Source organism: Populus trichocarpa, chromosome 13 (assembly GCF_000002775.5).
Source record: "Populus trichocarpa isolate Nisqually-1 chromosome 13, P.trichocarpa_v4.1, whole genome shotgun sequence".
Taxonomy (NCBI): Eukaryota; Viridiplantae; Streptophyta; class Magnoliopsida; order Malpighiales; family Salicaceae; genus Populus; species Populus trichocarpa.
Window position 1 is genome coordinate 13,310,983 of NC_037297.2, and position 141,188 is coordinate 13,452,170.

Here is a 141,188-nt window from a genome sequence, read left to right on the forward strand (position 1 = left end):
TGAAATAATCTTCCTTTCATCTCTGACCACGCTAAAGAAGAAACAAGAACATCAAACTTTTGAGATTGTTATACGTACAAAAACAATAGCACAGTGCAATGCATGGAAGCTCTTTATTTAAGCATAGCAGAATGATTCAGAATAAAAAACATGGATGAAATGACCTTTCGCGACCTCAATGTTCTTCCCATATCTTTACAGTATTTTAAACAAATAAAGACAGCAACACCAAACGATCAAACTTTGTTAGTACATCATCAAAGCCAACTAAATAGCAAAAATGGAAGCAGTGCAGTGTCTGATACATCATCATCAACAACAACAATAAAGCAATAATCTCAATCTAGTTTATACCAAATCCGGCTGTTTTTTGAATCCTGTTTTCAAAACAGAGAGAAATCACGCCTTTTCTTTTCAATGACAAGGCTGCATGCATTCTGCGAGTAAAAAGCTAATTAAAAGATAGTTACCTGTTCTAAGGTGCTTGCTTCAGACATTAAACAATTTTAGCGAACTAGCAAATGTAAAGCTGGTCAGTGTTTGAGAAAAGCAAATAATTTGCAAGTAATTAGCAGGAGTTGGGATTTGATTACCTTCTCCGACAAGATTGGATAAATGGAGCTGTCTATTGAATTTCTCAAATTTTCATTCATTTATTAGGGACGAGGATGTTGAATAGTTTAAGGCTTAAATGAGCCCTCTGAACAGGGGATTACACCTGTCTTTTAAAGTCATAAACACATGGGGGGGGGGGGGGGGGGGGGGGGGCATCATTTTTTAAGTATAGGCACTCCTTGCTTTTATGCAGGATCATGAAATTTCCCAGTAAGGTCTTAAAAAAGGCACTCAATTTTCAATATAAAGATACATGCTACAAGATATCCACAAAATCTTTCATATCAATGACAAGCAGAACACTAAATTTTTTCTGAAACTGCAACAAGAAGGGCAGTCAACAAAAACCCATCAATCAATCTATAATCGCTCAAAGAATACTTTCCAGAAAACAGCCTGAGCACGCTTGTGGTGAATAGGAAGTTAGGAGGGAGTGAAAAATATCCTTTCATAGGAAGTTTAGTAGCCAAAGGCTTTCAGACTCTCTTTGGTTTCTTCTTTACGTCCCCTTCTTTCTTATCACCTTCTGCTGCCTTTTTCTTATCCTTCCTTTCCCTCTTCTTTAGAGCTGTCATGTGAGCCTTGAGAATAGTTGCATAAGAAGCTTGGAAACGCTGGTGATCCCTTGCCCCAACCTTCCCAGACAAAAAGCAAAGAGATACTGTTAGCCAGGCTGAAGATAAATGAATATACGACATGATTAAAGAAAGCACTGAAGAATGGTGAATACATATCAAGCCCTACTATGTTGTTACAAAAGATAAGGACCAAGATGGAAAAACAATTCTGAATTAACACATCTAGGCATAAGCCAAGGTCTTCGATCTCTTTTTGACACCAATGGGCCTAGCAGCACAGTAGGAGATACCTCTAGCAATAGGCAAGAGGTGCCAAGTATGGAGTTGAACCTCATCCCTCCAAAAGACCTTCAATACACATGCCCCTACAAGCATACAGGCACAATTCCTTTTCCATTGAACTACCTCCAAAAGACCTTTCTAATGTCTTATCATTTGAAGGCCTAAAGTTAAAAGCATTTTTCAACACAACATAACATGAAGTCCTCACATAAAAATGCAAAAAAACGAGGTCATATTTTGTAACAGGTACAACTATTGAAATGCTGCCGATGCCACATTCAAAACCTTCCCCACCCTTGACCACACATTAACCTAGAATTTGAAATGACAATAACTGGCCAAACAATCCTGGAATGAAGCCTTTGTGGCTACAAATCTTAAGCAGGCTTTGCTAAACACAAATGACTTTCCAACACCCAGTCTAAATGCAATTTCAGTGTGTTTTTAGCAGACAGAAAGGACTCTTCTGATTCAAATGTCCACATCACAGCATGAACACCCAATTAAGATTACAAAACTTGTATGACAACACAGATTGATGTTTCTGTACCATTTGTAGAAACAACAATACTACAAAATCAAATGATTTTTAGCGTCGCATATCTAATTCTCATTTAATCCAAAATATAGAAGTCAAGAACAGGATCCTTCTCGTAAAGTAAATAGCATTATGAAACTCTGTTTTTCCCAATTTAAACAGTCACATCCATCCAAACAAAGTTTTGGATGTTCGAGGATATTAAATTTTTTTTGAATGCAAAACTCACTCAGCAGATCTTACCTTTAGGATCATCACAAAATGTCATCAACTCAAGCAGAAAACAGGCGTGTCGGGAGGCAATAGGATGATCATTTTTTATTTTATTTTTTTAATTAATGGGTTGATGTTGAATTGCAATTTAACAAAAAAAAGGAAGAAAGAGACCAAACACAAAAAGGCCCGTGTCAGAGTTAATATAACAAACAACTAAGAAAGTATCAATAACACCTCGTCATATTCACATCAATCTAGCAATTTTCTTGGGGTCGTGCAAGACTTCCTTAAATTACCACCAAATCTCAAGTTTTCCAACAAGGCCTTGTTTTTTAAAGGCAAACCCTTCTTCGTCATATAGTAAATTTGCATGTAGTCTCAGATTCATATTTCACACAACCACTTCATACCCTTTCCTTCAGGAACAATCTGAATCAAAATCCAGTACAAAACAATGCTTAAACAACCAATCATAAAAATGCACGTGTTTCTAACTTAAAACAATTCCATAACCAGAGAGCAAGGAAGCTTTTGAAGGTAAAGAAGATACTCACCGAAGTAGAAATAGTCTTTTTGCCATCGGTTGCACGTATAAGACATCTATACTCAATGGGTTCACCATTCGTTGTCATCTTATTCCTTTGCACCTTAGATTTCATCGAAGCTACCAAAAACAATTATCAAAATCAGACAATAAAAGCTCTAACCAATCTAAAATTGAGGACCCAGATAGATTAATCCCAGAAAGATACTAAAAAGACAAAAGGGTCAATAGATTAAGGTAAAAAATCGAAACTTACAACGTTTAAGAGTAACCCAAATTGAGCCCTTGTCGGTGCTGTTTTGATACAAGGTTGTTAGTTCATTGAGAAACGGATCGAGTTGTAAGAGAACCTGAATTGAATTAACCAAACATCATCATCAGATTTTATAAGACATAAGAAAAATATAGTATTAGATTCAGAATTGAAGAGTGTGAGAGATCAAGATTCGAGACTTACCATGATTTTTTTTGCCTTGGGAGATTTTAACTGTAGTGCACAGCATACATGAAGTGCCGAGGAGAGGAAGAAGGGCTTATTTGTTTTGTATACTCGCCTTCTCCTAGAAAGTTATTGGGCCTCTATTATTGGGTTTTTCTTTTCTTCAAATGAGCCCATATATATTAAGAAGTCCATAAAAAATTAAAAACAAAATACTATTAAAAAAAACATGGGATCGGTTTTACGTTCATATGAACACTGAACTTGGTAAAAAAAAATTCATTTTCAAACTTTCTTTCTCTTCTAATTCAAACTTTTTATAGCCTAAATAAATAAAATTAGGCTTGGAATTATGAAAATGATATCAAATTACGAGCAATTGTGTTAAAATCACTAATTAACTCGTAAAAAGCATTGTTGTTAAAATCACTAGTTAACTTAAATGATTTTACGAGTCAATATGTATTTAACATGCAAAATCGGATTAAAAACTTGAAAACCAGTAAAATCGGACTTAACTCGTGCAAAATTGATAAAATTGGTAAACTCGGTTTGATTTTACGAGTTTACTAAATTTATGATATGAACCAAGTTGGGTCCAAATTTGACCTTAAAATGTCTACTGACCAGCTTTGCGAAATTGAACATATCTTTCAAACCATACATTAGATATAGCTGAAATTTTATAGGAAAATATTAGACACATGAAAATATATTGTGAAACATTTTTAGGTCAAATGGAGTTCAGGAACATAATATTTCAGAGGGTCAAAGTTAGTAGACGTATCTTGTCAAATATGTAAAACTAGACCTTCATGTACTGTTTGAGATATATTTGGAGCTACCAGTCGAATTTTACTAAGATTAAAGTTGGGCTGGAAATTAGACATCTAAAGCTTTCTAACCATATATCGTAGGCCCAGTAATGCATCCAGATGAGAGAGAATGACATGTTTTAAATCAAGACTCAAATCTGCCAAAAATATGTGAAAATTAGAGATTCGGGCTACATAGAGGAATTTTAACATGAAGACTTTTTTTATTATTTTGTTTTATTTATTTATTTATTTTTGAATAATTATTTTTAATTTGAATTTTTTTTCTAGCTTATTAGACATTGTTTAGTGGTTTATTTCATTATTGAATTTATATTAGTTAATTACTAGTTTAGGCTCATTAGCTTGCAACCCAAAAGGAATCCATTAAGACTTATTATGATGAGAACAACCAAGTTGTCACCAGGTTTATGTGTACTTCCTACAGTTCAGTGATTCCCTTGTATTGAGAAATTTTATTCTGAAACTTTTTATTTCTCCATGTCTTTAATTTATTGATTCATACTATCTATCTCTCTCATTTTATTTAGATCACTCATTGATTATAATATTGTTGACTCACTTTATCAGATTTAATATAATTTAATTTCTTGACTAGAATTGTCAATATATAATTAGTTAAAAAACAATTACTTACAATTTACGATTTTACAATATGAGTTTATATTTTATTTTTTGTGTCGTATCAAAAAAATATTTTTGACAACCTTGATTAAGAGATAGTGAACTAAAAGGTAAAATACATAAAAAAAATAGGATGCTCAATTCAAATTTATGTTAATTTTCATTTTGATTCCAAAATTTTTTTTGTTTAGCTGACAGTTTTTAAGTTAAGAAAATGAGAGAGAAACTCGCTGAAAATAGCAAAAAGATAGAAAGTTGTCGGTTTTTTAATGATTTGGTCATGAAACTCGGGAGAATTGGTGTTCATGGGCTCCATTCAATGAGAAAAATTTGACGCGGTTGTTTTGAGTCTTCATCTTGCCTAGAAACATATCGAGGTGGAGAGAAAAAAAATTTTGATTTGATTTTGTTATTTAGGCCATTTTTTGTATTTTGTATTTTTAATTGTTTTTTCTTTGGTTCTAAGGGTGTTTATTAGATAGGGAGAAAATGGGTGAAAAAATCAAGTTTTATAAGGAAAAAAACCAGAGCCCCGATTTTCCATCTACCACAATGGTAGCCGAATTTTAGACAAAGACAGACATCGCATCTTCTACCCCTTAAAAAAGGAAAAACAAAACAACATCCAAATATGTGGACTTAAATTGGGAAGCCCCTGCGCATGGGCTTATTTTTAAAGGCCCGGGTGCATTGGGCTACCTAAGTCAGGCTCGCGCGCCTGATACTTTTTGTCCTTCAACTTTTTTTTCTTTTAATTTCATCATTTAAGTTAAAAAAAAAGATTGTTATCATATAATTAAGTAAAATATATTTTAAAAAATAATATTATTAAACTCACTGGAGTCCATAACTTAGGTCATAGGTTTGACATATTAAATCACAAAGCCCATATTAATACAATATGTTGTTGTCTCAATATTTTTTAAAACCAAGATGTCATCTTGAAAACCTTTTTCAAAGTCAAACCATGTTTTTTAGCAGTTATCTAGATTACCTTTGTATCTACCAAGTCAACAAAAATAGACATTTGCAAAGTTGAGCACCAATCAAATATCGAGATATTTGTTTGAGATTGTGAAAACCTCATAATAAGCAAACCAAAACAAATTATGAAGATCAATTCATAATCAATGAAAAGAATATTGAAGGATAAAAATAAAAGAAAAAAAAAACTAAAAATATTCAATCAAAATAAACGCTAATAAAATTAAGCACTAATCAAATGTTATGATACTTGCTTAAAACAGAGATAACCTCATAAAAGTAAGTCGAAATAAATTATGAAAATCAATTTAAAATTAATAAAATATTGAACGGTGTAATTGAGGAAAAAAAAGTGAAAAAAATCAATTGAAAGAAAAAAAAATAGAATAGAATTTGTTTTTTTAAAATGTGGTAGCTTCTTCACCGTTTAAATGAACATTGAAGGAACTAGAATTTTACCCTGGTTCTTTTACTAGAGTAGATAATGCTTAGCGCCATATTATTTATTATTTTTAATACTTGGAAAAAATAATTGATTAGTTTTTGTTACTGTAATTTCATTCCTTTTCAAAGTTTTCAATGAAGAAGTCTTTGATTAAAAACATATATTTTGTTTACTCTTCAATCCAATTATATTTGTGCAACAACGCACTCATTACAAATGTATTTTTTTTCTATTAAATGTTTTATAACTATTAAATCTAATAAGACTCATAAAATAATAAATTGATCAATATGAAACAACCGTACGAGGAGTACAATAATTCAAGAAAAATTAAATATAAAATATTTTTTTTTAATTTTTAATTTAATTTAATTTTAACAACGATATTTTAATCAAACATAAAAAATAACTATGTGAAATAACACATTGATGAAAATGACCCAATATAACCTTTAGCCCTTCATTAGATAATTAACTCACGCTCCGTCGTGGGCCAAACCAATTTTTCTGTAATGTTAAAATAGATGCTCGAGAACTGCTAGCATGTTTTTAAAAAAAGAAAAAAATGCATGTTAATTCAATTATATGATATAAAAAGCAACAACAGTAAATGGATCGAATCTTTAAAATAAATGATAACAATAATTAGAAGGAAAAGTACTCTTGTCAGAAAGGAAAAAATAATAAAGTTGAATTCCAAAAGAACCCGAAGTTAAGGAAAAAATTGAAATAAAAAAATGATAGAATAAAGTGTCTTGAGTTAACCCGAGCTAATATTCAAATTCACAAGTCAGGTTGTGAGATTGGGCCAACTTCATTGAAAGCAAATTGAGAAAAATAACGATGGTCAATCCCCAATAATCAAGATGTAGAAGACTGAAATAAATAAATAAAATTCAATCAATAAAAAGAAGCTTAAAAAAATTAAACACCCGCAAACCCAGGTAAGGCCATCAAACCTCGTGAGTCAGATTATGCGAATAGAATAACCTAATAAAAGGTCAAATAGAAGAAAAAAATGAAACTTAAACTTTAAGAATAACCTAGTTTTGAAGGACTAAATCGAAATAGATATAAAAAAAACAATCACAAAAAAATACATGGGTTAACTAGCCAAACTTGCTACTAAGATTATGAGATCAAGATAATTGAAACAAAACCAAAGAAAATAAAAAAATCTATTTTCTCAAATAAACAACATTGAATGATGAAATAAAAAAAATAAGTGTAAAATCAACCTTTGGAAGGAGGCGCCGCCTCATGTGGAAGGAGGCGTTAGAAGATATGAAATTTTGCTTAAAAGGGTAACTTGGTCATTTTACGATGCTTTGTAAATAAAAAAACAAATAACTCCGGACGAATCTACTAGAATTGGGTTAATCTCCCAAACTCGTCGCTGTTGAACTCTTAGATTCAGACTCAATTAAGAAGCTCAATTCTCAACCAATTTTATGTTGAATGATGAAAATCAAATTTGATTGGAAAAAAAACATAAGGAGAATAAAATCATATAAAAATCAATATTAAAAATTATCTAAAATAAAACAAATAACAATCAAAAGAATAAAGAAAATAAATGAAAAACAATAGAGGAGGATAAAATTAAAAAAATAATTTCAATACCTAAACTATTTCAAATAAAATAAATACTAATAAAATGAACAGGGACCAAATCTTAAGGAAATTTATATATATATATATATATATATATATATATATATATATAAATCATATATATTCTTGTTATTTTATAGCTAAATAAAAAATATATTTAAATTAGAAATTTGCCGTGCTCAAAAGCAACTATGCTAGTTCACATCTAATTAGGTATGGTGGAGTGTGAAAATGTTGGTTTAACATTGTAGCCAAGAAAAATGATTAATCTAAATATTGACGTGTCATTGAATATATATTAACCAAAACTAATTTTTTTTTCCGAACAATTTTAAAGAATTACCTTTTACATCAGCCTAATGCATTCAGTATGTTGTAGATGTCAAAGAATTATTTCAATTCAAATATTTAAGCTGTTAGATGAGGTCTCATGATATGATTTATATTATTCTCTAACATACCTCTTCAAATGAAAGCCCTTTGGGCTTGAAACTTGCACATGTCCACTTTATCTTGTGCTTAATTTTTATCAAATAAATAGGGATTGTGAAATTCAAACTCATGATCGTTTTGTTATCAAGACTCTGATATTATGTTAAAAAACCATTTCAACCTAAAAACTTAAACTGTTAGATAAGGTCTCATGATATGATTTATATTATTTTTTAACAATAAACTCAACTCATTGGTGTTTATTCTTGTTTCTTAATTATTTTATTTATTTTCCTAGCATATATCTGACTATTCTCCTAACTTAATGTAGAATTAAGACTTTTGATCCATGTCATAGTGAGGAAGCATTAAGTGCAAAGATTCAGGCCTTTGCTTCAATAAGAACCAATAGATAGTATTGTAAAAATTAAACTACAACTTATGAGCTCTTGTAAGGAAATTACCTAATTAATGGCTAAGGCTACAGTCTTCTCCTTGACCTGTGCAAGATACATGCAATCGTGGATCACATTTTAGCCTACTGTACTGACGATGGCTAATTATTGTGTACTTTATGCAAAAAGACAAATCGAGTGATTTGTACATGAATATATATATATATAGCTGTCTATTGTAAATGTGATTCATTTGTCAAACAAAGAGAAACTTTGATTGCGACCTCTACATGTGTTCTGTCAGCCTTTAAACATTTCTGCCTCTGCACTTCGTCTTATGACCACTCATGTCGTGAGACACATGTACAATGAAACAGAAACATGGTGGTGCCCCTAGTCGCTCACTCGATCCTACAAATATCTTTCTTCTTCTCGATTATAGGAGAGATACGAGGATAATTATTTAAAACTTATAGAACATGATTTAGATTTGTGATTAGAGGTTAGATGGTTTGATGAATTCGATAGAAATTAGGTTTATAATATTTCAAATATTATGATTGAAGATATGCGGATAATTTATAGTGTATCAACTGTTTGTTCCTTACAATTAGGTTTACGCTTTCAATCTTTGATCGTCCAGGCAATTGTACAAGAATAAGGCAAAGCTCACACGACCGGGCTTACTGTTGAAATGAAACAGCTTAGTGGTGAGACAACTAATCTTAGGTGTTTGTAAATGGAGTTGTTGTCAAACCTTGATGGTATATTTGGTGTGCCGCGTTGCCCAATCGGTCACAATAAAGATTTGCCTCCTCCTCCTCTAGCTTATGTCTTCTAGATAAATTATATTCAAATTGATAATTTTAATAGTAAATATATATTTGGTTTTTTTTTATTTTAGTTTTATTTTTAAAAAAATATGTTCTATTTGTTCTAGTTTTTTCTTAAAAATATTAAACATGTTACGGGCAAAATTATTGACGGACTAAGCCCATCAAAAAGTTCTAGAGAGTTGGGAAAAATTACAGGACTTTACCACTAACCATCACAAACGGAACCACTACGAGACTAAGTCCCTCGGAGAGTTAAAAAAATTACTGGAAATGTCACTGACAATATAAAAATCACTAGCGGGTTTATTCCGTCAATGATATAATCACTGATGAAGTTATAAATAGTTTTTTTATATCAGTGATATTCCACACTCACCATTGAAAATATTACCAATAGAATTATACCAGTATTTTTTTTATTTGACGTGCTTTTTCTATCTGTAAATATATCAGTAATTATAATACTAACAAAAGGACCAAGATAATAAAAATCTTGAAAGATAAGATTTTCAAAGATCATGTATGTATCATATGTGATTCTGTATGTAAATGTTTTTTCAACAAAATGTACTATCCAACTACTGAAAAAATAAAGCGTCATTATTATGTGTACTCTGAATATAAAGTTTTCCTAGGTCATGTTAGAAAAATATGTAATTCGAGAGTGATTGAAAGCTAATTCGAGAGTATATTACCATTAGACAAAGGAAAAAAAAAAAAAAGAAGAAAAAAAGGCTATTCTTTGACAAGTAGCCAGGCGAGAAAGGAATAGTGAAGGGACTCTATAATTTTAATTAGTCATCAAGCGATTCCATACTGCTCTACGCTATAAATACCAGAGCAGCATTTAGCCTCATTACGACCCAACTCCCTTGAACCACCCTGGATTTCTCTTATATCCTGTTCCAGATGATTCTTGGGGCTCTCGTTTTGCTAATTCTTTATGGCTTCTGGAAAACTTTAGCCAGAGAGAGAGAAAGCAAGAAACTAGCCAGAGCCCCTGAACCATCCGGGGCATGGCCCGTGATTGGCCACCTGCCTCGCCTAAGAGGCCAGGACCCAGCATGTAAAACCCTTGCAGCCATTGCCGATAAATATGGCCCTATTTACTCACTCAGGCTCGGTTCTCATCGGATAGTGGTGGTGAGCAGTTGGGAAACAGTAAAGGATTGCTTGACTACCAATGACAGAATCTTGGCTACTAGAGCAAACATAGCAGCAGGAAAACATATGGGTTACAACAACGCAGCTTTTGCGTTGTCCCCATATGGAAAGTACTGGCGGGATGTTAGAAAGCTGGTCACTCTTCAGCTTCTATCAAACCACCGGCTTGAAATGCTTAAGCATGTCCGAGTATTAGAAGTAGACGCATTCATCAAAGGTTTGCACAATTCTTATGCAGAAACAGCGGAGTACCCTGCGAAGGTGACTATGAGCAAATTGTTTGAGAGCTTGACGTTCAACATAAGCCTTAGAACGATAGTTGGAAAACGATATTGCAGCAGCTTATACGACAAAGAAAACAGCGAGCCATGGCGTTACAAAAAAGCCATAGAAAAAGCCTTGTATCTGAGTGGGATTTTTGTAATGTCTGATGCGATTCCATGGCTCGAATGGATTGATTTTCAGGGACATATAAGTGCTATGAAGAGGACTGCCAGGGAACTTGATGCGGTGATAGGAAGCTGGCTGGAGGAACATCTTAAGAAAGAAATACAAGGGGAAAGCGACTTCATGGACGTGATAATATCTAACCTTGCTGACGGTGCTGCTGAGATGTCTGGCTACTCTCGTGATGTTGTCATCAAGGCAACAACTTTGGTACGTTTGCTAATTCTGTAAGCTTGTCGTGCGTTTTCTTCCTTAATCCTTCACCATATCATATCATCATATATATATATATATATATCAGTAAGCGCAAGAATTAATTGAATATTCCCGTTTTCCATGGTTATAAGACATTCATATCGGAAATAAAAAACAAATTAGAGAAAGTGAATTTCAAATAAGCCCTTAATCAGAAACCATGGGGTCTGTATATAGTAATTTCATTAAACAGCAGATCTGTAAAAGTTTAGGAATTTTAGGTCTACTTAAAGAATGGAAAAAAAAAAAAAAACCTTAGTGTAGTAGAAATATGTTAACAATCGTTGAAGTAAGAAAATGTTGCGTTATAGCTAACTGTTTAGGGGTTTTAAATTTATTCTGTAAAAATCACTAGTTTAAGTTTCATAAATTTTAGAGTTATTAGATATTTACATAGTTGTTAACTTCAAGGCTCATAAAATTAGTTGAGATAGAAACAATAAGTTAATACAAAAAAATAATGCTGCCCTTCATCCAATTTAATTCCTTTTCTTTCTTTTTTTTCTTTCTTTCTTGTGGCTGGAGGGTAAGGGGTCTTGGACCCCTGAGACTTTCAAAGTCTGTCTCCTACCATCTGGACATTTTCTCAGGTGGAGGGTTCTTAACTTCCAACTATTTTCAATTTTACACGTTTTGTGTTAATTCTGCAGATTCTGACCCTCACAGGAGCAGGAAGCACAGCGGTTACATTAACTTGGGCACTGTCCCTATTGCTAAACCACCCAAGTGTGCTAAAGGCTGCTCAAGAAGAGCTGGACAAGCAGGTGGGAAGAGAGAAATGGGTGGAGGAATCAGATATTCAGAACCTCATGTACCTCCAAGCAATAGTGAAAGAAACTCTGCGATTATACCCTCCAGGTCCCTTAACAGGAATACGTGAGGCCATGGAAGATTGTCATATTTGTGGCTATTATGTTCCTAAGGGCACTCGATTAGTAGTGAACATATGGAAGTTGCATCGAGACCCTCGTGTGTGGAAAAACCCAGATGACTTTCAACCTGAAAGATTCCTGACTACTCATGCTGATCTTGATTTTAGGGGTCAAGATTTCGAGTTCATTCCTTTTAGCTCAGGGAGAAGATCTTGCCCTGCTATTAATCTTGGCATGGCGGTTGTTCATCTGACCCTTGCTAGGCTACTTCAAGGGTTTGATTTAACAACTGTTGCAGGGTTGCCCGTGGACATGAACGAAGGCCCTGGCATTGCCCTACCTAAGCTGATACCACTTGAAGCTGTCATCAAACCACGTCTTGGATTACCCCTGTATAATTAAGCACCCGTTTATTTCCACGGTCTGCCGCCAAAAGCAGTTAAAATAATATTTTTATTATTATTTTAAGCCGGTCTTTTGACACGTAGACAGACAGGTACTTAATATTAATGACTTCACTACTATGAATATGTAGTAATTTAAACATCTTAATTAGTTAAGAACTGCATGGGCTTGTATCAGATTAAGCTTCGATGTTATGTAATGAAGTAAAATAATAAGAGATGTGTGATTTGTAGTGTTTGCTATGATATAAAATTAAATGCCTTTCTTTTGGTTTCAAAACACACCCATTTTTTTGTCAACTAAAAAAAAAAGAGTGTAGATATGTTGTGAAAACATTTAATCCTGTTTTGGGCTGTGTTTGCACTGGAATTTCAACAAGATTTGATTTTTTTTTATTTAAAATTATTTTTTTATGTTTTTAATCGTTTTGATATGCTGATATCAAAAGTAATTTTTAAAAATAAAAAAATATTGTTTTAATGTATTTCCGAGCAAAAACAAATTTTAAAAAACAACCACTATCATATTCTCAAACACCCCTTTTACAAAGAGCATTATAATATATGTTCTTAACATCCATATAAAGGGGATAATTAATATATAGAACTTATTTGATTAATATATTATCATATTCAGAATAAATTAATAGATTTAGATCATATGAATGGTCATGTTTCTAATAATTTAGATTAGGAGAGAGAAATAAAACTACAATGAGTACTTAAGTTAAATTATATCCATTTATTTAATTTGAATGTAATGATTTAGATTTAACGAACATAATAATCGATCATGTTATTAAGAATATATGAGATATTGATCTCAATTCCATACTAGAAAATCGAGTTTTACAAATTTTAATTAAGTTTCAAGAAAAGGAAAAGGAAATTCTACCGCGCACTAACAACTTAAAAATTAACCATTGAGATATTTGCTACAAAATAATTAATTATAACTTACAATCACCGAAAGTATTAAAATAAATGAGAACAATTAATTGATCATATAATTGTACTAAAATATATTAATACTATTAATTAAATATATAAATCAATTATTATTGATTGGTATACATAGATTCAATGAGGTTATTTAGCTTAAAATAATATATATATATATATATATATATAAAAGAGTAAAGGTCGATTCAAATCATCTTGTTATAGTTTATTTGAAAATTATAATTAGTGTGTAGTAATTTAAATATTAACTCTATTCTGATTTGTTTTAAAATTTAGATTGTATTTCAATTTGTTTTAAAAGGGAGGTATGCACGAATTCAATGAAGACGGAGATTTGAAGATGAGGATTTGTTAGCGTTCATGTGATTATTATTATTATTATTATTTTCTTTTTTGATATGAAAGGGTTCATGGGAATTTAATTTGGCATCTCGTTTATATACATAAAATTATAAAATTATTGAGAGTGCTTCCAGAATTTGTCTTTAGTATAAATTGTCAAATTTCTTTTAAATAAAAAATACCCTTACACACCAACTTTTTTTTTTAATTATAATTGTAAAACTTAATCTAGTTTAATAGGTTGACCGTTGATTCAAAATCTAAAACTAGATGTAATAATTAAAAAAAAAACAGATTTTTTTTTAAATATTGTTTTTACCTTTATTTTTCTAATAAAAAACAATGTGAATCGATTGAATTAGTCTCTCTGACATGTGATTCGAGATTTGATCTAGAACGGCTTTTTAAATATGATTTGAATCATGGATTTCGTCATTGCCATTACAATATATATATATATATATATATATATATAAAGATTAAAGATATGCAAGAATTTTATTTTTCTATTTTGAACTGATGTGAAACTTTTGGAAGCATGAATGCGAGTGTGAGAACGATGGAGAGAGCCCTAAAAATGCTTACTTCAAAACAGGAATTAAAATGTTGAATTCTTGAATGTGTTATAGCTGTTCACCTGACTTCGCTTGGAAACTAAAATGTTTTTGCTGATATGGTTACTTTGCAATAATACCATAAACCTATGCAGAGAATAATCACACAATTGTGTTCTTTGCAGCTTGCGAAGATCATGACCATTTGAACAGTCTCTGTTCAATCTAAACCTTCACTAGGAATGGCCATGATAACACACCAACAATGGTTTATTTATGAGTAACTATGATAGTTGTGTGTATTTCAAGAAGCATTTAGATGGTTCATTTGTGTACTTGTTGTTGTATGTTGATGACATGTTGAATGTCTTCAAGAATATGTCTGAGATCAATAGTTTGAAGGATCAGTTGAGTGGTGAGTTTGAGATGAAAGATTTGGAAGTAGCTAATAAGATTTTAGGTAATGAGATACTATAAATCGAAGCATTGACAAGTTATACTTATTATAGAGAAAGTATCTTCAGAAGGTACTTGAGCGTTTTGGTATACAAGACTGCAAGCTAATGATTACTCTATTTGTAGCTCATTTCAGATTATCTTCATGTTTGTCACTAGAAAATAATGGAATGAGCACATGTCAAGTGTTCCATATGTTAATGCAGTTAAAAGCATTATGCATGCTATGTTCTGCACTCGTGCAAACATTTTACATGCTATTAGTGTGGTCAGTAGGTTTATGAGAAGTCTTGGTAAAGTTTATTAGCAGGCCGTGAAATGGATATTTTGTTATCTTAAAGGTACTGCATATGTTGGCTTGGTATATGACAGGGTTAGTAGCATTAAAAGTAGTGTTGAGAACTTTATAGATTTAGATCCCGCTGGTGATTTAGACAGGAAAAGATCACTACAAGTTATGTTTTCACTCTCTCATGGTGTATTATTAGTTGGAAAGTAATTTTACTATTCATTATTGCCTTGTCTACAACAAAGGTTAAGTATATGGAATTGACAGAGATAGTAAAATAAGCTTTATGGTTAAGAGGTTTGGTTGACAATCTTAGTTTATCACATTAGTTAATTATTATACATTGTTATAGCTAGAGTGTTATTCACCTGGTCAAGAATTGGATGTATCATACATGGACCAAACATATTGATGTCAGGTATCACTTTATTCTAGATATCATGTCACAAGATGATGTATCAATGAAGAAGATTTTTATAGTCGAGAACCCTACAGATATTTTGATGAAGTCTATCTCTACATTAAAGTTCAAGGATTGCTCGAACTTAATTGGTTTGTGTAATACTTAAAGATGCTTATTGAAAACGTTTAGAGAGGAGTTCAAGATTCGTACGTTGGCTCAATTTAATCCAAGATAAAGATTTGATGGAGTTGTTTTAAATTATTGGGTCAAGTGATAGAAAAATACTCATGTATTGAGTCTATATATAAAAGCCTAAAGTTGTTATATTTTAAGGTTAATGTTTATTTATAAGTGTCTCCATTCTCTATATTTAGGTGGCTAGAGAGGAGAGAAAATATGAGTTTTGGGTTATTTTGAGATTTTAGATAAAAATGTAAATTTATGTGACACTTTGTAATCTCGTATTTTTTCATAGTAAATATCTTTGATTGTCTTGCCCGTGAAATAGGCTTGAATTGTTGAACCATGTAAATTATTTGTGTGCTTTTGTGTGATTGATTGCAATTGTTTTTTTTTTTTCATATATATATTTCTCTAATTTAAGATTTTAGGGTTGTTTCCTCAACAAATATAATTACAATAGCAGCACGAAGAACCCAAGACTCCTAATACAGCAATGTAGGTAATCTTCTAAAAATTTGCAGCGTGTAATATGCCAAATCCTATAAATATGTTGAATGAACTTAGGATAAGTGCTGAACAATCCACCAAGGAGTGGAACCAGTTGAAGAAAGGCCGATACTTGCTATCTTTGTGAGGCTTAAACAAGCCACCGAACACCTGTGCTGTTGCAAGACAAAATAGAAAAATGCCAATGATTTTGTGTGAGGTATGTTCGATTCCATGTGACTTCAAGCCAAGAACAATCCCAGTCACAAATCCAGGAAGAACACCAAGAATACAGGCCAGAAGTTAACAACTGGGTTTGCAGGTTCGAACCTTTCCAATTACCTTGCATTGATGGCCCTGGCAAGCATTTCAATATTCCGTGGACATTTTTCAGTGTGCTTGAAGAATCTCTTATGCATCATTGGAATGTTTTCGGACGTTGTACCTGCATGCCAGAGATGATTGATTGTTTCCATGGAGCTCTAAACTTGCATAGATTATGGTCTAATTGTTCTGATTAGTAGCAGATAAATCGAAGACAAAAGGAAAGAAAGATAGGTATCAGAAGAATCACTTATCGAGCCATGCTAAGGCAGCAGAAGGGCTTAGAGAGAGCAGCACTAATGAGCAACTCTGCAAGGATCAAAAGGAAGTTTTCAATATGAATTGTGTGGGTCAATGTATAGGATTTGAAGTTTTTAGATTTAAAAAATATAAAATTGAAATTCTTTGTTGAAAAGCTGGCGGAAAATGGTTTTTGAGGTTAGATTTAAGCTTAGGATTTTACTTGATTAATTTAATCAGTACGTCTCAAAAGGAAAGACAGCTTGCGGTTTGACGTAGGAGTAGCTGCAAAGAGTTCAACTATTAGGTGGGAGAGGCAAGCTGATAGCAGTGATTGCCAAAGCAAACTTGCTAGTATAAGTTGCTTAAGAAATTCAAGAAACATCATGGAGGCAATGGCACTGGCACTGCTCTGTCTGTGTTATCTCTGTCATGGCTTCAACAACGGCATTTTTTGCAATGGAATGGGATTGAGCACGTAAAGATGCAAACCAGACAGGCCAATGCACCAACTTGGTAATGGTGCTCAGAATCTACATGGCTTTAACTCTAAGTGTTTTTTTCTACACATGAGTTGCTTGCTGTTATAAAACTAGATTACCTGGTTTTGATTTAATTACTTGTCTGTGCTTTTTAGGGTACACTGAATCTTATAGCAAATAGTTGTCAAAATGAGTCTGAAACTAATCTGATATCAAACAAATTTCTACTTTCTTGCATTTTGAACTGATATGGAACTTTTGGAAACATGCAAGGAAATATGAGAGCTGATGAGCCTCAAAATGGTTAAATAAATAATTAATAGAAAAGGGATCTGATAACTCTGTACATTCACCTAATTTTAGTTTCACATTCCAGTGAGCAAACAAGTTGCTGGAACAATTAATACAGGGCAAAATTGGATTCATTCTCAAAAGTGCAATGTTTTTCAAGTTGTTTGTTGAAGCTGAATGACAGCATCAAAGCTGAATTTTTCATCTGGTTCAAATGCATCTTCAAGATCTTCAAAGCTTTGTTCAACTCTCAAGTCTTTGCTAACTTTTAAGCCTTCCTATAGAAGCGAAAAGATAGTGTTAATGCCAAGCATTAGATTCACAGACAAATGCCTTCAGAATACAGGGGAATGATGCAGTTGTCTGCACCACAGCAGTTAGAATGTAGAAAAGAATTGCATTCCAAGAAGCAGTACTTCCACAAAAAAACACACAAAAGTCATTTGATTTTAATAAAAAACATGACAAAAAAAAAAAAAACAAAATTGCTGGTGTGGTGAATGTAATGGTGGCTAGTACTGGATCAATCAACTTTCAACTATACCATTCAAAATGAACAACATTAATACAGGTGTTGGCTCACGATTTAAAAGTTGGTCAAGACATTCATCAAGGTGTAAGGAGAAAAAAAAAAGATCAGCTTAAGTGCTCCATTAACATGATTTGTGATGTCAGTTTCTGTAAACTTGTAAGCTCTTACATTGATTTCTTTCCTAGAAATATTTCTAGTCATGTGACAAAACTATCTACTTGAAGTCTTTCCCAGAACACAATCATTGGTTAATCACAGCACCGTGAAGATAAAATGACTTCATGACTTCCTTTAGAATCAAACAAGAAGTTAAGTCGGTTACCTTGTCAACATATTCAGCTACAGTAGAGTTTATGACTTTCTTGATCACTTCCTTGTAAACTTTTGAAGGTCCAAGAACTTCTAACAAAATGTCTCTAGGTATCTGCCAGAAACAAACAATAAGAAAATTCTATTATATATGTGTATGCGCATGTGTTGGTGCAAGCAATTGTATATGAACATGACTGCAAGTATGTTCTTGTCTGCAGTCCGCATGCATAGGATGTAATAGTTAGCTCTCTAACTTTTCAATGAAAGTCATTGCTGGCTGTTTTTTCTTTCCTTGTGCATGTGCTTTACATCAATAGTGTGTGTTGGTGCATGTGTGCACATGAATGTTCTCCATAAAAAAAGTTTCATGATTTAATATTGAAAAATAATGAGCAAATTTGTTTTTCTTTCCTGAAGTCGCAGCTGTAAACTGAGCATAAGAATCCATTTAGACATGATAGATTATGTTAAAAGAGGATGCGCCTCAAAGTTGCAAGCTAGTTGACATGACACTGCCCCTTCAAAGTTCACTACTAGCACAACATATTGTGCATACTCTTTGTCTGCAGATGGTAATGGACTCAAGATGAGGTCAACATACATCTCAAGAATGCAAGTTTTTGTTCACTTTAGGAAATGGACAAAAATCTCATATTTAAGTTACTTGTTACAACTAGGTAAATGAAATTGGAGTAAAATAAGAGGATATGGAAACTCACATCCGGTGTTTTTCCTGCCAGTTCCCCATGGTGTTTGATAGAAATGATGCGCATAGAAATAATAACAGAAAACATCAGAGGCAGACTAAAATTAGGGAAATGAGAAAACATTAGAAAAGAACAGTCATTGAAAAACAATACCGTAAAGAAAATAAGATCAAATACGGCTTTAGAAGTATGGTTTGGCAAGTTACTAGTAAGAATACAGTTGAACATTATTTCAATCTGACTACTAGCTGTATGGTGCTATGTTCTCAGATTCCAAATTATAGAAAAAATCTATTTGAGGATGATTATAAGTAGGCTTGAGATTCTTGAAGACAGCACTTCTCCACTAGCAATCAGATAGAGAATTCAGATATTTTACCTCCTTTTACTCTTCGAAATCCTGGGATTGGCTGGGCTGCAGTAACCATTTTTTTGAAAACATCTTCAAAAATTGCTCTAGTTTTAGCACCAGATACTTCCACTCTTATCTGTCCACAAAAGCTATGAATATAATAGATTGCTAAAATTATCAACCACCAGGCAATTTTGAACTTGCCTACAAACCAACAACATGAATCCAGTATCTGCTCATACCTTCAATTCTTGATCTTCATTGGTACTCGTAATCATCACTGTGCAATCTTTGAACCGAGAGGAAGATACTTCAACATCTTCAGCAGCTAATTTATGTAGTCATTAAGTTGTAGTCAAAGGTCAACACAACACTAGCAATAAGGTTAAAAGCAACTAATTGAAAGACAAAAAATTTGATTTGCACCTGATACTACAGCCGCAACAGGAGTAAAACATCTACCATTTTCCCTGTAAAATCAAATTAACAAATAAATAAGCAACCTCGCCAATTTCTACTTCTTGCTACAAAAACCCAACAATGACATTTACATCAAAATCCAAATACAATACTCGAGCTCAAGTGAGTGAAACTGCATTACCTTCTCCAAAATCCTTGAGCCCCACATCTCATTTGATGGGAAAAGGATGGTATTTTGCGAGTTAGATTTGGAGTAAAGACATTCACTTTATGCTTGTGACTTATTAACTGCAAATAATAACCAAAGAAAAAACCAAAATTATTCCACTAAATCATGTCAATTCAGATTAAGATTTAAGGGTCATGACTCATTACAAAGAAGCTAAAACAGTATTAAAATGTAAATTACTCAAGTAAAGATTATAGTTTTCCATAGTAAAACTGATCTCAAACAGACAAACAAAAAAGTGGATAAAAACATAATGCAGAAGTGTGCTGGTTGTGAAAAAATGAGAATCACTGCGTTGCCTGCCATCTTACAATGAAGTGAACATGGTAAAAACGACAGACGGGTGTCAATTCAAGCACTAAAGTAAATCCATGAGCACTTATAATAGATCCCATTAACTACTTTAAGACCCCGTGCCTTCTATAGAATGAAATAGCTAGAATTTGGCTTAAAATGAAAAGAACAAGTTCAAATTATAGTTGCAGAACTGAAGAAATAAGGAGAGAAAACAAAGATGACATTACCTTGAGGTTTAAGCCCAGGCAGAGGGTTTTAGCCGCTACTATTTCCATTATCTCCTCCTCCTCCCTCTTATCAATCGGTGTGGCACCTAGCTAGCTATATAGATTTCTTATCACCATCTCAATTTTATTAAAGTTTTTGAGTATTATTTTCATAAAAAAACAAAACAAAAAAAGGTTGAGTAAAATATTTTATGTAGTCCCTATACTTTGAACAAGGTCACAAAGTAATCCCTTATATTTCAAAATATTAATTTTATCCCATGATTCTTATGATATCGTATTAAAATGTTGATTGGTTTTTCTCCAAGCCCCCACTAATTGAGTTGTTGGGTCAATACAAGTTTAGATTAAAAAATAAAAAATAAAAATCATTAGAGTTCAATGGTGAAGTCTCATCTAGATTTGCTTGAAAAATCAAAATTATTTGAATTTAGTTAAATTAATTTATAAAATAATTTAAAATTAAATATAATTCAAATTAAATTCTAAATCATTCCACTAATTAAAAAGAATTAATTTATAATCCTAGGAGAGCAAATAATTAAGTTATGAATAAGTTTAAAATTTAATTATCAAAATAATAATTTATTTTTTGTAAATTAAGATAGTGTTTGGCGTCGTGATAAAAATTATTTTTTATTTAAAAATATATTAAAATAATATTTTATTTTATTTTATTTTATTTTTAAAAAAATTATTTTTGCTATAATCATATAAAAACATAAAAAATTAATTTAAAACAAATAAAAAAGTTTTAAAAAAATTGAAAATCGCCCACAAACAATAGGTGCCTAAGTTTGAGAGTCATCACAGGGAAATGTCAATAACACCCCCTGCAAGCCTGCAACCTCAAACAGTAAACGACAGTTCACACATCATCTTTAGACTAACTAATTTGAACGACATGTCGGGTTGTCGGTCTTCAACGGATTTATAAAATTGAGTGGACGGAAATGATATAGACTAGAGAGAAGGAAGGAAGCAAGCTTTGATGGCGGCGATGACGACGACAGCATCAACTTTACAACTCCAACAACTTCGAAACCTCTCCTTTTACAAAGTAAGAATACCCCATTTTCTTTGCCCGTCATATCATGTTGAAGATTTCTTGCATTTTCTTGGAAACCAAACATATTCTTAGACTGACTGACTGACTAACCACTTCTGTCTACAGTGTCTTTCTTTGAGCAGCAGCAGCAGCAGCAGCACAAATAGCATCATTTTCTTTCAATCTCACTTTACTTGCAATAAGTAAATTACAAAAACAATCATTTAATATTGTTTTTGTTAATATATTTTGATTGTTTAATCAAGTTCTTGTTTTGTTTAAAACATTTCAGGCTATTATTATTTTCTTCTAATCCAAATTTGAGAGTGCTTAAACATGTGGGAGTCAAGCCTATATCTGCTGTTGGGTCAGGTTAATATTTTCTTAGCTTCTAAACACAATTATAGATAGTAAATTTATGGTGTTACTCATTGAAGTATTGTGGCATTTGGGTGTTTTTAAAGGTATGGAGGCATCAATTGCAGAAACGAATGAGAAACTAATAGCATTGAAAAATGTTAAAATAGTTATTGAATCCCAAGAGGAAGATAAGATGCAGGTGGGTTATTGTTCTCCGAATCTCTAGTAGCTGATAATTAATGCTATTTTGCAAAATTTGTAAATGTGGTTTGTGGTTATGTTTAATTTTTAGGTAAGAGTGGATTTGAGTGGAGATGAGACTCAAAAGGTGTTCAACAAGGCATTGACTGATTTAGCTCGTTCGGCACCTCCAATTCCAGGATTTCGAAGAGAGAAAGGAGGTAATGGTTATACATGTGATTTCTTCTGTACTAATATATAACTGAATTTGACTGCCTCCATCAAATTATGGAATAACGTTCTGCAATCATGGGTATGAACATAGACAAATAGAGTGTAGCTAAAAATCACACTTACCTGTAGAATAGGGAGTCAATTCAGTAAGTTCACAATTTCCCTGGACGGTTATCGCCTTTCCCCGGTTCAGGGTAGGGGTTCTTTCTCTATTAATAATGTCCTGGTGTGTACTCCCCTACTGATCTGACTCCAGCAGATTCTCGAGAAGCCAATTCTCTCTCTCAGTCTACTTTACCGACAAGAGCTCTGAATGAATGAGCAATGAGTTTGATTATAGCTATTCAAAGTTTCTTTGTTTAATGTAGAGATGCATTCAAGATCAAATATTTGTTTATGATATGAATCACTTACTATTAAATCTAAAAGATCTTAGTACAAGTTTAATGGTTCTTTAGTAATTTCTTGATGATAGTCTGGAATTATCCTGTGAGAAGAATCCATACTTGATGGTGGTCAGGATGAGATATTAAATAAAGAGATGTGGTATCATGCATTTCTTTGTTAATCCAAAGAAATATTCTTTGAGTTACTTTTCTGCTGATGGATACCTCAATAGGTGGTTCCAACATTTAGATGAGTCATCTGCTTTTGAAGCATGATCATCTTGACCTGTTTAGGATCCCCAAACCCATTTTTTTAATCTGCACTGTCTTTAATCTCTTGATTGCTTCTCACCTTTGTCCTTTGTTTCATTAATTTGTCTCTGCAGCTTGTTAACTCCTCAGTCAATGAATTCTAACCTTTTTTTTTTTTTTGCATGCACATGGCTAATCCAGGAAAAACAACAAATGTGAGTGATTCTCGTTCATAGGTTTTTTTCTCTCTCTGGAAATCAAAATTTTATAATGAAATTAGTTTTGCATGTATATTTAACTAGTACTTTATTCCTCCAGAATAATGCATGTTTTACTTGAAATCTTCAATTTATGATTTGTTGTAGTCTGTTAATTACTTGGAAATGGAATAAAAGATGCAAAATTCAGGAAGTTCAAGTCATGGTTTCACTCACAAATTATTCAAGTTTCAATATAAGAGAGTGATGGTATCTCCTACAGGAAGTAATTTATTATGTTCTTCCTTGTTTTTAAATGCCAAACTTAGTTCTAATGAAGAGATGAGAACCATTCTTATTTTTGTGATGTATTTGCAAATGCTTGTTGCCCCTGCTCTATCTCTATGTCGTATATGCCAAATTGTAGCTGGTCATGGCGTGAAGTATCTTATGTTATTTGCTTCTCATCCTTCATGCTCGTAAAGGAAATTCTATGCACTGAAACTACTCCATTAAACATCTATTGGGAGTTGCATAACTAGCATTATGATCTGCCTACTTTTGTCCTCCATCATAAGATGTCTGACTAATAATTTCTGTAGGTTCCAAGGGAATTCCTCCTACAAATCCTTGGAGAAGATCGTGTAACTAATTTTGTGATACAAGAAATAGTCACCTCAACCATGGCAGATTATGTGAAGAAGGCAAGTTATTTTTGCAACACTTAATGTTGGTCTTCGTTTTGAAGCTGAAGTAAGTATTGATGAGTTTTTCCATTCAAAACAGGAAAATCTGAAGGTGAAGGAAAACAAAATTAACACCACTCAAAAGGCAGAAGAACTCAAGAAAGTGTTTGTACCTGGAAATGAATTTGGATTTAATGCTGTTCTAGAGCTTGAAAAACCTGAAGCTGAAACTGAGAATGAAAATGAACCTGAACCTGAAACTGAAACTGAACCTGAACCTGAACCTGAAACATCAAGTTAAATTCACCAATTTTGTAAAGCACTTGTACAATGTGATTATTTTCAGAGTAATCTATTCATTTGTAGTTGCTTTTAGACTATTCCTTTTGTTCTAATAGATAGCTGCTCTCATCAATTGAAGAGTTCTAATTGCTGCCAATTTGAGACTCCTGCATCACTGTCAAATTATAAAATTAGCCAAGTAAGAAACATTAGACACATGATCATCCATAGTGTAAACAGGCATCATCAAGACTGAAGTGCTTCATATCCAAAGACATTAAGATTTGTAGATGTCAAAGAGGCAATGTCTTCGGTGCTTGCCATGGAGAAACAAATGTCAATGTCTAAAGCAGTTTCCAACTTCCTATGTAGTGTTTCTTTTCCTGTTTGAGTGAGGTTTAGAATTCTACATAAAGAGCATAGTAGTGAGCTCCTCGAATCATAGCAACAATCACTCAGGTTTTCTCTTGAAAGATTTATACGAATCCAACACCAAGTGCAATGGGCTGTGGAATGAGCTCAAAATTGTTAGATTTCTCTCTCTTCTTTATATCTTTCATGCATCGATCATCATCATCATCTTTTTTTTCCCTAGCTTGGTCTGGTTTAATTTCAATTTTTAATTTCTTTTGTGTAAGAATTGCACTTGCACTCTCGTAGTTGGTGCTGACGCTTCTGATTGGCGTGGAGGATTAGAAAGAATTAGTTACATGACCCGCGTGATGTTGCGGGTCAATTTATTTGCATAAAAAATATCAAAAAAAACTAAGATCTAAAAATATTAGGTCTTTTTGTAAAGCTATACCCAAGAGTCTTGAGTTTAGCTGCAACGTCTGACCCAAAAATAATATTTATAATATTAATAATAACATTAAACTTGCATGACCCAAGTTTAAGTGGATCTGACTGTAATACCAGACCCAATAGTTTTGGATGTGGGTTTGGCTGCAAGATCGTATCATAAAAATGTGATAATTAAATATATTAATTAAAAAGAAAAAAACAAATAAAAAAAATCAACAGAAAGAAAAAAACGAAAAAAGAAAAAGAAAAAAATCTGAATTAACTGGGTTAACCCTTCAAACCAGGTTAACCCGTCAAACCTTGGATTCGTGTCGTGAAAGTTTGATAACTAAATAGAAAAAAATATTTGACGGGTTAACATGGAATTAACTGAGCTAACCCGTCAAACCCGAGATCCGTGTCATGAAAGTTTGATAACTAAATAGAAAAAAAAATGAACATTAACAAACTAAATTAAACGAAAAAAATTAATTAAAAAGGAAAAAAAAACAAACAAAAAAGCATTAGCCTTTTCACTGTGAACTGCACTGTGCAGTCCACAATCAAATGCATAAAAAGGGCAAAAAAGCAAAAAGAAAAATTAAAGGCATCAGTCGATAACTAAATAGAAAAAAATTTAATATTGATGAACTAAATTAAAAAAATAAAAGAAAAAAAACTTATAAGAAGAAAAAAACTAATGAAGAAAAAGAAAAAGAAATCTAAATTAACCGGGTTAACCCGTCAAACCTGAGATTCGTGTCATAAAAGTCTGATAACTAAATAGAAAAACATTTAATATTAACAAACTAAATAATAAAAAATTAATTAAAAAGAAAAAAAGGCATCAGCCTTTTCATCGTGGACTGCACTGTGCAGTCCACCATGAAAGGCATAAAAAAAAAGAAAAAAATTAAAGACATACAATATTAAAAGATGAAATCGGAAGAACAAAACTAATGAGGAAAAAGAAAAAAAAATCTGAATCAACTGGGTTAACCCGTCAAACCTGAGATTCGTGTCATGAAAGTGTGATAACCAAATAGAAAAAAGATTTAATATTAATGAAATAAATTTAAAAAAAAATTAATTAAAAACAAAAAAACCAACAGGAAGAAAAAAAACTAATGAAGAAAAATAAAAAAATCTGAATTAACTGGATTAACCCTTCAAACCAGGTTAACCCGTCAAACCTGGGATTCGAGTCATGAAAGTTTGATAACTAAATAGAAAAAAAAATTTGACGGGTTAACCCAGAATTAACTGGGTTAACCCGTCAAGCCTAATATACGTGTCATGAAATTCTGATAATTAAATAGAAAAAAATTTAACATTAACAAACTAAACTAAATTAAAAAAATTAATTAAAAAAAAAGTAAAAAAAAAATTTCGGGTTAACTCGTCAAACCAGGTTAACCGGTCAAATCCAGGATCCGTGTCATAAAAGTCTGATAACTAAATAAAAAAAAAAATAACATTGATAGACTAAATTAAACAAAAAAAATTCATTAAAAGAAAAAAACACAAAGAAATAAACAAAAAAAACCCATAAAGGCATAAAAAAATACAAAAAAAATTTAAAAAAAAAAGACAGCTCAGCATTTCACTGTGGACTGTGGACTGCACCATGAAACACTAAGCAGTTTTAGTATATGTTATAATAATATAATAATTATAATTATAATAATAATAATATAATTATAATTATAATTATTCGTCCACCAAGTGTTTCCCTAACTTACATTCTCTAATGTAAAAGGGCCAAGGCTTGATGTATTTGTTCATTCACCGTGAGTTTTTGCTCTTCAAGAACCAAAAAACAGAGGGTAGAAGAGAGAGGAGACAAAGTTGAAAAAGTAAACGTGGTGGACATCCATCAACTCTTTTCAAGCAACAGAAGTTAAGAAAAACAAAAGAGATGTTAAAACAACGCGTGAGAAAACCTACGAGAAAAAGAGCTTTAGAACGAAAAACACTATTAAAATCCATAGTAAAAATAGAGTAAATATACAGTGTTTTCATGAGCTCTTTTAGTTTTTTTTTTTTTAATTTTGGACCATCATCCAGGTTTATATATATACTGGCCTTGGTTGATGCGTTTCGTTTTGAGGCTGGATTATTTTTTATATAAAAAATAATATTAAAATAGATTTAAAAAATAATATAAAAAATAAATCATGATAAATATTTAACAATGCTAGAATAACAAATTTTTAATTATTATTATTATTAACATTACTATTATTATTAGCAGCAACATTATTATTATTATTATTAATACTACTTCTCTATTATCATTAATAATAATATTACAATCATTATTATTATTATTACAATCATTATTATTATTATTATTATTATCATCATCACTAATAATATTATTATTTTCATTATTATCTAAAAAACCAAAATCATAAAATTAAAAGCCATAAGAACTTTGTCAAAAGGGCAAAGGATGAAAAATATGAAATTAAATGCAGAAGAACCGAATCGAAAATTATTATATATACAAATTAGAAACCAATGGTTAAATTGAAAACACATAAAACTTTAACAAAAGAGAAAATAACAAAAATATATAAATCAAACTGAATCTGAAATACTAATATCATTAAGGATCATAATACATTTGTCAGGGTAGAAGAGAGAAATGAAAGGGTAATCGGCTATAAACCGGGAATATTTGAACTACACGCGTCACCTAAAATAAAAAAGGAGATGAGAGAATCTCATTTCTAACTCGTGGTCAAATCTCATTATTGGTCATAAAAATATTGTATAAATAAAAATATTCTCACACAAATCAATAATGACAATTAGTCCTTGTGAAAATACCAAAATACTTCTTAAACAATTTTTTTTACCAATGTGATATACGTCACTCTAGTATTGTACTGAATAGTAAAATGAGTCTTTAACCATAGTAATTTTATCATGTATTTTAGTATATTTATTATATATGGCTATATTGTTTATTCATTAGTATATATTCAACAAAAAGAAAGCATTCATACTTATTTGCCATGTTGATATACTCCTTTTCTTGTGTTATATTTTTCAGGAGTGAACTACAGAATTGATGAAAATTCAAGGAAGACATTTATTTGGGACACGCATGACCTAGTGGCGGTATTGAAAAAACTGAGAGAAGTTGAGAATTCAGTGCAAATCTATGAATTTAATTCAAAATGACATCTGAGTAATTGATGATGGGAGATTATAAATAAATAATAATAATAAAAAAACATGGCTTGAGCCCAAAAAGCTTTCAGCTTGCTCTAAATTATGTCTAGAAATTTTTGCAATTTTTATTTATTATAAATCAAAATAAATTTGATGTTCCCTTTACTTCGAGATTTAATAAAATTATAAGCTTAGAATAATTTGCTTATCTCATTGTTTGTTGATGCAGTCCAGCCCTGCTTGTTGTATGCTTCGCTTCCCTGGTACCAAGTAAAATTTCGTACAAAAATCAAAATATTTGCTAATGAGAGAAGATAGCATGCATGATTTAAATTTAAGGATAGGAAGAATCTGGGCATCATCATTATAAATTGTGAAAAAGCACCGCCATCTGTGGCCAAACTACTTGCTGTCAAATTGGCGGTGTTTTAAGAAAAAATAATAAATCAGTACGGAGGATAAAATCTTGAGAAAGGAACCGTTTCCTCTGCATTTCATAAATTTCCCTTCAAATTTTTGGAAACAAAAAATTTGGACAAGAATTGATAGAGCATTCATCATATATGCTCAGCTCCAAAATCAGCAGAGGTAGCAGTTAGCTATACAGACAACACTACTACCATGAAAAAATGTCTAATTGCCTCCACTGACAATGGATCAAATCACCTTGCTTCAAGCTTTTCCCACAACTTGGAAGCTCTTCTGATGATCATGTCAGCTGAAAAGCCTTCAGCATAAGAGCTGACGGCAGTCAAGAGGTTTGTAAATTTCTCACCATTGTCCTGCACCAGTCAAACCAAAAAATCAGTATTTCCTGCAGTTAAATAATTTGCAAAAGAGGTTATCCCAGAAAGCTGTGCATGAGAGCATGGAAGTTCAACTTGCATACAAGATGCAGCTGATTATAAGAGCAAGGTTAAGCCGTGCAATGGCCAATAAAGAAAATGTAGATTAAAGCAACAAAGAAAATTATTGGAGCTGAGTAGTACAGTAGGCTTTGCACTTAAACAGGTGAAGAGTGCAATAGAATTTGCATAATTTGCCAAGACAAAAATAGAACTTGATGATGGGAACACCATGTATGGGTTTGGAAGGTCCAAACGGGACTGCTGCTGTTAACAAAGCATGGACATACCACGAAATGGTCATTAAAGCCCAGCTATAAGTAATGAATGACTCTAGAAGGAATAAATTGACAGAATAGTGCCTGCGTCAAGTAATTCAAACAGTGTATGCTCGGACTATGGCTGCATTGCCGGTGATGGAAAATGACTTGATAGATAGTATGTAATATTGCAGTGTGCTTGTTAGGAAGTCACAATTTATAATGGAAAGCAACAGTGAATTGGAATTAGACAGTGAATTGTGCAATTAAAACCAGCACACAAGTCATTAAACCAATAATGAAATTAGCTGGGATTCATCATCTCATCAAAGATAGAACAAAATAAACATCAACAATTACCAGTTCTGACTAGGAGAGTGCAAGTGTTTAGAGCCTCTCTCACTAAATTGCACATGTACCTGAATATGGATAGAAAACTTCTAAAATAAAAATAGCCATAGTGTACGGACCTCAGGTTTCTTAAAAATCAAATCTGTGGTAGCAAATGGAACCATGTACTCTGGAAGCTCACAACGCAACTTTGCCTGCCATTACATAAGATATCTGTGCATCAAACAAACACCAAGGACTAGGTGCCTACAGTCACAGTTAGATTAATAATAAAGTAACAGCTGCCATACTGTCATCGAGTCTTTCAAAATATAAAGCACCATATCTCATTTAACAAGTCTGCACATGGCCAGTCATGAGGCTTCTGCATTTTCAAGCATTTCAATGGAACTTTGTTCCCTAAAATGGTTAGATCTCATAGATTTTACATTGATAATGACCACAATGTTCATAATAATTGTTAGAAGAAAGTGCATGGCTAGGTAAGATAACTAATACATACTGCTCAAAGAACAAAGGAAATGAAAATCTGAATTGATGTTAGTGTATTTATTTAAGTTTCTTCAGCGGTGAGGCACAAAATCTATAATAAAAAAAAAATAGATTGTAAGCACCGAGTAGGGTTATGTTTCGGAAATGAAGACATCTTCTGATACTCCATAGAAAAGACAGACAAACGTCTATGCCATTTACTATAGTATCAGTCTTTTGCTCTTTTGCACTTTATTCTTGTCGGACCAGTCGTATGAACATTATGCATGCTTTAAAAATGAGATTGGGTGAGATATTTATCCACTAAAAAATTAATTTTCCACAAGAAAATATAATGAGCAGAGAAAAAGATAGGAAAATTACCAGCTCCTTGCTTAGTACTGCCTGATTAGCATTCTGTCTCAAGGCCTACAAGAGAGTAGTGACCAGAGGGAAGTAAAATGAGTCAGCCACATAAACGGTCACAGAATTTTAAATAAAAGCTAATATCATGCTATATTTATCTCAAATTTCATGAGCACAAGATCATGACATGATAAATTAACTTATATTTACGAGGTGCAATATCCTTGATGACAAACTTCTACATCCTCTTTTCTTACCAGAAAGGAGAGTTGCACATCATTATCAATAATGCATGCAACATCCCCAAGCACATGGAAGAAGAGAAAGCCATTACAAGCCCACCCCCAATAGTTGCTGAATAAGAACCCACTATCAGACTCCACAGCAACCCCCAGAACAAACACACAGAGATGGATTCTAATAAAGTGACTAGATATAGCATAATTGATTTGATAAAAATTGACTGAAGATATTTCATCTCATTGCAAGTGTCAAACAATGGAACAACCAACAAAAAATGATAAAGATTTAAAGGGAAAAGAAAAGGATATGATTTTAGCAAGTACTTGATTCATGTTGAAAATTTCTACCTTTCTAATGCTCTCCCCTTCTACTTGATCAACACATTTCAACAAATTCTCCAATGTGCCTGAAAAAGAAGTGAAGATTATTGCAAGTCAGTATATCAAGAAACACACTTATATGGGCCAAAAAAGAAAATCCCACATTGACAGACAAAAAAAGCTTGCAATCACTTTTGGCAGAAAAAACAAATATTCCATAACAAATGTAATCACATAATAGTTCAGCAACATGTTCACCCTATGACATTTTCCAACAAATTCTAAGACAATACCGAATCTAGAGATCAGTTCCACAGCATGGACAACTCCAATTCCTTCAACTCCTGCAATTATTAAAGATGGAACATCAATAAATCAACCTTTAGAATATTTGAATCTCATTAAAAAAAAGAATTCCTTAAAACTTCTAGCAGATTGCTTCATTTCAGAGAAAGGTTTAAACATTTTTAGCTCATTTCCATTGCTCATTCCAGAAACTAAGCAGAGGCTAGACACAAGTTTGAGCCGACCTTCGCAACATTTCATCAAAATTCAGGATTTTATTTTTCATTTTATTCACATCTAGTATTCCTCCAGTGAAAAAAATACATGAATGTTGAACATCATGGTAAAGGAAGTTCAATGATAAGTCATTGGAAGAAGATACACATGTAAAGAGATCATAAAGGAAATGACATTTAGCTGTCTGTGAAAAATTCATATCATGAACATCGGACTGTATTTAACTAATGAGAGATGTGTAGCATAACCTGGAATATTATCAGATTTGTCACCCATAAGAGCCATTACATCAACAAACTGAGAAGGTTTCAATCCTCCATATTTTTCAGCAAAATCCTCCATTCCAAATGAAACCATCCTGGGCAAAGCAAAATATGAAACTACAGCACTACTCTATAAAATCAGATCAAAATTCCGAAAAAGCAAGCCAAAATTAAAGAAATTAAGTTATTCAAGGTAGCATGAAGCACAATCACAACCCACCAAAAGTAACTAAACAGGTGACTCATTAATTTGCACTCGTATGAATAACTTGTTTTATTACATCATTAATTCTTGAATACCCTATCATAAACTGAAATTGTTTGGTTTGGTAATTCAGTTACAATTTTGGTACAGTTTGAAAACCAAACAAACAAACAAAAACCAAATTCTTTCCCTTTTCTTTCAATTTTTATTTTCGAGAAATAGTCAAAAAGGATGAAATGTTTCAGAATAGAAAGTTTTGTTTGTATTGAAATCAAAAATGAAACAGAAATATTTCAGTTTTACATAATTCGGTTTCTCACATATTCAGTTTGGTTTCAGTTTTTAAAAACCAAACTGAAAACTGAACCAATCAAACTGTTTGCACACCCCTTACTATTAGGCTAACATTGCCTTCAAGTTCAACTGAATTTGAAATTTTATTTAGGAAGAACCCATAAGCAAATCAAAGTCTAATAGAGCATGACATCAGAATTTACACTCATATGTCCTATTACAAAATCATAAGCAAAAGACATGGGTGGTGTCATGGCATTGGGACAGCTGGTTGTAGGCTCTAGATATTAATTGGACCAAATTTTTTAAGAAAAGAATAAAGAATAAAACTTAAATTTGGAATAAACAAATGTTGGCAGGTAATTATATGTTCTGTGTTATACATATAGAATTTTAAATTCATATATTTCGATGGTATGTTAAGATTATTAAATGCAAAACCAGTTTATGCAGCTCTGCAGTATTTTTTATTTTTTTTTCACTGCTATAAATACAAAGAACATGTGTAAATTCTTTCTTCACTGTTGCATGGTTCTGGTGTTCTCAGTTTACATCAAATTGCTTTGAACATAAAATATATCTCCAAAACCAGCTTATGAAGTTACATAGTATCCCTTTAACTCTTTTTTTTTCTCATGACAGATATCTAGAACAAACATAAATCTTTATATTTTTCATGGTTCTGTATTTTCAGTTTACATCCAATTGCTTTGAACTTAAAAAACTTAACGTTTATTAGTTCTGAAGATTGTTCATCAAGTTATCTAAATATCAAAAAATAAACTCAAATCCACTAGTGGAATCATAATAAATGAAATCCAATTCATTATCACCAAAATGATGCTATTTCTAAGCCATGCAGGATGAAAAAGTTGATCGCAGCTTTGCATAACATGACTTTATATGATAAGAAAGAACATATTCCTAGAAAGAAAAGGTTTCAGAAAACTCCAAGAATTTCTGATCACTCAAACCTCAAATGTTAACAAATATAATGCAGGCATGATGTTGTAAGTTGAATGGTTACTAACTCAAGGCCACGTGGTGCAATCCGTAGAAGACGTAATGAAGGAGAAAGAATCTGAAAAAAGTCTTTGTCCGGGGAAACAACTCGTACCTGTTACAAAATAAGCACAATCACGAGACACTGACGGTGGCAAGAAAAAATAACATAGGAGCTTTTAGGCAAACAGTAATGTTAAAGGTACTCAGTTTTAACTACTCAAACTGATTAAGAAAATCAAGCAAAGAAAGTTAACCTTCCAAAAGCTGAAGGATGAATGTGATAGATGTTTAACTAAAAGATTTCTATGTTGTATGGTAAAATGGTCAAAATCATTTGGGGAAAAAAACACTATATACAATAAAACAAACAAAACAAAGGGGGCAGTTTACTCCTAATGCCAAATCTTTCACTTGTGAATACTTCATAAAAAGCTTATTAATGCTAATATTAACAAAAAAGCAGAAGCCTATCAGTTTCTGGGCTTAAGATGAGATATGTTTGTCTGGGTATAATTTATCAACAAAAAGCATTTTTCCTGTTTTTCATATGAAAGTGGATAGAAGGGTTCTGGAAGGAAAAAATATTGTTTTTGAGTTCATGAGAAAAATAAATCAGTAGTGTGAGACTCAAAAAATAGTGGGAAAAAAATTAACTATTCATAACCTGTCAAACAAGAAAAGATCTTCTCCAGGGAGTTAAAAAACAAGATAATCAAGATGAATTGTCTACCTCCTAGATAAAATACATAAATAGGCTGATTATAGAGTAAGTATAAGAGAAAAGGCAAACAATAGAGGAGCCAAACAGTTTCATTGACCTGTAGACTAGAACACATATATGAAAGGCAGTTGAGGGAAAAAAAAAAAAAAACAAACACAACTAAAGCAAGATACAACCATGTTGAAAGGAAGCATATAACATACTAAGTTACATTGTGTGCCTGTAGCTATGTAAGCAAGACAATAGACAGTTTCTTATTTTAATAGTTTCTTTCGATTTTATTCCATAAAGGAGGGGGGAGCCCACAATGACTAGATCCTTGGGAAACAGTGGAAATCATTTTCAAAACATTATCCATCTTCTCTCCACGAAAACAAAATCCATGGATGATTGTGGTTAGATTTCATTATACACTCTCAGGTATTTGAGAAATAGAGCTCAGATAATTACCTTAAACCCATCCTTGACACTATTTACAGCCAATGTTCCAATGACATCATCTGCTTCTACCCCAGGTACCTGCCTTCACATAAAATCATAATTGATTACCATGAGAAATCTGAGTTGATCAATTATATAAAACTGCAAGATATAGCTACTTACCTCAATCACCTTAACGGACATAGCTTTGATAGCAGCTTTCAAATATGGAAGTCCCTGGATGACAGTATCAGGCGTAGGAGGGCGGTTGCTCTTGTATAAAGAATATAAAGTGTGGCGAAAATTCAAGCCTTCAAAAAATAAAGAATATGATAAATCCAATCAGCTGATTTTGATTTGTGAAAACTAACTTGTAAAGTAGCCTCCACTTGGGGACCTTTATTTTTTTCTTGGGGAGGATCAAACACACAAAATGCAAATGTGCACGTGTGTGGAAAAAACAAGAGAATATTGTGAGAGATGGCAACATTAGAGTAATTTTATAGGTGTAAAATCATAAGAAACAGACAATGACAAGACTGCAATGAGCACCTTAGCAGAGCTAAGCAGTGGAAAAGGAACTCTGAACACATTCCCAAGCAGTTGCAATAAAAAACCTCATTTAGTTGATCCTAGTCAAGTTATTTTTCCAGAAACCTAATAAAATCAACCTTCTCCATCCAAACTAGCTCTAGGCCCTCCACTGGCACCAGCTAAAAAGGACTTTGGTACAGATGTATTGGCAAAGATGGAAGTCTACGTGCCAGCCTAGTCTGTGAATATATTGATCTCTTTTTTATTATTATTCTGTTCCATTGCAATAGAATAAACGATATGAACAAAAAAATAATCATTTGGAATTACCATGGAAAATTCACTTGAAGGTATAATATTTTGCCTTTGAGAGTTAAGTTAGGTGAAACATTTCATGATCCATTTTTTTCTTTTTTTTATGAATGTTCAATAATATTTCAGAATGCGTTTCAGGTTTGATCCATGATCATGTATCCTGGTGCCCAAATGAACGTGGCTGTCACAAACAGCACATATAATTAACAGTTGAAAAGGCAAGCATGCCAGAATTAAACTAGAAATTACTTCTTGAAGCTTGTTTGCATAAATATGGGATGTCTGTTATCTTAAAGTACTAGAAGCAATTATAGGCTGTCGCCTTATCCCATTTTGAAGCATAGAAGTTAAAAAGACTACATGGAAAACAGGAACAGAAATAAAATAGTCTTGAAGTTTGTTTGATCACTAGAAGGCCCTGCAAATGGTTTTCCATGTCTATCCAAATACCTAAGAACCATGCACTGAATTCATAGCCCATCAGGCTGAGCTTCTAAAACTCCTCACTATATTCATTAATGAAAAATGGATTCATATGACCTCCATTAACCACAAGTCAACATTTATGATCCATCTACAGTGTATTCATATGCTGCTTAAGAGAATCACAAATGTGCTCTTAGATGTGTCATAAACTCCCTCTTTGTATCTCCCAACAGTAGAGGAAACTAATGTCACAAAGGACAAACATAACGATTCAGAGTAAGTCAAGTTCATGCCATGTGAATTGTATTCCACATTCATTGAACATTTGTAGCACGTACATGTTGGAGGTTTGATGCAGCCAGTTAAGCTCAACTCAAAATAAAATCTACTGAAATTCATCATGACCCAGTCCATTATGCAGCCAATCAAATCTACTCAAACTAAATTGCCTTATCGTCACTTTTTTGCTTTCGTTAAAAAGTCTAGGATCAGAAACTTTGGAAATCAAACATTATTAAAATTCTTAAACAACCCTATATTAATTAAAGCAATTTATAAGCATTTTGAGACCAAGCATGATAAAGAAAAGAATTTTCTTTGGCCATAAAATAACATATTATTCAAGAAAGCAAAGCGAAAAAAACAAAAACAAAAAGACGCTCAATTTGATTCTAAAGTCAGACACCTTTAAAAGTGATTTGAGAAAAGGCATGAATTGCCCACACCACAACAATGACATGCCTTGCACTCAAATAAAGTTTCTTCGTCTGCACAGTTGACTCAGTGTAAAACCAGCAAACATCACCCATAATTATCTGGATTCACCTATAAATGTTGTTTCTTATTTCTACAGATTGTTAAATTCATTATGAAAAGATTTTAAAGAATTATAAACTGACATACCTTTTTCCATGACAGTTTTGTTGGGTGAAACACTAGATTTTCCATACGGTACTCCTGAAAAGGAAAAGTAGAAGTTTGGTCTATCAAAATTCCACATTGAACAACAGTTTCACTATCCAATACCCCATAACTCGTACAAATTGACCACTGACTAGAAAAAAGGAGAACAAGCTGGATGGCCCAAATTCATCATCTAACATTTGAGATACCCTCTTAAAGATTTCTACTTCTGAAAGCGTTTTCAACCAACTTAAAGTCCCATTTATATAATGATTAGGAATTAACAAATTGACACAGTTTAAATATTATGCGCAAATTGACCACTGAATTTAATTCTTAAGGGTTTTACAGTTTTGGGATGGAACAATTGCTTGTTAGCATACTTTTGATTTGTGAACTAGACAAGGAGCTGAAACGTTAGGAAATCAACAATTTTTTCTCCCTCTGCATAATTCCAGTGAAAAGGACGAGGCACCCTCCAAATTCTAGGCAAATTATGCCCCAACATTTTGGTACTCAATGAAGTATGCAGAGGGGTTGACTGCAATGGGGATTGAAAGTTGCAATGGGGTTGACTGCAAAGGTAGTTTGTGGATATCTTTTGTCTGGTCCAAATGTAATACCTAGAGAAACCTCTAAATATTGTGAAAGAAAGATGTTTGTGCTATAGAGGGTTCTTTCTTCCTGTGAAATTAATTCACTGAGCCAGAGCTATCCTCCAGCTATGGTTTAGACGTTGGAAAAGGTGAAGCAGTCAACCCCGTTTCAACTTTCAATCCCTTAACTGTAGCACTATGCAAGTGAAAGATTTTTTATTCTGCTTTCTCTGTTATTTCAGCAGTGTTTGGCAATGCAAAGTACCATGTGTTTGCTGTGTTTTGATGCAGTAACCCCAACACACAAGAAAATCATGACAGAGTCCCAGTCAACTGCAACATTGCATGAAAGCTTCCAGTCATAAGGTTCTGGATTCATGTATTTTCTAAGATAAGAGAACATCAGTTCTTGGGATTTCTTTTGACTGACGTTTGCAATTTCAAAGTCACAACATTGCCTATCTTTGATATCCTAAGCTCAATAGGACAGGCTACCACTAATACATGGAATAGTTTTCTTTCCTGATTTCAGTTTGTCAACCCCTATCATTGGCAAACTCTGTAAAGATCAGTTCCAGTTCAATTCATGACACCACAGGAAAGCCATCGCTTAACTTTTCTATGAGTTGGTTAAATGCTGCTCATGCTATTGAAGTATCACTTTTCTTCAAAGTGAGAAGGCTCAAGAAATGGATGCCTACAGAGCTAAAGGATTGTTTTATGCTGTCAATAAAACTTTTTTTTTCCACAATTATAAAACTGAGCAGACATAATAAAGCCTGAGGCTCAAGAAACGGATGCAAACCGAGCTAAAGAATTATTTTATATTGTTAAGAACACTTTGTTATCTGCAAGTATTAAACTGAGAAAACATAATAATGCAGCCAACAAACTGGATTCTCTCTTTCTTGTCATGTATCAGATAACCTTTGTGTTATTGAACTTAGAAGACAGAAGCGTAGCACACCAACATTTAGCCTACAACAAGTTAACATTGAACCTCAACTAAATGTTTTATCAGTGTCCATGTACTCACAATGTCCAGCCTATTGTTGATATCAAATCATAGATTTGAGCTCTCATCTCTTTCCAAAAGTCAGACTTGAAATGAACAGGAATGAAGGAATGACACTTCAGCAACAAAACATGAGACAAACACAAGAGAAACAGAAGAGTGAGGAATAAGTTCATCGAAGGGAACTATCTTCCTTCGTAGATTACATGGGTTTTGCATGCTTTGAACAGGAATTGAGTCTCAAACCCACCACAATTTGACAAGTAACTCTGCAGAAAAGAGATATCTATTGTACCAAAGGCAGGAAAGGGAATTTAGAGTCAACATGTCTGAGGGCACAGGGAATCAAACCATTCACTAAAATCATTTTATTGCAGATTCACCCAGACAAAGATAAAAATCATCATGGCCAGTTTTAAGAGGTTGAGATCATGTAGTTGGAGATTCCAAGTAAAACATCAAACAGCTTGAAATACTTTAGAGCATGTTAAGAAGCACAAACAACAATTGAGAGAATCAATTACTAATAAAAATATCAGAGAATTTATATCTCACCATCATGATCAAACACCACCTGCAATGAAAAATAATAACCAATAGATAAGTAAACTATCTAATTAAGGAGAATGATAAAAAGGAAAGAGAAAACAATAGTTTAATGTGCAAAAGAAGAAGTAGCAAAACCCTTCCAAAAACAAAAGTTACTGACACTATTATGAAAGATAATATGCAAAGCTATATTCAATGTAAGTTAAAGGCAGATACTATATGTAATATATATTTGATAGTGCAAATATAGATGAAACCTAGCGCCAGTGTAACCAAGGTTGGGTTACAGAATCATATCTTTTACAAATAGATCTGGAGGACGTAATGATCATATTCTGACTGTAAATAATCTCTAACCAAATGTAACACCATGCATCAGCCACTCTTCAGAATCTGAAGTTCACAGTGTTATGAAAACCTGATTTATCAGCTACAAGAGTCTAAATCATAGTCTTTGGATTAGAGAGTACTGGTGAATCTTGTAAGCTGTGTCCAAAAGGCAACACTAAGACAACTTAGCATCAAAAGGCTTTACCAATAAATCATACATAAGGGAAGCAATATCACATTTCAGAGAGATTCAACAAATCAAATATTAGAGAGGTGATTCTCATGTTTGAGAAAAATTGAAGACAGAAACTAGGAGTTTTAACTGCTAATAACAAGCAACATGGTTATAAATCTTTGTCCAGACACTTTCCACTTAAAATAATATTTTTTAGGGTTGATGGTCCCCCTATACTTGCTAAACCCATTCCACACTATTTGGCGAGTCCAACCAATTGAACTATGGTTAAAGCAGTAGCCCATAGAAGACTACCATCTAAATTTAATGTATCCAGCATTTTTTTTCCTTCTATGAAAATCAATTTCGTGCTTCAGATGAAATTTTGATCCAGCAAATTACTAAATTTCGTGCGTGTCAGAATGTAAAATGTGGATACTTTTAGTAGCTCTCAGCCTCTTGCTATCACTAATAACACCTACTATAGTTACATTAAATCATTCCTTCTTTGAACAAAAAAGTCAGCCAAAACAGAACCGTTAATGCACATAGATAGCAATGCACAACTTATTTATCTTCATTGTGTAATGTGATTGAATGAAATATACACATATAAGCATAAAGCAAATGTCATACCACTGCATGGGAAGGCATGAATCCCAGGACATCAATTATCTGCAAGAGAAATAATAGAGATATGCTTTAGACATTAAGAACTTAAACAATGGGTTACGTTGATAATACTATAAGTATTTATGCACTCTTCTCAAAATAATATAGAGGATTATTATGTGACTTTTGATTTGAGTCTGTAATGTGAAGGTTGAGTTATCTGTGTATTGTGTGATTATATCTCTCCTTCTTTGTTTCCTTTCTCTGTCTCTAGAGTGTAGACTCTACTCTACAGTGCCAGTACATGTGGCCCAGCTCACAGGACTGTGGACAGCAACCAAACCAGTCCCTAAATAATAGGAAATCATAAGACTGAAAGAATACACTTACAAAAGATAGCGCAGAAAATATAGTTAAAACCCAATCTCCATTGCCATCTGCATGTGTTAGATGACCATGATGCACCTTTGCTGCTCACAATCAAAAGAAGACAAAGTCATGATAAGCTAAAATACAAGACTGGTCCAATTTAAATATACTAGATCTAGGTTGCACCCTGAAACTAAAGGTAGTTGTAGTTTAAAAGATAGCCAATGATCACAACAAATCCAAATTTCAGAAACAGATAAGTCATATGCTGATATTTCAACTTTCATTCTAAAATCTGATGCGTATTCTATATAGCTATGAGCAATAATTCATCAAAAAATGGAGAAATTCTCAACATCAATGAAGTATGAGTAAGAAACTTCATAGATCCATGAAGTAAAGACCAGCCAAGAAAATTTTCAAAATTTATGAAGGCAAAAATAATTCCTAATATTTTATTGGACAAGAGACGCAATGATGATTGAGACAGTCAGCAGGCAATACGTTCAAACATCATCATTATCTTCAAACCTCCGAAACACAGTGTAAATCTTAGATAGTGAGTATGCAATGATGTTAAAGATTAATCTCTTCAAATCTCCGAAACACATTACTAAGCTCAATAGACAGTGAGACTTGAGTAGAGAGTACACAATAAACCCATAGAATCATTAGTCCTTATCTATACATTCAACAGACTTGCCCAGTCAATGTAATATAATCTGACTGCCTAACGCATCCTGAAATACCTAATCTATTAGCTAATGTCATTGTAATATCTAGTCTAATCTCATATAAGCAGTTAAACTAATTGAAATATAGAATAGCCCTCCTGGCACATGAAACTCTGACATTGCAGACAAAAATCACAAAACAAAGACAGACATACAAATGACACCACAATACAATTGGTCAAAAGGTGTAACAATAATTTCCTAGAACCAATCAAACAATCCGCAACAAAACTTAAACTTCAATTTTTCCATTGGTAAAATAATTCAACATGAATATTAAAAAAAAAAACAGCCAATACCATGACATACCTAAAAGCTTGAAGTAAGCTCTATAAATGACCGATGTACCATCTATAAGCATTACTCTTCCATTTGAAGGATTAATAGCCTCCGCGGCATTTTCTTCACGCTTGACCAAATCTTGGTGGACCACCTCGTTTTCACTTTTGGAAGAGGTTAGTACATTACTTTGAGGAATTGCAGAAACAACTTGAGATAAACTACAGTAGCCCTAAACAAAACAAAACCCAGAAGTCAAAAACAATATCCCCGCAAAAAAAAGGATCTTGCATAAGAACTAATTTAAAGAATTAAAATATAACAAAAAAAACAAGAAGGTTGAGTCTTTTCAAAACCCACAAATTTAATTTAATCAGAAATGGCAGATAACAAAGTATTAGCATTACCTTGTTTGATAGAACAGCTGATGAAGGACGAGACAGAAAAACCTTTCTCTTAAAATTGGAAAGGTTATTAAAGCCAACAATCCGACTCGCTCCTGCAAAATTTCCTCCCACACAGTGAAACCCTCCTTTCCACATGTGGTGGAGATTCAATGACTTGTAGTAGTAAGCCATAACTTCATATCACTTCTCCTCACCAACTATGGCTTTAGCTTTTTACACAGAATTCAGCTGAAAATAAGAATGGAAGTAGGATTTTTGTAGAGAATGCGTTTGGGTTTTGAAGGAGAAGAAGGCTAGAGAGGGTTTAAGAGTTTTTACTGGGTTTAGAGCTGTGCTGCTGCTGACATTGTGGTTTTCATAGGGAAGCTTTTTCAGGGGATATTTGTGAAGTTGATATAGTTGTTTTTCTTATAAAAAAAAAATTAATTTTTTTAAAAAATATTTTGAAACACAAAACAAAGTTCATCCTCTTCGAATTTATGTGGTCCTCTAGTTTTATAATTTTATATTTCGGCTCTATATTATATTTTTCATGTTTCATTTTTTGAATGCTAAGAAAAAATACAAAAAGTCAGAATATAAACCTAGGCTGGTTTTTTTTTTTTTAAGAACTTATTTGATATTGTAATATTGGTTGTGTTTAAAGTTTTTTTTTGCTTAGAAATATATAAAGATGATGTTTTTTTATTTTTTAAAAATTATTTTTAATATTAGCACATCAAAATGATCAAAAAACATTAAAAATATTAATTTTAAACAAAAAAATTAATTGTTTTAAAAACACGGATTGGACCACGTTTCCAAACATGCTATAAGCCAACCTCGTTGCACTTTTTTTTAATTTAGAATAAAATTCTAAATTATAGTTTTATTATAGTTTTTTATAGTAATATTAATAATTATTTTATAAATCATTATATATGAACATAATATGCAAAATTTCTTTAGGAAAGTTCTCATGAATATTCAATGATGATAAATCTTTATTTTAAAAAACTTTATTGTAAAGTTTTGCATAACTTTTTAAGATTAACTATTCTTTTATTTTTTTCATACAATAGAGTAAAAATTCTACATTTGTTTTATTGAAACTTGAATTTCAAATCATAATAAGTCTGTATTTAAAAAAATAATGTTTGTGATAAAAAAATTACATATTTTTTCAAAATAAAAAAATACATGAATAAAAAAATAGAGTTTCAATCAAAGAGATACATATTTTCCTTTTAGTTTTTTATGGATAATTATTTTAATTTCTCTTAGCTTTTTTTAAAAAACAAGCTACTAGTAAAAAAAAAAACTGAGTATAAAAAATATATATCTTCATTTTCAAAGAAATTAGGATCTATAAGTAAATTCTAATCTAAGGTGAGAGGAAAAATGATCAGCATCTCTACACAAATCTTGATTCAACTCACATAATACTATATTGATTATTCTCATCATTGAACTATAATCTTAAAAACAAAAGATGTAGATGAATAAGATACTTAGAGGGATCAAGTGCAAAGATTCAACGTATGTATAAAGAAAAATGAGCAAAATATAGACTATGGAATGACATTTAAGCTTACCATCTCCATTATTGTTGGCAGATAAGACCATAAATGTGTACTTTCCGACTGTGATTGTGAGGATGGAGTAGATAACGACCAATAAAACTCCTAAAATGTCATTATAGTCTTGAATACCATTGGGGAAGGTGCTCATTAGCACATACAAAAAAGACGTGCCTAAGTCACCAAACACGACTCCAATGCATTGAAATGCCAAGTGTAGAACGTCAAACCAATGTTTCCCCTGCATAATAAACTTCAACTTTTAATTAATTATTGATGGTTGTATTAGTGTGTGTGTGTGTGTGTGTGTATCGTTTAGGTTTACTGAACATTAAAAAAAACAAAGAAAAAAAAAACCTCACAAAAACATGAGAAATCTCTAAATAAGACTGAATTCAAACCCAAACACACAAGAGACCATCAGAGGAGTTTAGGAATCGTGATCTCTTATACATACTAACTTAGACAAAAATAATACGAGAAAGATAAAACACATACAATACAAAATTTTATCGAATAGGACACTGCACAAAAACTCTAATTAAGTACAAAAGACATAACATGGTGGGCGATGCATCTTGAGTCACCGGTGCCTCTTTCGGTTACCTCTTCTTGAATTTCTGGGAGTTCTACGATATGATCTGTAGCTTCCTCCAGTACCAATGATGAAAAAAAAGCATTTGAATAATCAACTGTAAAAAGCATTAATATATTGCATATTTTGTATCCAAAGATGAGATGTTTTATTCAAGTCAACAGTTTCTAATAACAACCAGAGATGTATAAATGTTTCATGCCTGGAAATTGAGTTAGTGACTAGGGAAGAGAAAAAAGCATAAAATATTACATCTTTGATATAAAAAAATTCCAAGTAAAAGCTGTAATTTTTCAAACCACGACGTATTGTGATTTTTTAGGTGAAATTGGCAGGTTGGTGTTTTGTTTTTTTAGGAAGTAGTGTTTTATGATTAATGAGTTTAATTGGTTGGTAATTGTGTCAATTATAGAGCTATTGTGGTGATAATGGCACGGAATGTGTTCTCTTCTGGATTGTGGGGCTGTTTTATTTTTGAATCCAAATTATCAGAGTTAAAGTATGCCTCCTTATACACAAGTCAAATCATAGGCAATTCAGAAAGATAAGCATGTTTAAGATCACTAGATTTTGCAAAGAAATTTAGATTTTTTCCCCACTTTTTCTACACACTCTTCTCTTGTCACCTTTTCTTTCTTCTCTCCACTCTCAGCCTCCCTTCTATTTTTTTTCTTTTTGGCCATGGCCCTCCCCTAATTTCCCAAGGGTTGAAATTTTGTCCTCTTTTATTTTCAACTCATGGCTCACTTTATTTTCACTTTTCCTCACATTCTCACCATGTTGTTCTGTTTGTTCTTCCACTTTGGCCGAATCTGAGTGCTCATTCTCATAACTTTTCTTCAACTGAATTTGATCTTCATACACTTGCTTTGGTGTTAGTAGGGCAAGTGTGTAAATTCTACCATCTTTCTCCAATGAATTCCTATTCTTAAACCCATCATGTTTGGCTTTTCTATCAAATTGTCAAGGCCTTCCTAGTAACAAATGAGTAGCATACATAGGCACAACATTACATAACACTTCATCCTTGTATTTGCATACTGAAAAAGAAATCATCGCCTGTTTATTCACCCTAACAACACCACATTCATTCAACCATTGAAGCTGATAAGGCCTCTCATGCTTTATGGTATTCAATCTTAACTTTCTAACCAAAGTAACACTAGTAACATTAGTACAACTACCACTATCAATGATCATACTATATACTTTATCGTTGATTAGGCATCTAGTATGGAAGATATTCTTCCTTTGTTGCTCCACATCATCCTTCTTAGTTTGAACACTAAGCGACCTTCTAATCACCAACAACATACTTTAAATCACTAGCATCCTTAAGTGGTGGCATGTCATCACAATCAAACTCCTCACTAGAGGACACAATCTCCCCATCATCCCTTAGAATCATAACTCGATGATTCGAACACTCTGATGCATAGTGTCATAATCCCTGACACTTGAAACACTTTATATCATGATTACGTTTTGGTTGGACTTCTCCCTTAAGTTTTTTATCACTAGCCGAAATCTACTTCTTTATGGATGTAGGTTCGACAACCTTAAAAGTCACCAAAGGCTTCGATGATGCACTACCCTCTCTCCTATAATTCAACTTCTAACCCGATGAAGACCCTGAATAAGTTTCAGATCGTGTACTACCCTTTCTTTGCAACTGTCATTTAACCTTAATGGCCAAATGCATTAACTCTTCAAATTCAACATAAGATTGCAACTCCACAACATTAGCTATGTCTCTTTTCAAGCCATTAAAAAACCTACACATAGTAACTTCCTCATCTTCATTAACATTAGCTCTAATCATAATCACCTTTAATTCTTTTTGATACTCCACACTCTTACTACCATGTGTAATCATTTGTAAATGATTAAACGACTCCCTATAATAGTGTTTAGGAACATACCTCTTCTTCATTATTGTCTTCAACTCCTTCCACGTGCTAACTGGTCTTTCTTTATTCCTTCTTCTTTCTACCACCAATCTCTCCCACCAAACCATGGCATAATCAGTAAACTCCACTACAACTAACTTAACGTTCTTTTCTTCAGAGTACATATCGATGTCAAAAATCATCTCCACCTTTTTTCCTAATCTAAGTAAGCTTCTGGATAAGTTTTTCCCTTACAGGCTGGGATTTTTAACTTAATACTACATCACCTAATTCATCAAAATCCCCTCTATACTCAAAAATCCCTATGTGGCCGAATATGTCCCCTCTTTGGCTGATTCTCATACATCTCTCCCCTATGTGTACAAAATCCACTACCACAATTAAGATCATCCTTGACTTCATCTGGAGAGTTTCCAGCAACACTCTCCTCCTTCCTAGTTTCTTTACCCTTTTTACTACATCCCCCATCAAACATAGTCTCTAATTTTTCAATCCTAGTCATCAGCTCACCAAACATAAATTTCATATGTTGTTGTATTCTCGAAAGCCCATCTTCTGGGATTTCACCCTCCTTTTATGGCACACTGTTAGAAGACATTTTTTTTAAACCTGCATGAAAATCATTAGCAATAAAAATAACACCTCACACACTCGTGTGATTTTCTTTTAAATTGCATTTCTTTAGTTCTTGAAATCACTTAGTAATAATTTAGAAAAGCAACAAACTATGCTGTGAATCACTAAATTTGATATAAACTCAAGAAGCAAGAAATTTATAAAACTAACGAAACGAAACTACGATGACAAATTCACGAGTAGCAATGCAAATTTATGCGAGTAATATGACGATTCGAAGACGCGAAATAAACTGAATGGAAGCAATAATACTAAAGAGATTTAGTATCTAAACTGAAAATTAAATCAAGCAATGATAGAACCAGAAAAAAATTTAAAAAGCAACATAAATTGCCAATGACCAATTTTGTTTCCCTAGCTCTCGGCCAACTCTAGAATGTTTATTTTCTTCTCTTTTTTTTTTTAGCAACAACAATCAAAATTTTCAAGATCAAGCCCTTTTTTTTTATACCAATTTGGCAATCAAGAAGAAAAATTCAAGAACACACTTTTTTATGTATATATTGCAGCAAGATCAAGAATTCAACAAGAACACTACCTTATGATTTTGTGTTCAACAATTCGAAAGGATACAAAAACTCTTTTTTTTTAATATATATGGCTGAAAATAACCAAGAGAAAAAAACAAATCAAGAAACAAAAGACACAAATTGAAGGATATAACCTAGATTTGATTTATTTTAGTGCATGTCAGTACCCAAGGATATTAATGGGTACCTATAAGCCAGGTTTCTTGATATTCATATTTAACTCATTATCAATCGAGTAAAAAAATTAAATATCTATAAATTATCCATCGGGTCTCACCCTTCCATATGAATATTCATTATTTGACTATTATTTATTATCCAATAAAAAATAAAATGATATGTATATTAAATTATATATGCATGTGTTTATATTAATATTAAAATATGTATATATTATATTTTATTAAAAAATCTAAATATTCTATAAATATATTTATATAATATAAATATATATTTTAAATTAGATTACTATAACCCATAAGCTCATAGTTTTTAGAACAGGTCCGGTCCAAGGTCCTAGTTCCGGGTTTTGACCGGGTCATCAGGTCGCCCGGGTTGATTTTTTTTTAAAAAAATCAAAACGACGTTATTTTAATTAAAAAAAATGTCAACGGGCTGCAACCGGGTTTTTGACCGGGTCGCCGGGTCAACCAGGTCATACCGGGTTTTTTCTTTCCTGTTTTTTTTTTCAATCCGGTCCAGTTCCAGCCCCGGGTCGACTTGTCAAGCCGGACCGAGTTTTAAAACTATGCATAAGATAAGGTAGTTATTCAAAAAATACCATCTATTATCTTAAAATAATAATAATGATAATAACAAGGAACAAAATTCGGGTAAAAAGCGTGGGCTTCTAGCCCATATGTCTTATAGTTTAGGCTCACTAGCAAAACCCAAAATACAAACCCAACAAAACTTTAAACCCCAGCAGCGTGAACTATAGCTAGTTCAACACTCTCAGGGTTTTTGCGTTTTCTTTCTTCCCCGCTGTCAAACGAAGCAACCGTAATTTCCTTTGCGTTACTCTTTTTTCTTTGTGAAATTTAGTGTAAGCTGATAAATTCTTGTTTTGGTGTATGTTGCAGGTGTTAAATTTGTTGGGTTCATAAAGCCATGGCAAAGAAAGGAAGGAGTCAAAAGAAAGACGGTAGCAGCAGAAGCAGTAAGAGAAAAACCCGTGGTGAATATGTTGACCCACAAGACATGGATGATGATATTGATTCCTGTATGTTACTTCTTGTTTATCATCTTTAAGTTTACGTTTTTTGGGTTATGGGATTTGTGGGGGTGTTTTTCTTTTTCTGAGTTACTGGTTTTAATGTAGCTGTTGGTTCCTTTAATGACTTTAATTTGTGTTGGAGGAAAAAAGGTTTGAATATTTATTTGTTTTGATGGGTGATTAGGGCTTAGTTGAGGAAAGAAATCATGGGTTTTGATTTGTTTCTGTTTTTGTTGTTGTTTTGAATGTTTGCAGTTCACAAACAGAGGGATATTATTCCGTTTGATGTAGATGGTGATGTTGGGGAATTAAGTGACGACGGGGAAGAACCTATTTTTGATGATGAGGTTTTTGGCTGCTTTTAATAATTAAATTACCAGTTTTCCTGTAATTGTTATATGTGCTTGTTATAATGGTATAGTCAGTGTAATGTGTAGAAAGTATTTTAGTGTCTGGATTGTTGAAGGAGATTGAAAATGTGAAAGGGTTTATCTTATTTCATTGGGGAATGAAGACTGGTGATGACTTTCTATAGCTTTGTCCTTGGGAGTTTATTTGAAAGAGAAGAATTGGAATTGTGCTTTTAACTTTGTTTCCTCATCCTATGTGTTAAAAGAGTATTAAACTGTTATCCACCTTTTGTGCTTTCTGATTTCATTTTTCTCTTGTCACTTTCTTGTTGATACTGCTAACAGGCTATTAACAATGATGAGGATGAAGACAATGACGACTCCCAAGATACTGGATTGGCTGCAAAAAGTAAGAATCTTGACTTCATTTGCATTTTTTTTCCGTGAGTGCTGAAAAAGTTTCTGATGTAAAGTAAAAGTGATCCTTTGCTTGATTAATTAATCTCTCTGAAAAAATGATATTTCATTTTTTTGAACTGAGGTGTATGCATTCTTTAGAACTCTCTTATTCTCTTCTTACAAATGGATTGTATATATTAAGCGAGGGTGAAACTTAAACTTTAAGTTACAACATCAGCATGGGATATATTTCTCCAATGAATATATTGGTTTCTTCATTAAATCAGTCAAATTTTACTTTTGTTTAGTAATAGCATTTGTCGCAATGATAACAGTTTTATAATTGATTAAATCATTTATTTAACTAGTAAATTTAGAAGACCACTCTGCATGCTGCTTTTACAGTTCTTGGAAGTGGCAGAATAGTGAACTAGTTTCACGTTATTGATTTTGTCACTTATTGCGTGTTATCTGCAGTTATAAAGCAGCAAAAGTTCTTAAGAGCAAAGTTTGGAGATTTTGATGATGAATTGCAAGATGAAGAAGAAGATGAGGAAGGAGCACAAAATATTTTATGGAGTGGGAACAGGAGCCATGATTATCATGGTGGTGATAATCGTGATATCGAGGTGAGAATTTAAATATCAAGAGCCATGATTCTCATTCCCATCCGCCTTCTAATTGCTTTATATCTCGCCATTTTCTCAGTTAAGCTACCTAATATCAGGTGGAATTATATATTTACATGTTTGTGTGTGTTATATTTTTTTTCCGTTCTTGCTTTGATGCTCTCTTTGGAATATCCTGAACATTTTGATGTTTGATGTTTAACAGTTAGATTCAAGTGATGAGGCCCTAAAGGAAGAGGAGGATGAGGTATTGAAATTACAGAGAGAAAGAGCAAAAAATTTATCAGTGGAAGACTTTGGCCTTAAAGATGATGAAGATGAAAGTGACAAGGAGCTAACACTAGGGGTAAGCTTAACCATGGTCTTGTTTGTTTGGCAGAGTAACAGTGATGTGAATTCAGTTCTTAAAGTTTTAGTATCTCAAAGGGGATCAATGAATAGATCTTTTTAAAGACATTGTATGAGTGTGATTATTTTCTCAGGAAATCTCAAATCAAGGAAAAACCGCAAAGAAAGCTCGTTTGAGCAAAGAGGCCATTGATGACTTGGGTACAACTTTTGAGCTAAACAAAGATTTGAATGAGCTGTCAAGGAAGGAGCAAATGGAAATTATCTCTAGGTAAAATCTCTTAGCTTTATTGTTTGCTTATTGTTTGTAGGTTCTATGGTTCTATTCACTTCCATGTTACTGGAGTTGCAAAGAAATGACTTTTATTTATCGAGTTGTTTTTATTGAAACAAAAGCTGTAAAATAGGTAAGGGAATGCTAGCAGCAGTCTCTTTAACAGCTGCTAGAAACAGTTGCTCATTAGATTATGACACATGTTATGCCACTTAAAAGAAATAACCTAGAAACTGGCTAAACCCATGACCATATTTTTCTTTTTCAAAAAAATAAAGAACACTCTTCTTTGTTCTTACTTTCTAATATGAAAAGTCTATCAATTTCTAGGTATTTCTTTTAAGTGACATAAGACATGTCATAATTTAATGAGTGACTGCTGCTAGCATTCCTCAAATAAGAAATAGGAAAATAATTTGTAAGGGTAAAGCATATTCAGAGCCTGAAAGGGAAGAACCAATTACTTATGAAACTATAATAGTAAAAGATCTTCCCTTGGAATCTTTGTTTGGAATCAAGTTTTGGCGAAGTGAGTATTTGTAAAGAAATTTCACATGTTAAGCCAGATGATATTGTTCAAATATTTCGAGCAACTTTATTGAAAATACCTTAGCAATGAGAGGAGAATTTTGGATTAGATGCTCAGATTCTCCGTTCAAATTTTTTCCTTATTTTATTAGATCTCCCCTGCTCTTCTCTGCTGTTAAATGTATTTATCTACATTCTATTTCCTGGCTAAACAATGAATTTTATGCTTCTAGATAAGATGTAAATAGAGGAATGCAGATAATAATTATTGAACTGACAAGGTAACGTGAAACTAGTGGTGAAATCCCACTATTATAACATGTAACTCTAGGTACATAATGAAGTAGGTGAGATAGCTGCAAGTGTTTGATGACATGCTATTGACATTTGCTTAATTTTTTGGGACTATTCAGCGGTTTAGAATTGTGGTTGTTAAAATGGGATCATGAAAAGCTCCATGGTAAGCCCCATTTTTACATGTAATATTATTTGAAATCTATGGGTGGTCTTTAGTGCTCTGAAGGATTTGTTATATCCTTTTATGCCTGTTGTTGGAGGAGGTCGTGTGTTTTCCATGTGTTCTCTCTAAGTATCGACTCCCCTTACTGTTAGACACAAATGTGGTGCTCCAACTCTCATAAATTTGTTGTTACCAGTTTTCTGATTTTCCATGGTTTTAATTCCATATTTTCAAATATGCTCTTCTGTTTTACTTCATAAAAAGGTTCCCATTTCTGAGCTAGCATTTCTTACTGCAGTTCTGCTCCAGAATTGGTTGGTTTGCTGTCTGAGCTCAATAGCACACTTGAAGAGCTTGAAAACAAAGTTAATCCACTTTTAAAGAAGGTACTTTTCTTCTTCTGTCACTATTGTCTTTCACTTTTTTGTGCCTTGTACTGGAGCTCCATATGCAAGTTCCATTTGCCTAAGCATCATGCTATGTTTTGGCAAATGATTTTCTAAACAATGGTCCTAGTTTCTTCTTTTCTAAACTGCAGTCATATTTCCTAGTCATCACATCTGTCCAGATATTGCAATTTCACTATTGGAAGCATATGCTGTCAGGATGTTATATGCTTTTATATGTTCTGTAGGTTAAAGTGGGAGGAATCGTGCTGGAAAGTGGATTGCGCTATCTGGAGGTGAAGCAGCTTCTATTGCTGTCATATTGCCAAACTATTACATTCTATCTTCTTCTGAAGTCTGAAGGGCAGCCAGTTCTTGATCACCCTGTTATAGCTCGTCTTGTAGAGATCAGGGGCTTATTGGACAAGGTTTTCTGCTTTACATGCTTTAATTTTTCTTTTTCCAATTCCTCAATTTGTAGAACATTTGTTTTTGTGTGTGCATGCCTCGTTAAGAAGCCTCACATGCTTGGGGTGAGCAAGGTAGATTGTGTTTCATCATAAGGAATAAACAGCATGTCAAGTTTCCTTCAAAACTCTAAAACTTGCAGAGTCGGTTGGCTTGGTGTATTGCATCTTTGCTATCATTTAGCTTTAAATTTGCTTTTCCTGATACTTTCATTTGTAAATTTTTTTTTTGTCTATGTGATTGTGTGTGCCTCATTAAGAAGTCTCACATGCGTGGAGTGAGCAAGGTAGCTTGTGTTTCATCATAAGGAACAAATTGCATGTTAAATTTCCCTCAAACTCTAAAGCTTGCACTGTCAGTGGGGTTGGTGTAATGCATCTGTGTTATTCATCTGACAGTTCATGTGGATACAAAAGTGGTATGTTATGCTGGTTAATTAATTAAAAATTATCATCTAGCGAGTGTTCATCCCTTATTTGGCACTTTAAATTTATTTTCTTTCTGTTGGCTTTTATGAAAGGAAAGGTTTCACTGAGCATAAATATCATGTTTGCATGCGGTGAAGGTATAAAGGACCATTGACTTAGAGTGTGTTTGGCAGTGTGGTAACAGTTGCTTTTCAAATAGCTTTTCGTGCCGAAATACATGCCAATGATGTTTTTTCATTTTTTAAAAATCATTTTTGACATCAGCACATCAAAACGATCCAAAAAGTACAAACCGCACTCAATTTTAGCAAAAAAAAAAAAAAAAAATTCAAAATTTGATGAAACACAGTTACAAACGCAGTTACTGTTTTTGCATTGTGAGGTGTGGCCTGCTTCTTTCTATTTAAGAGGTGTGTACCTTACAGCTCACAATTTTCTCACTGCATGTTACTCTCAATAGATGAAGCAACTCGACGAGAATCTACCATCAGAACTCGATGAGTTTCTGAAGAAAAACCCAGGGATGCAGACAATTGAAAGCTTAGATAGAGAAGGTGATGGACCTGCTTTGGCATCTCAGTCTGTCACGAGGGACCATGGATTGTCTCTTCTCTCAGCTGATACACAAGAACCAGCAGAGGTTGTTACATATTCAATTCATTAATGTCCTGACATGGATTGTCTTTTCAATTTAATCCTTTAAATTGACATCATTTCTGGTTGATTCTGCAGCTTTGTGATGCAATTGAGCTGCTGAAAACAGAGTCTTTAACAGGTAGCAATAGCAAAGAAGGGAAACACAAGCGTAAGGTAATAAAAGAAGTCATAAGTTTCAAATTTCCCAATAGCTCTTTCCCTTTGTATCCCATGGCATTTTCTTTTGGCTTTCCTGTCTTTGTTTGTCATGCTTTTGCATAATTGAGTTAGCTTGTGGCTAAATTTAGAGACTCAAAATTGGCAGAATGATGAAGTTGGTGTACAAAGTATGGAAATGTTGAAAGTAAGAGCTGCCCTGGAGGAAAAATTGAAGCAGAAGGGAGCCTTTAGTTCCTTTTCTTCAAAGCCTGATAAAGCTCAGAAGCATCGAAGACCAGTCAATGAGTACTTTCACTGCTTCTATCCTCCTTAATTTTAAGCTGCTTATGACTTGTGATGACTAACTTGTTCCATGGAATGGAACAGACGGCTTGAAAGCCATGAAGACTATGATGACGATGCCGTAGATGATGAGAAGGGCAATCATAGATTGAGTAATGAGCATACAAGCATGTTGGGATCAAAGAAACTTTCCAAACTTGTTGTTTCCAAACAGAATAAGCCAAAGGTATTAATTACATCCTATTTTATGTGACTTAGCGATGCCCTTTCTTTTTATGTCCTCTTCAATTTATCACAGCCTGGAAATAAATTAGGCATAGCGGTTCTCCAACTGGATAGATATGTTTCAATTAAAACAGTTATCATTTATAAAGGAATTAATTCTCCAGCATCCACATGATTGCTCATCTGATATTAACCCCCAAGTTGCTCAAGTTGACGAGAAGAAATTGAGTTGGAAGATTCCACTTCAAATTTAACCCTTTTGAAATGGATCATTACAAATTAGACTCTTAAAATTCAATTGTTTTGACTCGGTGCATACTGAGCTGAGTTTTATTTATCCTAATTACTCGCATCTGAAATTGATGCTGGAGCAGGAATTGAGAAACTGCTGCTTTCTGTAATCGTTATTAAAACGATTGAAGGTTCAACGGATATCATTCCAACAAGCAACACCTAACTTGATTCTTCAACATCTCTTGAGGAATTTTTAAAAATGATTTCAACTTTTTATCACTTTTTTGGAGCGACTCTGACCATATAGTAAATTATGTTTGGGCCGAGTATTTTAGATTGCATTTTGATGTGATTTTTTTTTCTTTTTGCTCCTCCGTGAGTAGGTTGTTTCTGGTGATGATGATTTGCCTATGAGAGATGATATTGGAGAGAGGAGGAGGAAGCACGAGCTTAGAGTGTTGGCAGATGCTGGAGTTAAGACCGAGGATGATGCTGGACTTGGGACCGAGGATGATGCTGGAATTATGTCTGAGGATGAACTTGCAATTGAGTCTGACAAAAATGATGATATGGATGAAGATGCTGAATCCTCAGAAGATGATTTGTACGAACAAGTGAAGCAAAAACGAGCAGCCAAACTCGCTGCCAAAGCTGAGATTTACACAAGGTTGGTTTACTTGTTCACTGTTCTTGAACATTACAATCAAACCATGCTCTTGTACCTGCACTGGCTAGAAAGTGCAGAGATGCTTCTGAGACTTAAACTCGTGGCGGTTGCTTGTTACTTGAATCGTTAAATTGTTTGCCCAAGATAACTCAGATTAAACCCTTCAGTCAATTTATGTAATTAAACTGTCAAATTGCTTTTACAGGACCTCAGCACCCCCATCCATGCCTGAAACTGTTGATGGAAAACGTCATATCACTTATCAGGCAAGAATGCCTCAATTTCACCATCTTTTGTCAACTATAATCGTTCCCTGCTGGTATTGACTTACAAATATACGCACTTTCTGTTTTTTTAATGACACCAGATTGAGAAGAACAGAGGGCTAACACGTCCGCGCAACAAGTTGACAAAAAATCCAAGGAAGAAATACAGGGTACGTTCATTGTTTTAGTTTATTTTGCCGCATGATAGATTACTCCACATCTTTCTTTTTTTCACCTGGGGAATTGTCCTTGAATTATTAATTTACTTCTCCCCCACTCTCTCTGCTCAGACAAAGCATGATAAAGCACAGAAGCGGCGACTAGGGCAAGTGCGCCAGATCAAGAAACCTTCTGGTCCTTATGGTGGTGAAAGCTCTGGAATCAACGCAAGAATTAGTCGAAGCATCAGACTCTGAAACTAAGCACTATGTTCCTTTGCACCATGAAAGTCGAAGCATCGGACTCTGAAACTAAGCACTGTGTTCTTTTGTACCATGGAAGTGTTGAGTTTAAAATTTTAATATAAGACAAATTTCCTCCTGAAAACTGCTTGACTTGATGATTCAAGCTTTACATGTTTGAAAGCCAGAATTTCGAGCATAAAATCTTAGAAACTTTCCCTTAGTCGTCGTGAAGACGTGACATTGCTAAAACAAAAACAAGGGATTGCTGTTGATTTGTTTCAAATTCCTTGGACATGTAATTTTTTTTTTCCCTCTATCTTAGATTTGGTGGAAAATCTGCCATTTCCCTCTTCTAATTCAATAGGGTTTTCCAGTTACTCTTTAAATTTGATTTTAGTGTGAACACTTCTGGTCTCCAACCAAACCAAAATTTTTAGAATTTCTTATGGTTAAAAGAGGAGATATTCCTTCGTGTCCTTGACAATTTCTTAAAGGTTAATTACCATATAATTTAATAATTTTGAAAGAAATAGCTCATTTTTTATGCATCTGACACAGCAAACTACAAAATCTCTTCCAAGTAAAAACATCCACAATCTTTCTTTCAAGCTAAAGCGGGAGAGAAAAACACAACCCAGTTTTCTTTATTCATTACTTGTTAGCTTTGTGATATATAGAGCACCGTAAATTTCACAAAACACCACCAGCCCACACACCAAGGTAAAAAACCCTAAGTAGTTCATAGTTATTTTTCACAAAAGCCCAGCTAGGGTTTCCTGTAAACCGCAGCCAGCTAGGAAAAGATTTTTCACCAATATTGCTGCTGCTTTCTGTAATCGTTATTAGAATGATTGAAGGTTCAACGGATATCATTCCAACAAGCAATACCTAACTTGATTCTTCAACATTTCTTGAGGAATTTTTGAAAATGATTTCGGCTTTTTATCACTATTTTGGAGTGACTCTCACCATATAGTAAATTACTGGTATATTAGCTCGTATTTTATAGCAGGTCAATATTAAATATTTTTTTAAATATAAAAAAGATATTAAGAATTTAGAGAAAATTTTAAACATCTTTAATGTGACATGAAACATGATCACCAGACTCAAAAAACTTGGGTTGACATAGTGTCAAACCCAAGGCTCTTGGACCTAGCATGGTTGCTAGATCCAAGGTGCTTGGGCCTGACAAGAACACCAGATAAAAATTACTTTTTTTTTTCTAAGGCTAAAAGTGTTATTTTATTGTATATGAAAATTGAAAAAACCTAAAATGCCATTTTCTAGCAACCTATCCTCTTTTAATCTTGGGGTAAAGAAGTATTTTTATTGTTACGAATATTGTAAAAAATCAAGAGAGCTATTGGTAAACAGTTCTAATTTTTGTTGGCTATAGGAGTAAAAGAGTACTTTAACTGTATTAGAAATTGAAGACGCATACACTCCCAAACAATCTTGTAATAACCACTGAGCCAACTGAAAAGACTTAAATATCCCTAAATTGAAGGTTTATATTTAAGTCACTAAAGGGTAAACGGGCAAGGTTTAACAATTATGCTGACCCAAGAGCTTTGGATCTGACAATCATGTTGACCTAAGTGACTTCGGTCTGGAAGTCATGCCAGACCCAAGCAAACAACAAACAAAGAGAGGATACTTATGTACTTTAGTTGTCAGGAGAGAGAAAAGAATGAAAAAACATAAACAATTGATCACCGACAGTAATCCAATCATGATATGTATACACGTGCCACACTACGTGGAAGAAATCACGCTTGTGCACCTAGTGAAACGGTGGATGATGAAATTTGGTCACCGAGAAGCATCTGACAGGCCACCTTTATGGTGTAAGTGTCGCCCACTCGTTGGGGCATGTGAACACATGCCAACAGCTTTTCGATTAAAATAATAAAAAAATTCAACATGAAAAATACTAAAACATTCCTCATGGCCTTCTTAATTACACAACATACTCATGTAATTTCACTATCACAATTCATAGTAATTTATGTCTATAATTATAGTGAAATCTCCACGCTATTTAGCTTTTTTTATAATTATAATGTTTGGGCCGAGTAATTTAGATTACATTTTGATGTGATTTTTTTTCCTTTAGCCCCCTGTGAGTAGGTTGTTTGTGGTGATGATGATTTGCCTGAGAGAGAAGATATTGGAGAGAGGAGGAGGAAGCATGAGCTTAGAGTGCTGGCAGATGCTGGAATTATGTCTGAGGATGAACTTGCAATTGAGTCTGACAAAAACGATGATATGGATGAAGATGCTGAATCCTCAGAAGATGATTTGTACGAACAAGTGAAGCAAAAACGAGCAGCCAAACTCGCTGCCAAAGCTGAGATTTACACAAGGTTGGTTTACTTGTTCACTGTTCTTGAACATTACAATCAAACCATGCTTTGTACCTGCACTGGCTAGAAAGTGCAGAGATCCTTCTGAGAGTTGAACTCGTGGCGGTTGCTTGTTTACTTGAATCGTCAAATTGTTTGCCCAAGATAACTCAGATTAAACCCTTCTGTCAATTTATGTAATTAAACTGTCAAATTGCTTTTACAGGACCTCATCACCCCCATCCTTGCCTGAAACTGTTGATGGAAAACGTCATATCACTTATCAGGCAAGAATGCCTCAATTTCACCATCTCTTGTCAACGATCATCGTTCCCTGGTATTCACTTACAGATAGACGCACTTTCTGGTTTTTTAATGACACCAGATTGAGAAGAACAGAGGGCTAACACGTCCAAAAAATCCAAGGAAGAAATACAGGGTACGCTCATTGTTTTAGTTTATTTTGCCGCATGATAGATTACTCCACATCTTTCTGTTTTTCACCTGGGGAATTGTCCTTGAGTTAGTAACTTACTTCTCCCCCTCTCTCTTTGCCCAGACAAAGCATGATAAAGCACAGAAGCGCCGACTAGGGCAAGGACCTTCTGGTCCTTATGGTGGTGAAAGCTCTGGAATCAACGCAAGAATTAGTCGAAGCATCAGACTCTGAAACTAAGCACTGTGTTCTTTTGTACCATGGAAGTGTTGGGTTTAAAATTTTAATTTACGACAAATTTCGTCTTGAAAACTGCTTGACTTGATGATTCAAGCTTTACATGTTTGAAAGCCAGGATTTCGAGCATAAAATCTTAGAAACTTTCCCTTAGTCTTCGTGAAGACGTGACATTGCTAAAACAAAAACAAGGGATTGCTGTTGATTTGTTTCAAACTCCTTGCACATGCAAAAGATTTTTTTTTCTCTATCTTTGATTTGGTGGAAAATCTGCCATTTCCTTCTTCTAATTCAATAGGGTTTTCCAGTTACTCTTTAAATTTGATTTTAGTATGAACACTTCTGGTCTCCAACCAAACCAAAATTATTAGAATTTCTTATGGTTAAAAGAGGAGATATTCCTTCGTGTCCTTGACAATTTCTTAAAGGTTAATTACCATATAATTTAATAATTTTGAAACAAAAAATAGCTCATTATTTATGCATCTGACACAGCAAGCTACAAAATCTCTTCCAAGTAAAAACATCCACAATCTTTCTTTCAAGCTAAAGGGGGGGAGAAAAACACAACGCAGTTTTATTTATTCATTACTTAATAGCTTTGGAAAATATAGAGCACCATAAATCTCACAAAACACCATCAGCCCCACACACCCAAGTAAAAAACCCAAAATAGTTCATAGTTATTTTTCACATAAGCCCAGCTAGGGTTTCCTGCAACCCGCAGCCAGGTAGCGAAAGATTGTTCACATAAAGGGCAGGACCTTGGGGATGTCTTGATTCAATCTTATTCAACCATGACCTGCTTCTTCCCCTGAAAACCCCACTTGAAACTATCTAAAAACAAGGGAAAAACAACAGTAGAAAAGACCGAAGCCATGGAAATCACTGATAAATAAGCAAAAAACCTGCTAACCTTAGGCTTCTTATCAATCATCAGAGAACAAAAGGAACCCGTGAAAGCAAAGACGACAGAAATCACAAAGGCATGGAATATTGAAGGGTGACCTTTAAAGATCACAGTAGGAACTGGATTCCCATCTATGTTTTCTTGAGGGAGTAAGTTGAGAAACATACCAGTTGTGAAAGTAATTATCAAGATAGACTTCAATTGCAATTCTGTTGGACCTGAATTTGGTGAAATCTGATGGTTGATTTTCGTTGCCATGTTTCTTGATTCTTCAAGAAATTGTTCCACAGAACACTTCGGATAATGGGGATCGAAAAATTGTCTAAGCAGACCCCGTCGAAAAGTCTTATATGGCCCACCACACACACACACACGTACACACGTACACACACACACACACACACGTGCGATAAAATCTTAAATTAATTTTAATGCAAAAAAAGGGAACCACAAATTAAAAAAAATATATATGAACGCTAATAAATATATATATGAACGCTAATAAATATAAATGTAGTTAATTTATATAAAATATATATATGTTCACACGGGTCTTGATCTTCCTTCCCACAGCTGGATAGCTAATATTTGTTCTTCTTCCACAAGAATTTGCTGCTTTCAAAACCACATCTCTTCGATTCTGAAAAGGGAAAGGTGCCAAATTCACGTAAAGGTGGACTCAGAAACACGTTATGCTTTCTCCTTCACAAGTAGTCTCTCCCCGCCATTAACTGGTAGCAGTTTCTCTGTGATTTCATTGAGAGGAAAAATCAGGGAGAAGAATAGGATGGAGTTTCGGTACTAATTTTTTTTCTGGGTAGGTCGTCTTTTGTTTTGGGTTGATTGAGGGATTATGGTGTGTGTTGTCTGCGGTAGAGAGATCGGCGCTGTTGGAAGTTGAAAGTGACGACTAGTATTGATGCTGGTATGGCTGGGTTAGGATTTATAAAATGAAGGAGAAAAGGTTGAAGGCGGTGGCTATTTTTTTTTTCAAAAAACAATTATAGTAAAGTTGTAATATTTAATATAAGTTGATTTTAGTTATTAAATAAAAAATAATGATATTTCTGAATCATCGTATATATATATTTTTTTTAGGATATTAAGTAATATAGCTTGTAAAAAATTTAAATATAAAACTTCGTAAACAATTATAATTTTAATTAAATTATAGAAGGGTAGATATAATTTTCTAAAATTCACTTAGAGTTTGAAAACCAATCGAAGTGAAAATCATTTTGAAAAGCAATCACAACCACACTTCCAAACATGTATATTTTTCTAGTTGTTTTCAGTTATGAAAAAATTAAGGTCCAATTATTTAGACCTTAAAATTTATTCTCAACTCATTTAAGTTAAAAATATCTCAAGAACAGCATAATAATTTTAAGAAATTCATTTTAAATCTCAAAACACTCTCTAATCACTCAAAAAAAAATTAACTGGATAATTTTTTTTTAACAATCCATGATTTATTTTTTCTGGCATGTTTGTAGAGAAACGCCACCTTAATCAAATTTCTCTCCATAAAACGAGTCTATTGGCACAAAAATTAGTCTTTTTGATGATCATAATGTGACCTTTGAGCATTGACTCTCTTTTATCTCTAAGTAGTTAGAAAATGAAGCTCATTGAAAATGATGTTTGGTATTAAAATGTGAATCAATAAAATAACAAGGATCAAATTATATAAAATCTTAAACTTAGAGGATTAAATTGAAGTTTACCATGCTCAATAAATGGGACATGTTGTTTATTTTTTATCAAATTTGATCCTTGTTTTTGCACTTCATATTCCTAACCCTAATTAAATCTTGATCTCGTAAAATTGAAAGCCTATTTCAACATCTAACACCAAACTAAACATAGTAAATACGAGCACATGCAAATTGAGAAAAAAAAATGCGAGGAGAAAAAACATGGCACTCTTATCTCCGTAGGTTGAAATCACAAAAATTAAAAGTTCAAGGGTAAAATTGTTTTTTGCACTATTCAAAATAAACATTGTAGTACATAGAAACTGTTTGTTTCTGTGGTTACTTCTACATTTGAAGCCAACTACGGGAAACAAATGTTTGGTAACGGCGGAAAACTCAATTCATTATACATGGGCCCCATTAATTTCTGCGTTGAAAACGCAGGATCACTGAAAGCAACACAATGTTGCTTTTAACTGTGGAGAGTGACTCCAGTGTTCACGTGAATATTGGATCGGGTCCAGTCCAAAGCTAAATGCATTGAACCGGGTACGACCTAGTAAAAAAATTAAATTTTATTTTTTATTTTTAATTGTGTTTTATTGATGACGTAACATTTGCAGAATTTGATCGCAATCCTAATTTTTTCCTGATCATATTTTACCTGATGTTGTTGCGCGCTTAAAAAACCAAAGAAACTGTAGTCCTTGTCGGATGTATTTCATACGTGATGGAATTGTAGATAGTTTAATTGAATAATAAAAAATATTTTATATAAAGTATTATTTATTTCATGATGTAATAATAATAGTTAAATCTATAATATTTAAATTAAAAACCATCAATATTAATATATATATTTTTAAATTATTTTATAACCTTAATTTCAAAAATATTCTTAATCAAACACATTAAACTATTTTTTGTTCAACCTCAATTTTAACTACAGTTTTAACCAAACATATATAAATACCAAATCAATCTCAATCAAAAATATTTTTTATAAAATAATTTTTTTCAAATTATAACCACAAAAATTATTATAATACTAAACACACAGTGGAATGTGGGACAACGTTTTCCCCCATCTGTTTAGTTTATGTTATAATATATTGGGGCTGGCAAATAGAAAAAGAATAGATAACAAGCCAAGTACTCGTGATACATTTTTTTTTAGAATTTCGAGTTAATTTTTAATATAAAAAAATATGTAGAGATTATGATCACATTTCTAAGTATCATAAAAATAATTAATTAAAAATTAAAAAGTTAATGCTTGCAATTAATAAATAAATTAAAATTTATATAAATTAATAAATCATAAAAAAGTTTTTAATACTAACTATAAATAAAAAAAATAATTATTGAAAGATAGATGTATAAAAAGTTATTTGATATTGTGACGTGGGATGCTATATAATTTTTTTTATTAATTATATGGAAATAAAAATGATTTTTTGTAATAATCATAAACATTGTAGATTACATCATGTTTTGTATTTTTTTTTTTTAATCTTTTTTTCTTTGGTTATTGATTTTTTTATTTTTAATTTAATCCTTATATTATGTATTTATTGAAATTTAGAGTTGATAATTTATTTTAATTTATTTTTTATATGGTTATCGCGGCATTAGAAAAATATTTCAACATCGCATATAGTTTTTTTTTAAATAGTTAAATAAAAAATAATTTCAGAAAAAACTAAGTTATTAAACTTTGTGAACTCAATAACCTGATTCGCGAGTTTGGAAAGATAACCCTGATTATCTCAGTTCACGGGTTTAGCAGAGTATCTTTTTATCTCTAATTGAACTCGATTATATGATTGTCTATTTTTTTTATCATATTTTATTTAATAACTTAGTTTTTAAATTTTAAAAACTGCATGGCCTGTCCCCAGGTTTGACAAGTTAAAAAATATATATATATTTTTTTTGTAATTTCATCTATTAATGTTGAGTTGGTTGAGAATTGACTTTTATATTTTATTTTATTTTATTTTTTATAAAATTATCAAAAAAAATTTAAAAATTTAATATTAAGTTGGCATTTAATTTTATGATTGTATATTTTTGTTATTATATAATTAAAAAAAAAAACAAGTCTTGTACATAGTTATCCTGGCATTAGAAAAATATTTCTTTTCTACAAGACTGTCTTACTTGCAATGTCGCACGATCTTCTACAACTGGCCACGTTAACTTGCAGCGCACAATGTCGTCGTCCACTTCCTTCCTGCTTTTTTGATAGATGCAGCTGATTAATGAAAGCACCTTGAGTGGCAAAACCAGGCCACTAAGGAGAGAAAAGAGTACGAGAGATACAACCCCATATAAAAGCACTGTTATGGAACCAGACACTGTCTAAAAACCAGTAGAGATTGATGGCTTCCTGAACTCAATACAGCCAGTCGTTGCATCAGGCAATACCACTTCAAAGAAATATATTATGCTGATGCAATACGACTTCAAGGAAATATGTTATGCAGATCAAATCTATAGTTCCTGGCAAGAAATTTCGAATCTATAGTTGCTTCAACATATGTTTTATAGATTACCAACCATTTAAACAAGTTGTTGGGATGTTGGTAGAAATATTCCATTGCTTGAAGCTCATGATTCACAGAGAGTTCTTACAGAGCATTTTCACATGATAGAGAATAAGCATTTTCACAAGGACTGTGCCACAGATCTATACCGTGGCTATATATTTAGGCAGTTGGATAAGAAGAGTCCATTGCTATGCCACAGAGACCTTCTTCGGTATCTATGTCTCTCTGCATCCTTATGTATCCTTCCTCACCCCAGCTAGTGCCCCATGAATTCTTGACAAGCCAATATTTGGTACCATCACTGGTTTCACCATAACCAACTGCTGTAACACCGTGGTCCAATTCTGTTCCACACTTTCCTGTGAAAACACCACTTGAATAGAATTGAAAGTCAGACCCTCCTGCATCAATGGAAACAGAAATTGGCTGATTGGCCACAACCTTTAACAATTCTGCCTCACTGTTAGCAGGAACACTTTCATAGCCAGTTATTTTGGCTATATGAGATGCCTGCTTTTTTGAGTTGCAAGTCCCATCAGCTGCCTGGTAGGGGTAGTTAGCTTCAGTTGTGATGCCATGGTTCTTGATTATGAATTCAAAACCATCTTCCATGAGACCACCCTCACAGCCCTGATCCTCACCTTGGTTGTCACAATCTACAAGCTCTTGCTCGGATAGGGAGACCAATTTACCTGTGGTTAGTTGATTGATCCCCTCAGTAGCTGCCACAGTAGAAAAGGCCCAGCAACTGCCTGTTTTTGTCCCATACAAAATCAGCAGACATATTTTGACATTAATACAAGTGTAACATATAGTCTGCAGCAGCATAAATGCAGTGGTAAGGATGCATTGCTTGGCGCTAGAATAAAATTCTGGCCTTGCAACTACAAGTATGCGTGAGCCTCGATAGATGTCAAATTAATTTTGATGCAAAGGATATTCTAGAACTTGAATCCAAATTAAATTTGATGCAAAGGATATTCTAGAACTTGAATCCAAAATATTTGGTCATTGCAATTCCGATACCATATTAGAAAATCATCCAAACTGTTAAGACAAGTGAAAAAATATTAACATATTAAACTTACCACACTGGCCTTGATCCTTGATAGGAGTAACAGCACCTTTCTTTCTCCAGTCCATGGTAGCAGGAACAGCAGTAACATTTTCATACTTAAATGATGTAACTTTCATTGGCCTTGTCTGAAATGGCCTCCGATAACCATTACGAGCACCCTTGAACTTTTCATTGGTTTGGTCTGCAAATTTATTAACACTTAGCTTATATGGTTTGTTTCCAGCAGTATTGAATGATTCTATGTATTCAACGTTGTTCTTGAATATCTTGAACCGTCTTTCTTTCTCTGCAGCATCTACATAGACCTTTCCATATGTAGCCATCCATTGCTCATGCCTGGCAGACATGTATGATTCTTGGAGCTCCCGAGAAGCTACTTCAAAAGCCCACATTCCCAAAATGAGAATGAATGCAAAGAAACATTGCCTTTTGCATATCGAAACCATGGTTTATTTATAAAATGTAGTTAAACTGTATTAACTATAAATGAATGAGCTGCACATATGCAGCAAACCTCTATATATAGTATGCTAATGTTCCTATTTGATTGCTTTATTAATCTATAAGCACTTGTTTAGGAAGATCAGGATGCTTAGAGTAACCGGAAAATTGCATTTGATTTGGATGGCCAGGTAGTAGTGTCCCGTGCAATCTGCTCTGATTCATGGCTAAATATCTTCTCAACTATCTAAATGTGTTTTTATGGTACAAAACAAAAAAGAACCTAAAGGAAATGTTTTTTGAGTATTTAATAATTGACTTGACAGTAATTGGAGGCTTCATTCTTGGCAGGATCCTGCTGTCTCTAGGCTTGTTAACCGTGTTCAAATTCGCAGGCAGCTTATGCTAACTTCAGTTGAAGTATCTAAAAATAGCTGAGAATCATGGCTGGATGTCATTGATATTTACACTGATCTTCACTCCTCAAGCTAGATAATAAATGCAGCCAAAGTCCTCCTTCTTCCTGTTCTTGGCCATCATAGAAGACAAATGACTTGCCCTGAAAATGTTGCAGTTCCTTTCATTCTTCAAATGAAAGATACTACTGCATTACAGTTACTCGAGCAACGTAAAAGAAGCTCGGCCCTTCAACATAAACCTTGTCTGAAAGTTGATGTGTTTAGCATCTCGGATACCTTGCGATGGAAATACATTGAAATTCGCAGAATTTTGAGGCATTTATCATAGGGTACGTACATTCCTAGCAATTCCAAGGGCATTTCATGTAACCTTTGCATTATGATCAGACACATCCCACTAGAATTTTACTCAATTCAAAGGTTTCTTGCCCTCCAAGGAGGCTAATTGCAGGTACTCCATCCTAGCCTGAACAGACAATGGAGAAATGTTTCGAAATATATCCTTTGAAGTCCACCACAGCCGACTTTGCAATCCTGGAGTTTTTTCACAATTCTTTGAACAACTTTATCTGGCAAAGACTTGCCATCGTTTTTAGTTAGCCATGCTGAGATGCAGTGAAACCTGGAAATCCAGAATGGGCTACCAGCAGAAAATCTCATCTTTAATTTGGAGTTCACGTCCATGTCTCCACTGTCTTCTCTTATATTATTGGATGAATTGATTTTCACTCTACACTTGTCAAGATTACCGTAAGAATTATCGAAGAATTAATCTAAAAATTTTATATAATAAAAAAATTAATATAAATTAACTCGGTGACCTAAAAATTAACTTAAAAATTTAGTGACGTACAAGTTAACTTAATGAGCTCATGACTTGGGGTTCGTTTTCGAATCAATCTAAAATCACAAGAAAGTTGAAAAAAATCAAATGTAGGTTCATCGATAGATTTCATTAGCTATTTGATGTTTAGGGGTGAAATTGAAACGTCTTAGAAACAATAGGAGTAGCATTAGAAAATTGTAGACCATAAGGATAGAAGAGAAACATTAAAAGCCTATGGGGGTAAAAATAAAGTTTTTGTAATCAGCCTGCCACCAAAACCCCACAAATCCTTCACTAAGCAGCGCCCTGTCCCTCTTCTCCGCAAAACCCTTGCAGCCCCATCAACAAAGCTTAAGGTCAGTTTCTCTCAAAGCTTCATTTTGAGTACCTGTCTTTTTCACCCTTGTAGCTCTCTTTGGATTTATGGGTTTTCTGAAGTTGGCTTCTTTTTGGATTTTTTTTCTGCAAAAAGAGCAAAAGATGTGATCTTTTTCTGTTTATTTAATGGGTTTTATTAATTGAATGGTAATGTTGGGTTTTTAGTGACTTTCTGTCTGTTTATTCATTGAAAGATTGTGTTTTTAACAGACCCTTTTTCTTCTTTTGCTTGTTATGTGATTTTGTTGTGCAAATTAATGAAGGTGTAAGGCGGCTTTAATAATTTGAAGAGACCCTTTTCTATTTCTTTCATTTGAAGAGCAGATTAGTATTCAGAGATGATAACTCTGGAGTGTTTGTAGAAGTGAGGAAATGTCATTGTTCATGTGGATTTTTTGATTTTAAGCTGATTTTGGATTGGAGTGGCTTAGGAATTTGTGTTTGTTTCGATGGGAAATAATCACGTCACTTGCTTGTTTGGTTTTGTTTTTTGTAACTTTGTATGCTTTAAGATAAAGAGATTTTTCATTTGTTAATGAGAAAATTTTGCGTTTTTATTGTGTAAGTTTTGTTGTTAGCTCATTGTTTTCTAATGTCAGATGGCTTGGAAAGGTATATGGCAGCTGAAAAAGCTGGTTGTGAGCTACTGTGACTGGGGAGGAAGTAGTAGGGGTATCAGGTATGAGTTTCGGCCTATAAATCACATATGTTTTAATCACTGAGTGATGAGTTTTTGTATCTAAGAAATCTAGAAGCAAATTCGATGCATGTTAAACTCAACTTATGGGAGGTCGAATGTTATAGTTTTGTTCATGTTCAAAATAAGTCCAAGGGTGCATTGGGGAGAAAGTGTATAGATCAGATTGAAGTAGGAGTTAGGAAGGGTGGAAGTAGACCAAAAGATTTTCCATTTGATGTGTTAAAAGATTTGATATGACATCAGTTTGCAGAAGGTTTGCTTGAAAATAGAACTTAATAGAGGCAAAGGATCCATTTACTTAACCCAGACTAGTTCGAAAAATGAGCAGGGCAGGTGTTCTTACCACCCAACCAGCTATGGAGATGGTAGTACTTGGATACTTTTCATTTTTATCATCCTAGTTTAGCTCAGCAGCATCTTGAACTAGGATTAAGAATTCTGAAAGTTATTATGGAGGTAAAATATGTTTTTCATCAAACCTTACCCTAATCTCCATTTTTCAATGTCATAGAGATCTATATCTGTGAGCAACTTTGTAAATTATGAGGGGAAAAAAATCAATGGACAGTTGGACACTAAGACCAAACCTTAACAGCTCTTTGGAACCAATTCTATACTAGAATTAATTTCATCTATTTAAGTAGATTGATTTGATTTGATTTGCTAAATGAATTCTTTTGTTTGGAATAGGTTTTAAAGTTGTGGAATTCATTTCACTTAAGTTAGTGAAAATAAATCATTTATCCGAATTGCCACCATCCCCAAAAAACTTCTTCCAAGCAGATGTGAGAGAGAGAGGGGGGTAGAGAACTGTGTTAGTGGGATTAGTTTCGAGGGGTTGATTATGAAGCAAACCACACCCCTGATTTTAGTGGGATTAATTTTCAATGAGCCGATTCTGAAGCAAATTACACCCAAAGTGGTGTGATTCGCAAATCTATTAAAAAACTCTAATTTTGATTGGTTGTAGAATTCATTTATGTTGCTTAAAGTTTTTCAAACACTAGAATTGGATAAATGTTGTTGAAATGATTGCATTTCTATTCAATTTGGAAGTTTTCCAACGGCCTGTAAGTGAACTCTATATATATGACCTGTATGTTTGTGTGAATCTCATGGATGGATGTTGATTTTTATTCCTAAACAGAAGTCCAAACCTTTATAGGTCCTTGGTGCTTATAGCACCCTTGCTGATTTTCCTGGCCACTGGCTTTTCTACAATTAGTAGTTATCGATTTAATTATGAATATGGCAGGGCCTTCATAGAGTCAAACCTGCCAGCATATAAGGATAGCAATCCACAACTAGAGGTGATCACTGAACTTTCTCGCGGTCAGCATCCATGTTTGAAGGCTTTTTACAGTAAGCTTCTCTCTCTCTCCCTCTCTCTCTCTCTCTCTCTATTTCACACACAACAATAAATACGAGAACTAGGGTCTATTTCTACTAAATAATAATTCTTCTCTGCAACATGAATGTGTCTGTGCTCATTCATTTGGAAAAGCCTTTTCAATGTTTTCTTTTTGGCATGCAAACAGAGAACAAAAATGAGAGGGTGGTATGTGTGAAGAATTTGGCATCAGAAGACGTACTTCTTCATGCTACCAGGCTAAGGAATGCGTTGGGAAGAAAAGTGAAAAAACTGCCAACAAGGCATGTGACCAAACACCCTAGCGTACAGGGTACATGGACGACTGATGTTAGATTTTGAAGCACGAAAACATTCTATATTACAACTTCTCGTGGCTTTAGCTTCATGAAGATATTGTGATAACATGCTGGCACCGGGATCAAGTGAAAGTCATCTGTAATGTATTTTCTTGGGTTAGCTTGAACTTCCGGTCATAATTTAGACGTTCCAAAACTTTGGCCCTAGACTTGGTCCCAGTTTGTTTTGTTCTAAAAGACACGACATTTGCATATCTATCCCATTCGATAAAATTCAGTTATCCTCTTATTTACCAGCCTAGTTTATTGTCACGACTAATAGGATTTATTGGGATTCTGATGTGAATTCAAAGGTTATTTGACCAAACTGGGATTCTTATCTGCTACTTGTTTCCATTTATTTCCCTATCTTAGTACACGTTGGAGTCCCAGGTTCCCCTATTTCTTATCTCTCCTGTCACAGGTCTAGCTGGTGTTGCAGCTAGTTGATGTGCGGTGAGCAACAAAGCCACTATTAGGGGGGAATTCCCACATGCTGTTCTAGCCATATTCTGATATGAAATGTATTTTTCGTTTTATCATAATGAACAGACATTATACAATGGCTCAAGAACTGATATTCACATGAATCTCTTCTCCCCAAACAAGAAGATTTGAACCTCTGGAAACAGTCCATGTTAAGTAGAAAAGAAAAACCGAAATAATAATCGTGGTAAGACAGCTGGGTTTTGTAGTCTAGAAGCCTGCCAATGATTCTCTTCCATTACATGTACCTGCCTGGATGATGGTGCGCAGTCATAGCAGCCGTGCAGAATCACACCCCTGCGACAAGACAAGGACCCCTGTTCCCAGTTTGGTCTTACATGCCAACCCTAATTTTTCTGTTCAAAAGTCCATCCCAATGAAATCGAATTGCCACATATCTGTGCACTTAAATATTCAACATTTAGCCTCCTGCACTGCTTTCCTAAATTTTCAATTGGAAAAATCACAATCTAGAACACACGTCATTCTCTTGCATATATAAAACTACAAATTGTCAATGAATGACGATGATGACAAACGCATCTGCCTCTAACATGTTCCAAAACATCCATCGACTAGCGACAACATGGCAAAATGCTAACAATGTTATCATACCGTTACAAATCTCAACGAGCAGCTCAAAACCCTTTGCGTTAATACATAAATCATCCAACAAAATTTCAAATACAAAAGCATGTGCTTGCATGTGTATGCTTCCATTTGACCACCTCATATTCTTTCATAGGCCTAAATTTCTAGTTAGGAACAATACTGCGTTTAAATGTGGTCCAGTGTCAATTCTGCAGGAATCAACATCCAATCTTCAGTACGCAGTTTAAAAATGGTCCAGCAGCAATCTTGTATTCTACCATGAACCCTCAGCAGTTGTGCCAGCCTCAGCGGCCTTCTTCTCCCTTTGTTTCTCTCTTTTTTTCTTGTTCTTCAGCGCATTCTTGCTCATTTGTCTGAATTAACGTCATTGATGAGTATTAACCTTGTCAAAATTGAAATGTTTATGCAAGCATGGAAACAGAATATGTACTTACTCAGTGGAGCTTCCTCCAAACAACTGTCATTGCAGAACATGAAAACCATCAGAACATAAGCAAATAATTAAATCCAATCAAGCAACATTGTAATATTTGTAATAATAATTGCCAAGAAAGAATAGCTTAAAAATCGAGCTGAGTATATTTGGAAGTTTGGCACCAGTTTGCCACAGCAATGCAGAAGATGAACCCAATGATTTGTATACTTGGTACAGTTCAATAGCCAATTTACTTCCTCCACTGATAAAATCTTCAAAATCTGCTAGTCAACAAAAGCAAAAGGCAGAAAAATACTGCAAGTAGGGCTTCAGAACAATGGTTGTCATGGAGAGAAGTTCCCTCTCTCAAAGGCCCAAGAATCTGGATGCCATGAGTCGCTTATATAATGCTTTTTTTTTTCTTCTGAGAGGCCAATGGAACATGCGCTATTCTATTCTCCCATTAATACCAAAGTGGCATTTAATGTATTTCTTTATGCATACAAAGAATCCTTTTAAAAGGGTACTCAGACACATATTTTTCCTACTAGTTCCCCGACATGCGCTACGTTGTGGATTGGATCAAAAAAAAATTTAACGTAAAAAAAAAGTCTAGGTCACAATAAACTATTTGACATTGTTATTAATCCTGACCTAATGAATAACATATTAAATCAATCCAGGCTTTGTGGCTTAACCCACCAAACCCGTGACCTGGATCATGAACTCTACCGAATTTAACAACTTTGTTTTAAAAAAAAACAGTTATTTTTTACCTAATGATACGATAACAAAAATACATGCTTACAAAATTAAGCACCAACCAAAAGCCGAAATGTTTGTTCAAGACTGTGATAACCTCATAAAAAACAAACTGAAATAAATTATGAAGACCAATTTAAAATCTATCAAATGTTGAAAGATAAAATCTAAAAACAAAATCCAAAAAAGATTTAGTTGGAAGATGGAATTAAAAAAAAAAAAACTATATGGCATTATTATTAAACCAGACCCAGCAAGTCAACCTTAAAATTTCCTGACCAGACTCATTGCCTAGCCCGGTTTTAAAATTAACTCGTATAAGAGTTGCTCCTATGTGATTCAATCTACTTGATGGGTCCAAAAGCAACAAATACAACCGGTAAAAGCGTGGTTTGATTTAAAAAAAAATCAAGATAATATCTTTTTTTTAATATTGAGACGATCACTTATTGGAACGACCCGGGCCTCACGTTTTAACTCGACAAGCCCGCAACCCATATCATGAACCCCGCTGGGTTTAAATTTTTTGTTTTTTAAAACTATTTTTTATTTAATAATATGATAACAAAAATAAACATTTGCAAAATTGAGCAACAATCAAATACCCGAACATTTATTTGAGACTGTGATAATCTCAACCGAAACAAATTATGACGACCAATTCAAAATCAACAAAATGTTGAAGAATAAAATTGAAAGAAAAAAAGCTAAAAAGCATTTAATGGAAAGAAAAAATGCATGGAAAGAAAAAAAAAGATAGAATTAAAATTAAGAAGGAAAAAAAAAATAAAGGTAACAATTTATTTAGTGTAGTAGTTAATTACCAAAAGATGTGATCGAAGATTAAGAACAAAGTTAGTTTCAACAACAGATAAATATGGGTAAGTGCAGTGGAGATTCCACTCACAATCAGCAGAAAGGCAAACCCATACAACAGTCAAAATTTAACCTGCTCGTGATTCTTTAAGAAATGACCATCTTAATTAAAAGGATAGCAGGTGGGTTTCTATACCTCTGCCTGAACAGCAGCAGCAGCTTTAGCTTGTGGAGGGCGATAAGCAGCAGGTTTCTGAGCAGGAGCAGTTTTCTTGGAAGCTGCACCTTGTCCTGACAAATAATTAATGTGTTCAGGACCCAAAAATTTATAAAGAAATGTTTCACTATCAAATCAGGGTTTAAAGTATTGATAGAACCTTGAGATTTGGTTTCTGTGACTTTTAATGAATCAACAGACTTGATTAGTTCTGCAATTTCACCAAATCTATCTGGTGATTCTGGTTTCCACTCAACCTTCAGAAGTAATTGCACAAAATCAAGATTGAATCAGACAAATAGAAGTATGACCAGTTCAAGAAAACCAGTAACTTGTTAGAATACCACAAGAATACCAACCTCATACAATTTATCAAACATCTTTTTGAAGTATAGTGATCCATTGTGGTGGAAAATTTTAATCCTTCAATCACATAATTCAGAAATCAGTTCTTGAATTGTTGGCAAATAAGTTTATAAGATGCATGTATGTCCATGCCTCTTACATGTATAAGAAACAAAAATAAATACAGTATCTTTGACACCATACATGATACTGAACAGTTCAACTCTATGACACCGCAAAGCTGAGCAATGGTGCTATTTGATCAAAAACAAAGGTTGCTAAAAAAGTATTTCATCAAGCATAAAAGCTTTAAACTACTGGTTGTTTCACCACCAGTAAGGGGGTGTTTAGGAGTATAGTAGAGGTTGCTTTTCAAAGTGTTTTTCCCTTGAAAATGCATCAAAATAATATTTTTTTATTTATTTTTTAAAATTCATTTATGACACCACCACATCAAAACGATCCAAAAACACTAAACAAATTAATTTGAAGCTAAACAAAATTCAAATTTTAACGAAAAGCAGGTTCAACCTTAATTCCAAACGGGCACTAAGCCATGGCACTTGAAGTGCCTCTGAACAAAAGGTTACTGCTCATTATTGCTAAGCATTTCAATTTTCAGCTAAAATTGGAAGTGTTTGACAAGCTGTTCGATGAAAGAAGGCAATCCCATTTGCGTGAATTTGATTTTCACCAGACAAACAATATACAAGTGTATCACCAAATGTGTTTTAGATCAGGAACAAGAATATATGTAAGAAAGGATGGAAGCACTTCCTCTGTGACGATAAAATAGCATTATTAATCAGTAGTCAAAACTTTAGAGGTATCAAATTATGATCTATGAATTCCAACTTTTGATCCAAGATATGGGGTACAGGTTTGCTACACTTCTAATTATCAGCAATGGCAAGCATGACTAAAGAACCAAAAATCACAACCAATGATCATACCCATTGTCAACTTGTAGTCTTGGAGCTGTTGTGGCAGTCATGAAATAGCACCCATCTGGGGACCACTCACTTGTTACAGACCATTCAGCCTTGGTTGTTCCAATTTGTTTTTTGTCCACATAGTCCCAGAAAGCCTGAAATTTTATTCAAGCATAAGATGAGGAATAAGAAAGAACTTGATCGCCTAATTACTTACTCAAAGCACAAAATAGGTCAAACTACATAGAACTGAAAGAAAGGATTTTTTTTTTTTTTTTTCCATCCTTAGCAGCTTAAACATTAACATGATTTAAATTTGGGTGGAAAAGACAAGGCAGAGGTCTTGCACAATTTCAGCCCAACCCGGGGGGAAGAAACCTAGAGTTGCCTGGAGAAAACAAGCACATAAGAAGATAATAGATGCCATATTCAATAGCTTCATAATCCTAGTTATTGAACAAACAAGCTCTGGGAAAACCCCCTCCATTTACCAAAAACAAAGCCCTATAAAAAAGCAAAGGGTATCTCCAGAGAATGCTCTAAGGTACAAAGAAACACACAAGCATTCCTCCTTCCAAGAGTATCATAAAGCAAGAAGAGGGTCAAAAAGACAAAGCCTAATCGAAGAAAAGACAATCAGTAACATTTTTATGTGGTGTTTAACATCTCAATCTACCAAGAAATGAAGAGAAGAATAATAGAAAAACTCTAGAAATCCCAGACCAAGAGCATATGAATTATGACCTTCCCAAGGAACATAAGAAAAGATATTTTAACTCATCATAAATGAAGCACACAAAAGAGTTATTGACCTAGGGCTTTCACTAATTAACAAATGAGCTGATCAAAAATTAAATTATCCCAAATTTTGTGCATTAATGAAAGAAGAGACAGTGAGGAGCTGGAAAATGATTTAGCAGGAAAATCAATCTTCAATGAGAGGAAGGGTTAGTTCAAATAATCTCAACCTGAAAGAAAACTGCTAGAGAATAATCAACTTGAACTTACTCACCATGTCACCAGGTAAGTTACCAAAACCAGCTAAGCATAGAACTGTAAACCAAAGAATTAAGGAAACATATATCACACAAATAGAATGAAGAAAAAGGTGCTTCAAGTTAATCAAATTGTAAAATATACAACTAGCTAAAAGAACAATCTTTGCCGAAGGATACATTTCCCTTTTGGGTTCCAACGGACAGTATTGTAAGGGCCCGTTCCAAGCTCAAGTAGAGGATGGCACTTCTTATCAAACAATGTTGCGCTTGCAGGCATAACTAAAATAGGTCAAGGAAGCACAAAATTTGTGGAAGTAATTGAGACAGAAATGTGAATGAGTGCAATCTGAGTTGAAGACTAGTAAATTTTTGCATCCTTCGTTTGTAAACTGTTAAAGCTGATTTAAATGTTCAGACATGAGAAAAAAAAATTTATATATATAAAAAAAAAAAACCCCATCTGTGCAAACACAGAAATGCAAAATTAACTCTTCAAAAAGAAATCTACCAGAATAACATGGCACAAGTTCGTTATTTTGGAGAATCCACCTCTGAGAAAACCCAACTGCACAAGGTCATCTTTACAATATGATTTGTCCCTCAAGGGGTAGAGTTCTCATATCAAAGTTCCTCTACACTTTATAGATGTCCAAATCACTGAGAGTAGATACTTGGTATCAGCCCCTGTCTTTTAGTTACATGCAAACGAGATCTACTAGCAGGGTCCGTGTATTCATGTTTCTTAGACATGTCCTCCAGATGACTGCTTACCTTAATAAGAGTGACAACATGGATCTAATGCAACAAATCTTTCACTCTATGTATGGAACAAGGATACATCCATAAACAACAGCAAACTCTGAACCAGAACATGACCACTGAACATCGTGAATTGGCCCTTCTTTACCTGTTCATGGATCAAACAATCAAAAGTCACAGTGTCTGCAGACAACTAAAAAACTGAAAAACTAATCCCGAACATACGTAGAGGTACCAGCCCCTCATGGGACCCATTGGTTGTAAGGTAGTTCAGCTTGGACTCTCCATAATAACTTTGATTGGTCTTGTCAACATCTGATTGAGCCACCGCCAGAAGCCCAGTAGAACCACGATTCCATTTCAGTTGCACTGTATCACATCGGAAAAAGCTCCTTCGAGCAACAGGCTGACTTTGCATTTCTTTCCCACAAGCAAATATCTGAACACTGGCTGGAACACCCTACATGATCCAACAATTAATTAAAAAAAAATCATCATAAGGAAGAAGGACAATTAAGGACACCCAAATCTGAAAACCAATTTAATATCTGCATCCTACTTGTCAGGAGCATATTGAAATAACCTGTCTAAATATACAATGAGCCAAATATTGGATTTGCCAAATCCGGAAAGCACCGTGTATGTTGACAAATTTACCATGAGAATCTTACTATAAGAAAATTCAATGTCATCAATTTGAACCTAAAATTTCTATATTTTGGTGATAATACAGCATGAGTTTATCCAATCACAATTCCCAGAATTTGGAAGTTTTGATCAATTATTGGGAAAAGTTCAATTTTTAAAAAAGATCCTTCTTTCAGCATCCCAATTTTTACCATGATTGGAAGAAAAACTATATTCTCGATGTAGTAGTCGACAATATCAATATACAAAGTTCTCAATAGCTTTTATTCAGAAAAACTAACTACTGCAAGCATCCAGTTTGCAGTGCACATGCATGACAACATTGTATTTAAGATATGGTTGTGCTTGCATGTAAATGCAATGATGTAATCATTGATTACACATTTACTTAACATGGATAGAAATCATTCCTTAAACTTGGCCTAGAAGCATGGAACACACACCTTAGACTCTGGGATAAATGCTGCCACATGAGACCCTGGCACCATTGAAAGCTCAACAGCAGCCACCCCAGGAACCCTTATGCGGTGAACAATTCCTTTAGAGAAATCTTTGGGATCGAAAAATTGTATTTCATTTGTTGCCATCCGACATGCAATAGCTTCATCAGAACTTAATCGGATCGAGGGCCTGAAGGGCACACATATAAACAATTACATAGTTAAGAACTTCAATATCAAATTACATGCAAGCACATAGGAGGAAGGAAGAGAGAGATAGAGGGAGAGATTATCCAGAACAAGATATTTTAAAATCCCATTTTCAGCATAAGCAAGACAGTATCATCAAATTATGATTCCAGAAATTATGGAAAACTACAATGATAATGAACAATTTTGTATAAAAATGAGCAAAATGTATTTTGAATTCACAACTTGCTTCTAAAAATACAGTCAGCTAAAAGTATATATTACCACGTGGTCTTTGTCATGTTCTTTTGGAATTGCTGATAAACAGAATCACCACTCTCTATCTTCCACAAAACCAGATTCTTATCCTGTGGTGTCGATGATTTCTGAAAAGTCTGAAGATAAGTCCCACAAGGTGACAACACAGCAGCGAGAACATTGGGAACTTGGAAAGATTTAATCTCCTTAAAGCTACTGCAATCATAGATACTAATAACAAAATCACTTTTCATCACCAGAAGTCTAGACCCATCTTCACTAAACTTTGCACGACTACAAGGAACTCTCTCAAGCTTAACACTTGGTTCACCATTCCCAAATGGTGGCCCATTCCACACAAAACACCCTTCTGGTCCTCTAACTGTAACAACAGAATTCAAACAGAAACATAAGAAACAAGCAATAACATGAACAGCTATATTAAAACTCATAAAGGAACGGTCTTTTTGTTCTGATAAGTACCTAAAATATCCAAGGAAGGTGCAGTGTCCTTAGCTGCCATAACTTATATAACCAACTAAATACCGCTCAGATAAAATCCCACCTGCATCAACCAAAAATCAACAATGGGTTCTCATTGTTTTTTTCCAAAAAGACTAGAACAAAAAGACTCCAACTTTTATGTCTTTTCTACAATTAAGCTAATATAAAAGGAGCTAGGCACTGGACTTTAAATCAAGCAAAAATTGAGATTTTGTATTTTCTACATGAATTACAATAGTGGGTATGCATAAAATGATTGATTAAAATAGAAAAAAAACTTGGGAAAAATTAAAGAGCTGTTTGGTGGTATGGGGTGTTAATTTTCTTTTTATCGTTGTTTTCCTTGCAATTTCTAGGGAACCAAACAGAAATATGGTACCTTAACTTGGGAAGTGAGTAGCCGGAATTGTATTTCTGTGGACCGCCGGCTGCGAGAAATGGAGTGGGATCGCAGTACCTAGTAACGGCGTCGGAGGAAGTGATTGCTTGAGAGTGGACGCTTGTTATAGGTTAGCCCCTCGTTCTCATTTTAAAAAAAAAAAAAACAAAAAAATAGAAGAAGAAGAAGCAAATTATAATTTAGTTCTTTATTTTTAAGAACTTAATAGATTAGTTCCTATAGTTTTAAGATTATCATTTCAATCCTTATGTTTCCATCCTTACGGATAAATATAGGGTTGCGTGAAAAATCAGGAACTCATTCAATTCTTAAAGATTTAAGATGTTTTTTCAACTCAAAAAACTAGAAAATATGTTGAAACTATACTGTTTTCTGTTTGAAGAAAATAATAAAATGAAAATCTTTTTTTCTCCTTTTAAGAGTATTGTTCATTATTTATTTATTATTATTTTGAGAGAGAAAATTCTAACTTAATTATTTATTTATAAGCACAATAACACTAGTAGAACATTTTCATAGTGTCCAGATATACATGGTTTTTGCTAGATGGGAGAAAATCTATTTTTTTTAAAAGAAAAAAAGCTTTGTTTCTATATTATTATTTTTTTATATTTGTGAGTTAGGAAAATATTTTTCAGTATTTAATCATGTCATAAAAAATAAATTAAAAAATCCTTTATTGATGTTTTTATTTTTTGAGGTTTATAAAAAGAACAAGAACTATATCTAACAAATAAAAAAGTTAAAAGAGGATAAAATTAAAAAACATTAAATTATTTAAAATAAAATAAATAACAATTAAAAAAAATCTGTATATGAAAAAATTGAAAGTTGAAATTAAAAAAAAATTAATTTTATAAATTATTTAAAAAAAAAAATTTCTTTTTCTAATTCGGAAAAATAGTGTATTTTAACGCAAACTCTATTTCCTATTTTTCTTGGAAAAATAAAGTATTACTTCGTTACCAAACACTGTTGGTTTTTTTCTTAATTTGACCGTGAATCATTTTTTATTGATCAATATTTCTAAAATTAAACAAACATGAGGAAGTTTATTAGTAAATGGTTCCAAGAAAGTGTTTTTCATGAAACAAACGCCTTGTGAAAAAATCTTTTGCAATTTGTTCTAATGCAAGTTTGATGCAGAAGTCAGATTATGTGTAAAAACTGCTGAACCAAATTCTATTTCCACAGAGCTGGGTACCGGATACTGTAACGAGCACCACAGATATGTTAAGGAGGTGGGAGGAAATGAGAGGAGGTAGAGGAGAGTTTGAGTTGGACGGTACATCAAGAATTCCATGACCTTTCAGCAGAGATCATAATTTGGAAGCATTTATGAGGAAGGGAAGAGTATACTTAGATTACAGGAACAATTAATGGATCTTTGTCTCCCAAGCTTCGAGAATTGCAGCAGAGATCATAATTTGGAAGCATTTATGAGGAAGGGAAGGGTATATTTAGATTACAGGAACAATTAATGGATCTTTGTCTCCCAAGCTTCGAGAAAGTTAACTTGTGTTCATTGAATTCTAATAGGCTAAATTGAAGTGGCAAAAACAAACAAAACTATCCTTTTTATAGCTTCATTTATACTGTTTTTTGTTCACAGAAAACAGTTTTTGTCCCATCTCATTTCCAGATTTCTGTCCTCCCTCTCTCATGGGACAGCTTGCCATTCTGTCTGGTCCTGCCCTGCCAGTTCAATCCCGTTTTCCTAAAGGCCATTTGCACTAGAATCAGCTGGAAGGGTTTTATTTTGCTTGTTGAATAGTGTACAAATTCAAATGTATTGTGATAATCTATTCTTGATTTTGGACGAGTGGTTGTGATTTCAGGCTTCATTTATGCATGCAGGTTCTTGCCTGCAAAGAATAGCAGACAGAGATGGAGACTAGATACGGGAACTCAGTGAAGCAATAAGGAAACTGATAGAGACTAACAGCAGAGCAGGAGAAAATTCAAGAAATCTATTGAGTTTACAAATGTATTGGTATAAAAATCAGGATGAAGCAGATGAATGCAAGACCTTTTACTTTGCTGGAAAGGAAACTATTGCCAACCTTTTGACTTGGGCCCTTCTCCTTTTAGCATCGCATCAAGAATGGCGAAACAAAGCACGCGAAGAAGTATGTCGTGTTTATGGAGGGCGTGAGCTTCTTGGTGCAGAGAATTTAAGTCATCTCAACCATTGTTAGTCCTCATGGACCACAAAGCAAGAGGCTCACTCGTTATACTGACCAAATCAACAGACAGCTTATTTTTACATGTCCCATAATCCAGAGACAAGGATCCAGCACAAACAGCACTCAATTGAGGAAAACGCGGACCTGCATCTGTGGAATCATGTCAATGATGTAGAAGGTGACAGACCAGTATTAGACTTCATTAAACATGTAGAGCGTCCAATTGATCACTGAGCTCAGTTTCTGAGGTCACAACGACACATCCAATAGAATCAAGTTGACAACAAGAGCACGCGGCTGAGAGAAGCTCAATGCACGCGATCAATGGCATCCACTTTGGTAAGTGGCACCAAGTAATGAGCAGCTGGGGAGCGCACATCTATACTGGACGCGTACCCCCACCTTCGATTAATTCTTTTATCATCTAGACACATTATATAATCACTTTCAAGGGAGTAAAAATAGAAACGAATCTACCACAGCATGTACAGATTAATTGATCATCGGGAGTTTGATTCAATTTTCAGGGAGAAAGAATCTATCCCCTAATTGCTGCAGCCATGGCAGGCAAGCACACTGCACAAGCTCCAAAAGCGATCCAAAGGTTGACTATCTGGCAGCAGCGTGCTTGTGAATGCTAAGAACCCATGATCTACTCCAGCAAACCCAATCACGGACAAGATTTTTATGGCAAGCCCTCTATGATGTCCACACATCAAGATACTGGCCCAGAGAGATGTAATATATGATATTACTCCCTGCGGCAAAGTTCTGCAGGATATCAAGATGAATAATTCACATTTTACGCGCTGTATCCTTGAGATCCTCTCCATGCAAATTTTGAAGTGTCAAGAAACCGATTAAAAAGTTTGTCATCTTCCCTCACTTTTCCCGGAACCAGAAGCTTAAACTGTGCATCAATTGATCTCAGTTTCTTTAAATCATCCTTATTTTTAATTTTTCAGCTCCTAATGTAGCTTCTTTCTGTACAAAAACACAAATTTGAAACATGATAAAAAGAAAAAACAGAAAGAGAGATATAGAAAGATTCAAAGAGACACCCATGCCCACCATTTATAAAGGGAAGGAAGAAAACGAGTATTCCTTCCATGATAATAAAAAGCAGGTGGGATGCAAAAGAGGGAAACCGAGTTTGTGGTAGTGTTGGCGCAGCGACTGATCGGAATCTGATTTAGTGGCAATAGGTAATAAAAAGGCTAAAATTACTCGAGGAGGAATGGCATGGTTCACCATGATGAAGCAGGGATTTCGGACACTAATGCTCATGACGAATTGAAGCGTAAGATATCCTTCAAAAGACTCTCTTGTAGGAGACTCACGCGAAGATACTCCACTAGAGGCTGATTGGATGAACAAGTAATCGACCATCAAGATTTAAGATTCTACGAACTTTTTATTCTGGCTTCTCCTTTGTTTTATGGCTCGGTTCTTTATCTTTCGATCCGATTAAAAAAAAAATAAGTTAGACAACCCTAGTTTTAAACCTAATCTGGGATTTAGCTGGTTTGTTTTACATGTGGTCGTTATGGCCATCGTGCTGAAAATTGTAGTGCCTGCCATGGTGAAGAAGATATAACAGAGGATTCTAATATCGCTTGTGATCCTCCAATTCAAATGGATTCTCCAGCAATCAGACCAGGAATTGTCGAACAGTATGGTGCTTGGATGCTGGTTCAGAAATCGCGACCGCGTGGCAAGACATTCGATCCGCTGATAAATACAAAGAGTGTTAAGGTAACTACGACAGTCAAGCAACCTTATGGTGATTCAGACAGTACCGAGAAGGCAATGAGATCACGATATGATATTCTGACTGAGTTTCAGGTTCCAGATCAAATAGAAATCCCTGAATCTAGTGCAGCTAGAGAGATTTCAGGCAATGATCAAATAGAAATCCCTGAATCCAGTGTTGAGCCTCGTATTAATGGGGTTAGTGCAGATAAAAGAATCTCAGAACCTTGGCTTTCCTAATTCTTTCAGAGTGGAAGCTCAAGGTTTTTCAGGTGAATTATGGACTCTGTGGAAGGACTCTTCCGATAGGGTTCGTGTGATGGAATGGTGGAGGTCAGTTTGTGCACCTTGAAATTGATAATTCGTCCACCGGCAAGTGGTTTTGTACCGTCATATATGTCAATCCTCAGTTTCTTTTGAACCGCCATCTTTTCGGTTCTGTTTGTTTTTGTATATATAATTTTAACAAAATAAATTTAAAAAAATTATGATTATTTAGATTAAAATTATTATTGAAATCACTGTGAAACAAGTGTTTGAGGGTAAAATGATAAATGGTTGCAAACAGTATTCTTTGGCCAAAAATTATCCGTCGAGCAAGAGAAAGCAACTGTGGTTGATTCTCATAAAAAACAGAAATATTATGTTGCCTAATAAACTATGGTTGGACCACTTTTTTTATGGGTTTCTCACAATTTTATGCAGTAAGAAAATTGAAAAATGCCTAAGAAAATTGAAAAAAACTTCAATTCCGTTATTCGTTTGTTCCTTTTGTCATCAAGAACTAAGAACTTCATCAGTTCTTGAACTACACCAAGGAGGAAGTCATCGTCTTTCCCTGAATCCTCATTCTCGGTGGAATTCAATTTCAAGTGATTGCTAAATTAATCAATATCCCTTGTTACTATTACTAGGCTAGAAAGCACATGGAGAAAACTGATAAATCAGCTTTAATATAGCTCAATACAAAAAGCAAATACGGTTGGAGAATAATATAAATCATATCCTAAAACCTCACCTAATAGTTTAAATTATTGGATTGAGATGGTTCTTTGACATGGTATTAGAGTCTTGATGACCAAGCGGTCACGAGTTCGAATCTCACAATCTCTTATTTATTTGATAAAAATTAAACAAAGATAATATGAGTTTATGCGAGTTTCAAACTCAAAAGACTTTTACTTGAGGGGGGTGTATTGAGCTTTAATTTTATAATGTGAAAATGTGATATAGAAATAAAGCAATCTTTTAAATACAAAGCAAGAGGTGTAGGTGTAGGAGAAATCATTGACCCTCGAAAAGAAACCATTTTTTGCCTCTGGGCTTTAATCCCAGCACACCCTTTTGGGACTCGAGAGCACAAGGCAATCTTGAAGCTTAAAACTAGCCCGAATCGTAAAAAAAATGATGCCCAAATCCGTAAGAAAATGCAGATCCAGCCAACTCAATCTCTAGTTTAGTGTTTAGTGGTTGTCTTGTTTGCATATTTTACTTGTAAAATGTTTTTATATGGAATGTTTAGTAAGTATTGATATGACAAATCGTAGAAGATAAATGGCGGTGGTGGTGGCGGTAAAAATTTCTTATGGTAAAGATGGTTGAAATAAATATTTTATAAAGTTTTATAAGTTAAAGAGTATATTTTAATAAATTAATAAGTTGTAAACTATTTTATGCTTAAATGTTTTTCTTGTAAAATATCATGAAAAAACTCGTGAAATGATTTAAACTTATAGACTTGGTAAAATCCATGCTATTTTTTTTTTTTTTGTTATAAGTTTGCTTAGCAAACTATAATAAAGGTAGACTTTTTGGTGAGGATATACCCTATAAAATAGAATTAATCTCAATTAATGTATAAACTAATCTAAAAATATGTTGAGAACAGATTTCCAATCATCCTCATACAATATGGTTTTATTTTATCTTGCTTGCAAGTGCCAACTGAGGCCAAGCCAGGCCAGTTGTTTGTGTATACAGATACCTATACATCATGTGTGTGAGTGTGGGTCTGGATTTTTACATCTTAAAAGTATTTTAAAAAAATTTAAGAATTGTTTTTTTCTTTAAATTATTTTTAAAAATTAAAAAAAATATTATTTTAATATATTTCTGAGCAAAAATTACTTTAAAAAACAATCGTTAACACACTCTTAAACACCCCCAATAATATTAGTACATTTCTTTTTTTTTTGTAATCGTAAGTGTCCGGACCAGTTTACACGCATCTCAACTAATTTTTCAAGATTTTAAAATTAATGACTAGATAAATTTCTAGTAGTTTTTTAATTTATAATATTTGAATTAATAATTTTTAAAAAACAAACTCGAAATTATATATTGAGCTATACCCCTCGGCTCTCGATGATACAAATAGAGGAGACATTTTGTGGTTCCTCATCCTCCTTGTCCCTCCATACTCGGTTCAATTATTCGAATCACACCCCCACCTCGATCATGCCTTCCCCTCGACGTTTGTTTTGCCATCATCATCATCATCATGATCCTTTCAACCATCTTGTCATCAAGATAATGCAAACCTCAAATCATGTGGTATCTTATCCTCCTCTACCATGTTGACGAAGCCAAGCTAACTTCATTTGTTTTTTAACTATATTATTAGCACAACCCAAACCAACTTGGAGTAGCATTGTTGAGTTTGTTTGTTTTTGTGTTTAAATTTTTTATATTTTTTTTATTTTAAGTTAATTTTTTTAGTGCTTTCGTATCGTTTTGATGCGCTGATGTTAAAAATAATTTTTTAAATATTATAAAAATATTATTTTAATGTATTTCCGAATAAAAAATAATTAAAAAAATAATCATTATCGCATTCTCAAAAACTATTTTTTATCTCTCTATACAGCATCGTCTTGCATTTCTTTTTTTTTAGAAGAGATTGAAGAGTTTCTTGTTGGAGAGTATCAAAACGTTACTCAAATGAAAAACACTTCTACCATTATACAATTCAATGGCCTTATAAAACCATGCTATTTCCATGAGCAAAGTAAGAGGGATTGGATGGATTCATCTAAATTAGTTTGATTTGAATTTTTTATTTTTTTACTTCAAATTAACTATTTTTCGTGTTTTCATATAGTTTTATTGTGCTGATATTAAAAATAACTTTTAAAAATTAAAAAAATATTCTTTTGATGTATTTTCAAACGAAAAGTATTTTACAAAGCAACCGCCACCAAATGTTTTTTGAAAAAATAAAAAAAAGTTTAACAAATGCTTTTTGAAAAAAATATAAAACGAAAACATTAAATTAGTTCGATAAGGTTACTGTTTGACCCACTAAGTCAACCAAGATCGATTGGCTCAACTCTCACTTGGTTCGGCACCGACTGTTGAAAGTTGAAACAATGATGATCACTATACAAACCAATCAAACAGATGCAACCACCCACATGAACCGATCTCCATGATGATTTTTTTAATTGAGAAATTAAATAACAAAACAACCTTCAAATCATGAGAGCACATAGCTAATTGGCTAGTAATTAAAATAATATGACAAGGATCGCTGAGCACTCTAATCATTGCAACTCCCCAGACAAAGTATGGGAAATTAATACGCAAAATAACAATAATCATTTCTCATAATAACAGCAGTGATTACTTGAATGTATATATACGGATGTTTTGAAATTAGAGTAATAATTACGGTATAAAATATTTTTATTTAAAAATATATTAAAATAATTTTTTTATTTTTAAAAATTATTTTTAACATGCATAAACTAGACATGAAAACTTAATGGGACATACCAAATATTATCTACCCTAATTTGGGTAGAAGTTGTAACCACTGGTAATGCCCACTAAGGTGATATTATTTGGCAGACAAGAATGCTTTAAAGTCCAAAAACAACAAGGTTTAGTTTTTAAGGCATGATTTCAAAGCTTTCTCCTTGAAAAAAAATAATAACAACAATGGCAATGGCATGATGAGAGTGCTGCTTGCCTGGAGCTGTCTCGATGGAGACATGCACCAGAAAATATGTGCACGAATTGAAGCAGATAGCTTTCTACTCTCCAAGCACTCTCCACGCAAAACCACATAGAAGTATGCATAATTTATATATTTATATTTAATCGAGATACGTGTATACTAACCCGAATATTATTCTAAGAAAACCCACATAAAGTATGAACAATCCATTTGTTTTTCTTCTTCGTTGATGATCGTTTGGGGCTTCTTGGGAGTTTTCTAGCATTAAAATAGACGTTTGGTGTGTGAAATCCTTAAAAAAAAAAGAGGTAAGGGTCTCGCACAGCCAGCATTTCTTAGGGATTCGGTATCTCTGTTGATAATCCGACCTCCAGCCTGCATTAAAATATGCTATGAATATCAAAACAGCCTGTAAAACGCAGCAAGCATCAATGTCGAGTTTTGAATTTGCACGATACATTTTCATTAAAAATAGGTTTAAATTTAATAGTCGTTAATACCAAAGCTTTAAGACCGGATCCGAGATACATCTTAGATAACAAGGTTTAGGTCGCGAGACTGGAAGGTGCATCTAGGGTTAACTTGGTTTAAAAAAAAAACTAAAATAATATTATCTTGATAAAAATAAAATTTTACTAGGTTTTACCAAGATTTACTAGGTTATGAATTAACTTAGATTTTTTAATGAATGTTTGTTTTTTTGTTTGTTTTTTCTAACTCGAACTAGGTTACGCATGGATTTGTTGGAAAACCAGAAATTAAATAACAATAACTAATACTATCCTCCCATAAATTAAAAAAAATTACTAGGTTTTACCAAGATTAACTAGGTTATGAATCAACGTAGATTTTTTTACCGGATATTAATGTTTTTGTTCGTTTTTTCTAACTCGAACTAGGTTACGCGTGGATTTGTTGGAAAACCAGAAATTAAATAACAATAACTAATACTATCCTCCCATAAATTAAAAAAAAAAAAAAAAAAAGAAGAACATCAAGACCTAGTATTAGTCATTGAACACGTGACTTATGAGGCTCAAAGCGTGACGATGGTGGAATGGAAAAGAGATATTCTCCTTGTATAGTTCAAGATATGTATTGAATTCTTGATGGAAAAAAACAATCATCATGTATTAAAATTAAGTTTTTGTTTACCAAGATTTTTTTTTGTTAGATATTAAATATATAAAAAATAATGTATTTACAAAAAAAAAAAAAACTCTTCTATCAAGTTTTTTTTATACCAGTGTCCAAGAGCACAAGTGTTTTAAAAGTGCATTTTTCTTGAAAATGCTGATGTTTTTATAGTGTTTTCAACGGTTTTAACATATTAATATTAAAACAAGAATACAAATTATTTTTATATATTTTCAAGTAAAAAAAACTATACACCAAAATAACAAACACATAAACTAAATTAAAACGATAACTTAAAGGGTTTATTAACTTACTAGTTGAACCCAAAATTCGATTTAAATTGATAATGTAAAAAAAAAGAAGCTCATTAACCATGTTATTGCAAGAATTCAAAAGTAACAAGCAATGGGATTGAATTGCCATAGATACCAAATAAGCATTGTCCTTTGGTTGCTTTGAGAAATCAGGGAAAGACAATGGTGGAAGCAGAATATCATCATGTGATATTGTTGCATTGCCTTTTCTTTTCCCCTAATTCCCTCAAAACATTGCTTAGTTCTAGGTTTTGGTATCCTCCTTGTTGTTTTTACTATCAAATATAATGCATACGTCACCCTCCCATCTTCGAGTCTTGTCATGTACCGAAAGTTTTTTTAATTATATTTTTTTAAAAATTAATTTTTTATACTTTTTTATTATTTTTACATATCAAAAATAAATTTTAAAATAATAATAAAAGCATTATTTTAATATATTTGTAAATGAAAAATAATATTCCCCGTACTATGCTGAGATTAATGTAAAGCCTTAAAGACCACTAACATGGAGAAATATTTCTAGGAGATATATCCAAAATTCAATAAAAATATATTTGGCCACACTTGATAAATTATCAGGCAATGGTTCGGTCTAGCGTGATTAATTACGTATTTGATGGTGTAATACGGGATATTTTTTAAAAATATTTTTTATTTTTAATATTAGTATATTAAAAAACTAAAAAATATTAATTTAATATTTTTAAAAAATAAATATATTAAAAAAAAACACCCAACAACAAAAGCTACCACGGTTACTTAAATATAGCTATATATTGATAACTAATTATTCAAGGTCTGTTTGAAATTGTGGTGGTGGTGGCGGTTCAAAATGCTTTTCGCTTAGAAATACATTAAAATGAAGTTTTTTTATTTTTTAAAAAAATATTTTTGATATCAGCACATCAAAACGATCTAAAAACATGAAAAATTTTCAAAATTTTTAGAAATACAATGCAAACCATTCTCAAACTCCTTGTGAAAATATCATAAAAATTATTTAAATTAATCTTACTTTCATAGCTAATTAATATTCTCAAAATAATTTTTTTCTATAACGATTAAGGATACCAATCTCGAAATCACATACAATATATTAATTATCATATTAACAAATATAATAGTTGATAAGTTACTATATATCAACTTACTATATTAACATATCTACTAGTATTACAATAAATACATTATAATATATTAATTATCAAATCATCACAATTCCTAACATGAATCTATCTACATATCTTACATGTCCCACATATCCATATTTATTTTTAAAAATACATTATAATATATTACAATAAAAATATATTTATTTTCTATATTATACTTTTTTTATGTTTATTCCTTTTATACCATGACAATAACCAAAATATTATGCTAATATGTACTATTTTTCTCAACAAATCCCCGCCGTCAAATTCTTTATTTTATTTATTTATCATGTATTTTTTTAAAAAAACCACGTTGAGTATCAGGTAATTTAATTATTTTTTCATTTTATTTTTACTATCCGATATGTAAACTATAATTAAAAGAAAAGATAAAATAAAAATTAATTAAATTATAAATGCTCAGTGTAATTATTCAGTCACGGCTCAACAAAAAGAAAACTTAAAGAGAGAAAAATCTTAGATAGAAACATTTTTATTATTTTTAATAAATTATAAGTGTGTGTGTATATATATATATATATTTATATTTTTCCACAATATGAATACAAGTAATCATAGTTTTTAGATCCGGTTCGGTTCAAGGTCCAAGTTCCGGATTTTAACCGGGTCACCGGGTTGTCCGGGTCAAATTGTTTTTTTAAAAAAATCAAAACGACGTCGTTTTAGTAAAAAAACAAAAGTTAACGGGTTGCAACCGAGTTTTTGACCGGGTTTTGCCAGGTCAACTGAGTTGCCGGGTCAACCTGCAGAGTCACACCGGATTTTTATTTTTCTAATTAGTTTTTCAACCTGACCCGGTTTTAGCTCTAGATTAACCGGATTTTGAATTGACCGTCGGGCCGGATTTTAAAGGAATAATTGACAGTGATTACAATTTACTGCACCATAAAAACTTTCTCATTTCATGTCAGGCAAGCAGCAGTTAATACCCTCCCTGAACAAATTTTTTCAGGCAAAAATGTAATTAAACCCTACGACCAGGTACACTTAAGTCCAGAAATAAAAGATGAGGTCCATTTCGTAAATCCCCCCCACAAAACGTTATGTTTTCAGGCAAAAATGTAATTAAACCATACGACCAGGTCCACTTAAGTCCAGAAATAAAAGACGAGGTCAATTTCGTAAATTCCGCCCCCCACAAAATCTTAACCTTTTCAAAGCCCACTCTCTCCTCTCTCTCTCCTTTTATGTTCCTCCACTTCTTGAGAGAGAAGCACAAGCCAAGAAGACTAAAGAGAGACTATCAAAACATCAACACGCATTATAGAGAGAGATGGTTGATGATTTCATGGTGTGTGTAGAAAGAATCATAGTAGCCTCAACTTGTTTTGAGTCAGTTCATAATGGAGAAAGAGACAGAAATAGAAGTGATGATGTTGGTGTTGGTATCGGAGCAACAAGTAAGGATGGTAATGTGAGTGAGAGTGTTGTTTCCGTGAAAGGAAATGAAGAAGGGTCTTCATGTTCTCTGAAGAAAGTAGAGATGGTTGAGTGTAGGATATGTCAAGAGGAAGCTGAGGTTCTTGCTATGGAAGCTCCTTGTGCTTGTAATGGCACCCTCAAGGTCTTTACTTTTCTCTTATGGGTTTTTAATTTATTCTCTCACCTTTTTTTAGTTTGTTCATTGTTGTATTTTTTCTTGTTATTTATTGGTTTTTTTGGTTGTGAGTTTTTAAATTTTTTTGCTAACGTGTTCGTGGATTTTGATTTTTGAATGGATTCTCTCCTTTATTTTTCCTTCTTCTTACGTCAAAAGCTGTGTTCTTTTTGTTTTTGGTGAGGAAATGAGGCTGTTGTTTTATGCTTTTGGGATGTTGGTTTCTCGGGTTCTGAGATTTTTGTTGATTCTTCTGGTGTGTCTTCTGGTTTTTCATTTAACTCTCTCTCTTTCCCCCCCTCCCTCCCTCTCTCTTCGTGGTTCACAGCACTCGGAAATGGAGGTTTTTCTGTCGCTTTATTTTTGTAATGATACACAACTCTCAAGGTCTTTCCCTGTCTTGGGTTTATATAATTTTAGTTTCTAAATTTGAACTTCAAATTTGTGAACATGATGATGCTTTAAGAATCGGTTATGTTTTGTAATTTTAAAGTTGGGATTTTTTTTTTTTTTGCATATTATTAGCTACCTGTACCATTGTGTATGATATTTAGGTGTTGACAGGTGTGCACATTTAATGAGCAGACGTGCTTGTTGAAAAGCTGACCTCCTCTTTTTACGTGTAATTTTATTTTCTAAACACTGTTGATTAACGGGGAAGACAAGTGGAAGAAATGTTTTTTGATAATAAACTGATAAGAGGTTTTAAACCAAGTCTATATTTTATAATAAATGTGAATATTAAGATATAATTTACCTGGATTTCCGTATTAGCTTGGAAGCTTAAATAGATTTTTGAGAAAAGACTTAATTTTTTGGTATGAAAGAAGGGACTAGTACTTTCCGTACTTTATTTTGTTAAAAGTTCCCTGTTTTTCAACAGGTTTTCTAACAAGTTTATTCTGTTGAGCCACCAATTCCTTACTTCATAGAAATTGTATGTACCTTTTCTTTTTCTATGCAATAAACCAACCCAGGAAGAAGGAAACACATTTTTCACATTGATCTGCAGTAAGAAGGACATATGGAAATAATTTATCTTAAAGTTCTTCATCTGATTGTGATTAACAAGGATGCATTATAATTTGATAGAGTTGATGCATTTTGGATATAATTGAATTTTGATATTATACTATGGTTAGAGATGTTGGTTGCTCATGATATCTTATCTTTATTTTTAAGATATCCGATATTGAAGGATGGTTTTGGGTTGGAAGGGTGTATGATCAAGTATAGATAAGAGATGCATTATTTTCTTTTGCTTTTAAGCTGGGTTTTGGTTATCATGTAGGAGAAAAATAGGAAAGGTTTGGGGCATGGGGTAGAGGAACATGGCTTGTATTTTAGATAGACCACAACTTGCATCTGGTTTAGAGAACAGAATTCTGTTGTTTCTTTTTGTTTTTGTAAATAGGTTGCATCCCTTTTGTGCTTGTTAGCAAACATTGTTCTTTTATATGTGGCATGTAGTTCCCCTTATACTAATCATCATCTTCAACATTCAAGATATTCCATGCCACAAATGCACAGTCTAACAACTGTCTGCTGTAGCTTTTTTGTAGTCTTTACTGGTGACCCATGTATTCTATTTCCACCGATGTTTTATCAGTGTCACTTGCAGTTTGCTCATAGGAAATGCATTCAGAGATGGTGCAACAAAAAAGGTGACATTACCTGTGAAATCTGCAATCAGGTAAAGTTTCCCTTTCCACCAGCCTGTGGACTACTTTTTTGTACATATGATACATTTCTAGAAGATATGTCAATGCATGATTTTGTATAAAATGTGCTTTCTGGTTGGCAGGTTTTCTCACCAAATTATTCCTTTCCACCAGCCCGCATCAATCCTGATGTTATGGCAATTGATATAAGGTAACTACTAACTACTGGATTCTCCATCATGCATATGTGACCGAGAGTCTGGGAAATAGGGGGAAAGATCATAGGACAAATGATCAAATAGATACTACCATTATAGAAAATCTGTTGCCTTCTTACGTCGCCCAAACCAGCTACCCTTTGGTTCGATTAAAATTGGCCCAATTAGCTCTACCTACTCCTAACAATTCTTAGTGAATATGATTTCAAATTTTTTTTAACAGTGAAATTAACACAAATGATTTTAGCAAGTTATGGAAAATTTGATGCCCCCTGAAGGTAACGTGGTTTCAACATTTGCGTTCTTGTTGGAAAATGGCATGAAGGAAAAAACTTATTTCATTGAATCAGGTATTTGAAATTAAAGAAAGAAGATTAGGATCCAATTGTCTGTGTTGAAAAGGGTTCACTCAGTACTATGAAGCTATTAACGCTGACACCAACACCACCAAGATCAATTGGATAGTGATGATTGTGGCCTATGATAGCTTTGCAATCCCTTGCTTGCCTCATTCATGCGTAATATGCTTTGAGTTTCTATATATTGCTGCAGCTTCCAAATGTTTTCTCCTTTTTTTTTTAATATCTTTTCAGCATATTTTCTGCATCCTAGCAAAATCTCTTTGAAGTTTTATATGTTTTTCTACATTGCTAACAGGCAAGCATGGGGCCACCACATTGATCTGCATGATTCTCATCTTCTAGCTCTTGAGCATCAATTGCTACAATCGGAGTACGAGGATTATGCTGTTGCCAATACAAGCAGCATTGCTTGTCTTCGATCTGTTGCTCTCATTGTAAGCAAACTGAGATGCTGTCATTGTATACAATCTGAACAATATTCTTATGTGTATCAATGCTTTTATGTGCTTACAAGCTAATTTCGGTCACCATTATGTGCAGTTGCTTATAATTTTGCTACTCCGCCAAGCTCTAATGGTTACAAGGGATTCAGGGATGGTGCAAGAATCATCAACTTTCTTCAGTGTAAGTTTATGGTGCCCGTTATAGTTCAGATACATTTGTGAATATACATGTTTATGCACTACACAAACCAAAGTCAGGTGGATTAACTCGACCCCAGTATACTATCAAAATTTTGATATTCGACTTTCAGTTTCAGGTTTCGCTTCTTCAATTTGCTGGTTTTCTTTTGCCATGCTATGTGATGGCCCGCTCTTGGTACATTGTGCAAAGCCGAAGGAGAAGACATGTATATCTTTTGATCATTCACTCTGCTGGGTTTGCTATTATTCTATTTGATGTGTTAAATTTATTCTTTGTTTTTTCTTGTACAGGGTTAAGAGAGACATCATTGATGTGAGCTACATTCACTCTGAAAGAGAAGCGGTTTTCTTGTTTTTGCTTCTTCTTGCTTCTGTTAGGCAAGCTCCTTTGTCCATAGCAATTTGTCAAGTGGTATTTAAAGTAACAGCTATCAAATGGGTTGAGAATCAACTGGAAAAGCATTTTAAGTATTAGGGTTTTTGTTAAGTTACCTAAGAACTCAAGAAAATGTAAATGTGAGAAAAATGAGTTCATTAGGTTTTTATATTTCATGTTAGTGATGCCATCAATCTTATCAAGCTTCTTGTTGGATATTGCAAGAAATGATTACATGTCTAGAAGAGGTTGATTACGGTAAACATCTGGTGCATTGTCAAGTTTCATTGAAAGAACTGCGAAGTTTGGTGTTGCAAGTAGCTAGAAACGAAACAGCCCTGGTCATAACGCCAAACCATTCAGCTGATCCTGCATTAGAACTCGACTTTTATTGCAAGCAGAATCCTAGAAGCAGGATTAGTCTGAATCCCTTCTTGGTCGCAAACCACATGTGTCCACTAGTATTGAAGCCATTGCTTTGAAATGGCATCATAAAATTATCGAAGCAGATAGCACTTGGAAAATGGAACAGGGAACCGAAGTTATAGGATATCAGAATGGAAAGTTATGGGTCGGCTAGCTAGGGAAGACCCAAAGACGAGACAGCTCAACTTTCTTGCTTTCAGAAGGTTCATACAAGGGTTCGACAGTGTGATCCTCTTTCGTAAACACCTGTCAGGAGTCGTGACCCCTACAATAACCACGATACGTATAAATCCTGTGGCACAGTTCATCGTTGAAGTGTGTAGATCTGTGCTCCCACGCCGTATTGTCACTAGCCCTGACAGAAAACTTTCAAATGGATTTTTTTTTCCCTGTATTTTCGAGCTACTTTAGGTGTGAAAGAAAACTAAACCCCTCCCTGAACAATCTTAAAGACACCCGTCTAAACCCAACTTCTAGCTCTCGGGAAAATCCATTTTTGTCATGAATTGTAACTTGTAAGGGTTCCCAGCATGGCATGTCTCATCCGATTTCCTTGAAGAAAAAAGAAAAGAGTAAACAACAACAATTAACACAGTAGAATGTTTTGCAAAAACAGAACTTCAACTAGAAGCCAACCATTATCAAGGAAAATTGTTGCACCCAACAACTGAAAAACATAAGAGTTTACTTTCAGGAAGATAATATTGCGTGCAGGTTTTGAAACTGCGAGAGATTCCTCGGGCATTCCTCTGATAACTTGGATATACAGAATGCAGCACTGCGCATAGAGGCATTACCTATTACTGTCCGTGCAGCTTGAAGAGCTTACTAAGACCTACAGCTCGGAAAAAAGACTGGGTATTTGCCATATTCTATATCTATCCGAGAGGAAAGAACAAAAGATAAACTGTTAATTGTATTACAATAAGGTGGCAACGATATTCGAAATGCTCTACAGAAGTAGCATAGGCCTGACAAAATCATAATCATGGTCTGTGGATGCACGTAATGAATTCGGCACTGCAGTGAGTGATATACTTGAATGATCACAGCATTATGATGGGATGGGCCAAGGAAAAGCTCTGAGAGTATGAAAAACAGAAGGAAAAAATCAATAGAATATAGCTAGACTAAGAAATTTAGAAATAAACAGTGTCCAGATTTGACTTGAATGATCGATATAGAACAATCCCAAACAATAAAGCAATCTCTACAAAAAGCTGTAGAGTCTGAGTATGAAATCAATGCAAGCGAACAGTGTGGGCATTGCCTGCATATCCAAGAGCATTTCCTATCACATTTGTCATTGGAACAGACCTCCCAAGGGAACTGATCTCCCAAGTAAAATAAATGCAAGATTCTTACAACTTCTGTGATTGGAAACAATGGAAAATCAACAAACAAAATCAGAATTGGCTACAATAAGTTCAGGTCTCAAAAGGATAGTTCATGCCAGTGCAACAGCCTATATCACCATAAAGTCTTGAACATACTCGTGAGCAAGAACATGTTTATTAGCATAATCAAGATTTCTATGTTATTGCCTGTATCAAGACTCGAAAAGAACCTTGAAGCCACTCAACATGATAAAGTAATAAATAACAATCATGAAATCGGTCTTGAATTGCCTCGAGGAGACATTGTGGATTTATGAAATCAAGCAAGGGACCAACTTGCTGCAGTGACAACAGAGTTGCATAATGTTTTTTTGTTCTAGTCTGTGAATTTGTGCCTTCAAATCCTACAGCAACTTGGAGTGATTGCCTTTCAATCATTAAAATCTTGAAAACCATAAGGACATGGCAAAGGAATTCATACAATTCCTGGTTTGCAAACAACAAAATGTAGAATTTCATCAAAGACAGCCTTCATTGCTTCACCACTTTTAAAACACACCAACATCCAAACACCAGAATAGCAAATCATTAATTATTAACAAAAACTAAAGGGTTGTGGGACGACCCATAGATCATCTACACTGATTGCAAAAGTAATCCATTTGTTTTTTTTTTCTTTTTTATTGAATTTTTTTCAATTTATATTTTATTTTATCTTTTAATATTAAAATAGTTAAGAATTAAAATTTATAAATTTTTTTTTTTTTTATAGAGTTAACATAGTTTGCAATTACCTCAATTTACGGGTTTGGCAGCATTTTTATTTTTAATTAAACTTAACTTTATTATCTTTTTTATATATATATATGATTAAAAAAATAGTTTAAAAAAAATTATGTTATTAAACTTTTTAAAATCCTGGTTTATAGGTTTAATTGGCTGACCTCATTCGTTTACATGGCAAGTTTAATTTTTATTTTATTTTTTATTTTATCTTTAGATAATAGGTTAATTAAAAAAAAAAATTCGAACCAATAAAATCAATCGAGGTCAACTCACACACGCAACTTAAATGAAAACTTTAATCAAACAAAGAGCTGATAATATCAAAAAAAAATTCTCCTCACTCTTAAATTTTACAATTTCTTTTAAAAGATAGTGTGGCCGGCGGCAGATCACTAGGCAATAGACCAGTAACTCTCTATACCCCAAGCAAGTCCCTTCCAAGATTCAAAACCTGATTTATCCCCATAGTGTCAAACTAATTCCATTGCTGCAATCCTGTTGAGCAGCACGTTCACTGTCAACATCTCTAATACTGGCACAAAACCATTGAAACAAAGCAGGGCACCGTCTTACATTTCTTTTAAGAAAGCATTGAACTTCAGTTTTCGTTTCCTCGTTGGTCTCAGCAACCAAACATAAATCAAAGAAGATAAGGCTGAAGCATAGAGTAGTTAGCTAAATTACTCAATTTCCTTAGAAGGATAATGCACTCTAATCAACTCAATTTAACAAAAGAATAGAGAGTCAAAGTTAGATTGCAAAAAATCCAAAAGCAAAGCAATAACAATCATAAGAACCCAGGAACAGGACCGCAAGAACTTCTTTTTTTTTTTCTGAAAAAGGAAAACTCACCACTCAACTAACTGGAAACGTGTATAGCCCACCCAGATGGGCAAAGAAAATGCACCGCCATGTTCAATGAGTTGACCCAGCAAGGGTGACTCAGCTGCTGATGCCGATCTCACCACACCTGGCTAGTTTTAGAATTATACAGGGTCTGCTTTTAACAGCATGCACAAGCCATCAGGCAATATCAGCTTCAGTATGATGCTCAGCATTGTCGTTTATGCTTTAAGAATTATAATCACTTCTAAAAATGCTAAATTTTCCAAGCAATCTATGAAGTTCAACGACAACTGAATTATGTAGATTTCAAAGCGCATGGATATAGCTGGAAATTGGTAAATCTCAATGCCACCAATCACTAAAATACGCACTTATCGAAGAACAAAAACGCAAACTCTTTTTTCACTCAATTTCAATCCTCATGTTTTCTCCTCTTCTTCTTTTTCCTTTGGCCCTCATCTTTCAATCCATCCTTCCCTTCCTTCTCCTTCTCCTCCTCCTTTACCTCTACCTCTACCTCCACCTCCACCTCTACCTCTACTTCTCCACTCTTCCTCTTCTTCTTCTTCTTCTTCTTTTTCATTTCCTCTTCTACTTTGATTTCAACTCGGCCCACCACTTTACCCTCGTTCTCTTCAAACTCTGTCCTTTCCTTCTTTACTTCATTGCTTCTCTCGGTTTCCTCTTCCAAATCACCCTTCCTCTTCCTCCTCTTCCTCTTCCTCTCTGTCTCCTCCTCTGCCGCATTACCCTCTTCCTTGACCTCCTTTTTCAATCTCTGCTCGTTATTATTCACTAGCCCGGATTGACTAACCTCCACTCTCTGAGTCTGAGCTGAATCCCTTTTGTGTTTCCTGCGATCGGATTTTGAATGAAGGCGTGCCAACTCATCGAAAGCTGCGGTGGCGCGACGAAGATAAGCGTTTAAGGCCTGGGATGCGCCGGTGTCGGTGGAGACGAACTTGGACAGTATAGAGGCCGCTTTGGCGATTGTCACCGGAGTTGAATCTGTGATTTTGCCGGTCACTGTCTTCATGTTTTAGGGTTTTAAGGATTTGCTAAAAACCTGTCGTTTAGACTTTTTGGATAATGCTTTATATCATAAGGAACGGTCCGGTTCAGCTGTTTTACTTGGGCTCGGTTTGGGTTATTGGGCCTTCCAACCATTCGTGGCCCGTATATTTTGGGCTGGGTTTTAGAAAATGGTAAACATGCATTTTGCTTGAAATATTGTCCACAGGCATGTGTTTTTAGTTGTTCACCGCCCTCGAAATTTTATTTTTCATTTCTATTTTTTAATAAGAAATTAAACATTGTGTTTATTTGTTAAGAATAGAGACAAATTCAAAAAGAAAATACATCAAGATTGTAATATTTTTCATAAGAAATCAAAACCATAATTTAAATAATAATAATCTTAATATTGTTGTATTCATAATAATCTAACTGTAAAATATTATTTTTATTTTATTTAAATCCAGAATTATCATAAAAGTAGTATACTGTTAACAAAAAAAATATTTATATTATACTATATTTATAATAAAAATTAAACTTATGGAACTAACTAGAAAATAAATAATTTTAATTTTTTGCATTGATAAAAAAAATACTTGTATGTAAAAAAAAGTTGTATTGTTCATATCTTTTCTTTATTCAAAAAATAGTAAAAAAACTTGTAAAGAAAAAAATATAAAAAACACTTAAAATACATTTTTCAAACGCAATACAAATTAAAAAAAAATCTCATTTATTATTAAAAAAAAACTGATTAAATTTGCATTAGAAGGATCATATTAAAAAAAAATCTACGGTAAAAGGGACTGGATAAATAAAAAATAGTATAGGGGTTATATTAAAAAAAAAATGTCAAGAACATAGGAGGGAAGGAATGTGTGATTAATAGAATTTTTTTCGATTATAGAAAAACTAGCTTACTCTAAGCTAAAACAATGAAAATTCGGTTCAATGGTAATAATATAACATGGTGGTGGTGGTTGTGGTGGTGATGATGAAAAATAGAGGTGAGTAAAAAAACTGAAAAATCGAGAAAATTGAGAAAATAGGAAAAAAAATAATCGAAAAAACCGAACAGTAAAAAAAACCGATTAAAATTTTGAAAAAACCGGCCGGTTCAGTTCGGTTTCGGTTTTATAAGCCTAAAACCAAAAAAAGGGGACCGGACCGGGAAAAAACAAGCCGAACAGAACCGAACCGAACCCGAACCGAAAAAACCGAGCCAAACCGGAAAAAACAAAGCCAAACTGGTTTGAACCGGTTTTTGTCCTTAAAAACCGAACCGAAACCGGTTGGTTTGAATCGGTTTCGGTTCGGTTTTGATTTTTTTAAAAAAAAAAATTGATTTGATTATTTTTTTTTAATAAAAACCGAACCAAACAAAAAAATGATCACCTCCAATAAAAAATAAAATAAGGGAAAAAAAAGCAAGCTAAGAGTGATTATGGAATAAGAACATGGTTTAATTTTAATTGACAAATAAATGCATCTGACAAGGAAATACAAACATTTTCAAAAGATTTATCAAATAATCAATCGACAGAACAAAAGCATGATCGTAATCTTGTCTGGAAAAGAGAAAGAAAGGTGACAATTTTGTCAAACCATGTTAAATAATAATTCCTAACCATTGAATATATACATGTTTTTTCCTCCTAAGTATATGTTATTATTTGGACGAAGGCTTCTTGTCATTATCATTAAGAAAATGAAAAGAGAGAAGAAACAATGGAGTAGGTTGTGTTCTTGGCCAAAAGCTTGTGCTTTGAAAATGATATTTTCACATTCAATAAACCTTTTGGAACTCTAAAGGTAGATGTTGACCACATCAACCTTTGAAATCATTCAACCAACTTTCTTTTTTTTTAAAAGCAAAATAATGTATAGTTGTTTAATTTGATTTTGAATTTTTCTTTCCGATCAAATATTGAAGCTTATTATCTAGTGGCGCGCTTTCGATTGTATTTGAGTGCGTTTTTAAAACGTGTTTGTTTTTTAAAAAATATTAAACTAATATTTTTTTTAAGTGATTTTCGATTACTTTGATATACTGATATCAAAAGTAAAAAAATTCTGGAAAAAAATAGTATTTTGATGCATTTTCAAGTGAAAAATATTTTTATAAAACATTTTACATCACAACATCAAACATGCATTTTAAATAATATTTTGATTCGGATCGAGATCAGTGAAGAAGATTGATTTGAGAAAAAAACGCTTTTAAAAAACATCTTACATAACAACATCAAACATGTATTTTAAATAATATTTTGATTCGGATCGAGATGAGTGAAAAAAATTGATTTGTTAAAGTTGATAAAATATGCTCATGAAACAATAGAATTGTACTTATAAATATTAACGTATAACAAAAGGAAAAGAAAAATATAAATATAGTAACTTGGAATTCAAGAATTGAAGGTGTGAATTAATAAATTTGGAACATGCGGAAACAATACAATGAAATGATACCTAATTCAAGGATGCAAGAGAATTTATGACCGTTTGTTAAGTTATTGGTAACGATTATTTTTTAAAATAATATATTTTAATATTTTAATTTTATTTTTGATATAAACATATTAAAACGATTTATAAATATTAAAAAAAATTAATTTAAAATAAAATAAATATTTTTTTAAAAAATCACTTTTAAAATATAAAAATATACAGTTTGTAGAACAATGATACTGAAGTGTTAATAATTGATGAAAAACAAAATAACATTAATAAACACTGGTAATCAAGTGTGCTTGTACTTGTTCATACATATTATTGCAATGGGATTCAATATCATCATTAAACAAGATCCATGCAAAAACTCCAGATTTGACGTCCTTTTCATTCGACACAGGAATCCATGATTTCTGCCATGATTTCCGTCGGCTTCATCGTGGTAAAGAGAAGCCATGGCCGTGGCTTCTTGGTCAATGACGACTGACGAACTATCAATCTAGTGCCCAGTCCCATTAATTAATTTAATAAAAGTCAAGGAAAATGAAAGAAAATGATAATCAAAGAAGATAGTTTTTCTTCCCGTTCGATCATTAATGGGGGCATAGGTTATGCCGATTATTAAGTATTTCATGATTTCATCTCAGGAAAAAAAAAAAAAAAAAAAACAGCCTGAAATTGCAAGCTTTTATAAATATAGTAGTTTTAATAACTTTTAACCTAACTAGTCAATCTTAGTTTTTTTCTATGGAGATAGTTTTAAATTTTAGAAATAAAATTTGATAGTATAATTTTTATTTTAATTCTCCATGTAGAAAGTTTGATTTTTAAAAAAAAAAAAAACAAAGAGATTTTAAGGTTACTGGTGCTTTTTTCTGGACAAAAAAAAAAAAAGGGTATTTAGACTACTATTTAAAAAAAAATGAATTGAAAATTTAAATAATGATATTAAAACGGTTTAAAACATAAAAAATTCAATTTGAATTAAAAAAAACATTGGTGGAACACCAACATTAGTCCTTACCCGAACCCTCACAATGGCCTGACCCCTGATTTAAACCCTAATGTTGGTTTTGTGGCAAACCCCTACTGCTAAAAAGTCAATCTCGAAGTGAATCCTAAGACCTCTAGTAGTGGTCATATCTCAAAATTCCAATGTCTCGAAATGGTCCTGATCTAAACCCTTGTATCGATCCTAGCCTGACCACACTAAGCCCCGACCCGATATGAATTTGATTGCCCAAATTTGGACCCAATCCAAATCTTGACACCAATCCTGGTCCAAACCTTGACGTCTTAAATCATGTCCTAGTCTGAACCCTGATATTGGTCCCAACTAAAACCCGACTCGGGTGCATAATACTAGATTCTAACTCAAAACCTAGAAGCTTAGAATCGGGTGCTCGCTGGATCCTCGGGCACCCTGAACCGAGTTCCAGCATGAATTCCAAGCGTCCGAGACTAGGTCTTAACCCAATCCCTGAGCACTTTGGATGTGGTCCTAACTTGAATCTTAGGCAGTGTTTGACACTGCGGTGCTTTTAAATTTTTTTTATTTTTTATTTTGCTTTAAATTAATATGTTTTTGATATTTTCAAATTATTTTGATGTGCTGATGTCAAAAATAATTTTTTTTAAAGCATTATTTTAATGTGTTTTTGAATAAAAAGCACTTTGAAAAGTAACTACTACTACACTCCCAAACACTCTATTATGGACCATGATCCAAGGCCCAACGTGGTACCCCTGCATGATCGAAGACCATTTTTCAAATTTCGAATCCGACCCTTTTTAAAGCATTATTTTAATGTGTTTTTGAATAAAAAGCACTTTAAAAAGTAACTATTACTACACTCCCAAACACTCTATTATGGACCATGATCCAAGGCCCGACGTGGTACCCCTGCATGATCGAAGACCATTTTTCAAATTTCGAATCCGACCCAAGTCCCAGAACACATGCTATATTGGAAGAGAATTACCTGTGGATTACGTCTTCATCAACTTTCGTTCGTAAACGAACGTGGATTAGGTCTGGGTAAGCTATATCTTACATTTTATGTCTCTAACAATGTTTCATTTCAATTCTTAGTTTAAAAATGCTTAATGTCAATTCACTATTTTAAAAAAAGATCCAAATAGCCATCTTTAAATCTTTTATAAACTATATATTAACATGAAGAAATCTTAATTTATATATTTTGACCTCTAGCATTAATAATCTAAAGGGAATAAAACATAGTTTATCAGAGATGGCAATGGATTTTTCATACCTCAGTCCGAACCAAAAATAATTACCCGAACTTGGATAAATATGGATCTTTCATGCCCGGTCCTTGACCCAGTCGGGTTTCGGGTACTTGTCACGTTATCCAAAATCCAAACCAGAAACGTGTGATAGCACTAAAAGCCTCCAAGTATAATCAGACAAACAAGAATACCGCGTGGGTCCCACGTATGACAGAATCCTCCCCTTCTCTTCCCCTCGTGGACTTTTGCGCGCACGGTAGCAGTATCCTTTAAAGGGGCCCACCTTACAGCCTAAAACCTGCTCTCACCTCAATGTCCATCCATTTTAGTTTTCAGACACAGCACGACAAAGTGGTGTCCTTCCACGTGTTGAAAAGAACACGTGGTTGGTTAATGAAGAGAGTGTTAGTACGCGCTATGGGAGGAGTGTGAGGAACGATAAAGCGAGGAGAGAAGTGGGATCCACTGTCAGAAACCGCCCACCTGAAAATGTAGAAACTGCTCTGACAGCGATTTCCCGCGCCAAACACACCCGTTTTTCTTTTTCTTTTACCAAAATTGTAAAATGGTCCCTAGAGTTGAGCGAGAAAACAAACACCCCTCAACAAAACAATTCCTGATTTTACCCCCTAAACTTTGTGATGTTTTGTATTTACTCCTAAACAACAAAAATTGATAGAAAGACTCATAAAAATCTTACCTCCTAGTCAATTTTTAATGGTAATTATTTGTACGAACATAAAATTTTCAAAACGAATTGAACAATTATGGTGTTAAAAACATTCTTCTCAATCAAATAGAATGTCTTCTTGATGAATTAGTTTATACGTGGGTCTTGTTGATGAAAGTGATACTAATATTATATAATAGTCTTACAAAATTCACTTGCCAAAAAGAATAAATCATTTGTCCTATAGTTATAATGTTTTAAATCAATAAAATTTTATTTAATTTTGACGAACGAAGCATCAACCGAGCAACATTATTTTTCTCGATACCGCATGATCTCCTTGCCAAGGCAACCAAAGCAATCTACCAAGTCTAATGCCAGATAAATTTCAACGTCAAATGATTAAATCGAAAGGAACAAAAATTGAGGGATCAAAATAGAAAAAGAAACAAATGACAAAAAAAGAAAGAAAGAGAAAACACAATTACAATTCATAATTCATAGCGTTTTGTTTCTAGTGCTGCAATACTTTTGCCACGTGACTTGGTTTTCTTCTTAATTAATGCGGGCCTGATTAATGGATGTTCCTATAACATTTATTGAGAGTCATTTAATATTTCTAAAAAAAAGTGACAATAGTATTTTTATTTTTTTATACTCAAGGTATGTTTCGTGTCAATATTAAAAAACAAACGAGCTCAATCCTTCACCTTAAATTATAAACGAAAATATTATGAATTGAAACAATGTATTTTTATTTTTTTATATACTCAATGTATTTTTTATTTTAATCATTTATTTTTTAATTTTATTTTTACACATTTTTACTCTAACTTTGAGTATATTAATTTGTTTTGGTTCACATTGCTATCTTTGGTATTAAAATGAATTCAAGAAAGCGTTCAGAAACGTGGGTCACCTTGTGTTTCTAAAAACATCAAATTTTTTTTGTTAAAAATTAATTTTTTTATATATTTTGGATCGTTTTGATGCGCTGATCTCAAAAATAATTTTTTAAAAATAAAAATAAATTATTTTAATGCATTAAAAAAAGAATTAAATCCAGTCGCAGCAAAACACAGGATAAATATAAGTATAATAGTCTTTGCCTAATCATGGGATTTGGAATAGCTTCACTTTCAAAGCATACAGATTGCAAGTGGCAATGTGGATTTGGGGTTCTTATCTGTTTATTAATAAAGTCAAAATAAAAATTATGTATAGACGCGATTCAATTGAAAAATGTCCAATCAAGATTTATTGTAGAAACCCTAAGTACCACAGAAATTCATGGGTTGTCAAGCTATGGATGTCTCGTCTATGGAGGAGTGTGAACGATGGCAAGAACAGGAGAATTATAATTCAAGTCTACGCACCAAGGCAACAGGAGAATTATAATCACTGTGAATTTGCATAATGATTCTTTTTTTTTTTTAGTTTTTTTGATTTTTTACACTTATTTTTTTTAAATTTGATACTTTAACACTGTTTTTTCAATAGTATTATTAGTCATGATGATTTGTTTTTATGCCTGCGTCTACGGCTTTTGTTTTTTTCCTTTTAATATGACTCTTTTAAATCAACTTTATTTTGAAATTAACTTGGTATTTTATTTTGGTTGCATAAATAAAGGGTTATTGTAAAGTTGAGGGGATGAAAAATAAAATAAAATAATATTTATATAGAATAATTAAAAGTTAAAGGGTCAAAATCAAAACTAAAAAAATATAGTGGATCAAGATAAACAAGTAGGGTGACTTGGTTGGCGCATGAAGAATGTGCGGAACACGCCAGCTGCACTCTAGTAGTGTGTGCGACAGACTACAATAGTGGAACACGCCTTTACACCATGACGTTGGATTTCTCTATGCGAGATCTTCCAGATAAGATGACACGTGTACATGCTGAAAGCGTGTGGCAAACTATTTTTTTTTTTCCCTTCTCCTTCCTCTTTTCTCTCTTATTTTCTTAGGACTCACGCTGGTTTGCCAAGGTTTAAAATTGTCCTTCATTTTGTTTTTTTTTTTTCAGATTTGATCGTTATTTTTTTATTGCTATTTCTAACTTTAAAATCATTTTTTAATTGATTTTTATTTTTTTTAATTTCACCCACTTGTAACTAATTTCACTTAGTTTTTATATCAAATTTTATTCTTGTTATTTTGATTGTTTTTTTTTATCTTTTTTTAATTGATTTTTTTTTCAATTTCACCCCCCAACATTTGATTTCATATTTTTTTATCTTGGTTCTTATTTTTTTTAGTGCTATTTGTTGTGTTAAATTCTTTTTTAATTATTTGTTTTCAATTTAATCCCTATATATTTGGTCAATTGAGAGTTTGACTTTGTAATTTTTCCAAGTTTGCCTTATATGAAGTAATCTAGATCCCATGACCTAAGTTAATAGTTTAAGAGATTAGCTCAAGATCATTTCCATTTTTTTTAAAAAAAAATATTTTTTTTTAAAATTTCATCATTCAACAAGAATTAATTATAAATTAAATTTTATGATATTTTTCACTTTTCTTTAAAAATACCAATTTTATCTATCTTGGGAAAAAATCGGCCTGGCTTTTGGTGTATCACTTGCCACCAATCGAGTAAAAATCTATAAATGATCTTATTGCCTATCCATTCATATTTATTTCAATTTTTTTATTTGACAAATAATAAATGTTTCTAGACTAGTTTACATATTAATTAAATTTTTTTTTATCAAATAATCTCAAGTCCCGACGCCTCACATCAACATGACTACGTGCATTTTAGAAAAATTAATATTTTTTTTAAAATATTAATCTTGAAATTTAAATATATAAAAATATAATAAAATGAGGGAACTATTTTATTCTTGATAGATGAAAATGTCGTGTTACATGCTTCTGTTTCTACTTACTAATCAACACCAACCACTCTTGTCTATTCTTTTCGTTTAAAATAGAAAACTTTCTTATTTCTTAATATTTTCTAGAGAAAATGTTGATAATGGAGACCAAGTTTTGTTGTTAATTAGGACTTCGTAACTAATTATTGTTGATTTAGGGTCTACATAGTTAAAAAGACCTAAATGTTCTTATATCCTAACTCCAAATTCATTGTCACATTTTTTTAAAAAAATATTGAAGCTTTTTTATATGGTTTTTTTTTACTATTATTAAATAAAATAAAAATAAATAAATATTTTTATAACGTAGCTGCATATCTCGTGTTAGCTCAACCTTATTATTGTAGTTATAAATTTTTTATAATGTGTATTTTTTATGTTTTTTTATCTTGTTTTAATATTTTAATATTATTTTTTAAATAAAATAATATGGCCGATGGTAAAGGGCTGATATTTTTTTTGTTCTTATCCGGGTATTCTCACACCTTTTTAAAGAGTGAGACTAGTCTCATTCGGGGTTCGTGACTGTCTTTTTCAATAAGTACGCTCAAAATCAAATTTATATTTTTATTCCTGTAAGAATATAGTAATGTTTTAACCGCTAGAACATAAACTATATATTTCTAAGAATTAAATTCATTTGTCAAATTATATATTTCTAAAACATCAAAATTTCTTGAAAATATAGTTACGGTTGTTTTTTTAAATTATTTTTAGTTAAAAATATATCAAAATAATATTTTTTTTTAAAAAAAAATTATTTTTGATATTAATATATCAAAATGATCTAAAACATCAATAAAATATTAATTTGAAGTAAATAAAAAAATAAAAAAATTTAAATATTTTAAAATATATTTTTAAAATATAAAAACAAACAAAACTAAAAACATCTCATAAATTTCTTACAGCTTTTAAACGTCAACTCAAGTATCAAACTAGATTGTTTTGAATATTGTTTTTCATATCAACTCAAGTATCATATTTTAAACGTCAACTTTATTCATAAATTGTTTTTCAAGATGTAAAAGCAGATAAAAAAAATAATCTAATTATTATAAAGATGTAACATAAAAATTATATTCGGTAATGTGGTATATATTATTTTTTAAAAATATTTTTAATTTAAAAATGTATTAAAATAGTTTTAATAAATATTTTTTATTTTTAATATCAACATAATAAAATTATAAAAAATATTAATTTAATTTTTTAAGCTATATTTATTTTTAAAATATATTTTTAAATATAATATCAAATGCAAAAATAAAACAAATAATAATTATTCAAAAATCATTTTAAAATCACAAAAAGAAATCAAGAGCCATCTCTCTCTCTCTCTCAATAGTCTCTTTGCATGGTTGGATATTAGCTGTCACATATACTAAATAACAAAAATGCAAAAACTAGTAAGTGAGGATTCCAACAGTGTTGTTTTTCTTCTAACATGTTCTTCCAAAAACCTTATAAAACCACTTTCAAAACCTCTGGTAACCTCCCTCTCTCCCTTCCTTCCATAGTTTCAGCAACTCATCAAGCAAGCCATCCACTTTCTTCAAAGTTGTCGTCTTAGTCCTCCTTTAGCTTTGCAAATCACCTTAGCTCATCACTTTGTATTTCTTGAGAATCCCTTTCTTTGGTGATGGACTGTTTGTTTTTGTGCTACTTTGTCAGAAAATAGAAAGAGGTTGCTTGCTTACTGAAAGTAAAGTTTTTTAGCTTTAATACAGACGGAAACAGACAAGTTCTATTAAAAGAGTTTTTGCTTTTAGAGAGAGAGAGAGGGAGATAAATATGGCTTTTTGGGCTAGCTGTGTTGTTGACAAAAACTCCAATTAAAGTCATTCTTGTAGGCTTCTACTTAGCTTTTGCTGAATTAAGAGTGATTTTGGAGGTGGGTTTTCAAGGGTTTCCTCTATAAGGTTTAAAGATTTCATTTTGAGCTCCTCTGGCAATGCTGTCTCTGGTTTCTTGGTGAGTTCCCTATCTTCTCTATGTTTCTCTCTTTATTTTGCTAATTTTTTTTATTTCACTTTTTTTTTTCTGAGCAGAGGTATTAAATATTCTTTTTTTTTTCTTTTTTTCTTTTGAGCTAAGTGGTCTTAAAAGTCTGTTCCTTTCATGCACCAAACCATCTAATTATGTCTTGTTCCTCTCAAGATGAAAAAAAGTGCTATTTTTTCTTCATTGGTTCATATAGATTTGTTTCTAATGTTTGTGATTCTTGAATGCACCTATGGATTTTACTCGTAGTAATTAGTTATGCTGGTATTAAATATAAGTGGATGGAATGACAGATTATGTTTTCATTCATGCATGGTATGAATATTATGCTATCTGGTGGGTCCAGAAGAAATCTTCTACTATTAAAGTTGAGTTCGTTCCCTATTACATTCACAAAATCATTATAATACAAATGTTCATTTATGTCTGTATTCCTTGCTGATTGATTTTTTTTTGGTGCAATTTTTTAATCATTTGATTAGTTTATCTGATTTGGGGTGACTAATCAAATGATGGATTCTTGCCTTTTTTTTTTGTTTGAAAAGAGTGGATGATAGGGATTTGTTTTTTACTGACTGTGTATTTTTAATTTGTTATTTTTTTAACAATAAGCATTTGATTGCGTGTTTCATTGATCATGGAACTGTTGTCTGTTTACTTGTTTAATTGTGGAGATAATGGATGTATTTCTATAGATAAGCTGATACATGTATAAATTATGTCACAAGCATCTAATTGAGGGTTAATCTCTGGCTGAAACAGTGCATGATAACAAAACATTAACAATGCGTTGAATTTTCCGATGACATCATTTACCTTGTGTAAAATATTTGGATATTGTAAGTCATGGTGAGGCTAACATTAAGCTCAATGGCAAGTCTATAATGGTTGTGTTCTATCTTGGATGCGTCTTCTAATAAAAATGGATCAGTTGGATGGTCACCATGTTGTCTGTTTCTGTTGGCAGCTCTTGTGCTCTTAGCATCTGTGTGGATGCTTGATCCCTGTATTCACCAGGGAAGGATCTCTTGATTGCTAGTCTTACTTCACACAAGATAAAGAAAAACATCCTCCTGTTGTAGTCCTTGATTTTCAACCTCAAACCTGTAATTTTAGGGAGTCTCAATTGTTTCATTGTCTGTTTTTCTTTCTAAGAAAAGAAATAATAGTAAGTAGATAGTTTGGAATTCATACGGGTCATTAAATGTTGGTCTTGATTTGGAAATTTCATTTCTAGATCTTGATCTGAATTTTATATCTTCAAGAATTTAGAAGAAGGTGAAATTTCAACTATTGATATATAATATCATGCATGTCCTATCTAAAACTGTTTGCTGGCTGGTTTCTTGTCTGCAAAAGGAGCATCCTTTTCTTTTTAAACCATGCCAAATGAAAAGGGATATCTGTGCGGGAAATAAATGTGAAATGACATTGTGCTTTAATTATAAATACAATGATATTTGAGATTTTGAAGGTTATAATCTTTGGCTGAAATTTCTAATTACAATGAACATGTATGATAATTGTGATCAGTCAATTTGATTGATATGCTCTTTTGGTTTGGGAGCTCAGATTATTATTATCCATCTCCGTGTAGATATTATGTTATTTTCCAGTGGAGCTTCTTAAGTTGCTTCAAATATCCTGATTCCGGTTCTTTATCTTTGATTGCACATGCCAATTTCTTTGCTATTTCTATGCAGGGAGAATAAAGAATAGAAGTGCTAAAGATGATGGAAAACAAAAGAAGCCCTTGCTCAGTTGACCATGCCAGTCTCACTTCTCTTGCTACCAAAAGGCACAAAGCTGATTTTTCCATCTCCACAAAGGTTTTTCCTTCCTCCTTTTTCGTACATATCTCCTGTTGTGAATACAGCTTTCTCCTCATTTTGCCCCCATTTGGGAGTGCAGCCCAAACAGAGGTCGGCCAAAATTCATTTTTTTTTCTTAAAATTATTTTTTTTCTATGTTTTCAAATCGTTTTGATGTGGTGATATCAGAAATGAATTTTAAAAAATGAAAAACAATATTATTTTGATGCATTTCTGAGCAAAAAACATTTTGAAAAGCAACCGCTACCGCACTTCTAAAAACCCCCTTCTTTGACATGTTTACCAAGTGTAATGGATGATGAAGACCCACCAATATTAACCAGAATTCTTCGCTCAAGAAAGCCAAATCCAAAAATATGTTAGTCATTTTCTTGGATAATTTGGCATTGTCCTTCTCTATCGAGACCAATCTCCTTTCTCTGGACCCCTTCAAACTTCTGTTTTCTTACTGTTCTTGTCTGTCCTACAGTCTTTGGTCCAAGTGTTCATTCTGCAGTCAGACAAGCCATTCTTTGAAGGTGCCTAGTTAACACTGGCTAGAGGTTGAAGTTATGACCCCAACTTTTCTTTAGGAACGAGACAATTGTAAATTGGAGCATGGTTACTGAAAACATGGAAGGAAGTGCTTTAGGAGAAAAGGTTTTAATCAAGCCTATATGAACCGATGCTATTTTGATGCACTGAAATCGCTTAGATGATAGCACACAGTTTACTTTTAGTTTAAGGTATTTGCAAGGCAGAGAAGTTGGGTGCTTTGGCCTTTGGTGATGAATGGGTCTTTTATTCAAAGTAGGTCAAAATCACCCAGAAGCATATTATCTGTCCTTGGCACTGGTTCATTTCCAGCAAACCCAGAGTCTCAGAGTTCTATACAATCCTTGTCCTTGTTACTAAATGTCAATCTTCTCCTTTAGCAACTGTATTGCTGGTCATTTTGATGTACTGTGCTCGATTTAATGTGCATATTTTCTTGTATTTGTGTTTTGGCAACAGGAACGAAAAGAGAAGCTCGGGGAACGAATTGTAGCTCTGCAGCAGCTTGTTTCACCATATGGGAAGGTAGATATGACAACTTGTTTTTGTTAATAAGAAACCAAGTTATACGAGCGTTTATATTTTCACAACTGTGAAGATGGTCTCTTTATCAATAAACCGCTGTTGAAGTTTGAGGGGGGAATATGTTCTATTATTTTTTCTTGCACATATACTTTATCAGTCATCTTGAATATTCGTCATTTTAAGACCTTTCTCTTTTAATGCAGACTGATACTGCATCGGTCCTTATGGAGGCAATGGAGTACATACGGTTCCTTCATGAACAAGTTCAGGTTCAGACTTTGGCCTTCTCTTGATTATTTTTACCTGCATTATCCTGTTAGTCTGCCTGCTCTAGAAGAACTGCATTGCAACCTGGAAATACATGCACAGCTAGACTGTGAGATATGAAATGGAGAGTTTGTGAGGTGAAACTCTTGTTTTTAAATTGCAGGAATTTTTTTCCTATAAAAATTAACTTGCAAAATGTGACTATTGATCTCTTAAATGGGTTCTAAAAATTTCAATTTTTGTGGAAGCACCCAACTGTACGCAATGGCGTGTCAAATGCATGGATTTGTTCATTATCTGACCTGGGAGCTATCGTGGTTTGGACATGTCATCTTAAAATAGTCTCCCCAAAATTGAACTGGAATTCCTATGCTTTCCATATGATTTAGGTTATAATAGAGAACTTGTACCCTTTTGAACATTTAAGTTATTACTTTGAGGTGGCTGGTACATTATCAGTCCACAATGGACTCTTGTTGTTTTGTTGCAATTAGATTGTTTTACAATTTATTTGACTTTCTTCAGGGAAAGAACACAAAGTTAAGCTTTTGTTATGGCTGCCTCATGGCGCAAGCTTGCAAGTTTGATGGCTAAGACTCTGATAATGTTGCAAATACGATACTTTTTTTGATAATGTTGCAAATATGATGTGTAGTTTATGAGTATCGATGACAATGTGTTAATTTCTCATTATTGTAGTTTTAGAACTGCTGGATATATTTTTTCTAATATTGCTGCCTCCGTTCTTTTGTTTGAACATTTAGAATTTGAGACGACTGATTTGACTTTTAAAGCTCACAGCTTTGCCTATTTCGTGATGGTTTCAGGTGTTGAGTGCTCCATACCTCCAAGGCACATCAACAGCTCAAATGCAGGTGAGCATGAGCTGGACCGATAACATGACATTTCCAATCACACACTTTCCTCCTAAACAGCAATGTCCTTTGAGTGCACTTTTATGAAACACTAGCTGCATGTGGTCTACTTGAACACGCCATTGCCCTATTGAAAAGTGCTGTTACGTTTTTCACCCTTTGCACCATTGAAAACCGCCTACTTGACTGAAATTCACAGCTGGTTGATTACTTGTGCAGGAGTTAGGTCAATACAGTCTAAGAAACAAAGGTTTGTGTCTCGTTCCGACCTCGTGCACTGCTGGCATTGCTCGCAGCAATGGAGCAGATATCTGGGCCCCCATCAAGAGCCCTTCTCCCAAATTCAATAAGGACGTTTCACCATTTCATTGACACAATTTACCTCAGCAACTTGTTAAGGTTGTTTTAAGTTTCTAGATAAGGTGGCGTTAAGGGTAATCACCTTTCTGGAGGCGCAACAAAGTTTTGTCAGGCAGATGCAACTTTGTAACAGAATTTAACGTGGGAAAAATGGATTTTCGCTTGTTATATTAGTCAAGCTCTCAATGATGTAAAATGTCTGATGTAAAATGTCTAAGTCACCATTCTAGTATTATCTATGTTAAAAAAAAATATTCTAGTTTTAAGGTGATGATGACAGGGCACATTATATGATATGATCAATGTATCTCCTGATTAGCAAAATGTAGACTTACAAAAGATGTATAATGAACCCTGACAGAGGATTAATCAATATATGGGGGGCTTTAATGGCGTCGATTTCCCCTGCCTTTTACAAGAAAGATTTATCTATAAGATTCCTGTTGTGAACTCACATGTGCTGTTAACTTCCAAATTTTCATTTATATGCCCCAACTATGCAATATAGGTGTAACTTGGTGATTTTGTAGGAGAATGAAAAAACTCTCAGGTTTTATAACCTTTGGAATTGAATTTAATTCTAATGGTTAAATCAATTATTGACAAATAGGCTCTCCTCCTGTAGTAAGCTTTGAATGATGAACAAGTTCCAGAGCCTAATTCTTAGCTGAGATCCTGAATTGGGATGACGGATTCCAAAATGAATCTGAATTCAAGATTGTGCTCATGGGATGAATTTATGGATGTTCCCAGAGCAGGGTATCCATCACCCACGTCGGATGCTCTAAAAGTTTGGCATTGAAAAAAAGAGAAAAAAGACTGCACTGAAGATGTTAGCTTCCCTGAAACCAATTACAGTCCTTTACGTTGCTTATGACCTTACCATACACCATCAATTCAAGTCTATGGTATCTTAAGAGGGGCTCAAAGGAAAACTAACAATGCTGATCACACTGCATATTTCTAAGTTAATTCAATCATCGTTCTTTATGAAACCATCCAAGTACTTAAGATACAGGCACATCAGCACAAAATTAAGCCACTCTTTTCAACAGAGAAAATTAAGCCACTCTCTTAGGATGCTGAAGTAGGCTTAACCTTCTCCCGCAAGTACTGCAGCATGTGTTCACGTTTCCAATTGTCAATTCTGCAAGTAAAATAACAGTGGAAATTCTCAGTACAGAAACCAACAGAACCTCATTATTTTTCTTGAAATGCAAAAACAAAAGATGAATTCCTAAAATGAGAGCTGGTAATTGCTTTGGAGGAGCTAAACATGGCTCAAGCACTTCCAGGCCGAATGAATGTCAAAACAAAGTTATGCAGGAAAAGCTCACCTAATGGTTTCCTTATGCTGACCCTTATCATCCAGCATGATCAACTTCGGTGGAGAATTGAAAAGATATTGGACTTTAAAGGTGGGAAATTGATCCTTCTCTTCTTCGATGAAACCAACAATTTCAGGATAGAAAACCAATTTTCTCATGCAAACCTCTAGTATTGCACCAGAGTAGGTGATCTGCAGCAATTTACAACATCTTTCAGTTCAAATAAAAACAAGAAACTAAGTGATTCTCTTGGATATTGTGCATAAAATATTCATGTACAAAGTGTACATGCACACACAAAAAGTAGATACTGAACTTCTTTAGCAATTCAACGATAATGTCCTTTAAAATTGCATGTCCACTAAAAACTGGAATAGAAGACTTGGAAATCTGTTCTTTATTCATTTAAGGATACATTGACCACATTTTATCCATAGTCCATACCAATCATGGGCCTTTCCAGGTTGAATTAAGAAATGAAAGAATAGTCCAAGCATGAAATTAGGAAAAAGTGTCAGAAGGAAATTCAAAACATGAATTTGAGCTTCAAATATATTTTTATCCTCGATATAATTCGTACCTTACTAATGGAATCATCAGAATCCTCTGTGCAACACTTCAGACAGTCAGACACCAACTCTGCACCCAAAACTTTAGCGTTAGACTACTTGTAGCTGCAAGGCAGTATTAAAGACCTTTTACATTATTATGCCCTTAAGCAAAGTGGAGTCCAATAAATAAGTATTAAACCTCAGATCCAGTCACTATATCCACCTAAAAGTAAAGTCAAGTACCCATCATTGAATTCCATCAACTTAGTTACAGCCTCCAAGTACAGAGTGTCCCTAGCAGCTAGTGTGGTGTTATGGGCGGGGGAAGAAATCAACTGTGCATGGGAAATGGTTTAAATGATGTGTTCCTGTCTTAAGGACTTTGCCTTCATCTCCTTTTGGCTCAAGCATATCGCATTACATAAAAATCTTTCCATCAGTCCCTGATTTCTTATTAAAAAATACGGCTGTGTTAATAATTCTCCTAGCTTGTGTCATGGCATGGGCATGCGTAACACACAATACTTCATCCTGTCTTATCTTAGAACTCAACAAGTTCAATAACTTCAGTTCACACACTTTTATTATCAGGAAAGAAAATGGTAATGTCAACATCTTTCTTGAAGAAACAACAGAGAGGATAAGCTAGCACAACTTTTTGCTGGACAAACACCATATACAACATATTTCCATAGAAGAACCTAGTCATCCAGAACAAGTTGGACTGTTTACATCCTGCGCTCAAGATGACTGATACTACATCACTCCTACATTAGTTAAACAGCCAATCCACCCACACCAAAAACAACACCAACAAGAAGAATCATTCAACCATTGACATGTCTTCATCACACAAATATCTATGCCTCCCCACTTAATTAGCCAAATTCTCATAGCTGCAGTTCAACAATGACTAATCCATTATATCAACATCACAGAAAACTGAAATGACCAACACCATCCATATAAGGCAATCTCCTCCCAACAAAAAGTGCCAGTTCTTTTTCAGTGAGCTGATTAACATGGGGATAGTCTCAAATTCTCTGCACTTTCAAGTTAAATCAAAATATCTACTTGAGAATCCAACACCATCTCAATGTTACAACACTAATTAAATAGAAACAAGTACAAACTAACTCAAATAGCAACCATTAATTCCATTCCATAAAACAATCAAGATCCCACCTTTAAACCTAAAAGGACCTCATAATATTCAAAACCCAGAAACCAATCAACCAAATAACCATAAACAGAACACCAAAACAACCCAAAAAGAATTAACATAACCACACTAAGAACTACAATTCCGAAAAGACACAAACTTTATGAACTTAGCTAAAACATAGAGAAATATCAAAAGGGTCTTTAGAACTCACCTTGGTTTTTAACATACTCAGAAAAAGTATGGCAATCAGAGCAAAGTGCAAGCCCTGAAAAACCAAGATCCTCACATTCTCCTGAACTTAATTGCTCTTTGGATTTCACAATTGGTAAAATAAAAGTAACTAACAGCAATAGTATAAAATATTTATACACATCCATGCTTAATATCTCTGTCTTCACCATGAATTTTTTGTGAAGTTTCAATATTTTTATATGATCAAAGAATGTTTAGAGTTGAATCTTGACATGGGTAGCTAATGGTGCTTTTGTTATGGAAAATTTGAGCAGTTGACTGTCATACGAGTCGTTTCGGTAAGAGTGACGACACGACGGTCATGGTAGCGGGTAATTTCTTTTTGAGGATAAACTTGGCTTCTTTTTTTTTAATATTTAAATTTCATATATAATATTTATTTTAAGGGTTAAATTTATTTATTTTTAAATCCATGCTAGATGGGTTTTACAATTTTTTTATACATATATTTAACAAACATATAAAGGATATTGCTCTTTAATTGTATGTAGAAGTAGAAACATTACATCCTGGATTGTGATAATATATTGACGATTTTGTCATTTGAAGAGTTTTGGTTGCTCTAAGGATAATTTTGTCTTTCAAAAACACAAATTAGTCATTATCAAGGGTTATTTTTATCTTTTTAATTTTCTTAAAATAATATAATTACTTATTTGCCCCCAAGCTAGAAAAAGAATTGTTGTGCAAGGGTGTATATGCCTTTATAATTTTTGCAAGATTATGAAAGGACCTTTCTACCTTTACATTTGGGAAAAAATAAGAAAATGGTCTAGGGGTAATTTTGGCTTTTCACACTGGTTTTTTTTTAATGAATGCTGGAATTAAGAGGGGTACTTTGGACCTTTTACTTTGATTAATTAATTCTTAAATCAAAGAACAATCAGCACGTGGGATGCGTCTGCGACCTTATGACAACGCTTGCAGTGTATCCTTATGGCTAAATATGTTGTTTTGCCGTGTCATCAGGAGCATCGCCTTGCCCTTTTCCTCATGATGCGGCGTGTGGTGGTGGTCGATGGATGGTATTTCACCGGTGGTCGTTTCTTTTTTTCCTTCTTGCTTTTCTCTCTCTCCCATCAAAAGTTCACACATGCCCTTTTTTCTTTTCATTTCTCAGTTTTAGTCCTTAGGTTTTTTATTGCTGATTTTAGTCCTTGACCCTTTTGGGAAATTTTTTGATGTTTTCAATTTCATCATTGAATTACAATTTGTCATGAATTATTGTTTGCGATTTGGTCCTTATTCTTTTGATTTCTGATTTTTCTCCTGACTCTTTTTTAAAAGTTCAATATTTTCAATTTCATCATTCAATTAAACTTTATGTTATTTTATTTTTTTTAATTTAGTCCTCATTCTTTTGATTTCTTTTTTCTTTTGTTAAAGTTTTGTTTCTTTTTAATTTAACACTCTAATGTTAATTTTTATTTTGATTCTTAGACTTTTGATGCCCTCATTCTTTTAATTATAATTTTTTGTGTTATAGATTTTTTTTCCGGTTTCATCATTTAACATTTGATTTATTAAGGATTAAACTTCATGGTTTTTCTATTTGTTGTGCTTTCGATCTAATGACACGGGTCATGAGTTTTAAGAGTTGGTACGGTTAGATATTCCTTTTTTTTTTCTCATTTGCTTTTACTATTTTATCATTTTGCACTATTTGTTTTTTTTTTCAAAAAAGATTGATTTTGTGGCCATCTTCAAAAAAAAATTTTATCGGTTTATCCTGATATATTTTTTTAAAATGTTTTGTTTTGAATTTAAATTTTGCACACTTTTTTTTATTTTATGTTGATGAGCTTTATTTTATAAAAAAAATAATTATTTTGAAATAATATTTCTGATATGTTCGGCCTTGCATATTTTTTTTTATTTTATTCACTCAATTTCATATATGCTTCTATTTCTATTATCTTTTATTGATTTTAATAAACAAATTTGGTTGGCACAAACATATAAATATCTCATTTTACGAGATTAAATATCTTGATCTACATCTATCTCTCATATTTTCTAGTTTCTCTTATATTTGTTGTTAATAACTTTTATTTTTGGTTTATTTACATTGATAATTCTCGATTTATTTCATTAGATGCTTTGATAAACTTTTCAATTTAAACTTTGAATTTGTTATGTAAAAAAACATATCAAAATAGCATTTCTAACCATGTTTTTTTTTTTTAAGTTATGGCCCGTAGTAAAGCGTTGATCAAATATCTAGTATAAATATAATTCTTTTCATAATTTCACGATTAAAGATAATTTCACAATCTGAATGTCTATTTAAAAGTGCCATGGAGGATTTGTTTCTTCATTTCCTTTTTATGCATTAATATAAAACATTTGTTAGTTTTTGAAGCTATCACTTAACCTTGCATTAATGCTAGAAAAAGCTTGTGTTATTACCTTTTAGTGATTTGGTTATTTACCTAGTAGGATTAAGAATCAATGATGTACTTTATTAGTTAGATATTATGTTCAGTGCTTGCGCTTTGCTATAGGCCAGTTCAAAAGTTAATTATTGCGCCAAGGGTATTATTAATCTTTCTACATGTGATGAAAAGTAAAAAATATGAATTGAAAGCTTGACATGTATGTCAGATAAAATTAATCGACTACCATATGTGTTAATAAATGTAAAAAAAAAAATCTGTGTAACTTATTCGACTAACAGGTGAACTAGTTAACCCGTTCAAATAGTGATATGGCTTAAAAAAACTTTTCACTCCACCGTTGTTTTAGCCTCCGCGTAACTTATAACGCTTAAATGAAAATAAATTTAGAGAGTAAAATGAAAAAAACGACGACATATTGTATTGACCTGAGTTAACCTTTAGAAAGTAAAATGAAAAGACGATGACATATTGTATTGACCTGGGTTAATTTATGATATTTATTACCATAGTAATAGACACGAGCTAAGCTAATCCGATTGGGCAATCTATCTCTTTCCTTTTCTTTCCATTATTTTCTCCCTGGTTGGGCCTTAAATGAGTCTTAATCGGTCTCGAGTTTGATGAGATCTAGGACTAAATTGAAGAATTATAAAAGATTCAGGGATATAATTTTTTAAAAATGTCATATTATGTTGATCCCAGTCAACCTGGGTTAACCTACAAAACCCATGACTTAGGTCTCGAACACGACCATAATGAGGTAACCTGGTTAGGCAATGTCTCTGTCTTTTCTTGTCCCTTATTTTCTCTCCGGTTAGGCCTTAACACAACCTTAATTGGCCTCGAGTAAGATAGAGTTTGATACTAAATTGAAGAGTTATCAAAGAATTAGGAACTTGGCTTTAAAATGTTTTTCACACTGCTGTCATTTTAACCTATATGTTAAGGGTGTATATGAATATGGATGAGTTAGATTTGGGCCTATAATTACTTTCAACCCAATTTCTAATATTTTACAAAGTAAACCTAACCCATTTTGTTTTGTTTTTTTTTTTGCCCCAAGCGAGTTAGATATATCAGGTCAGACTAAATTTTTTATGAATATTACAAATATGTAAAATTTGAGCTTATATTGCTAATTTTTATAAGTTGGAATTAATTAGAACTAATATTTGAGCTTAATAAATTAGCCCAAAACATGTCATAAGTTGTAACAAGAAATTTAGACTTAATAAATCACTTGAATCAATTAACTACAACAGAAAAATCAATTGCAAAAAAAAAAAAACATATAACAACAAATTAAGTTATGAATAACAAAAAACTCAATCACAACAAAACATAATAGGAACTTAAATTAAATTGTTGCAACTCCATATTTCTTATGGGAGCATTAGTCAATGCTAGCTATTTGAAAGCAACAAGAAGTAACAATAAAATAGCAACAACAACACAACACACTCTATATTATGAACTCGAAAGCTAATTGTTTAACAATTACTCACCATTTCAATAATGAATCATTACTCTTAAACCTCCATGGCTAAACTAACAAACTTTAAAAGAAGATAAATATAATAAAATAGCTTAGTTAATTGTAACTTCGCAAGTTAATCTAAAATATTTATGATATAAATAAAAGCTACATAGTCTAATAATAGTCTAAAACATACATAATTCTAGTTTTTAAAAATTCTCAAGATCAGTTATCATTTGTGAAAGATGTATTGATGCTACCAGAGAAGAGCGAATCTAATTTTGGCATCAAATGAGAGCTTCAACAATTGTTGGATTCAACAAACTTCTACAAGGATCTAGTACACAACCCCCCGTGTTAAAGGATGATTAAGAGGCAACAATAGATATAGGAATGGCTAACACATCTCTTATAGCTGTAAAGAGTATAGAATATTTGGAGTAGTTAGCTTTCCATCAAGTTAAAATATTGAAAGAAATATCACTTGGATCTTCTCATTCATTTGCTAAAATTTTCTCCAATGTAGATTTACTATCCTTCTTATCTTTCTCAATTAAATGTCTTTTGAATTATAAAGTTATGGCTTGACATACATCTTTCTCCACCTTTTCAGCATTCAAATCTTGAGAAAGGTTATTTCTAATATAAGCTTCTGCCACAAATTAAATATCTAGGCTAGAATAGTAGTGAAAAACCCTCACAAGTATTACTTGTATTTCACCTTTTTTATCAACTATTTCACCATGGTAGCAGACTCATACACTTAACATAACACAAAACCTCATATATTTTTAAATTTTTAACTTGTAATGAGAATCTAAAATAATTTATATAAATAAAATATAATTTATATCCTCTAACTTTTCTCGATATCAAACTTGTACTATATTGGTTGTCATTCCACCTGTTAATAAATCTTCACTTTTAAACAACTTAGAAATCTGTATTTGCATATAATAATTGGTTCTTGAAAAAAGAATTACATGTGACATACAAAGACCTGAAAATTTTCAAAGTTACCCCATAAAATGATTTTAAGAACTTTATAAGGATTATTGCATTTTCCCAATCTAGTTTACTAGGTGGCCCTATGTGTTTCTTCTTACCCTTTAAATTTACCTATAAAAAGAATATTAATTACCTAGGTTCATCCTCCTCTAATCTATTAAACACTTTCTTCAATTTTGTTGTTGTATCTAAAATCAAATAAGTATTACAACGAGAGTTAGGATATTAAAAAAAAAAAACCAATCTGACTTTTAACCTTCAATTTCTCCATACATTTCTTAAAAGACATAAGCCTAGCATAATAAGATCTTACAAACTTAACAACATTTTTAATTTTAATAATTGACTAATCCACTTCTTTTAACCTATCACTCACAACAAGATTGATATTGTGAGCACAATATTTCATATGAATAAATTCATTATTGAGAACCGTGAACTTCCAATCTGTATTCCTTCTTTTAAAATAAGTAATGACACTGTCATTAGAACTTACATTATCTAATGTAATTGTCAAAATTCTATCAATTCCCCAATCAGTGAAACAACTCTCCAATGTTTTCCCAATGATTTCACCCTTGTGATTAGAAACTTGAAAAGAGTTTAAAAATCCTTTTATGCAAGTTCTGATCACTATATACCCAATTAGTTGTGACACACATGTAATTAATGTTTTGGACAAAAGTCTAACTATCACTTGTAAGACACACCCTTATTTTTAATGGCTTGTTTTTTTTTTACTTTTTCTTTTTTTTTTTTCAGCGTAAAGGTTCAAGCAGTCCCTTGCGATAGTGATTCACAAGGAGATACAAAATCTAGGTTGCGTTACAAAATTGCTTAAATTCTAAACCTTCTATAATTCTAAAGGAAAACTCACAAATAATCATCCTACCAAATACCTTTCTAAAAGATTCTTAACTAAAATCACAGCCTTAAGAGTATTTTAACTTCCATTTTTTCGAGCCAATGTAATTTGTTTTTTTTTTCCATCAAACTTAAACCTACCAACAAGCTGTTTCCATAAGTTATTTAAGTATGTCTAAAAATTACTAGTGTTATGAGTCTTTAAAGCACATGCATAATCTTGTTGACAATACTTACATATAGGTGTGCTTAATAAGGAGTTAGAACCCTCTATTATATCAAAGTGATGTCAAATTTCAAATATAATTCTAGAGGGCACATCCATTTTCTTGTTACCTTTATTGCAAATAGAATTTATAAGAGTAGTTGAAAAAGGTTTGGTCTCTGCTGGAGCACAACATCATTTGCTGGAGGAGGAACATTATCATTTGTTGGAGGAGCACTTGATGAGTCAATATTGATATCTTGAATAAAAGGTCTTGTATTATTTATTTAAAATAATAAAATTCAATCAATTTTAGTTTAATTCTTATACAAACAAAACCAACATATGATTTTCCACAAATCACAAAGTAAGTAATATATAACTAAATAAAACAAACCAACATAATGATCTTTCATACTATTCAACAACTAAGAGCCAACAATGATGGAGTCTTGACTAGGCATAGCCACAAAAGGCAATATATCTCTTTCTTTTGTCATTCCTTATTTTCTCCTTGGTTGGGCCTTAACACGACCTTAATCAACCTCAGTTAAAATGAAATTTAGGATTGAATTGAAGAGTTATCAAAGGATTAGGGACCTAGGTCCAAATTTTTCACATTGTTGTTATTTTAACCTCTATATAACTCTATCAGGCTTAAATGTGTGACAAGTGTGACAATAGATTGTCCAAGGATTAAATCATAAAGATAAAAAAAAAATATTTCAAATAGAGGACAAATTCAAATGCAATAAAAGATTTTATCAATAAAAACAACTATATTGGCGAGCAACACACGTGCCAACTTATAAGGAAGTTGACGCGTTAAAGTGGCATGTGCAGCCTTCTTCGAGCTTCGATGGTGGTTTTCTTTAGTGCCACCTGAATTGTCTCATCAATGTCTTCACTTAAGGCATCACATGTCAAAGTTGAAGTCCCGACGTGGCTTTAACAACATTTTATTTCCTTTTTTCCCTCTCTTCCCTTAATTTTCATGTCAAACTAAAGAAAAAAAAACACAATTGTTGTCCGTAATGTTGTGTGCGTGTGTGCACATTGTGGATTCCTTTAGATAAAATACCACTGGTTTTAGTTTATACCGCGCCATGGGCCAAATCAATTTGTTTTTTAATATAAAAAAAGTTAGGTGTTGCTAACATGTTAAAAAAAACAATGTAGGGGTTAACTCGATGTGACCCACCCGACTTGGTAAGTCCAAAGGTAACTTGGAAGATAAAAAAATAATAACAAAAATAGACGCTTGCAAAATCAAGCACCAATAAAATGGTGGAATGTTTATTTGAGAATGTGATAACTTCATAGAAAAAAAAATAAAACAAATCATGAAGATCAATTTAAAATAAATCAAATGTTGAAAGATAAAATTGAAAAACAAAACTAAAAAAACAAAGAATAAAATTAAAAAACAAAACTAAAGTATCTGCAAAAAGCCCAGACAAACAAGTCTGGGTAGCCCAGCTTGCATTGGCATTAAAAAAAAGCCAAGTTTGCATGCTTAGGCTTTGATAATATTTTTTTTAAAGGGTGGACACCATGTTGTCCCCTTTATTTTTTTAGGACGACCATTTGGTTATCAAAAAATAAAAATAGAGGTATTTTACACCTAAAAACTCATTTTCAAATATTTTTTTATCCAAAAACACACACAAAAAATCTAATAGATCTAAATAAACCTATTTTTACATTCAAACAACCCAAAAATGATCCAAAAATAAAAAATCAACCTTAAATCTAAAAACTTCATATGATGGTTAGATCTACTCTTTTAAGCAATTTGAAGATGAAAAAATACCAAAGTAAAACTTTTTTTTTTATCATTGACAACAAAATTAACTATTTTGATAGTTAAAATTGATGTTAATCGATATTTTTTATCTTTGCCATCAAAATCCGATGATGTTTTCTCTCTCATCTTAAACTAGAAACTGAAAAATAAAAAAATTAAAGTTTTTGATCAAAATGAATTTTGAAAAAAATTGAAGGGACTAGAATTGAGTGAGTTCCAAATTAAAAGAACAAAAGTCAACTTTTTAAGTCAATTTCAAAACAACTATCTAATTTATTCATGTTTTTCACTATGATTTCCTAAAGCGACCTTCCTTTTAATTTACTACTTTCTTTTTAATTTTGATTTTTCTCTTGGTTAACAAATAAGAAACAATTAGTCTTCATTGGCCACATAAAAATCAAATCACCCAAAAAAACAATTTATGACCAAAATAAATAGTGAAAGAATCAACCGTATTTTGACGATAAGTAAAATCACCACACCTCTTAATTTTATTTTATTTTTGTTAATTGGGGTTTCCAAGGCACTAATCATACCTTATGGCTAGCTAGCACAATAACGATTCTTATCAATATTCAACGCATATCATGATTGTATTATTTATTTGAGAAAAGCACAAGCCACATTGCAATAAGTTTCAATTACTTTGCATCATGTGTAACAACTACACTTTATAACATCACAATAATATATATCGAAATTTATTGACGACACACGCACACGCGCGCGCGCGCACATTGAAAGAGAGCCTCGAAAAAAAGGAATGGACGAAGATCAAGGGTTTGAAAAACGATTTTGATGGAGGAAGGTGGAAGGCAAACACTGGAGATCCGTAAATCCTTCATCAAGATAAACTTATGGTTGGTTTCATGAAATCACTGACCTTCTTTACATACAAAGATGAAAACAAAATTCGTAAAGAAGCCATCAAAACTGATTGGATCATGCAGAACTAAGAACTTGAGTAAAGAAAACGATGATTAAGTTGGAATGGAAACACTACAGGAGGATGAAAGAAAATTGTTATTGCAGGTTAATCCTATAATCAACAGCTTGGTCTCAACAAGTCAGCACACAACAGATTATGTCTAACTATTTTTCTCCCACCATCCACTACTATTTATCTTTTCTTTCGAGAATGAGAATGTGTATGTTATTTTAATTTCTTTATCAATATGTTTTGCTAACATTAAGCACATGTTTAACTATGGTACGAGGAATTTGCGGTTTGATAAAACATTTCATGAACACACCCCTTGATCTCCAAGGAGACAGGGTGAAGTTACGAAAAGCACACAGGATAAGAACACCCATGGCCATTGCGAGGACCTCTACATACAAATAATTTAAACAAGATGACATTACAACAAAATTAACCAAAAAATAATGGACTTGAAATACTACTGGGGCTATTAGCTACTATCTTGTGTTATAATTGGAGAGGACGAGGACTTGTCCGTCGTCTCACCACTGGACATGTGTGATTTAGCACTCGCGCGTGCCATTTCTAACATCAAATCTACTTCTTTCTTGTACTGCAAAGTGAGATCATAATTCATGAGACGGATTTTGAACTTTGGAAAGCTAGCTGAAAAGTAAAAATTCAACTGGTACTGTAAAAAGAAAACAGCTCTACAGAAGGGAACTAACCTCATTGATGGCCCCTGACCTAATTTTAGATTGCATCACACACCATTTCTTGAAATGTGCACCTGCAGAAATAGTAAGATTAAAATTTCACCCATTTCCTGAAACAACATTCCGGACTGAAAAGGATGTTTACCATTTTAAACGACACAAAAGAATATCAAAAGAACACAGTAGTTCAGGCACAGACAACAGGTCAGGGTTAGTCGGAGTCGGTCCCTGTCCATAGAGAAGCTCTAGCATGTTCTAAAGATCATAGCTTGTTAGAAATTCTTATATCTATGCTTCTACGCCCTTGAACAAATGCAAGAGAGACCAAGTGCTTGTGGTTTCATTATTTCCTCTTTCATGACCAAACAACCAGTACACAAGATTATACCAGGTAAGAGTAAAATAGATTAGAAGAAAAGCAGTCAACAGAAAACAATCTATTTAGACAAATTTGACTATCAGCAGAATTCAAAGTAAGGTAAAATCTGGTCACATATGTCAAGGGGACTAGGGCAACAAGAAACCTACCAGCTTTTATATCCATTGCACATGAGTTTTCACCATTGGTCTCCAGGCTCCAGCGACAGTGAATCTAATGCAGGGCCAGCAGTACAATGTCAACAATAATGTTCGAAAAAAGAAAGCAGATAATAACATCTACAGATAAAGTAGAGCCTTGTTAAGCTAGAAGTTAAAGTGTGAAACACGCAAGCTCCTATGATGAATGCTATTCTCATTCTCAACAGGCTAAAAAATCAACACCTAGTCAGCTTATTCGGAATAATAATCCAAAACTATTTTAATTTGTAAATTATGTTTCCAATTCTTTATTTTGTCATCCAACTTTTTGTTCAATGGATGAGACCTGAAACATTACACTGTGCAGAGTGTCTCCTAGATGCAAAAGAACAAATAAAACTTCAGAAATATGCTTTACAATCTATGATTGAATCATCAAGGAGTTCATTACTCTCTTTAATTTAACATGGCTATATTTTCTCAAGGTGCCTAAATTGCACATACCTCAAAGTAAGATCCAAAGGGAACATCATGCGGCTGTTGCACAGTTTCAAACACCTAAAAAAGGGCAGATAAATAAATAAATAAAATTAACACAAATGAAAAGAGAGAGAGATACAGAGCAATAATTTCCTCCTGCCCATAGGAAGACATGTATGGGAAAAAAATCATGCATACCAAGATGAAAGTAATTAAAAAGGAAAAAAAATTATCAAGATGAAACATGCAGCATAATACCATGACATCTGTGGACAAGAGGAAGCTTCCTCCACCCCAGGTTGGAGGAAATTATTGTCCAAAAATAAAAATGGTCATATCACAAGTTATATATATTGAGCTTCATTGGACGAGTAAGGTGATCTGAGATCATTTGAAATAACAGGATTGCTACTAGCATTAAGAAGAAATTTGTAGGGTGAGATATGAGGTCGCACAAGCTTTTTCTTATCTGGTGACAGAACAAAATGCTGCCATTCAGTCACAGCTGTGTCTGGGGGGCACATGGGACTATTGCATAAAGATCTGAATGTTATCTCTCTCACTTGACCATCATACTCATCTGCTGCATGCCACTGTCCCATCTGGAAAGAACACAAACTAGTAAGTGCTGGAAGTAGAGAGTAGTGGATAATTAGAAAACTCCACATTTTTTATCCAATAAAGTATTGCCACCAAGTCAAACCAAACTTGATCCACATTTAACAGCAGAAGTAACGAATTTAGACTTGTATGAGGATCTGTAGACTAATGTGACAGCCATTCATAATAAAATCAACTATTACCTTGAACTCCAAAATTATATCATGCAAAGAAAAAACAAAGGAAACCTTAAAAAAGAAAACAAACTGGGTAGCTCAATAATAAATGAAACTTAAATGGAGACAGTGCTAATCCATTGCTCTCAAGTAATGCAAGGTCAAACTTAAGGATAGACACAAAGGCCGTCTATAAGATGTTGCACCTTCCAATGCTCTAAGTAATGCAAAGTCAAATTTAAGGAATGATATGAAGGCCATCTATAAGATGCTGCACCCCGTATCTATCAGAATCCAAGCAAACACATATTTACAGATAGAAAGAGCCTATCTGATACTAACCATTTGTCAATATTTTCTGTAGCTGATTACATGGACTTTTGCTACTCTAGAGCATAATCCAAAACTTTTTACCACTTAATTCTTAATTCTACAATCATTATTCTAATCATTACTAATGCTGAATGATATGAAGAGTATACTTAAATAACCAAACATACAGGATGTGTAAACTAACAGCATTTAAGGAACGATCTCAAACTTACAACAAGATTTGAATCCTTTCTAACTGAACGATACTCGTTTATAAAAGTTGAGCCATCCTTCAAACATATATTAAAAAACTGCTCAGCAGTGCATGGAAATAAATCCTGCAATAAAGAATAATCAATTATAAAAAAGTAATATTATGATAAACCAAACCCATGAGAAGGTACAGGAATAAGGTGTTCATACATTGTATATACCAACAAGAACCTCTTCTTTGATGAAAGCTTGAAGCTTTCCAGCTTTCTGCACAACATCTTCAGGAATATTGGCTTGCCTTGTACCACTCCTGATGGAGCTACTATGTGCACGCAGTGCTGATTCTGCCCTCTCCTACATGACAATAATAATATCAAGTGAGAATTTTTTTCTTTATGAATTGCAGATGTTGGTTCATCAAATTTCAGGCAGAGTATAAAACTTGGAGCACAGCAACAAACAGCGTTATTCCAGATCAATTATAGGGGAGCAAATTCACTCACTAATGGAAGACTAACTCAAATACACTTGGCAGCTAAAATATCTTGGTCTCCAAACGGTGAACTACTAAAGAATTCACTGAAGAAAGCATTTGGATGTTGCCCATATACAATGCAAAGGAAATCATTTCCAGATTCTGAGTACTTCTAGAAAGCCTTTCCAGGGAAAAGCCATTGAATACTGTGTTCCAAGGGCTCACCGGGTACATACAATGATGGCATATGGATTGTCAACCACAAAACAGAACTTTACACGAGAACAAGGAAAGGGAGGAAAAAAAACAGATGATTTAATGATTGCATATTCATCTTCAAATCAACCGTCAATCTAAATAATGACATTTTCGAGTTAATGAAGCTCTGATTGCATGGCTATTATCAATCAAGACTTGAGTTTTGTGTGTTTCTCTATGACATTTAATTGGAAAATGTGCCCATGCGTGTGTGCTTACACTGATGTGTGTATAAATAACAGCAAAGGAACTGGAAAATTCATCCCTAGTATACACAACAAAGTATAGAAGAGACAATTTCTGAAGCTTGTTTCTAGGCCAAAAATTAGAAAAAGAAACAAAGAGACTGTAGTACATAACCCATGGGCACAGCAAATGAAAGGTTTGCTATCAGAGGAACTATTACTGTTTCAAAGAATGGCTAAAAGACTAGTGTCTTTAGCAGAATCTCAAGAATTTCAAAAAATTGTTCCCATTTTGTTCTGCATAATACATCATGCCAACTTAAAAAAATAAAAATTCAATTGACATATATAATAACAAAAGATGACAAGAAACGATTCAAGGATAGACCTTTTTCTCTGCTTCTAGCATTGTGCGGTAGTTCTTTGCTGCACGCTGCAGCCCTCTTAATGCATGATTCCTGTTCCAAAAGGATGCAAATTTATACCTGACTCTACCTGAAAATGGCAAAGAAGGATAAAATGAAGTAATATAAACATAACTAAACAACTGAATTCATGCTAAATATAGAATTTGCCTCAGATGATGGGTGCTTCTAATTAGCAATCCAACAGAGTAAAAGCACATTTGATTTGTTTAAACAGGACATAGAAATCTGAAAATTACCCTGTTATGGAAGAGAGAACTAGAGATATTGGCTTATATAAATGAAGGAGTGTTGCCAAAGCGAAGTACATTTTCCATCATGGAAAAGATGCTACATAACATAGTAGAAAGTTGAATGTGCTAAGGAATAAAAAGAAAACCCAAGTAACAGCTTATATGTGCATCTTCTGACACATCTACAGTGCTAATTCTCAAGCATCACATCACATCACATACACATATGCATGCATGAGCTGTGGGATACATCAACTACTTGGAACTAGCTGTGCAAGGCATTGCCTGGGGTCAACGAGCCCACCTTGTTTAGGACAAGCTCTATCCTGGCGGACCATAGGAGTTGGACATCACAACTTGTGTTAACCTTGCGGGTTTTAAGCCTATCTCGTACTATGAGCAAGCCAGTACCATGAAAAACCCAAAAATTGTAAAATAAGCAGCACCTAAACCCTTAAGTAGGCAAACTGTATTAAGAAGCACAATTTTGACCAGACAGCACATCAACCAAGGGCAAGAAATTCTTAACTTGTGGCAGGGACAACCTTACTGTTTGAATCAAAATCAAGCAGGCTAGTCAAAATAATAAATATATTTTGAAAGATGAAGGAATATGGTAAAAAATCGATGGTTAATGTGAACCTCAAATGCAATCAAGTTTCTAACTAGGTGAGGCCCTTTCTCATAAGCTTCAAGCAACACATATGTACTGCATTGATCCAATAATATGATGCATTACAAATACACAAGCTGAAAAAAGAAACATAAAAGATTAGGGCAGATTTCAGAATGAAATGACAACCGGAAAAACTTGGATGTTTGGTATTGTTGCTGTTTTCTTTTATCTATTTTTGTTTTCAAAATTATGGCATAAGATTTTATTTTTTTTAAAATGAAGATAAAAAATACTCAATAGAAACTAAACTAATAACTGGAGACATCAAATAAAGAATTTAAAAACTTAGTATGGCATGTGAGAATTGATTGTGAAACCAATTTCAAAAATAGAAATGAAAAACAGAAACAGAAAATAGAAAACAGCAGCCGTACCAAATGGCCATTTTTTCCCTGACATCAGCACGAGAACTTAATACCAGGCAATTTAGGCAACAAAACTTCAAAAAGATGACCCAATGTCAAGATTTCACAAAGAAAAGAAATGTCGAAAATTTTATAAACATAGGTCAATTAAAATATTGAGACCTCTTGGGCAATGGAAAATGATAGGAAATGCTGAAACCTTATAATGCACGCCATAGATAATTTCATCTCCAAGTTAAAGAAAAGGATAAATATATAAAAGCTTTTGAAGCTATCAGAGTTATGAATTTTATCACTAACCATCAGGACTTCCTAGAGGGGGAACACCGTGTCCACCAGCACCCATCCGTAGAATAATTGTTACAGCAGGATTAATAAATGCATGTTGACTCCTACGAATCTGTAAAAACCAAAAAAAAATTGGTTGAACATACGTGTTTCATGTGGTAAACAATAGGGCCAATATCATCAAAAGAAACACACGAAAGGCATACCTCATCTATATCCCCAAATGGTATTACCACCTGTGACATAAAAATAAATGAATAGGGTACAAAAGAAGACTGTAAGAATAAGTCATTGACTCTGAATACACCTATGCTGAATTAAAACCTAAACGCTTGTAACAAGATAAATAACTTGAATTTTCACATCAATTGGACTAAAGAATTCTTAGCATAAACTTTTTATAAGAGGAAAAACTTTATAACCAAAAAAAAGAAAAAAAACGACCAGAGAACTTTTTAGAAGTTATGACAAGCAGATTATATCAAAATTTTAGAAACAGCAACATGAAGTTATACATGCAAATCTCCCTTGTGTTTTCTACCTACAAAGGTTGAACACAAAGCATATTACTGGAAAAAATCCCATTACTTGGGAGAAAGAGAAACTTGCAAATAGGCCTAGTGGAGCATACTACATTCTTCTCCCCTAATATTGAGGTATGACACAACCAAAGACAAGAATATGTCATGCATTATTCCTCTGCCCAAACACAAAGGAGCTATCTCTGCCTGCCTTCACCGACACCCCTAGACAGGTTAAATCTGGGCCCGAGAAGGGGGGGATGGCGGGTGGTGTTTAAATAATCTATCAGTGAAGACCTCGTACAATTTATTTGAACAGTGTTAGAAAAATCAATAAAATGGTTATAATGAGAAAGATGAGCTAACCTTCATTTGCTTAGAAAACACATTAGAATGGAAGCATATGTTCCATGCAGAGACATACATGCGGCCATGATATAAGAATGACCTTTCAAGTGCACATGAATAACTATGCTCAACAACCTGAAAACACAGTACATTTGTTAAGTTAGCCAGTAACAGGATATGCAACAAAGAAACTAAAACACTAAAAGGACTTGTTCATAAATTCTTGAGTTCAATAGATAGACAGGTAGAGCAAGGGATGATTTTTGTGTAAGCTACCTCATCTGGAAGGAGGCTAAATATTGTTTGCAAAGGCCCAGGCTTTTGGTGAACCACCGTAGGTCCTTGTTTATCTGAAGATATCCTCCTTCGAGGATTAGCTCCAGCATATCCATTTACAGCCCTACCAGTTATAAACTTTAAATTAATTCAAGATAATTAACAATTCCACCAACATTTAGAGGTAATACTAATTCTCGTTACTTGATATGGCAAACGGTTGGAAGTGAATTAATCTGCACTGGTCAAATGAGTTTCATTCTTTGGAGAGTAAAAGGTGAGCAGTCCAAAATCCATAAAGTAAGATAACATGAAAACCAAATTATTAACTCCAAAAAATAGATTTTACTGATAGGCACAGTGACATGGAGCAGCACAAGTTAAGCTAATTAGAAAATTGGCAATTTTTCATTAAAAAAATTATTATCCGGGTATCTTAATTAAAACATTGTAAGAAATCAATATTAAAAGTCCAGTAGACAATTAACTTAAACTTGGCTGCTCCATGTCACTGTAACAGCACTGTAACAAGTTATTGTATCAAATACAGTTCATACTGAGAGTAAATACTTGGGTTGGCTTTGTCTCAGAGGTATTTTTTATTAGGATTAGTTGGATACAATAGCTCAAATTGTTATCGCTAGAGTTCTTAGTTTATTTCAATATGAATGATACCAATAAGAGCTTCTGCAGTTTTGTTCAGGTGACTTGAGTGCCTTTATTTTATATCTTGATAGCTTACTTTCTCTTCCTTTTCATGCATTCTATTTCTATCTTCCTTTTTTTGCATGCAAATCCATGGATCCATAATTCTCTAATCCCTCAATACCATAATTACTTCCAAGACAAACATGACATTTTGATTGCAAGAAACATGTTTGGAACCACTATACAATTAACCACTAAGTGCAAATAATTAAGAGATAACCTAAGAGAAGAGAAAAGAGACTCAAAGCCAGATAAATGCAAAAGGAAAAACCCAAAAGTGGGATTTCCACTCCTTAAATAAATTTTTGTGTAATTCTAGCTTGATGTTAATGAGGTAGTGGTAGAAGGCAATAAACCATACCTGGCGGAATTTGCAGGCACCTTTATTGTTTTAATATGGAGACAAACCTGAGAGGCAGTAGAAAATTTTATTCATCTTTACAGGAAAGAATAAACAAATTGAAGAGGTCAAAACAATGAGAAACAGCAATAGAAACAAGAATGGGAAATAAGAAAGTTACCTGTCCTGATGGGCTATCTAATGTGTACCATTCAGCACCAGTTTGACCTTCACTTTCAACTGGAACAGTTACGGAACCAAGAACAGCACTTTTCCAAATTATATCCCAGTCATATATTGTCACATTAATCTGGCAAGACGTAAAAAAAGACATTAGATTGAAGGCAAAAAAGTAAAATAAAAAAATCTAACCAGAAAAAAAAAATTCTCATTTGACCTTCAAATTACAACTTTGGACAGAAAGTTGAAGGATTCTCACAACTTCCACTGAAACTAAGTTGAAAGTCAACAAATAAAATAGGTAGGCAAATTCAAGGATACAATCACCAAGTAAAGCAAGTGATGTAACTTTCCCAATTAAATGATTATTAACCAGACAATATTTTATAGGCAGTTTAAGAGGAGAATAACACAGATAAACACAAGAAGAATTGCCAACATTGATCACAGTAAAGTGCATAGAAGAAGGGAAGATCAGGAATAAAGAAACTGCAAAACTTGAGACATCAATCAATGCTTATAAAGGTACAAAAATGTACTTTTGGAGAATGATTTGCCATGTATGCAAGGTGATCTATAAAATAAAATTCTTAATACCTCACCCAGTTATTGATTTATATCAGCCAGTCTACAATTACCTGAACAGGGAGCTCATCAACAGAAAAATTGAACTCTTCTCCCCACATTGGATTTCTTGAACCAGGGACCATTGAGCTGTGTAGGAAAAAAGTAAAGATAAACAAATGGAACAGAACATAGTCAGAGTCATAAATCTAAATGAACAACTTGTATGAAGAAGATAAGATCCTATGATCAAGCATTCAAAACACTATGCACCATATGTATACAAGGTTAAACTGCATAAAATAAAGCTGGAATGGCCAAGTGATTAGCAAACAATATGGTGAGTCAGTCACAAGCATATAGTTGATGAAGTACATGTTCATGTTAGGAAGTTAATAACTATAACAACACAAATGCCCAATATTATTTTTATTTCATTTTTGATATCCACATGTGCCAAAAACAATTCTGACATGACTATTAGATTACTGCTGCCATGAAAATCCACCATGGCCATCCCAAGCACCATATTGGTATTCAGTCCCAAATGAACAATTATAAATTTGGATATATGTTTTAGAATCCATGACAAGTTAATAAAATTCAAAGTTGAAAACAGATCAAATAACCTGAAACGTTTTTCAGAACCACAAGTGATGATTGCATAAGGATCTGAAGTGCCATTTAAGTTTGCACCAATGAGATTCTTAGCTGCCAACAATTCCAACTGAAATAGAAAATACACAATAAACAATATCATTCTCACAGCCAATAAAAATGACTATGAGGACATACTAAATGGAGTCAACTATGCCGATCTTCATCCATGATACTTATGTAACAGAATCAAACATTTCGTTGGATCCAAAGATACCTTGATTATATATGCAGAATTGGCTTGAGAATCTCCTTTCAACTGTCCCATCTACAAAATAAGTGCAGAACTGCATGTCAAAGAAGTGGAAAATTACTCCGTGAAACAAGCAGCACACAAGATTGCAACACCACTAAAGTTTAATATTTGATCAACAGGGAGTGCATGCTCAAGAGCTTCAGCTATAACCCATTTTAATTTTTAAGTTTATAGAAAACCCCCTCAACCAAGCAACATGAACGCATTCAAACAAGTGGAAGGTAAAATTTTGATCTGATCTTCCAAGTACAGAAAGCTCTAGAATTCCAGATTTTCATTTCATTTGTCCTACCATAATCCTCAGCAACAAAAGAACAGCTAAAAATCCGAGCAGACAACAAGCAAGGAATATCAAACATTAAGTAAAATCTATCCCATAGAATACATAAAATTGCAAGAAATCTGAATAAGGTACGTGAACTCTCTATATGAACTTTTTTTCCTTACTATAAACTTTTTTTCTCTCTCTATCCCATAGGTTCAGTGATAACACATCAATCATTTTTAAGAGCCAGAGATTTTATTTTGGTTTACTGGCCCTAAGTACATATAATTAATGTGATTCTAGAGAAAAAAAAACAAAATAGTTCCTTGCCTCCTCACATTTTATGATGGTCCCTACATGTATTCCCCCGCTCCAAACTATTCCACTACTACCATTGGGTTGTTTTTAGAATCAAGAGACCAAAAGGATTGATCACACTAAAAGCTAGTGAACTAGAGAATACTTTATCAAAGGTAATTACTTTAAACAAGAAGCATTCAAAGCACCTACTGCAACTTATACTACTTTTGGAACTTATCATCATTTCAGTCCCTAAAGCGAGACAGGAATCAAATTACTACTTCACCACCAACAAAAGATAAAGAACACACTTTTTCACATGATCAATGGCATTACCCACACAAAATTCATGAGAAAAACTCTTCAGGACGTTCAAACAATCCACTTCGAGAACACTAATTATCTAAAACCATAAAAGAAATCATATAAAAATAAAGAAAGAATCAAACTTTACATAAAAATAACTCAAAAAATCAACAATTGCCTAGAAAAACAAAAAAAAACAAATCACGTAAGAATCTTAAAAATTAAAACTTCACATAAAATTCAATTCAAAACAGCAAACTAAAATCAGAGAAATTTATCTCAGGAGACGCAAAAAATATCATCAAGTAAAAAAAAGAGTCAAACTTGATAAAAATGAATTCTAAAAAATCCAAAAAAAAAATAAATCAAAACAAAAAGAAACCAAAAACTAACCTTATCTTTTTCATCAATGCCATCTCCAGAATTCTCCAAAACCACCGCCCGATCACCACCACCACCATCTCCGCCGCCACCTCCACTCCACGAGAAAAAACAAAACGACAAGATCACAAACATCGCAGCCGCCACCGTCACCTTGATCTCCCACCATGACGGCACCAAAAAATCCAGCGCTGCCGTTTCAATCATCCTCCCTCAGTTTCACACCTCTCTCTCTCTCAATTCTCGCCAATAACTAAACCAATCAATAATAAATTAGGGTTTTAATTAATAATGATAGAGAGAGAGAGCGTGAGCGTGTTGATTTTGAAGAGTAAATGAGAATGACCATTTCTAGAGAGAGAAAGGGCTATTTTTCTCTTTTCTTTTCCTTTTTTTAATTTTTTTTAGAGAGAGAAACCCATGTCACAGTCTATAAAGTAGACCGTTGTTGGGGGTTGAATTTTTTAGATCAATAGCGACGGAGAAGATAGAGTTCGATAAAGATTGAAAAGTCTTGTTTGGTATTTCGTTGCAATTGTATTTTTAAAATAAATTAAATGTTTTTTAGTTTTAAATTAATTTTAATAATGTTTAAAATAAATTTTTAAAAATAAAAAAAAAATATTTTTTATATATTTTTAATCTAAAAACAAATTGAAAAGTAATTTTTATCATTTTTTCAAATAGATTCTAAAAATTTGTTTATTTTTTTATTTTAAAAGCGTTTTTAAAAAATTAATTTTTTTTTATGATTGTTTTGTTACGTTAATGTCTAAAATAATTTTTTAAAAATAAAAAATATTATTTTAATATAGTCCCTGAATTAAAATTTTATCAATTAGGTTTTCAAAATTCATTTTATTGCATGATATATGTAATTTGGACGGAAATATAAATGAACATGGATGTGAGGACTCAATTGAGAGATATATACTAGTTTGGAGATTTAATTGAGAACATTTATAATTTGGGAACCTAAGGAATTGTGGGTGATTAGTTGGAAGACTAAGTCGAGGATTGCCCTCAAGAATTTTCCAGGAAATTTGGTCTTCTCCTTTTCTTCTAGAAAAATTGACAAAAAGGAATAAAATTTCAATGCTTGTGCTGATGAGCTGAATTGGATGACAATTTCCGAAGGTGATAGAGATAGAAACTTGAAAAAAAAAAGGGCAAAAGTTAGCAAACACATTCAATATAGGTAGAAAATCCTAATACCTCAATATATATTATATAGTACCTGAAATAAATAAATAAATAAATATCGTTTAGGCTCTTGAGGTATTAGGCTTTCATTAAAAAAAAAATATTTTTTCTTTTAATAAATTTTATTTTTTTAATTATATAGTAAGTTGTTCAATGGTAAGAGCTTGGAACCAAGTGATTTGCTCTCATATAGTCTCATGTTCGAGTTATGTGGTTGCTAATAGCCTAGTATTGATGGTAATTGAAGGTTTATCTAGTTGTTAATTTCAGGACTCGTGGGAACAGAGACGGAGCAAGAAGAAAAAAGTAAGGGAGGCCAAATTAAAAGAAAATTTTTAAAAAGATTAAAATTTTAAATATTTTACAAAAAGAGAGGCTGAGAAAATTTTTCTTGCAGGGGCCCGGGCCCTGCCAGCCTCCCCTTGCCTCCGCCACTGTGTTGGGATTAGTCGAGGTGCACATAAACCCAAACACTTCACATGGAAAAAAAAAAAAGGCGCAAATTGCAAGAATCTTATAACCTTAACATCGTGGAGACGTTTAAAAATAAATATAGTAATAAAAAGTGAGAATTGGTATGTATTGTTCAATATATCAAGTTTTTTTTTTCTCATGAATAAACTTAATTTTCATATTGCGGTTTTTTTTTTTTTATATATGTGAACTCGGTAAAATAGTCTCGTAATTTTGGGAGAAGGGGTATTGTGAGTTTTATGATATATTTATACTCTTTTAAAGCATTAGTAAAATCATGTATCTGATAAAAAAAATATATAAAGAAGCGCGATCGAAATAGAGAAATTGAATTGAATAATAAGACATTGATGAAGATTTTTAAAATATTTTTTCATGAATTTCCCGATGCAATTTTCTTTTAAAAAATAATGCATGTATAATGGTTATTTTTTAAAATATTTTTTATTTAAAAAAATATCTAAATAATATTTTTATATCAGCATATTAAAAAAATCAAATTTTAACAAAAAGTATATTGAAACTCACTTCTCAACACCCCTTTAGTACTAAACGAGAGTTATGAAATCTGGTTCGAGAACTTGTTTGGAAAAAATATAAGTTATAGGATTATCGGGTCAACCCGAACTAATTATTTTTATTAAAATAATGTTATTTTATTATTTATTTTAAAACAAATTATTAGTGTTGATCTGGTTAGGTTTGGATGAGTTAACCAAATCATAAAAAACATGATCATGTCAACTAAATTTTATTAGGTCTATATTTTGTCCAGTTCAATTAAAAACCCTAATTATGTCAGGTTTTAGATTATAAGTTTTTTTAGTCAACTTGACAGGTCCATTTAACAAAAATAGATATGAAGATTACTTGAATGGTAAGTAATGTTGCAATCTAACCCTGATAGGTGTAGCTTAACTAGTCAGGTCTTGAGTTTATTTTTCAGATGTCACCAATTTGAATGTCACAAACCTCAGATTCACTGAAGGCTTACATGGTCGTTCACTTCAGGGTCTCGAGGGATTAGTCAATGTGCGTGTAAACTGACCCAGACACCCACGATTAACAAATATATATATAACAATCTTGCTTATGAAGATCAAGAGAAACTTGGATCGCAATTTGAAAAATCAACGAAGGGAACAAATTTTGGGCTCAAATGAAAAACAATGAAGGGTCAAAGAATTCTGGGTTCAAATGAGAAACAATGGCCAATGAAAAAAAAAATCAATGGTCATCGATTTGGTTTGAAAAGAATTATTTTTTTTTAGGATGAAGAGAAAATAATGGTGTATAAAGGAGAAGAAAAGACATTTTTAAAGTATCGTATGCTTTGGATAAATGGTAAGTAACAATATCAAAGAGATGATCGGATCATGGTTGACAGAAGGGACTGAGTTTTCAATTAATTATACATTTCTACTGTGACCCAATTGCGTGAAGAGTCTTTTGTCCAAAAAAATAATAATTGCATGAGAGTCAAATTTTAGGCGAGACTAGATTATTGGCCAGGACCATGCTTGGTTTAGGTTAATTTTTTTTTAATGTTGAAAAACTATTTAGATATTATTAATATTTTTTAATTAGATAAAAAATAAATTGTATAAGAATTGATTTGATGTTACTTGGTAGTCCTGACAAGTCTAGATGCAAATCAGATATCCGATAAAAGCATACTTTTAACTCAAAATAAATATTTAAAATGAGATTCTTTGTGAATATTGAGAAAATAATATATTTGATCGTATCATGTTAGCTCAGGTTAACCTATTAATTCACAAACTGATTTTTATGTGGATTGACAGGTTAATTTTTAATAAATTTAATATTAAATAATAAAATTAAAAAAAATAATCGATTCCTAATAACTTCTAATGAATCCATTGATCACCTTTAAAGTAATGGGATGTTTTTAGTGCACGCTCTTCTTACAACATCAGGCATATCCCAAGGTCGCTTATGGGAACAAGAGCGTGTTTGGCAGTGTGATTGCGGGTGCTTTTTAAATAACTTTTCGTGCTAAAATACATGCCAATGATGTTTTTTCATTTTTTAAAAATCATTTTTGACATCAACACATCAAAACGATCCAAAACATACAAACCATATTAAATTTTAACAAAAAAAAAATTCAAATTTTTTGGGAACGCAGCCGCAGCCGCGTTCCCAAACGAGCCCCAAGTCTTCTCTGTGGGCTACATCAAGGACTAAAATTACTTTATAGAAAATTTAGGGACTGAGATGATAACGGAAAAAACTAAAATACATGACCATAAAATCTTAACTAGTACAAGAATGTAATGAATCCTTCGATTACATCCGTAATGACATTAATACTTGATTCATTATATATCATTTCTCCATGTCAATCAATTAAAAGGACTGAAAAATAAAATAAAAACTAGAATTGAAAAATTAATACATTATAAATTGGTATTATAAAATTGAAAATAAATCAAAATTTTTAACAAAAATTATAAATCAAGAGAATAAGAACTAAATTTAACATCTTAATAAATCAGAGGATAATTTTGATATATTGCATGGGCAACATGATTTTCAAGGGGATGGGAGGAGAAAAGAAAGAAAAGGCTACCAGCATCGTCTAAAAGAAGAGGACTCTGTGTTGCTTCTAGTGACATGATGAAAGTTAGTGTTTGGTCGTCAGGAGATGCCGTATGCGTCATTCAAAGAAAGTGAACACCCCCTCACCAGTGGTGGAGCCAAAAAATTTATAATGAGGGGACAAATTACTAACAAATACTTGATATTATATATTATATATTATATAGACATGTGTTATATATAGAGAAATCAATTTAAAATGTATGTACTAACTCATGTCAAGCAAAATTAATTTAAGAATATTTTTAAAATGAAAAAACTTACATTATAATTATTCTTTTCGAGTTTTCATATTTTGAAACTGCTTCATAATGACTTCATTCTTAATTTCATTAAAAATATTCTTTCTCAATATATACAATTAAACTTTTATTCATCTATTTTTAAATTTTCCAAGGACTAGTGAAATTATTGGCAACAATTCTTTGTTGACTTGTTGTTTTATACAAGTGGGTTAAATATAAATATTAATATATTTTTTTAATTTTTTTTATTGTGTCCCTAATTTTTTGAGTTGTTCATACTTCACTTTTAATCACTAGTAAGTTGATCACCATTATTTTTCATATGAAATTCATAACAAAATACATATTAATTCATCAAAACTCATTTCAATTCATATTCATATGCATATAATATTATCCATACACATATTAATTTAACAAATCCATAAATTATCATAAACTCTAACATTTTTAGTAACTAATTATTAAGGAATAAAACTAAAATTAAACAATGAAATAAATAGAAAAAATGAAGGAAACTCACCTAAAACATAAAGCATAAAAGGTTACTTACTTAACTAATTAATAGTTTAGGACTTGAAGAGAAATTTTATAGAAGGAAGAGAGGCAAGAACAATAATTCAAAAAAAAAGCTTGGATCAATTAATAGTTAATAAAGAAAATTAAACTTATTAAGTTATTATATTAAAATTTTAATATAAAAAATATTCAGAAAAAAAAAAAGATTAAGGGGGCAATTGCCCTCTTAATACCCATTGTGGCTCCGCCGCTGCCCCTCACGTGTTAACCTGTGCGTTGCACCCACCGGTCACTTTTTTATTGTTAAATTATATCTTATAATTGTTAAAATAGCTAACTTAACAAAAACCAATGTGAAAATACAAAAATAACTATTGGATTAATAATTAATAATTTTGTTGCACCCTCTTGGGCTCCTGCAATGATCAGAAGTGAAGAAGGAATCGTGCTGGAGCTGTTTCAGCGATTGGTTTCCGGTATCATATTTTACCTGTTTCATGCCAAGAGTGCAGCCTCTTCCTTGAACAATATATATAATATTTTGCAATCATGGATTTATATAGACACACACTGCAAATATTCTATATATACAATCAAGAACTAAATTCATTTAATTCTATAAAAAACAGGAGGACCTGAACTTGATTTAACGGAAACATGGTGTAGTTTTTGGCCATGAAATAGAATAAATTGTTGAACAACCATGAAATTGTTGAACAACCATGAAATCAATGAACTTTTTGGCCACTTTAAGTTAACTTACTCCTAACATTACATGCATGCATGGTGTAGTTTTATCATACATATTTATCTAGGTT

General features: G+C 32.9%; 14 protein-coding genes and 2 long non-coding RNA genes across 30 annotated transcripts; 6 read left to right on the forward strand and 10 right to left on the reverse strand.

Annotated features, from left to right (window-relative positions):
• Positions 1 to 826: 826 nt before the first annotated feature.
• LOC18104573 (signal recognition particle 14 kDa protein) lies at positions 827 to 3,350 on the reverse strand. Its single transcript, XM_006376358.3, has 4 exons — positions 3,231 to 3,350; positions 3,030 to 3,123; positions 2,784 to 2,893; positions 827 to 1,250 (listed from the first exon to the last, which is right to left on the reverse strand). Exons 1-4 carry the CDS (start codon positions 3,231 to 3,233, stop codon positions 1,092 to 1,094), a joined length of 366 nt encoding a protein of 121 aa, XP_006376420.1. The 5' UTR covers positions 3,234 to 3,350; the 3' UTR covers positions 827 to 1,091.
• Positions 3,351 to 10,171: 6,821 nt separating this feature from the next.
• On the forward strand, positions 10,172 to 12,758 carry LOC18104574 (dimethylnonatriene synthase). Its single transcript, XM_006376359.3, has 2 exons — positions 10,172 to 11,199; positions 11,895 to 12,758. Exons 1-2 carry the CDS (start codon positions 10,288 to 10,290, stop codon positions 12,516 to 12,518), a joined length of 1,536 nt encoding a protein of 511 aa, XP_006376421.2. The 5' UTR covers positions 10,172 to 10,287; the 3' UTR covers positions 12,519 to 12,758.
• Positions 12,759 to 17,531: 4,773 nt separating this feature from the next.
• Positions 17,532 to 20,770, reverse strand: LOC18104575 (uncharacterized). Its single transcript, XM_006376360.3, has 8 exons — positions 20,610 to 20,770; positions 20,038 to 20,144; positions 19,863 to 19,906; positions 19,679 to 19,764; positions 19,464 to 19,572; positions 19,097 to 19,110; positions 18,388 to 18,489; positions 17,532 to 17,811 (listed from the first exon to the last, which is right to left on the reverse strand). The coding sequence occupies exons 1-8, from the start codon at positions 20,655 to 20,657 to the stop codon at positions 17,689 to 17,691; spliced, it is 633 nt and encodes a 210-aa protein (XP_006376422.3). The 5' UTR covers positions 20,658 to 20,770; the 3' UTR covers positions 17,532 to 17,688.
• A 745-nt stretch (positions 20,771 to 21,515) lies between these two features.
• On the forward strand, positions 21,516 to 24,332 carry LOC18104576 (uncharacterized). Its single transcript, XM_024583273.2, has 8 exons — positions 21,516 to 21,669; positions 21,784 to 21,860; positions 21,950 to 22,029; positions 22,122 to 22,216; positions 22,310 to 22,418; positions 23,271 to 23,284; positions 23,869 to 23,970; positions 24,053 to 24,332. Exons 1-8 carry the CDS (start codon positions 21,601 to 21,603, stop codon positions 24,251 to 24,253), a joined length of 747 nt encoding a protein of 248 aa, XP_024439041.2. The 5' UTR covers positions 21,516 to 21,600; the 3' UTR covers positions 24,254 to 24,332.
• A 4,334-nt stretch (positions 24,333 to 28,666) lies between these two features.
• On the reverse strand, positions 28,667 to 42,138 carry LOC18104577 (uncharacterized). 3 transcript variants are annotated; one of them, XM_024583965.2, is made up of 15 exons: positions 41,731 to 42,134; positions 41,354 to 41,555; positions 40,332 to 40,411; positions 39,966 to 40,004; positions 38,831 to 38,849; positions 36,665 to 36,718; positions 34,670 to 34,797; positions 34,517 to 34,585; positions 33,372 to 33,457; positions 31,827 to 31,936; positions 31,350 to 31,400; positions 31,084 to 31,142; positions 30,512 to 30,556; positions 29,776 to 29,850; positions 28,667 to 28,982 (listed from the first exon to the last, which is right to left on the reverse strand). In XM_024583965.2, the coding sequence occupies exons 1-15, from the start codon at positions 41,899 to 41,901 to the stop codon at positions 28,863 to 28,865; spliced, it is 1,308 nt and encodes a 435-aa protein (XP_024439733.2). In that variant the 5' UTR covers positions 41,902 to 42,134; the 3' UTR covers positions 28,667 to 28,862. The 3 variants fall into 3 exon arrangements, with proteins under 3 accessions (XP_024439733.2, XP_006376427.2, XP_024439734.2); XM_006376365.3 differs by lacking the exon at positions 36,665 to 36,718 and having other exon boundaries at positions 41,731 to 42,135; XM_024583966.2 differs by lacking the exons at positions 28,667 to 28,982; positions 29,776 to 29,850 and adding an exon at positions 29,857 to 30,239 and having other exon boundaries at positions 41,731 to 42,138.
• Positions 42,139 to 47,843: 5,705 nt separating this feature from the next.
• LOC18104578 (protein THALLO) lies at positions 47,844 to 58,358 on the forward strand. Of its 4 annotated transcripts, none has more exons than XM_052446290.1 (17): positions 47,844 to 47,962; positions 48,043 to 48,182; positions 48,432 to 48,523; positions 48,872 to 48,935; positions 49,403 to 49,554; positions 49,760 to 49,900; positions 50,037 to 50,173; positions 51,463 to 51,550; positions 51,799 to 51,978; positions 52,907 to 53,086; positions 53,179 to 53,256; positions 53,408 to 53,547; positions 53,629 to 53,770; positions 54,387 to 54,670; positions 54,876 to 54,936; positions 55,038 to 55,106; positions 58,248 to 58,358. In XM_052446290.1, the coding sequence occupies exons 2-17, from the start codon at positions 48,071 to 48,073 to the stop codon at positions 58,356 to 58,358; spliced, it is 2,031 nt and encodes a 676-aa protein (XP_052302250.1). In that variant the 5' UTR covers positions 47,844 to 47,962; positions 48,043 to 48,070. The 4 variants fall into 4 exon arrangements, with proteins under 4 accessions (XP_052302250.1, XP_006376428.3, XP_052302252.1 ...); XM_006376366.3 differs by lacking the exon at positions 58,248 to 58,358 and adding an exon at positions 55,227 to 55,701; XM_052446292.1 differs by lacking the exons at positions 54,876 to 54,936; positions 55,038 to 55,106; positions 58,248 to 58,358 and adding exons at positions 57,915 to 57,975; positions 58,074 to 58,160.
• On the reverse strand, positions 54,574 to 57,919 carry LOC127904168 (uncharacterized). The gene is made up of 2 exons (XR_008057057.1): positions 57,764 to 57,919; positions 54,574 to 54,725 (listed from the first exon to the last, which is right to left on the reverse strand). It is a non-coding gene; the product is annotated as an uncharacterized LOC127904168 (long non-coding RNA).
• A 5,321-nt stretch (positions 58,359 to 63,679) lies between the features above and the next one.
• LOC18104581 (senescence-specific cysteine protease SAG39) lies at positions 63,680 to 65,044 on the reverse strand. Its single transcript, XM_006376369.3, has 2 exons — positions 64,609 to 65,044; positions 63,680 to 64,272 (listed from the first exon to the last, which is right to left on the reverse strand). Exons 1-2 carry the CDS (start codon positions 65,042 to 65,044, stop codon positions 63,680 to 63,682), a joined length of 1,029 nt encoding a protein of 342 aa, XP_006376431.1.
• Positions 65,045 to 66,475: 1,431 nt separating this feature from the next.
• On the forward strand, positions 66,476 to 69,311 carry LOC18104582 (54S ribosomal protein L51, mitochondrial). The gene is made up of 4 exons (XM_024583536.2): positions 66,476 to 66,640; positions 67,262 to 67,341; positions 68,618 to 68,724; positions 68,901 to 69,311. The coding sequence occupies exons 2-4, from the start codon at positions 67,262 to 67,264 to the stop codon at positions 69,071 to 69,073; spliced, it is 360 nt and encodes a 119-aa protein (XP_024439304.1). The 5' UTR covers positions 66,476 to 66,640; the 3' UTR covers positions 69,074 to 69,311.
• A 715-nt stretch (positions 69,312 to 70,026) lies between these two features.
• LOC18104583 (uncharacterized) lies at positions 70,027 to 77,996 on the reverse strand. The gene is made up of 14 exons (XM_024583535.2): positions 77,830 to 77,996; positions 77,430 to 77,511; positions 76,974 to 77,328; positions 76,503 to 76,689; positions 75,637 to 75,871; positions 75,491 to 75,559; positions 74,830 to 74,931; positions 74,667 to 74,707; positions 73,676 to 73,809; positions 72,737 to 72,800; positions 72,538 to 72,634; positions 72,357 to 72,451; positions 70,602 to 70,624; positions 70,027 to 70,520 (listed from the first exon to the last, which is right to left on the reverse strand). The coding sequence occupies exons 2-14, from the start codon at positions 77,467 to 77,469 to the stop codon at positions 70,421 to 70,423; spliced, it is 1,542 nt and encodes a 513-aa protein (XP_024439303.2). The 5' UTR covers positions 77,470 to 77,511; positions 77,830 to 77,996; the 3' UTR covers positions 70,027 to 70,420.
• Positions 77,997 to 79,412: 1,416 nt separating this feature from the next.
• Positions 79,413 to 80,444, reverse strand: LOC112323768 (uncharacterized). The gene is made up of 2 exons (XR_002977236.2): positions 79,880 to 80,444; positions 79,413 to 79,715 (listed from the first exon to the last, which is right to left on the reverse strand). It is a non-coding gene; the product is annotated as an uncharacterized LOC112323768 (long non-coding RNA).
• Positions 80,445 to 89,539: 9,095 nt separating this feature from the next.
• On the forward strand, positions 89,540 to 93,496 carry LOC18104586 (uncharacterized). Of its 3 annotated transcripts, none has more exons than XM_024582960.2 (7): positions 89,540 to 89,939; positions 91,582 to 91,665; positions 91,777 to 91,844; positions 92,509 to 92,647; positions 92,754 to 92,837; positions 92,974 to 93,063; positions 93,149 to 93,496. In XM_024582960.2, exons 1-7 carry the CDS (start codon positions 89,649 to 89,651, stop codon positions 93,152 to 93,154), a joined length of 762 nt encoding a protein of 253 aa, XP_024438728.2. In that variant the 5' UTR covers positions 89,540 to 89,648; the 3' UTR covers positions 93,155 to 93,496. The 3 variants fall into 3 exon arrangements, with proteins under 3 accessions (XP_024438728.2, XP_024438727.2, XP_024438729.2); XM_024582959.2 differs by having other exon boundaries at positions 89,542 to 89,939; positions 92,968 to 93,063; XM_024582961.2 differs by having other exon boundaries at positions 89,543 to 89,939; positions 91,594 to 91,665; positions 92,968 to 93,063.
• Positions 93,497 to 96,060: 2,564 nt separating this feature from the next.
• Positions 96,061 to 97,707, reverse strand: LOC18104587 (uncharacterized). 3 transcript variants are annotated; one of them, XM_024582965.2, is made up of 3 exons: positions 96,635 to 97,707; positions 96,356 to 96,437; positions 96,061 to 96,277 (listed from the first exon to the last, which is right to left on the reverse strand). In XM_024582965.2, exon 1 carries the CDS (start codon positions 97,662 to 97,664, stop codon positions 97,041 to 97,043), a length of 624 nt encoding a protein of 207 aa, XP_024438733.2. In that variant the 5' UTR covers positions 97,665 to 97,707; the 3' UTR covers positions 96,061 to 96,277; positions 96,356 to 96,437; positions 96,635 to 97,040. The 3 variants fall into 3 exon arrangements, with proteins under 3 accessions (XP_024438733.2, XP_052302590.1, XP_024438731.2); XM_052446630.1 differs by having other exon boundaries at positions 96,061 to 97,115; positions 97,146 to 97,707; XM_024582963.2 differs by having other exon boundaries at positions 96,356 to 97,707.
• Positions 97,708 to 107,309: 9,602 nt separating this feature from the next.
• Positions 107,310 to 112,722, forward strand: LOC18104588 (transcription factor bHLH153). Its single transcript, XM_006376376.3, has 6 exons — positions 107,310 to 107,877; positions 109,611 to 109,736; positions 110,733 to 110,798; positions 111,002 to 111,067; positions 111,893 to 111,940; positions 112,160 to 112,722. Exons 2-6 carry the CDS (start codon positions 109,638 to 109,640, stop codon positions 112,310 to 112,312), a joined length of 432 nt encoding a protein of 143 aa, XP_006376438.1. The 5' UTR covers positions 107,310 to 107,877; positions 109,611 to 109,637; the 3' UTR covers positions 112,313 to 112,722.
• A 416-nt stretch (positions 112,723 to 113,138) lies between these two features.
• LOC18104589 (uncharacterized) lies at positions 113,139 to 115,889 on the reverse strand. The gene is made up of 4 exons (XM_006376378.3): positions 115,556 to 115,889; positions 114,209 to 114,267; positions 113,638 to 113,819; positions 113,139 to 113,447 (listed from the first exon to the last, which is right to left on the reverse strand). The coding sequence occupies exons 1-4, from the start codon at positions 115,743 to 115,745 to the stop codon at positions 113,375 to 113,377; spliced, it is 504 nt and encodes a 167-aa protein (XP_006376440.1). The 5' UTR covers positions 115,746 to 115,889; the 3' UTR covers positions 113,139 to 113,374.
• An 8,589-nt stretch (positions 115,890 to 124,478) lies between these two features.
• Positions 124,479 to 135,765, reverse strand: LOC18104590 (BAG-associated GRAM protein 1). 6 transcript variants are annotated; one of them, XM_006376379.3, is made up of 18 exons: positions 135,317 to 135,762; positions 134,014 to 134,064; positions 133,769 to 133,866; positions 133,214 to 133,289; positions 132,577 to 132,705; positions 132,417 to 132,463; positions 131,348 to 131,471; positions 131,090 to 131,206; positions 130,409 to 130,438; positions 130,215 to 130,314; positions 128,604 to 128,710; positions 127,508 to 127,651; positions 127,318 to 127,422; positions 126,452 to 126,598; positions 126,021 to 126,074; positions 125,526 to 125,589; positions 125,010 to 125,071; positions 124,479 to 124,894 (listed from the first exon to the last, which is right to left on the reverse strand). In XM_006376379.3, exons 1-18 carry the CDS (start codon positions 135,509 to 135,511, stop codon positions 124,772 to 124,774), a joined length of 1,773 nt encoding a protein of 590 aa, XP_006376441.1. In that variant the 5' UTR covers positions 135,512 to 135,762; the 3' UTR covers positions 124,479 to 124,771. The 6 variants fall into 6 exon arrangements, 5 of the variants coding, with proteins under 5 accessions (XP_006376441.1, XP_024439786.1, XP_024439788.1 ...); XM_024584018.2 differs by having other exon boundaries at positions 134,014 to 134,083; positions 135,317 to 135,468; XR_008057120.1 differs by having other exon boundaries at positions 124,808 to 124,894; positions 125,526 to 125,654; positions 135,317 to 135,765.
• Between the last annotated feature and the right edge of the window lie 5,423 nt (positions 135,766 to 141,188).

Bases quoted from the DNA above. Each gene is read 5' to 3' on its own strand.
- LOC18104573 (XM_006376358.3), bottom strand. The intron at 2,894-3,029 runs GTAAGTTTCGAT...TGTTTTTGGTAG, and splicing joins TTGGGTTACTCTTAAACGTT to CTTCGATGAAATCTAAGGTG. The intron at 1,251-2,783 runs GTGAGTATCTTC...TTGTCTGGGAAG, and splicing joins AAAAGACTATTTCTACTTCG to GTTGGGGCAAGGGATCACCA.
- LOC18104574 (XM_006376359.3), top strand. From the start codon at position 10,288: ATGATTCTTGGGGCTCTCGTTTTGCTAATTCTTTATGGCTTCTGGAAA. The intron at 11,200-11,894 runs GTACGTTTGCTA...TTAATTCTGCAG, and splicing joins TCATCAAGGCAACAACTTTG to ATTCTGACCCTCACAGGAGC.
- LOC18104575 (XM_006376360.3), bottom strand. From the start codon at position 20,657: ATGGAAATAGTAGCGGCTAAAACCCTCTGCCTGGGCTTAAACCTCAAG. The intron at 19,573-19,678 runs GTATGAGCAGAT...TTTTGTGGACAG, and splicing joins ATGAAGATCAAGAATTGAAG to ATAAGAGTGGAAGTATCTGG. The intron at 17,812-18,387 runs GTAACCGACTTA...TCGCTTCTATAG, and splicing joins TAGCTGAATATGTTGACAAG to GAAGGCTTAAAAGTTAGCAA.
- LOC18104576 (XM_024583273.2), top strand. From the start codon at position 21,601: ATGGCGGCGATGACGACGACAGCATCAACTTTACAACTCCAACAACTT. The intron at 21,861-21,949 runs GTAAATTACAAA...AAAACATTTCAG, and splicing joins TCTCACTTTACTTGCAATAA to GCTATTATTATTTTCTTCTA. The intron at 22,217-22,309 runs GTGGGTTATTGT...TTTAATTTTTAG, and splicing joins AAGAGGAAGATAAGATGCAG to GTAAGAGTGGATTTGAGTGG.
- LOC18104577 (XM_024583965.2), bottom strand. From the start codon at position 41,901: ATGGCTTACTACTACAAGTCATTGAATCTCCACCACATGTGGAAAGGA. The intron at 34,798-36,664 runs GTATGTCAGTTT...TATTTTTTGAAG, and splicing joins CAAAACTGTCATGGAAAAAG to GCTTGAATTTTCGCCACACT. The intron at 34,586-34,669 runs GTAAGTAGCTAT...ATGTGAAGGCAG, and splicing joins TGTCCGTTAAGGTGATTGAG to GTACCTGGGGTAGAAGCAGA.
- LOC18104578 (XM_006376366.3), top strand. From the start codon at position 48,071: ATGGCAAAGAAAGGAAGGAGTCAAAAGAAAGACGGTAGCAGCAGAAGC. The intron at 50,174-51,462 runs GTAAAATCTCTT...TTCTTACTGCAG, and splicing joins CAAATGGAAATTATCTCTAG to TTCTGCTCCAGAATTGGTTG. The intron at 53,257-53,407 runs GTAATAAAAGAA...CAAAATTGGCAG, and splicing joins AAGGGAAACACAAGCGTAAG to AATGATGAAGTTGGTGTACA.
- LOC18104581 (XM_006376369.3), bottom strand. From the start codon at position 65,044: ATGGTTTCGATATGCAAAAGGCAATGTTTCTTTGCATTCATTCTCATT. The intron at 64,273-64,608 runs GTAAGTTTAATA...GGACAAAAACAG, and splicing joins CAAGGATCAAGGCCAGTGTG to GCAGTTGCTGGGCCTTTTCT.
- LOC18104582 (XM_024583536.2), top strand. From the start codon at position 67,262: ATGGCTTGGAAAGGTATATGGCAGCTGAAAAAGCTGGTTGTGAGCTAC. The intron at 67,342-68,617 runs GTATGAGTTTCG...TGAATATGGCAG, and splicing joins GGAAGTAGTAGGGGTATCAG to GGCCTTCATAGAGTCAAACC. The intron at 68,725-68,900 runs GTAAGCTTCTCT...GCATGCAAACAG, and splicing joins ATGTTTGAAGGCTTTTTACA to AGAACAAAAATGAGAGGGTG.
- LOC18104583 (XM_024583535.2), bottom strand. From the start codon at position 77,469: ATGGCAGCTAAGGACACTGCACCTTCCTTGGATATTTTAG. The intron at 75,872-76,502 runs GTGTGTGTTCCA...TGGATCATGTAG, and splicing joins CATTTATCCCAGAGTCTAAG to GGTGTTCCAGCCAGTGTTCA. The intron at 70,521-70,601 runs GTAAGTACATAT...ACGTTAATTCAG, and splicing joins TTTGGAGGAAGCTCCACTGA to ACAAATGAGCAAGAATGCGC.
- LOC18104586 (XM_024582959.2), top strand. From the start codon at position 89,649: ATGGTTGATGATTTCATGGTGTGTGTAGAAAGAATCATAGTAGCCTCA. The intron at 91,845-92,508 runs GTAACTACTAAC...CATTGCTAACAG, and splicing joins GTTATGGCAATTGATATAAG to GCAAGCATGGGGCCACCACA. The intron at 92,648-92,753 runs GTAAGCAAACTG...CATTATGTGCAG, and splicing joins TTCGATCTGTTGCTCTCATT to TTGCTTATAATTTTGCTACT.
- LOC18104587 (XM_024582965.2), bottom strand. From the start codon at position 97,664: ATGAAGACAGTGACCGGCAAAATCACAGATTCAACTCCGGTGACAATC.
- LOC18104588 (XM_006376376.3), top strand. From the start codon at position 109,638: ATGATGGAAAACAAAAGAAGCCCTTGCTCAGTTGACCATGCCAGTCTC. The intron at 110,799-111,001 runs GTAGATATGACA...CTTTTAATGCAG, and splicing joins TTGTTTCACCATATGGGAAG to ACTGATACTGCATCGGTCCT. The intron at 111,941-112,159 runs GTGAGCATGAGC...TTACTTGTGCAG, and splicing joins CATCAACAGCTCAAATGCAG to GAGTTAGGTCAATACAGTCT.
- LOC18104589 (XM_006376378.3), bottom strand. From the start codon at position 115,745: ATGGTGAAGACAGAGATATTAAGCATGGATGTGTATAAATATTTTATA. The intron at 113,820-114,208 runs GTACGAATTATA...AAATTGCTGCAG, and splicing joins CTGATGATTCCATTAGTAAG to ATCACCTACTCTGGTGCAAT. The intron at 113,448-113,637 runs GTGAGCTTTTCC...TTTTACTTGCAG, and splicing joins CAGCATAAGGAAACCATTAG to AATTGACAATTGGAAACGTG.
- LOC18104590 (XM_006376379.3), bottom strand. From the start codon at position 135,511: ATGATTGAAACGGCAGCGCTGGATTTTTTGGTGCCGTCATGGTGGGAG. The intron at 127,652-128,603 runs GTCTATCCTTGA...ATTGTCATGTAG, and splicing joins TGCTAGAAGCAGAGAAAAAG to GAGAGGGCAGAATCAGCACT. The intron at 126,075-126,451 runs GTGCGACCTCAT...GCCCTTTTTTAG, and splicing joins CACCAGATAAGAAAAAGCTT to GTGTTTGAAACTGTGCAACA.